A 124,023-nucleotide genomic window follows, 5' to 3' on the forward strand; every position below is an offset into this window, starting at 1 on the left:
TGACATCCAGTGAGGACAAGTGTAAAGTCCTGCACTTGGAACTGAATAACTGCATGCACTCATACAGACTTGGCAATGACTGGTTGGGCTGCAGGACTGCAGAGAAGGACCTGTGAGTTATAGTAGACCATAAGCTAAATATAAGCCAGTAGTTTGCTTTTGTTGCCAAAAACAGAAAGTGTCTGGCAGACAGCAACCAAAATGATGAGCAGGGATCCTGGTTGTCTCTGATAAAAAAAAATCCCCAATTTTTGGATTTAAAAAAAAGAAACCCCAAATCCACATTTTTCCATGATCAAAACATCACTATAGTGGTGTTTCATTTTGATCGTGGAAAAATGTGGATTTTGGGTTAGTTTTTTAAATCCAAAAATCAGAGATTTTTTTAAATCAGAGAAACCCAGGATCACTGATGATGAGAGACCTGGGAAGCATGACTTATAAGGAAAGACTGAAAGAATTAGGGCTTAGTTTCTTCTGATTGAGGGAAGATTTAATAACAAATCTTCAAATGCATGAAGGGCAATTATTGGGCATTTATAGACGTACTTCAGAAGGCAGGGGCAGACACGGGGCCTAATTAGAGAGCTGTGGTGATTAAAAGCACCTGAGCATCATGTGCATCAGCATCCCCATTCTTAAAAATGGTGGTGGGGCACTTTGAATTAAAGCTCATTATAATGAGCTGTAGTCTAAAACGGTCTGCTGCCATTTTGAAGCATAGGAACACTGATGCGTGTTATTCTGGAAGCTGCTGTAGCACATTAATTTCTGTGCTCCAGCAGAGTCTGCTCCGACACGCTGGATTTACAGCACGTTGAAGCAGCCTCACTGTAGGTTTATAGGAGCCCATAAAGATGGAGAAAGTCCAGTAGTTCTCAACCTTTTTAGGCCTCTTTATTAGAATCATAGAAGTAGGGTCGGAAGGGACCTTGTAGATCTTCAAGTCCGACCCCCTGCCTGGGCAGGAGGAAAACTGGGCTCAACTGACCCCAGCCAGGTAGGCATCAAGCCACTTCTTAGAGACCCCCAGGGCAGGAGCCAGCACCACTTCCCTTGGAAGTTGGTTCCAGATCCTAGCCGCCCTGACAGTGAAGTAGTTCTTACGGATGTCCAATCTAAACCTACTTTCCAACAGCTTGTGGCCGTTATTCCTTGTTATCCCGGGGGGTGCTAGGGGAAACAAGGTCGCCCCCAAACCCTTCTGGTCCCCCCTAGTGAGTTTATAGACAGTCACCAGGTCCCCCTTCAGCCTTCTCTTGTGAAGGCTGAACAGGTTCAGGTCCTGTAGCCTCTCATTGTAGGGTCTGCCCTGCTGTCCCCGGATCATGCGAGTGGCCCTCCTCTGGACCCTCTTGATGTTGTCCACATCCCTCTTGGAGTGGGGTGCCCAGAACTGGACACTACTCCAGCTGTGGCCTGACCAGTGTTGCATAGAGGGGGAGGAACACCTCCTTGGCCCTACTTGAGATGCACCTGTGGATGCACGATAAGGTCCGGTTAGCCCTGCCGACCGTGACCTTGCATTGCCGGCCCATGCTCATCTTGGAGTCAATGATGACTCCAAGATCCCTTTCTGCTTCCGTGCTCTCAAGAAGGGAGTTTCCCATCTTATAAGTGTGCTGCTGGTTACTACTGCCCAAGTGCATACTTGTCAGTATTGAAATGCATCCTGTTTTTGTTAGCCCACCCCTGCAACCTATCCAGGTCTTTCTTCAGTCTTTCTCTCCCTACTAACGTTCCCACCTCACCCCAGATTTTGGTATCATCAGCAAATTTGAATAGGTTGCTTTTCACCCCATCGTCCAAATCACTGATAAAGAAATTGAACAATGCAGGCCCAAGGACCGAGCCCTTGGGGACTCCGCTGCCCACTTCTTCCCCAGGTCGAATATGACCCATCTACCACCACCCTCTGAGTACAACCCTTCAGCCAATTTGCAATCCATCTGACTGTGTAGGCATCGATGCCACAATTGTCTAGGCTCAAGATGCTCCTCAGAAAATGCCAGCTCTCAGATTTTAACTTGCTTTTTGACTGCAGAAAAAAAAAATACAGCAGTTCTGTTGCAGAGGACTCAGGAAGACAACAGGTAAGAATGCTTTTAACACTATGAATTCCTATTTGAAATCTCTGGGTTTATGTTGTGAATCATGTCCATGCACCCAGCAGTGCTAACACTGCATGGCTCCCCACGGCACCCTTCAAAGGATCTCAAGGCACCCCAGAGTGCTCTGGCACCTTGGTTGAGAGTCACTGATATAGATTATTCTCTATGGGAACAGGGGTCAGGACTGGGAGCGATGACTTCAAGTTGCAGCAGAGGAAATTTAATTGAAAATTAGGGGGAACTTTCTAACTATGAAGGTGGTAAAGCACTGGAACAGGTTACCTGGAGAAAATTGTGGAATTTCCATCTCTGGAAATTTTTAAGAACAGATTGGTCAGATGCTTGGCTGGGATGGTTTAATCAGGGACTAGGGTTGTGTGAGGCTTCAGACAGAGCTTCAGATCTGGAGAAGCTTCGGACGCTTTGGGGTCCGAAGCAGCACATCCAAGTCGAAGCGCTGCCTCATTTGGCTTCCTGAAGAACTTCGGAGCCACCTGGGAGATCCAGCCATAGGGTATAATGGGGAAACAATAAAGTATCTAACTTTGTTGCTTTTTGTCTGATTTGGATGACATTTTCAGAGGTGGTAGACTCTGCAGAGAGGATGAAGCCTGCCAAGTTTCAACAAGATCAGTGTAGGGATTTGGGGGGAACAACACCCCAAATTCTTGAAAGCAACGCTCATGTCATGTCTAGGTGTTACTACATAGTGGGGTGAAAGCTGCAGGGGTGGTAGCTCTTACTGAGGCCACAAAGCCTGTCAAGTTTCAAGAAGATCGGTGCAGGGGTTTGGGGGGAACTGCCCCTCAAGCTGCAGACAAGCAAAATTCGTGCCATGGGTGCTTCTGGGACTGACTGTTTCTGTCTTGGGGCGGAGAGGGGAGACACTGCTGCAGGCCTGGCTGCTAAACTGCTGTGTTCTCAGTTACCAGTCAATCATGATTCACTCAGGGACCAGGGACTCAGGGACCAGCTCAATACACAGGACCTAGCTACTATGTAATGACTTAACGAGCATCAATTAGCACCTACAAAACCAGGCAAAGAAGAGAAAAGACTCAATACAGACATTCAACTGCCCCAAGACAGACACAGTCTTGGCACAAATTTTGCCTGTCAGCAGCTAGGGGTGCAGGTACCCAGAACCCCCCTGCACCAATCTCCTCGACAGCTGGCAGGCGTCACAGCAGGGGTCACCATCGCTGCAGCTGTCACCCCACTGTACCTTAACACATGCAGTGTCACCCATGGCATGAGTTTTGCTTGTCTGCAGCTTGAGGTGCAGTTCCCCCCAAACCCCTGCACCGATCTTCTTGAAACTTGGCAGGCTTTGTGGCCTCAGTAAGAGCTAGCAGCTCTGCAGTTTTGACCAGGCTGTGTTGTAACACACAGCCGTGACAGAAGTTTGTCTTTCCAGAATTTGGAGTACAGTTCCCCCCAAACCCTGCACTGAACTTCTTGAAACTTGGCAGGTTTCGTGCTATCAGCAGAGGCTACCAATCCTGCAATTTTCATCCAAATCGAACAAAAAACAACAAAGTTACAGATATTTCATTGATTCCTCATTATACCCTATGGCCAGATCTCAGAGGCGGCTCCGAAGCTTTGGAGCCGCTTGGGCCGGATTGAGGCGGAAACCCGGTCCGGAGCTCCAGATCGGATCACATCCGAAGTGGCCGATCCAAAGCCGGATTGGATCGCTGCCGACTTGCACAGGCCTATCAGGGAATATCTTGCCTTGAGCAGGGAGATGGACTAGATGACCTCCCCAAATTCATTCCGGCCCTACTTTCCTATAATCCTACAGATCCACCTATGCACTGATAAGCCTCCAACACTTTCCCCACAATTTCTGCCAGGTGTCTAGGATGACCAGAAAGAATCCTTGAGTGACTGACTTTACTGCAGCACAAAGAGCCCTGGAAGATGCCTTCAAAAAGTCCTGGCAATTAAGAAGGATATATGCAGCATCAATCCAGACATGGTACTGTAGGGATGTCTTTCCTGTGTGGCTGTTCACGCTTGGGCTAGAATTTCCCAGACATAACTGTAACAAAGACAGACCCAAAGGCCTTGTCTTCATTAGGAAACAGGGTTGTCTTAGATACATGCCTCAGAGTGTCACAGTAAATCAGCCTGATACTACTACAAACACCATCTATGAGAAAGCTTAGCTTTCTCAAGAGTTGAGCTGAGGGTGTGGGACAGTTTTAAGAAAATGAAGGACCTGTAAAAACTTTACCACCTCCTCAAGTACAAGGTGTACTTTCCTGCTTCTTCTAAGATAAACCCAAGGCAACAGACAAATCTAAAGAAAATACAACCTCCCTACCCCCCCAAAAGAGACCTAACCAAAGGAAATACCACTTCCCAGTGACCCTGACAATTCCTAGCATTATACTGGTTAACACCGCTCCTCCAAATCATGTCCTAACACAACTGAACTTTCTAGTGATGAGCCAATAGCATAGATGGAGCTGAATTAGAACATATGACCAGCTCATGCATTGATCACACAGATGAGAAACAGAGCAAAGCACAATTTACTCTCTTCTGGCAGACAAACACATGGTGTAACCAGATCCCCAACAAAACTATCTATAGTGATGGCAGGGCCCAACATACCCCTTCTAGAATAGATGCATATTCCAAAGATAAGTCATTTGCCCACTACTGCATCCCAAATCGAACTGTTAAACACCAAACACTTAGAAGATACAAGGGAATTAGTTTCTTAGGGAATTAGTTTCTTTTATTACAAATAAGGGCAATATGCCCATTACATCTCTCCAAAAATGGAGCAAAGAGCAAACATTTCCCCAGAACAGATAAAACCAGGGCAACAATATTACAATACTAACAAGTATTTGAAAGTAGAATTGTTAATGCAAGTTCTCTGAAAGTGACCGGTGAAACATGAGTGGCTTAGCACACCTAGCTCAGGCTGGGACCTCAAAGACCTGCGCTCTTGTCCTGACTTTCCTGGTACTCTTGTGCATAGTTGTGAACAAGTCACTTTACTGTGGGTGCCCATTTTCTGTTATATCCCTTATTTCGTCTGTTTAGATTGCAAATTATGTGTTTGTAGAAAGCCTGATCTTGGATGGAGCCACTAGGTAACACAAACATTCAGCAATATAAAACTCTAGTTTGACAGAATAATTGTAACGGGCAGAGTTGTGGGTGGTCTTTCCTAGTGGTTAGAGGAGAGCTAGAGATGGGGAAGAACTCAAAACAAAGGCCCAAACCAGGGTTATGAAACAGATACCAAGTTGCCAAATCCAAGAGAAATCCTGGGGCAAGCTTCGAATCAGAAGCCAAGCTGAAGTTCAGGGGTAGGGTTGCCAAGTCTTTGAATCTATTCTGGGAGGTTTTCATCACATTACATAGTGACATGAATGACTTTACATCAGGAAGGCAAATGAACATTACTATTACATTTTAAAAATCCACTGACCTACTATATAAATCCAATTCAATATTTAATATGTATTTTAATGAACGCCTTAGCATTCTTCTCCTGGGTGACTCTCAGCAGTCTCTTGGAAATTTATTTCTAATTCCTGGAGACTCCAGGGCAATCCTAGAGGGTTGGCAACCCTATTCAGGCATCAGGCTGAATTACAAAATCCAAGAGAAAAGCCAAAAGCCAGACTCCAAGAACAGAGCAAGCAGGATCAAGAAACACAGGATGACAACTCCCATGGGTCAAGTAAAGTGCTGTAGATGAATAGATGTTGTACCAGTGGAAGAAGCCCGTGCGTGACCTGTTTTACATGAGCAGGCTGATGTGCATCGGCAACCACACGGCAGAGGAGAAGCCTGTTTCCAGTGGCAAGGAGATGCAAGACAAATGGGGTTAGTCTTCCACTGCAGCCTTCATCCGCCTTTGCAGCTGTTGAGAAGTTTGCATTCTGCATCCGCCTGCTTCACTGTTGAGGTCTTTGAGTTGTGTTGGACCACTCTTGATCTGATACCTCATTTTTGACTATGAGGGACTGCTGAGAATGATGATGACGACTAAATGTAAGTGTAGCAGAGGCCTGAGGCAGAGAAAGGAGGAAGAACTTGTCTCAAGGTCATCCAGCAAACCTGTGGTTTTGCCAGGGAGAGAACCCTTGACCTCACAAACTCCTGTCTTATGCCCTAGCACCTGCTATGGGTCACATCCTAAGATTAAGCATTTTCTACTTTATTATTCATGGTTAAAAGGGCCTTCACAGCAGTCTGACATTGGCTAGATAGGGGAATCATCAAAAATGACAAAGCACAAAGAAAACTGAAAAAAGGCAAATCATTGCTTTTTTCTACCTTCTAGCCACAGTGTTATCTGTGACCACAGAAGAAACAATATTTTCAGACAGATGCATGATCTTCTAGCCATTAGTGTCCCTTCAAGTAATGCTCAGGGAGCGGAATGCATTGAATCCAAATCAGTCCTCAATGCGCCACTCTTAAAAGTACAGGGATGTACAGTCTCCCATTGTTCCTAAGGGGCATTAGTTCAGGCTCATTATGAGATGGATTGGAGGAGAGGGGAAATCAAGAATCAATGGCAAAGAAGTCAAGAGGCAATGGACTTTTATAGTCGCTTATAGGATGTTTAGATTGGGAAGACTGATGATTGATCCAGTGTCTCCTATTTTATAGCCGACAGCTTTGAAAACACCATATTGATGTTGTGCTGTTCATCCCAAAGTATTCTACAAATGCTGCTGCACAGGAATGAGTGCTGCTGTCCCTGGGCTGAAACACGGCATAGTTACCAGTGCAGGGTCCAGTTTAAGACAGGAAGTGAGGGATACGGTTTGAAACTGCAAAGGAAGCTTCCCCTCAAAAGACAAAGCATAATTTATAATCCAAGCCAGAATGTGGCCAAGACAGTGGGCTTATGGCTCTTACCTTTCTGCAGGAAGTAGGAAGGAATCTAAACTGCTGCTGCTAGGGCTCACATATCCCCTAAAAGACACACCACCTCCCACCCACAGCGCCTGAGAGAAGTGGGCAAAAATCTTCAGTAGAGTTTTTGATGAAAAATAGATATTTGAATATGAAAATTTTGATTTCGTTCAAAATTGCCTAGTTTTCTTTGACACAGAAGTTTAGGGCTGGAAGGGACCTCATGAGATCCACATTTCAAGATTGATTGTTTTTTTGATGGGGAAAACAGCTGAAAGTAAAAATTTTCTCCACTGAATTCTCCAACTCAAAGACTGTAAAGTGCCCATAGGGACAGTGAAATTAGGTAACTATAGGTCCCCCACCAAGCCAGTGACCTAATCTTGCCCTTCTTGGCTTGGGAGAGCTGACGGGATAATAGTAAAAAGGTAGTACAGGGGGATTCCCTCTTCAGATTTGTATCAAACATTGGAACACAAAAGCCCCTGGCAGACGTTAAATTTAATTGTATGATGGGATTTGAGGATTTTTATCCTGAATCACAACAATTCTGCACCCTGCTATACCAGACACTCAAACTCTGACATGGCAGGATGTGTTGGGATCTGGGATAAAAATCCTTAGGTTGAATTGTGCACCTGCTAGGGTGTGCAGCTGGCTGCACGCAAGCTAGGGTGCAGGGAGCTGTGGATGGGGAGTTCCCCAGACCCCAGCTTGCATGCAGCTGGCTCAATGTCTGCTGAGAATTGCACAGCTGGGGACTTGGGAGCTGCCCAATGAAGCATCAGTGCCCCATGCAGAGACATCTGAAGTTACACTGTGCAGCCAGATGCTGGGTTGCATGCCATACATTCAAGTTAATAAGTGCTATACAAAGCAGCAGCAAAGGTGTTCCACGTTACATTAAATGTAGAACATCTTTGTGGTTCCTTGCCAGTTTATCACACAATAAGTTAGCTGAACATGTGACATATTACAATTTATTGCACAATTAACACATTGTGCAATAAATGTAACATTTTCCAGGGCCCAAATAGACATACACTACAGAGAGGTGTAGAAAAGCTCAGATCCCAAATCATCAGCAGAATGTAGGTTTAGGCAGAAGTTATTCATAAATATATACTTGAGGTTTACCAATAAAGATTTTCTTGGCCAATACCAATAGATTTCATAGACGTTAGGGCTGGAAGGGACCTCGAAGATCAAGTCCAGCCCCCTGCCTCAGGGTCAGGAAGTCGGCTGGGATCAAAGGATCCCAGCAAGATAAGCATCCAAACGCTTCTTGAATGAATCCAGAGTAGGTGCCTGCACCACTTCTGGAGGGAGTCTATTCCAGGTCTTGAGGGCTCAGACAGTAAAGAAATTTTTCCTTATGTCCAGCCTAAAATGGTCTCAGAGGAGTTGGTCCTTGTTTTTCCTTGGGACGCTCTGGTGAACAGACATAGCTGATTATTCACCAGGCATGTTGGCCAATACGGAGCCTATAACCCAGTGGTTGTCAACCGGAGGCATGTGTACCCCTAGGGGTACTTAAAAAGGTTGTAGGGGGTACGCAGAACAAATGAGAAAAAATTACTAGAAGTGCACTGATACATTGGTCCCATATCTGATCAGGACCAAAATAAGGAAAATTGACTGTATTAGCAATTGGCTTTTTTTGGCTGATGTGGCTGATAAATGATCCATGCATGCATACAGCTGCAGTGCAGCATGCAGGTGGCCAGGAGCACAGTCCGGGAGCATGGAGAGGAGCTGGGTCCATCTGGTAAGTTTGTTGTGAGGGAAGGGGCGCTGGCTGTATGTTCCCTAACTACCCAGCAGTGGGAGGCACAGTTTGCTGCCCCCACTACTGATGAGTGAGCAGGGGATTTGAGGCCAGCACACAGCTTCCAGGGCAAAGGCAGCAGGATGGAGAGCCCTAAACCCGTAGTGAGCTGCCTGCCTTTGCCCTCACCCCATGCATAAATCTGGGGGGGGGGGGGGGCACATGCCCCTCATGCCTCTTCCATGGTTGCACACAACAGCTGGGAGCTGCCCCCCTTTACCCCTCCCCCAACACCCCTTGGATGAGCTCCCCATAGCTTCATCCCAGTCCCTGCCCCAGCCCAGGGTCCCATTCATTGTCCTGGCTGGGCAGTGCCCCCATCCCCAGCCCCTGCCCCTGACCAGGGGGGACTCAATCCGCCTGGCCCACACCCCTTCCCTCTCCCATGTCCCTTCCCCTCCACAGACTTACCGGCAGAGTGCTGCTCTCCACACTGCCTGGCTGTATTCCTGGCCATGTGCATGCGTGCGGCATCTGGAGGCCCCGGCCAGAAGGCATATTATATTTATCGGTGATATTATTGGCTACACTGGCCAAAAAAGCCAATAGCTGATAACGTTAAATTTCCTTTTATCAGTGCCAATCTAGTATGGCACCGATAAATCAGTGCACCTCTAATATATATTGCAACAAAAGAATGTTAAGAGCTATTTTCTCTATTATTTTAATGCCAGTGTCTAAGGCTCTGAGTTTCTCCTTGTCTCTAAAACCTAAAGCCAGAATCCCCGAACTCAGGGCATGACAGTCCGAGGTCTTTTTCCATATGCTGAAATACATACAGACTTGGCGTGTGTGAACTTCACAGAAATCACATACTAGCATAGTCTCAGCAGAGCATAGTGGATCAGCAGTAGGTGCTTACAGCACCCACTCCACTGGGAATCGTCAGAGTAGCCATGTTATCCAGTGCACAAGGTAGGAAACCACAGTAGGAAGCAGAGTTCCTATTGCTGGCTGCTACACCATAGCTATTGCAGAGTCTTCAGTGCTGCTTCCCTGGTCCAGCCCTACCCGACGGATGGACTCTCTGTATTTTTGCCTCCCCAGGTCAATAATAGCCTCAATCTCATCAGCAATGTCCTGGCGGCCACTCTCTTTCATGGCTGTGACCAGCTTCTCCACGCAGTTCTGGTCCTCAGAGTTCTGCTGGGCCCAGGAGAATAACATGTTCAAGATCTGCCTGTCCAGGTCCTCCCTGCGGAGAATGAGAAGCACAGAAATCATAAAGCCACCATGCCTGGCCAGTACTTTACAGGACATTTACTTTAGTGCAGGACCAGGCCTAAAACCCAAATTGCGTCCCCCACGATGCACCACAATATACCTGTAAGCAGGTCACTTACCCAGATTCCTTATTAAGGCCAGTCAGCTCTGAATTTAGGTTTCCAATCAATCTATCTTACATGGAGCAACCTTGTCCCCACAGCAAATAAAGCAAACCATAAAATAAGCAAGGATGCAAATAGCAAACAAAACCAAAACTGTAGTGTTTCTTCAGACCCAGAAAGGGGCAACCCCGACTGTGCTTTTCCCTTAGCACACCAGCCTCCTTTCCTCTCTCTTTCCATGCCCTCTGCTCCTGGAGCTATTAATCTGCTCTTTAGCTCCACCCTCATTTACTGGTCATCGGTTGCAGCTGGCTCCCAGCCTTCCAGCCATGCAGACTCCTAACCCCTAACTTGCAACTGGGTCTTAGTCCTCTGTAAGCTGAGCACCTCCTTACACTACCTTCATGGCAGGAGGAAATATTACATGAACACTCAAATGGTCCAGCCTGAGACCCCAACCCATAAAGGAGATGGGAATACTAAGCATCTGAACTGTCATTCCTATGAGATGCTGCAATATCTCCAAATCAAACTAATCCATTTTTCAGGCAGAATCTCTCTTTTTCTAACAAAAAATAATAAGGATTTTCCATGAAAAGCAGATGCTTTTTGTGAAGCAAAAAAAAAAAAAAGAAAAAGAAAAATATGAGGGAAAATTTTTGACCAGCCCGATCCGAGATGTCCCAGTGCTGGTAGCATTCTAGGCTGAAGGGTCACTGTAGTGATCCCTGCACACACACCTCACCTGTTGTTGTACCCTATCCGTTCAATCTGCTGATAAGTCAGCCCCAAGTTCAAGCCGATGGTCTGCCAGTCAGCTCCGATGCGCCTGGCAATGCTAAGCAGATTAGCTTGCGTCAGGTAGCCGGTCTCTTCATTCCCCAGATTCAGAGGAGGAAAGGAGAAGCCATTTGAGGGATCACCCTGGTGCAATTTCAGTTTCTATTGAATAGAAAAGAAGGACAGAAATGCCCCCTGTTAAGACAGCTTCTTTTTAAAGGGACAGCTCCACCTCATTTAGTTTCCAACACCAAGTTTTACTTCCCCACTCTGAGCAAGGAGGTGAACTGTCAAAAGTGCCAAACAGCCTGAATTTCCACTACAGCCAGAGCTGTGAGTGTTTGGTACCTCTGAAAAAAGCCAAACCTTCCAGGCCCACATTTCCAGCTCACAGACTCTTTCTTTCTCCATCTTTCATTAAGAATTGTCTCCTGAGTTCACTTACTTCATTGTTAAGAGACAACATTTGGTCTAGACCCCAAGTCAAGGCTATAGAAACAGAAGTCCACCATACAAGACCACCTTCCTTACTCTGACACTTGCCTGGGCTGGCTGGCTGTTTGCCTTTAAGGATAAATGGCTCCTGGCAGCACACGGTGGCTTTATTGTAACTCCATTGAACAGCCATGTACTAGACTTTTCCCTTCCTCACAAAGCTGATCATCAAGGGATCTGCATGCAAGACAAAAACTTTCCTTCGTTCTAGATAGTTTTCTTCTCCCCCTCTAGTTCCTTCATTCAGAGGGGGAAAAAATAATCAACCCTTCCCACACCAAAAAGACCCAACCACATGACAGTTCTCTGCAACTTGCCATTGTAATCAAGACCAGCCTTGGACTACAGAAGTGGGGGCCAACCTTTATGGCAGAGATGCCACAAATTTGTCCTGTACCCTCCAAATGCCATTCTGATCCCCTTCCCCTGTCCTATAGGTTGCCTTTTCTGCTCCCAGCCCTGCGTTCCCTTCTTGAACTGTTGTTCTGCTTTCTGATTCCTTCCTTGTACTCCCTGCCCAATTTGCTGCTCTGCTTTCTGCTTCCTGCCCTATCTGACTCTATGAAGCTTGTTCCCTCCTTCATCTGCCATGAGACATACACAGGCTGCCTTTGCCAACTATGATGCCCATGATGCAGGTTGGCCACCACTGACTACAGCATCTCTGTGAATGGAACAAGGCAGGAAGATGGATGTTTAGAGAGAAGGGAGTGAACAGGTACTTTTTTGTGTACATATCTCCTTGGGAGAAGAAGGGAAAGCACACAGACGCACATCCACATAGGAAGTGTCCAGGGGAATATAATGGATTTTTAAATGATTCCTGCAGTTGGGGCTGATAATCTTCAAGTGACCTCACCATAACACTACCTTACACATTCAAGATGTGAGTGCATATGCACAGCACTTCCCATACCTCTCCTGGCCCACATACATACACTCTCTCTCACACATGCACACACACACATAGACACACATAGAAATTTTCCCTGTCCATCACATGCTTTGAGTAGACATCTCTGCTTCTCCATTGGCCTTGTGAATAGGAGTAGACAAATAGGACAGTCTCAAGCTTAGTGAATAGGCATAAATACTTCTCTGTATTTAGGAGACAAAGACACTCACAGGCAGTTTGATTGGCAGAGTAGCCAGCCAGTGGGAATCAGGCCCTTTCCTCCTCCTGCTGGCATCTTCAGGCACATTCTCTGGAACTGCTCCTCGATAGAAGGAGACCTTTGCAGGCAAAGGAGAGGACAGGATAAGGACCCAAACACCATCCCAGAAGCCATGCTTCTTTGTAATTTGTACTTTCTGATTGGGAAGGAAGGTGTTAGGAGTTTCACATTTGATCTTCAACTTGGTCCCCACAGGATACCATTCAGTTCCCATTTGGAGCACCACTGCAGTCTGACTGCACTCTGATTACAGTAACAAAAAGTCCAGCTGGCCCTCCTTTATTGCTTATAGATCACCCATTAATGGCATACACTTAAGATCAGATGACCACAGGCAACACCCTGGATTCATTCCACTCTCCTGTCACTGCATTTATGGGTCAGTCCCTAGAATGGATGCTGTGACAAAGCGCAGCATGTACAAGGTGATGATGGTAAAAAAAGAAATAAGGGTGAGGGTAGAGGGTCTATGCTCACCTGGCCTTTCACAGCTTGGTCTTTTCTATCCATTGCAGAGGTCACATAGATTTCCTTCATGTTCTTTAAATGGGAGTAAAAGATGAATGAGAGCCGGCCATCCATGCAGTCTGGGCGGTCTGGAGTCAGGAAAATTCAGACATCAATGCATAGGAGAGCATGTCCCCTTCACCAGCAACCTTCCAGAATAGAACCTAGCTCCTCCCACTCATCAGGCCTCAACCTCAGCCCCTTATGGGAAAGGGGGGCTGCCACCCTCCAGCTGTTGAAAAAGCAGGTCATATGGGAGAAGGAGCAAAATGGCCAGCAGAAAGAGGACAAGTTCCTAGGAATGAAAACAGAAGGAAAAATGCCAGGCATAAGTAGGGCACCTGCCCTTCCAAGGAACAGATCAATGAAGTGAGGAAAACCACTACAAAATAACTCCAGAGAACACAAAATAAGTGATTTCAGCTCTGTACTGTTTCCACAGTGGGAAAAAATATGAATGAAAGAGAAAATGAAAAGGAAGGCATTATATGTAGCATTAAGACTGGCACACCTGTAGTCATCTTTCCCAAATGCCTATGGAAAAGGGCAACCTTGAGAGCTCTGGGTCCCTTTGGATTAGGCTACAGTGTCTGGTAGGGAGCAAAAGCTGTAGGCCAGACTCTGATGTATTCCACTGCAAATGCAGTGCAACTCTATTGTCTTCAATGGAGTCACACCAGTGTAACAGAAACCAGATTCAGGCTCAGAGTTTGCAGCTGTGACAAGCTCTTGCCATTTTGATGCCCAAGGATACAGCTTTGTAGATTTGTTCCTTTTTCCATCTTCCACATCTCCTGAAAACTAATCAGTGACGGAGAGAGAGACAGATATTTAAATTCTAGAAAGGCAGCTCTCTGTACCAAATTGTTTCAGGAAATGTGTCCCAGCAGAGATGGCATTGTATATATGATATATCAAAAATAGACTCTTGAGGTGACTGAAGAGATTTTGTTCCTTTCCAGTAACAGAGACCCCAGTGAGAGGACAGAGCTGGTTATACCTTCAGTTAAACCTATTAATCACACCAGATTATAGCCATCTGTGGTACATAGACTCTCAGTAGATGAAGAGACAATGGTCCTAGAAGAAGTGATTCCACAGGGAAACTTGATTCAGGGATTCCACTAAAAACAAGCTGTGCCAACATCTCATTGATTCTCAGAAACTGGGCCATGTAGAGCTGTACTGCTGATGTTTGATAGCAGTAGTCCTAAGCGATGTCCCCTGAGACCATTTGAGTGAATGCAAAAGGAAATGACCACTGTTAGCAGAGAACTGGAGTGGGAAATAGAACATAGCCCCACCATACCTGCATCAATATTGATGCCTCGTTCAAAGGCTGCGAAGAACTGCTCTCCCTCAAACATCTCTACCATGTCTGATGGCTCTGGTCCTCGGTATCGGTCGTGAAGCTTTTTCAGAACTGGATCAACCTGCCAGGGATGGAAGCAACATGAGTGGCATGGTAGATGAGGAATATTTGCAAAGCCTGTCTCCACTAGGGCTATGCCCATGACATCTCTCATGCAGTCTAAAGGGAGAAAAAGATTTTTCAAAGAGTTAAAACAAAAAAAAAATTCCCAACACTGCCCTAAAAATACAACCTACTGCAGAGAAATCAGCTGCTCAGAATCATGTGGTTCCTTCTGTTTTATTTCCAAGCTCAGTGAAATCCCCAAACAGATTCATGATAAAATGTAAGTCAACAGCTAAAAATTCATTCACTGTTACTGTGATGTTTGGGGTGTGATTTTTAACCTGTCAATTACCTACCTACAACTAGGATACTATCTTCTCCCACTTCTCCCTTAATGTTTAGCGGCAGGGTGAAACTTCCCCATAAAACCCTTGTGTTGCAATGTTACCTAGCAGAAGCAAGAGATTCACCATGGGAGGGCAGCAGGCAAATGTCTTATGACTATAAGCCCTTGTTTCATAAAGGCATTGTGTACTGCATCACTCCCAATGTGCTTTTATAACATCATACAGTGAACCCTTTGGGACCAAACGGGAGGAACATTTTTGTCTGGAAAAAAAATGTCCGAGGTAAAATCCTCAAATACTGAAATCAATGAGGGTTTTGTTGTTATTGACTTCAGTAGGGCCATAATTTTGGCTCAGGTATTCAAGAGGGGAAATTTCCTTTCAGGTGTTTACAGGGGTATTTCTTTTCAATACTGAAGGACAATAACAAGGTCTGGCTGGGCTGGAGGATTATATCAAGGCAGTATAGCTTTAACCTTCAAGGCAGTATAGCTTTAACCTATAAGCCAGCATGTTGAACTAGGCAGGAAATCATTGTACCAGACAGCTGCAGGGAAGAAGCTGTTCTCTGGCCAGCTCCTAGTAGACAGGTGTCCATGCTCACTCCAGGCCCCTACTCATACATACACACTCAGGAATGCCGTACTCATTCAGGACAGCATAAGGTATACCTTGTGCTTGGGGACACACTGCAGCAAGACTTGCTCGGGGTCTTTTTTCCTCTGCAGAGCAATGAAGTTCACCTGGTACATACGCAACCTCTCATAGACCTTCTTGGCCATACCACCGATGTACTTCTTGGTGGTGTACCATAACCAGTACCTGGGGAAAACAGCAAGTGAGGGAAGGACTCTTAAATGGGAAGAGAAATCCCCATCAAGTCTTAAACTTTCTACTTTGATGTAAGAGAACATCACCTAAACTAGAATCTCAATTCTAAAGGAGCTTGGTTTCCCCAAGCAACAGCCTCAGGTGCCCTTCTGTGCTCCTCACATAGATCATTTTCCAAGAAGCAGGTTCTCAGCCCAAGAATGAAGGCAAGAAAGTAAAATGAAGAAAGTAAAATGGTGGCATTGAACACACCGGGTGAAGGGAGAGATTATGGGTGCTTGGGGGCATGGGGACAGGGAGTTCAATTCAGAATGGCTAGAGTCAGAGTAGGCACAGACTAGATAGATCATGGTCACTTCTCCCTGCTGAAACCCAGGTGGAGGAGTAGAGATTAAAAGCAAGAAGTACTGGGCAAAGGAATTGAGGCTATTAACAGAGTGCATAATGCCAGTGTATCCCATCACTCCAGACTAAAGCAGAAGTCCTATCTTGTCAATGCACTAGGGACTGGGAAGAGGAAATGGTAGGAAAAATAAATGATGGTAAAAGTGGCAAGGATCCTGGTTTTAGTGGTCACGAGAGAGGGGAAGAGGGAAACAAAGTCACCCGCCTTTCAGTCTTTTCTTCAAACACTGTCCGTGAATGGACTGGAGCTCACCAGGAGAAGTGGGTGACTTCAAATATTGCATAGCGATGAGTGAACTCCAGCACCACCTGATCTGTGATGTCATCCCAAATTTGGGCTTGGAGGTCACCATGAAGAAGATGTACTCTGGAATGATCCAAAGTTAGATCTAAACCTAGCAACAACAGAACAAAATTATCCTCAAGAGATACTACACGTTGTATAAGCCTCAATTGCATTTTGGGTAACCATGGCTTTGTTTCCAGCTTATTAACTTAGGAATCCTAGGGCAAAACAGCTAGAACTTTGGGTTAATTTTTTTCTTACCTACAACTGTTTACCTCTGGGAAGTGCCAAATTCTGCCCTCTCTTGCTTACTGACCAAAGGCTGGCCCTGAATTCCCAATGCACTGGTCCCAGGCTTCCCCAGCAGGACACCTTATCTTAACTTGACATTGTGGATGGATCAGGTAACCTAACTGATCTTTTCCTATTACCAGCGTGCTTGGATATTCATCAAGCTTCTGTCTGCTTGGACAGTGCAGGGCAAAAAAGGGCTCCCAATACCAATTACATGACAGCAATACAAATAATAAGAAGTCTTACAAATGAAGCCAAGTAAACTCCCAAACAGATTTTACTACCTAATGAGAAGGTCAGGGAAAACTGAAGGATCTGGGGATTAAATACCTAGCAGAACAAATTTCTTCAATTTGTAATTGTGTTTTCTGCCATCCATCACACCAAACCCAGCTAGATAAATGCATCTGTGGGTAGGAAACTGATTTAGGCCACAGATAAATAAAATTGTTGAGGCTATCATTCTAGTGCACACTATTTCAGCTGGTTGCATTATGCCTCACTTCCTGTCTTAAACTGAATGACATGAAGCACATTCCTCAATTAAAACATTACTGCGAGCTGCTAAGTACCTGCCAGGTTCCACCCAACACAAATGGTAATAATCTGGATAAAACTGATTTCCAAGCTAGACTGGAAACTTTTCGAGATAAAGGCAATCTTTATTGTTACTCATCAAGTCAATGCCTAGCAGTCATAACAGTGCACAAAAACCATAGTCATATCTAAAGAACCTTCTCTCAACCACCTTTCCATAGGTGCAAGGCAGATGCAGATATGAATGCTGCACATTAAGTTTTGGTTCCAACAAGAATGTTCAGTCAGCCATGCTGTAAACAAGGGCTGACATTTTTCCCAGCTGTCTAAGGCAGGTAGACACCATTTCCCACTAAAATGGGTGGGAAACGGGAATCCCAAATGCCACCACAACAGTTTTAGTGAATGGTTTATTGTGGGTGGATTATTGTTAGAGGTATAAAACATCATCCTTCTTTGCTTAGAACCCGTCTTAAAAAGCCACCTGGAAAAATGAATAAGTACTTTTGCTTCACCTCTAGCAGGAGAATATTTCTGCTGAACAACTATGTGTCAGTGCCTTATATTGCTGTGCAGTATAAGTGCTCTATGTAGTGTGGGAACCTACACCAATGACACTTCCTGAATTCTTTCTATTGGAGGTTGCAACACTGCTGAGGTGAATGGAAACATATAGATCAGAATCAGACCCTGGATGTGCAACCTTTCCACTGCTTTCACATTCCCTTGTGCATTTAATAGCATGTAATGCTCGCAAAGCCTTTGAGCAGCCCTGGGCAAAAAAAGAAAAGCTAGAGCTATATATCACCATCTAAAAACCACTAGGATTTTTCCTGCCTTGCCCCTTTTTTCCTCTATAATTTTGGAACAGAAACACTATAGTTCTTACCCTGCAGGGAGCTGATGGGTGTTAGTACTGCTTCAGGATGGAAAAGACAAGTCCCAGAAGCACACTTCAGGAAAAAGTGGGAAGAAGGAGCTCCCTATGGGTATGTTTACACTGTGCTCTGCAGTGTAGTGTAGTGATACTGGAGCTAAATAAGTACCTATAGCAGTCTAACCTTTAGCAGTCTAACTCCAGAGCACTTACTAGGTCAATTCACTCTGCTTCTTTGTGTTGTAGACCTGTCCCATTAGAGAGCTCTTCTATGGCTGATGTACTAAGCTTTGTGGCTAGGAACGTCAGGGTTGTGCCTGCACTCCCTGAAAAGCCCTGGCTGTTTACAGCATAGTTTACTATCTAACAAGTGTAATGACTTCAGCTGAGAAGATTTTTGTTGGCCAAGTCCAGCAATAGACTGACCTGTGACTCCAGGTGGTAATGGTAGCTGAACTTTAACTGGCCTCAGGAAATCCAGAGAAGAGTTCTGGGAGAGACAGAGAAGGGGACTGGCTCTGGACTCTGGATCACCCATGATCTCCTTCAGGTCGTCGGGTGACACTGTCAATACCTGGAGAGTAAATAATAATCCAATCAGCTTAATGTCTGGCAGAGGGTAGAGATGCACTTTATAAACTAACAAAATCAGAGATGCATAAACTTTTATGAGTCACAGCTCACCTCATCAGATGCTTGTGCATTTCTGATCCTATTTGTCTGTAAGACGCCCCAATACCCTGCGTTCTGCCTAATACAGCTAACTAACGTTAATATCCTTAACAAACCCACTTTGCCAAATCAGAAGAAGGTGCAGCAAAACCCAGCACACAAAGGCTTCACTAGCACAAACCACTGATTGGCAATGCAGAGCTGTGAATCCTAGTCATAGATCCAGATTCTGCTCTTAGCTACTGTTATAAACCCAGCAAATGTAGCCCTGCTCCAGATCAAGTGCCTAGCACTACAATAGCAATTACAAGCATCTAATTAACCAATTAACAACCCACTAATTTTAATGGAGCTGCTTCAGTTAGACCAGCATGAATAATAGCCCACTGACTCTCACTCACTGAGCTGGTATGCCATGCTTTTCATTTTCAGGGATAAGCAAGAGACTAATGCCTCATGTCACCTTTTGGCTTCTTAGGAGCAATGTGAGTAGAGCTCCATTCAGAACCTCATTCAGCCTTCTCGGGAAAAGGCTAGAGGGACTAGAACTGCATTAAGGAAGGTTGTAGGACAGACAGAAAGTTTCTCACAGGGCTTTCCCCACCCCACACCATGACATGACATAACTTATCTCTGAAAATCTACTGCCTGGAAAGCTCGCAGCTTTGGAGACAGGTAGGCTGCAGCAGGAAGTGGGGACACAATGCATCTCTACATTATAGGCACAGTTTGCATAAGTGCTCAGCCCTCCAGGACACTAGTTGAGCTTCTTATCAGGGACCAGCAGTCAGTACCTCTGAGAACTTGAGCAGAGAAGACCCAACGATTGTCAAATGACACCATTGGGTGTTGAACTACATTGGATCTCAGCAAAACATGCCTAATACATGAGTCCTAAGCTTACCATGAGTCCTATGTTCTCAAAACTCCTGCCACGCTGTAAGTACCTAGCTTTTTCCTTTAGACCAATACAGCTACAACCTGGATGCCTGACACATGGAAGATACCAAATTTTAGCCAATTTTTTAAAAACGAAATCTTCATATTTTCCCAAGCAGGAAGCAACTGTGACCACCTGAAACCTGAGATCCTGCTCCTGCCTTTGTTTCTAGGTAATTTGCATCATCACAGATCCTCACAGGAGGTGAGGGGCTCCATACCAGTTATAACTGACTGCCCGGAGGCGTTTTCCATCTATTGACTCCTCTGTGAAATCCTATGAAATATGAACTTTCATTTCTACCCAGGAGAACTTTTACAATTTTTTCTCCAATGACTGATGAAGGCTGTTTGTGCCTGAAAGCTTGCAATTAAATAACTTCTTTTGCAAAAATCTTTTTAGTCTAATAAAATATATCATTTCTACCATGACTCTTGATTACTTTAGCCCATATTACAGAGAGGAAAACAGAGGCAAAGAGGCTAAGTGTAAAGCCACAAGGAGTCCAGATCAGAAGTTCCCCAATCTGCGTCTGACTCTCTGTCTTTTCCAGCTAGGCCACCTAGCCTATTGCCTACTATTCAGCCCAACCAAAGGCAGCAATAACACCATGTCTAAGGTTATATTTTTAAACAACACACACCTGCAACCTGATGGTCCGAGGCTTCTCAGTGACTCCAGGAGGGAAAGTCACCTTGATGTTGGGATCCACTGTGGAAAAAAGCAATGTGCCCTCCCGTGGGACGCTGCACTTATTCTCCACGAGTTGAGAGATGACCAGGAACCAGGAGAAGTGAGGGACACTACAGAGTGCCATGTGCTTCTATTGCAAGATGTAGGGAATAGAGAACACATGAATAAGTAAGGTATTACACTATCTTTTGGACATGGAATGGGTCAAATCTTTAATAAAGTAACACTGGTAAACACCTAATGAAATCTGTGGAATGATGGCAGCCAAAGGCTCATTTATACAGCATGTGTGTGTGTGTGTGTGTGTATATATAAAAAATACAACAGAGATACAATTGGTCACACTTACATCCAAAGAGATCTACCAATAAAGTCAATTTACTTAAGATACAAGAGAGAAAACTTGCACCATGACAGCTGTGAGTGATACTCTGGGAGACCAAGCTGGTAGTATATGCCATGCTCCGTACTGGTAGGGGAAGCATGGGTTGATGTAACAAGGCAGGTCCCTGTTACTAGGGTTGTGGGGGAGTCTGAACAGCTCTGCACCCTGGAAGCACCTCCTCATGCCCACTCCAGACCTGGAAGGACTCACCAAAGGCTGGGGAACCAGGTCTGGGGGATGCAGTGAGTTTCCCAGCAAGGGACCTGACACAGGTGTGGTGAATAAGGAAAAGTCAGACATGTGGGTCAGCACCAGCAGGGGAAGAATAAAAGATGCTGAAAACAGTCTCAGGAGGCTGCACCTGGCTAGAGGAGGCTGCCTGGAGACTGGGGTTAGGCAGCCCCCAGTTGTGGCCCAAGAGCAGGGCTCCCGCTCATTTCTTTTTGCTCCTTCATTTTGTTTGCCTTTGTTTGCACAAGCCGGCAGGCTCTGCAAAGCCTCCGAGATATAAGACATGGCCAGAAGGATAAGCCTGTGAAGATCCACCAGAAGTCAGCTAAATGCTAGTTCATTTAACTTCTTTAGCTTATTTTGAATTTCTGACAAGTCCCGGGTAGCCTCGGGGTGTTATCTATTGGCCTGGCTGCAGCAGAGGCAAAGGGCCTGAACAATGAACAGGAGAGACAAAGGCCCTGAACACGTCCTTGGGCAATGCCAGCAGCAAAAGTAAAAATGGCCAGCTCTACTAGTATGACCAAACATGCCTGGCTGTGGTCAGCCCATAGCAGCTTACAGTTGAACCTTCACTAAACTCACACTTCACTTCTTATATGGCTTAACCCAGTAGAATCTATAGCAAGATGGAGTACTGCGTGCTGGAGCCTCTTATCTCCCAGAGCCACCACCCTATTTGAGTGATGGGCAGATGCTTCACTCCACTCCATTAAAGATGAACAAAGTGCACTATTTGGGGTCATCTGAAGCTCCCTTGGGTGTCTCTGGGTTGGGAGAAGTTGAGCCCTGCCACCCACTGCAGATGCAAATCAGGTATGCACACAATGGGGGATTATCCCAACCTGTTTACCTTTGTCTTTCTTTTCCATTCCACTTTTGTTCCCAAGTCACTCCAGCTCTGCCCACTGAAGGTCCGAACCACCACCTCTCGCTCGTGAATGGTTTGAGTGGAGGCATAAGGCATGCAGATCTGCACCTCCTGGCAGGGTAATGGGAAAATGGGGGCATTTCCATGAGATGCCAACATGAATAGCAGCCCAATTCTAGTGGCCTTCACCCACTCCACTATATAGGCAAGGCAAGGCCAAGTGCAGATTTGAGGCAGGGAATGGAGGTGGTCAGGGAATCTGATCTCTTCTGTAGCCTGTCGGCACCAAAGGCAGCCAGACAAGGAGCTAAGGACGATTCTCTAGCAGGAACAGTTGGGTGTATGTGTTGTTGTGTCTTTCAAGAAAGCTCAGGACCTGATGGGATGGCTGAGAAATCCTCATCTCCTGCTGACTACAATCTAATGTCTCTGAGGGTACTTGTGAGAGTGCTGCTCACCAACCCAAACTTGGTGACTTAAAAGGACTTTGGGTTCAGATGGTGTGTTGTGTTTGTGCGTGTGTGTTTGTGGGGGGGAAGGTTGTTTAACTTGGGTTATTTTCTCAAAAAGAATTCATCTCCTCACCTTATCCCAGCACACCCCAAGGGCGGGGTGCAAGTGGTCTCCTGAGATCGAACGCAGGAACAGGCCTACACTACAGCAGGAGATGTATAGTACCTGAGAAGGGTCTCATCCCTAGAGCAGATCAAGTACTAGTAGAGGGGAGGGTGAAGGTGCCAGGACAGAGCAGTCCTGGGAGAGAAGACCTTGCCAGCACTGAGTATTTTCTGTGGCGCTTTCTTTAACATTTGATCCATCCAAATGTTTGGGAGCAGCTGTCTGAGTTCCAGCACTCAGGGCACCTGGCACACAGGGTCCAGACAAGAGTCTGGCAGTCTTGGCAGACAGGGTCCAGAGAGTGGCTCCTTTAGACCACAAGAGGGTTTTTTCTAGCCAAATCACATGTGCACATCTAGCCCCACAAGCTACAGGAAGCCCAGAGTGCTACTCCACCCTCTCCCACCACCTGCCTCACCTGCTGGAATTCAAGCCCATGGGGCTGTAGCTCCAGGACTTTGCTCAACAGGATATCATGATGCCTCAGCTTCACCCACTGTGGATCAGGAACGAGTGTTTGGAAATGGATTGTGATAGAGGTGGTGGCAGCCCCGGGGGGGAAGTAAAGCCGGATACCGCAGGCCAGGAGAGCTTTGCAGCCTTTGGGTGTCACAGTAAAGCTTAAAGCAAAGATTTAAGTGAAGAACAGCATACAAGGACATCACGCATCACTCAACTTCTCCTTCCCCACCTCCTGCCCCCTCCCTGACCAGCAAGACCTAAATTCTGTGAATTAGACAGTAAAACTCTGTCACTTCAGAAATACCAGCCCTGTCTCTATCTGGTCCACTTGAATCAAGGCCAAGGACCCTTTGTGCAGCTCTTAGCCCAATGGAGCTCTGATTTGAGCTGGGTAATGCAAAGTACTATTAATTAAAGAAACACTGTGAAATACCTGTTCTCATCCGGTGCAAGGACCAGCCTTTGTAATTCTCCTGAGCTGGATTCATCTGTGGACAATCAGAATAAGAAGGGCAAGTGGGATAGAAGAGCAGGGCCAGTGGAGGCCATTTTTGGCTCACCAATATGACAGGTTACACCTGGCTTCCTTTTCCCACTGGCACCATGCCACAACCCTCCCTCTGCCTTGACAGCAAGATATTTCCAATGAGCAGGCATTTGCAAGGAGTATTTGTGTGTTAGAATGAACAGGAGTTCAGAGAATGTCTTTCAGGACTAGCTTTGTCTGTAACTACATATGCAGGCAAATGTCTTTCCTTGATTCATCCCCTCACCCGTTAAGACTATAAACTCCCCAAGGAAGAGACAGATTCTTGCCTTTGCCTGTGCAGCAATACATGTACTGGTAATGTGGTCACAGAAATAAATTAGGATCTAACACTTACCCCTCACCCCCAAGTCAATCACATTCACACCCTAGCACGTGACACTTGCTGGAGACTGGAAGCAGCTGTTCAAGACCCAGTGAAGCGGAAGAGAGATAATTACCAGGCGTCAGGGGCATCTCAGGTTCTCCTAGAGGATTGCCCCGGAGATGTACGAAGGGTTTGCTCTGGATCTCAGGGGGGATGTAGCGGAGCCTGTTGTTTTGCAAGTCAAGCCTGAACAAGTTGGGAAGGTTGGCGAGGGATGCAGGGACTGTCACTAGGAGATTGCTGTGAAGATGCAGCTGGTGCAGAGATCCCAAATTGGCTGCAGGTTAGAAAAAGTAGAAAAATTGCCTCTTGGTAGATCTATGGGTACAGATTCCATCAGCAGCTTACCACAATAGATACCCACTACCCAAATGCCCCCCCCCCACCTAACTCCCCAAAGAGAAACAAAAATCATAGAGGTGCCTAAACGTTGTCTGTATATCGAAATCATGGAAGAGGCACCAAGATCAGTGGAACAGGGAGCAGTAAAGTTCTTTGGGTCAAAGATCGTCTTTCTGTTTTGTGCAACAGCTCCTACCATGACAGGGTCTCTGTCCTATGATCTAGGCTGTGGGATGTAAATAATGACAACTACCATGGGAAAGGTTTGGGCACAGCAAGACAGAGGGCAGGAAAAGGTGGGGAAGTAGCCCCAGTCCAAACAGGCCTAAGAACACAGGTGACCCATGCATGATTGAAGGCAGAGCAACCAATTGGTGCAATTAATTGTTTCTCCTGACTTTCCTCCCCTTCCCCCTCACCCATCATACACACAGACATCTTGGCTCATATCAGCAAACCTACACAGAAGCAGAAATCCTGTCAGAGGCCTGCCAAGGGCCCAGATCCTCATCTGAGGTAAATGAGATTGAAGTTCCTGGAGTTATACTGATGCCCACTAACCAAGGATTGCACAGTGGGTTTTCTTTTCACTCTTCAAGGTGACCAACTAACCCATCAACTGAGCTGAGTTGGCTCCAAACAGACTAGATCCTCCCCTTCTGCAAGTAAAACTAGGGGGATCTCCCAAAGAACCTCATAGTGAGAGAGACCAATTGCATCACGAGGCTGATTTTTTTCATGCCTTTCTGCTCAAGGACCCATCCACTCTATTTCAGGAGCAGGAAATTTCTGTCTGTCTGTCTTCTAGGCACATCTCTTACCTAGTGAGTCAGGGACATGAGTTAACCGGTTCCCTGAGAGATTCAGCTCCATGCAATTGTAAAGATTCCCAATTTCCTCAGGGAGGCTTTCCAGTGTGTTCTCAGATAAGTCCAGATTCTTCAGTGCCACCAGCTCCCCAATGCTCTGAGGCAGATCCCTGAGATGGTTTTTTATGGCGAAGAAATCAGTCAGCTTAGTGAGATGACCAAAGTCCTCAGGCAGCCCCACCAAGCAGTTGTGGCTTACCACAAGTACACTAAGGTTGGCAAGGTGAGTGATGCAGCTGGGTAAGCTGGAGAAGCTATTGAAGCTGAGATCCAAGTGAGTGAGGCACATGAGGTTTCCAAAATCGGGAGGCAAGGTTGTCAGGGAGCCTCTCTGACATGCACCAAATTCATCCCGGGCATGTCCACCTGGGGCAGGGAAAAGGAGAGAGAGAGGCCTTCATCTTACACAGATTCTATGTGGTTAGTCAAAGATGTTCATGCATAATCACAGTCATGTCAATAGGATGGAAAACTGGAAGGAGTTCAGTTCACAGTCATTCTGGACAACCACCACCCTTCATCCTGTCCATCACTCAGGTCTAGACCTGAGAGTCTGCTTCCCCTGAGCCCTCTCTCTAGGTCTTCCCATGATGGCCACATCTATATTTACCAGTTCTTTCTGCATGATGTTTCTAAGAGCTGGCCTTTCCTATCCATCCATACAGCTAAAATTCACCATCTCATGCCTCAATCACTACAATGTCCTTTTCTCCGATGTGGACAAAAGGCTGTGTTGCCTCTCAAGAATGCTACCACAAAGTTTATTTTAAAGCTCATCAGTTTATACAATGACCCCATCCCGTCACCCCAACTCCCCACATCTTCTCTGTACTCACTGCCTCTTTCTCTATCACAGTGGTACTCAACCTTTCAACCCTATGGGCTGGATGCGTAGCACAGGACCAGTCCACAGGCTGGATCAGGCTCCGCGTGCCAGGACTGGGCCCCTCACCACCTCTGTCCAGCTCTTTGCCAGCCCAAACAGCCCCATGCTACCCTGATCAACAGCACCTTGACCCAATTAGCCATGCACCATCCCAATCAATCCCACACTGCCCCAGTCAATCCCACACCACCCTGATCAGCCCCAATCAGTCGCACGTCACCCTAGTTAACCAGATCAGCCCCCATGAGCCCCACATGCCCAATTCAGCACATGGGCCCACACCATCTGCCCCATGGAGCTCCCCACAGGTCCAGAAATTTGGCAACTGGGGAACGGCAGTTAGATGCCACTGCTTCCCCACTACCAAATGTTCAGATCATGAGGATATCCATGTGCTGGATCTGGTCCATGCACTGAGGGCTGAGCACCCCTGCTCTATCACATTAAATAAGCTGCTTGTCTGCACTTTCAAGGCCCTTCCTGGCATCCTCAAAGGATTTCTGGCTGGTTTGTGATTTAATAAGGCAAGTGATACACCCAGAAAAAAAAGTGTTAAAAAGCAACATGCGAGTCAAGCTCAGCCTTCAAAAAATATACCAGTATCCTCCGTACTCCTTTCTTCTGCCATCCCTATGTGAATGTTTACATCGTAGGATACCGGAGGATTTTTGTTATACAGTGGAAGAAAGATTACTTGGGAAACCCTGGATTAGCAAAGTAACAAATAACTGGTTTACTAAGAGGCATATAAAAACATACTAATTATTTGTTACTTTGCTTCTCTCCTCAGTATTAATATTTATTGTGTGACACAGGAGAAAAACCCTCTGGTACACACTCTGTTGTGCTGCAAGATGCTTGGTTATCCATAGGAAAATGTTGTCATCTCCAGGGATGGGCTGTCATCTATAGACAAGTGGTGTCATCTGATGGAGAACCAAGAAATTAAGTCATTTGCCCACAGTCACATACAAAGTCTGTGGTAGAACAAGGGACTAAGTCCCTGACCCACATTAACTACTGGGCTGCCCTTTTGTCATGGAAGTATCTATGTGTTTCCCTTCTGAGAGCCGGGTGGTTCAATATTGTTAAAGGTTACTAGGCACATTCTTGTAGCGTACAGATCCCCAAACCAAAAATAATACAAAAGTCAACAGATGTTTCTCTATATATTTTTAAGCATTATCAGACCACAGGCTCCAAATCATATATATGCACATCCTCACTGATATTTTTTGTGCTCCGGGTAAAATGACAAGAACCCCCTTCTGCAAATGCAGCTGACCTTCCTTGAACCCTCTTCCCCATGTTATGCTAATGCCATTTGGTTTATGATCTGGCCAGAAAACCAGAACAGAATGAAATCCAGTGAAAGGGACTGTTACGCTTTCAAAAAAAGGGAGATGAGAAGGGAGGAAAACAAGTGACCATACATTCTAACATCTTCAGATCAGACTCTCTTCAACTGAAGCTCCCCCCAACATCTCATTTCAAGTGACTTTACAATAAAAGACTGCACCTGTCAGACTGAATCAAGTCAGGAAATTGGTCCCCGGGCACTGTGGAAACAAAGGAAGGGCGTAAATGTCCTTAAGCTGCATCTTGCTGAAATCTACCATTTGTATGCAGCTCCCAACCAGCTCAGCTGAGACCTGGAGCCACTGCAAAGGGCAGCTAGTGCACAGTGAAAATTGAAAGTCCATTTGTCCTGCAGATGCGCAGGCTTACCTTTGAGGACCAGGGATTTCAGGGTCCTCAGGGCAGGCAAGATGGCCAGCGTGGAGATTATGAGGTCCTCGTTGCAGTTCAACCGCAGGAACTCCACCTGAGTCACTTCCTTCCTTTGCTTGTCAAACAGGTCAAGAAACTGGTGACAGCCGTCAGGATAAACGTCCAGGTTAAGCCTGTTGCCTGCAAGGCGAGATCCATCCAGCTCGGGAGCCACCAAAATGCCCTCCCCCAAACCATCCCCAGGCTCTTGCAGCTTGGCCATCTTCTGCTGTCGGTCTGCTGGGGACCAAGCATGTTCTGACTTGCCAGGCGGGCAAGCACTGGCAGCACCACTGCAAGGCAGCCGTGAAAAGGAGACAGGAGGCTCTGAAAAAAGAGGACAAAGCACTCAGTGAAGCCCTGTACATATGGGCACTGTATTTATTTCACCACAGATTGACAGAAGAAGGGGGGGTGGAATAGCCACCAAGAAAGCATTCCCTCCCTTTAGACAGAAAACAAAGCCACCTCCAAGAATTTCATCGGTGTAGTCACCCAGGCAAAAAGAGACTTTAATCAGATAATGATGAATACCGAAAGGGTCACATCTTAGGTTAGCAGATCTCAAAGTACTTGGCAAAGGAGGATGGTATCATTGTCCCCAAAATACAAATTGGGGATACTGAGGCACAGAGTGATGGAGAGATACGCCCAAGGTTAACCAGTAGACCAGTGGCAGAATTAGGACTGGACCCCCTCAGCCCTGTCTTCAGTCTACAGAGTGATGGTGCATGGCTGTGCAAGTAGGAGCAAGGCCATGCGGGTCAAGCCAAGCCATGTCAGGCCAGAGAAGATGACACTAAGTAAGCCTGAAGCTGAAGCGTACCAGAAAGAAGAGCTACTGGCACTCCTCTGGATCATCCAAGGAATTAAAGGGAGATTTGGGAGATAGTTTCATAGTTTGTAGGGTCAGAAAGGACCTTGACAGATCATCAAGTCTGACCCCTTGCCATGGCAGGAAAGAGTACTGGGGTCAAACGACCCGGCAAGGCATCTATCTAGCCTCCTCTTAAGGACCCCCAGGGTAGGAGCCAGCACCACTTCTCTTGCAAGTTGAGTCCAGATCCTAGCTGCCCTGACTGTGAAGTAGCACCTCCTGATGTCTAGCCTGAATCTACCCTCTGCCAGCTTGTGACCGTTATTTCTAGTCACTCCTGGTAGTGCTTGGGGGAACAGGGACTCCCCCAATGCCTGCTGGTCCCCTCTGACTAGTTTGTAACAGGCCACTAGATCCCCCTTCAGCCTTCTCTTGTGGAGGCTGAACAGGTTCAGGTCCCTTAGCTTCTCCTTGTAGGGCCTGCCTTGCTGACCCCGATCATGCGAGTGGCCCTCCTCTGGACCCTCTCAATGCTGTCTACATCCCTCCTGAAGTGTGGCACCCAGAACTGGACGCAGTACTCCAACTGCGGCCTGACCGGTGCCACAGAGAGGGGGAGGATCACCTCCTTGGACCTGCCTGAGATGCATCTGTGGATGCATGACAAGGTGTGGTTGGCCTTCCTGACCGCGTCCCCACACTGTTGGCCCATGTTCATTTTGGCATCAATAATGATTCCAAGATCCTTTTCTGCCTCTGCACTGACAAGAAGGGAGTTCCCCAGCCTGTAGGTCTGCTGCGGGTTCTTCCTCCCCAGGTGCAGCACCTTGTACTTGTCAGTGTTGAAATCCACCCTGTTCTCATCCGCCCACCTCTGTAACCTGTTTAGGTTCAATTGCAGTCTATTCCTCCCTTCTAGCGTGCCCACATCCCCGTGTCATCTGCAAATTTGAACAGGGTGCTTTTTACCCCCTTGTCCAAGTCACTGATGAAGATGTTGAATGGTGCAGGTCTGAGGACCAAGCCCTGGGGGACCCCACTGCCCACATCCCTCCAGGTTGAAAATGACCCATCCACCACCACTCTCTGGGTGCAGCCCTCCAGCCAGTTAGTGACTCATTTGACTGTGTAGGTGTCGATACCACAGTCCCCTAGTTTTTTAATGAGAATGGGGTGAGAGACAGTCTTGAAGGCCTTCCTGAAGTCCAGAAAGACTACATTCACTGCTATCCTACGTCTAAGAATTTTGTGACCTGGTCGTAGAAGGCCACCAGGTTGGTCTGACAGGACCTGCCTCTAATGAACCCATGTTGGTTGCCCCTAAGCATAACTTCCCCTGCGGTCCCTCGTGGACATGCGCCAGGATAACTCTCTCAAAAAGCTTTCCCAGGACTGAGGTAAGACTAACTGGCCTATAGTTTCCTGGGTCCTTCTTCCTTTCTTTTTTGAAAATGGGAACCACATTGGCCCTTTTCCAGTCCTCCAGCACCTCACCAGAGCACCACGAGTGCTCGTAGAGCTATGCCAGAGGTCCCACAATGACCTCTGCTAATTCCCTCAGCACTCTGGGGTGGGTCGTCAGGACCAGCTGATTTAAATACATCCAGTCTCTCCAGAAGTTCCTTGACTAGATCCTCACTGACCCTGGGCCTGGGTGCACCTCCACCGGGGCCTGCGGGGGTCCCGGCGGACGGGCTGATTTGGTCCCTGTTGAGGAAAATGGAGGCAAGATGCTAATGCCAGAAAGGCCTGGCAGGGACTGAGGGAATATAGTGGTTGGGAATGAGCCCAGCAGGATGTTGCATTGGGAAGGACCAGCTGCAGGAGACTGCATGCCAGCAGACCCTGGAGCATCTTGTTTCTGAGCAGCACTATACCCCATCAGCAAGACTCTCTCCTCACAAGGACCTGCGCGCTGATAACAGAAGATGTGGTAGGGGAGTCAAGGATAGAAACTGGGAGTGAGACAGAAGTTTGACTTCTGTGGTGGCCATATGGACTGCACCGCACCTGAAAAAGGGGGCTGGGGTGCGTGGTCAAGCACTCAAATGGATGCTCTTTGTGCAAATGAGGAGTGCCTTCAACTGCTACTGAAACACATGAAGCAACATCCATTTTTTTAAGTATCAATATCTTGCAAGGACCGCAGCCAAGAAGCACAGATGTGGTCAATAAAAACCCAAGTTCCAGCCTGGAAGCAGACAACAGACAGAACTTTTTCCCTCCCATCAGCAACCTACGTAATTCTTAAAGGGAGAAAAATGAATAAGGACAACACAATATGGTCTACTATTACAGTAAGGGATAATGTACAAGGATTCATGCAATATTCTTACGTGGACTCTCTACTCCTTTGCTGCATAATAGGAAATAAACATTTGCTTAAAATGTGCAGAGACAAAGGAGGGGAAAAAATCTCAGTTTATGCACTAGCAGGTAGCAGGAAGAGCAGTGGAGGCCACGCACACAGCCTTCCAGGATAAGAAGGGCTTGACAAGAGTCTGCTTACTGTGATAGTGGACAGTATCATATTATCCTCATTCATTTTTTTTCCTTTAAGAATTACGCAGGTTGCTGAAGTGGGAAAAAAGTTCTGTCTGTTGTCTGCTTCCAGCCTGGAACCTGGGTTTTTACTGACCACATTGACAGTATGAACTGAAAGAAAGCTCACCTTTACAGCCTCCTTCATTTGTATAGTCCGTTATCCCAGTCAAAGTGAATGTAAAAGGCAGCAGGCTGTTCTCATCTGACAACCCTAGGTTTTGGAGGGGGCAGCATCATTTACCCATTTGCAGCAGAGGAGGAAATGTCATACAGTGAGCCCCAGTGGTCACCCACCAAAGCAGGGGCAGAGTCAGGAGTGCAACCCAGCCCTCTGCTGTCTAATGCTCCAGCCACTGAGGCCCCTGCCACCCATTACATACATTCTGCAACCAATGGGTGAACCCCGCAATAAATTTAGACTGGTCACCCATGCAAAGAAAGACCATACCGGAAAAACATCCATCCAGCTGTGAAGAGAGCCACCCAGCTACGAAGCGAGGGCTTGAAAATGTGCGACAACTTCGTAGCTGGTTTCTATCTGGCATTCATTTGAATGTGTGGCAGGGCCCCAAATGACACTGCCGCTCCAGGGCACTTGGGGCACAAGCCATGGCATCGTCCCTGAGCTGCCCTGGGGGTGAAAGTCCCAGAAGCCCAGAATGACAGACTCCCGGTGGGGGGGGGGGGGAGGGGAGGCAGCCCCCAACACCTGGCACTAGAGGAGGGGGAAAAAGACAGGGGCGGGGGAGGAACTCTTAGATCCACACACACGCACACACAGATCCAAGACTGCAGCCTGCCCCTTCTCCTTTGCACGCACACACATCCAAGATCAGAGCTTGTTCCCCTGCACACACCCCCAAGATCACAGCCTGCCCCTTCCCCCCTTACACACACACACACACACACACACATACACGCAAGATTGCAGCTTGCCCCTTCCCCGCTTCCCCCCAAGCCTACTGTGCGCGGGCCGATGCAGCAGGGAAACCTCCCCTTCCGCCCAGCAAACTTTACAACAAGTTTGCTAGCCGGGAAGCGGCGCGGGGTGGGGGGCGAGCCAGGCAGGCCGGGTCCCGGGGGCAGGAGGAAGGAGCGATCCCCCTGCCCCGTCGCCCTGCGGGAGCACGTGGGCGCGGGCCGGCCGTGGGGCTCTTACCGGGTCCGGCCGCCGGCGCGCCACTGATCCGAGCCCGGCCCGGCCCCGGGACAGGCCCTCCCTTGGCTTAAAGACGCAGCCCCGCTCAAGTGCATCTCAATCAGGGGCTCCGGAGTGCGGCCAAGGTCATAGCACGACAGGAAAGTAGGGCTGCGAGGGACCTCATGAGACCATCCAGTCCAGCCCCCTGCTCAAGGCAGGATCATCCCTGACTAGGCCATAAGCGACCCCCTAGGGAACTAGTGTGCTGGCCATTTGAACAGAGAAGACTGACCGTGCCCCACTCCCACCTCGGCAGACACTACAGTCCAGGATCAGCAAATGGGACAAAACAGGCTGATGGAAGAAGACGGTAGAGTTGGGAAAGAGGTGGCAACTATTAAATAAAGATGGGCAGAAAAGGAGATCTTGAAACTCCAGGCAACCCAACCAAGTACACACATGCTCCAGGCTAGGAAGGGACAAGAGGGTTTTAAACAAAAAACATTTTGGGGGGGATTGGCCTCTGATCTGCTGGCCACCTTCTCCCTGTTGTGCCAGGGGGAGGAGGATGAGGGGCTGTGGAGCTGCTAGCTGCTCCTGGGAGGGAAGGGGCTCAAAAGAACCCCTCTTGCGTGGTTTGAATGTGCATAGACAGGTGATTCTCAACCAGAGTGGTGGTAGTCCCTGGGGTGCCTTGAGAGCCTTTTAGGGGTGCTCCAGGGTACCACTGCAAGGTATGCAAGCATGCCCCAAGACATAAACCTGGAGATTTCAGGCAGGAATTTAGCAACAAAAACACTGTGATCCATTGTGGTGGTTCCAGGTTCTTTGCAACAGAAGGATTGCTGTTATTTTTCTGTGAAAAATGAGTGAAAACCAAGAACTGGCCTTTACCAAGAGTCTAAGGAGAGATGCTCTGAGTCTAAAAAGGTTGAGAACTACTGATATATGGGTTGCTGCACATACACAGAGGAATTTTCTTACAGAATTCTAGGACTGGAAGGGACCTCAAAGGCTATCTAGTCCAAACCCCTGTGCAGATGTAGGATGTGCTGTCCATAAACCATCCTACACATATCCCATGGAGCCACTACCTGAAAAGTTCCCAGAAATTATATTCCTGAGATGTGATCCCCATCTCCTTTGCTGCTCATAATAATACATCAATTACATTCATAAAGGCATTTTGATGTACCTCTGTTGGTAGCACTGATTATTATTGTTGCTCTGTTGGCCTAAATGGTTAGTCAAAATGTGGTGTCTATTCAGGCTACTTTTGGTAAAAGGACATATTTTTCTTCTTCTTTGGCAATCCCTTACAGTCGAAGATGACAGTCTTCCATGACTGTCTTACTGTGTGTCCGAAGATGGCTGATGAGACCCATCCTGGATCAACGGACTTTATTGCAGCTCAGACATGTGTTTCTGTGTGGGGTGGTTGGTGCTAGATTTTTTATTTGGTCCACAATACGCTGTTTCTGCTGCTCCCACTTCTCCATCTCCTGTTGTCGTTGTGAGGTTTCAAAGTACTGAGATCCCTGCAGCAGACTCTTCCTCTCCTTGGGGCGGTCCTGGGCGATAGTCTCCCATGAGTTGACACTGATGCTGCATTTTTTTAAGTTGGCTTTGAGGACCTTCCCTGAAGCACTTTCTCTGTGCTCCTCTTGAGTGTATACATTGGCTGAGCTGGGATATATCAATCAGAAATGGCTTTAGTGTAATCATGTTTAGAGACAATGGATATGCACAAAGTAGAACACAGTAGCAGCAAAACACAGCTGGTGGTTTGTGTGTTCAGAAATTCAAGCATGTTCAAGCATGTGCCCAAAAGAAGCTGTGACCCCAGTTCCTCACAAGGCTGTGTACACAACAGCTTCTCTCACGATCAGCTGGTTTCCTCTTGGCTCTTGGTCTCTCTCTCCTACGGGCACAGTCAAACTCCTAATCTTCTAACCCCTCTGTTTATAACCAATCCCAGGAGCATCCCTAAAACCACCTAAGTTTACTCAGGCTCTGCCCAGGGTCCTTCTGCCTTTGGTGATGGTCTCCTATTGTTTCCTGTTATCATAACATAAATGTGTATAACTGTTATTTCCACTTAACTTGAATGAAGGGTAGCTGGCCTACCAATCAGATTTGGCCAGCTCTGTGACTGATAGCAACCATTATCATCATCTCCTATTATTTACTGCCAAAAAAGGCCCAGCCAGGATCAAAGCTCTGTGGCATTAATAAATGCTGTAATAAATACGTCGTCAAGCATGGTCCGTGCTCTGATGTAATTTAATTCTCTCTTCTAATCAATAAGCCACATGAATGTACTTGTCAGGATGTATAGACTTCAGAGTGGTCTGAATAATCCTATATAAATGTGTTGTGACATTCATGTGGTGCAATAGTAGGTAGGGTGAATGTTAGCATCCATCTCTGAGTAAGGATGGAATAACGAGTGCAACAGGAGCAACTAGAACCCAGCCATTTGCTGGATGGTAATAAATATGTGGATGATTTCTGGTGAGTTGGACTGATCGTTCAAGGAAAAGGTGTGGTGCTGGGCTGATAAAGACAATGTATTCACATGGGTGGTAGCATTCTGACAGTGTTGAGTAAGGCTGCCTGGCAGAAGCTAAATCACAGTGACTATGGAGAGCTGCAATGTTTTGAACTCTGTGGCTGTGATAAATCATGTGTTTGGTTTCTGTGATAGGAGGCTTGGGTCTCCATCCAGCAGCAAGGGCTCTGCAGACAGAATATCTCTTGGCTTAAGTGGGGTTATGTAGGAATGTAGCTTCCTTCAAGATTTTAGTGTCTAGTAGTTGTTTGGTTTTTTTTTTGAAAGACGGACAGCATCCCTGTAGGCTGTTATTTAGGCTGACTACATGGCTTACATCCCTGAGTGCATCTGCTTTTGAAAGTGGACTTGGAAAAATGCAGTCTGCTGGACATAACATTCAACTTCTGGTATTTATTTAGGTGTAAACAACTCATCTATCGGTCCACTAGCAAATCCTCAGTATACAACGGTAAAAAAATTGCTTCTCTATATCTTAATAATACAAGGCCTGATACTGCAGTCATTGAATTTAGTATCACTAGAATTCCTTTCTATATAAATAAATCAATAAGGCTCCTGGTGGCACAGCTACAGTTAAAGGCCATGCTGAGAAGTCAAAAGAGCTGAATTTAAGTTTGTCCTTATCTAGTTACTATGTAGCCTTGAATGAGAAAACAGACTCACATTTTCACCACTTCGTAGGATCTTAATACCCCTCCTTCTATTCTCTCACTTGCTATCTTGATGATTCAAGATGCTTGCTGCTAAAAAAAAGCCCCACAAAACTTGTTCTATTCCAAAAAATGCATATATAAAATTGTTACAATCTTCCCAGTGAGACCTTATTAATTCACTGGTCAAAATAATTGTTGCTCTTAGCTTGCAGAGCTAACTCAGTTCAGATAGTGGTGGCTAGAGACTATCCTAGCTTGCATCAGTTGCAGAATTGAGAATTAAATTCCAATAGCAGGGACAAATCACACAAATAGCACGGACGTAATGGTGAGAGCTGACAATAGGATTTTATTGCTGACAATTTATAATCCAGGAAGAAACTCTGATTGCAGCCTGGATTTGTAGGGCTAGCATTTAGAAAAAAATACTTGACTGTATTTTAAATGTGTGAGATATGGGCAAATTATAGCTAGTTAAAAACCAAATTCCAAGAAAATTATTGAGAAAACAAATGTTTTCTTTTCTGTTTCCATTTTTCTATTAAGAATTTTAAAGCTGAAATCTCTGTGGGGGGAGTGGGTGGTATCTCATTTCAGTGGGCTTAAAAGAAACTATTTCCAATAAAAAAGTAATTGCTATTTTTAAAACCTATTTTTAAGACACCCAAATCCTATTCAGAAAAAAATAGTTCTAACTTCTTCAAAACAGTCTCTGCTCAATATTTGGTTTTGAACAGTTTTAATCACAAGAACAGTCATGCAATCTATTGTTTTTTTTAATCAACTACTCTTCAAGCTTATGACTTAAATGGGGGGAAAATGTGACATTGATCAGTACGTCTCTGTTCCTCTGCGTGAAGACTAGGCTTGAGCATTTCAGTACAAGGTATTGGAGTCCAGATATCAAATGCATTGTCCCTGCAACTCTCATTTGGGTCACGACCTGAGGTTGAGAACCACTGCTCTAGGTGGAAAGGAATCAGAAAGCTAGAGATAGTCTAATGTACAGGCCAATTCCACCCCCTCCCCCTTTTTAATTATTTATTAACACAAACACATAACCAGAACAAAACACAGATGTAAAGAACAAAGTAAGAAGCGCACATTTTGGGGTACAAGCTGTGTGACTGCCTACTTAAACCAGTGAGGCTCAAGCCGGGTGCTGCAATGCCTTGAGATCCTTTCAAGGGAGATGCAAGGTGCTACACCATGTGAGCACTCAGGCGTGCAAACGTGAGTCACAAGATAAGCCCCCAAATAGGAATCCTGTAGCATTCACGCCATTCTGCCCTGCTGTGGGTTTTCCAAGCTCACTGCAGCAGAACGGTACCGTTATTTTTCTGCAGCCAAAAACCGAGTGAAAGCTGAAAGCTGGCGTTTTCCGAGGGGCACCTGGAGTCTTTTGAGGGGCACTTCAAGTCTGAAAAGGTTAAGAAGCACTGGCCTAAACACTGCAGCGACTTCCCTCCAGGTCCCTGACCCTCAGGTCATGCTGAGGAGGGGGACCGGAACGCTGTTTCCATTTCTGAACAGATATGACATTTCCCTATAACCCAATAGCCTTTTGTTTATTAAATTGGAAGGAAACCCCCCCGTAAGGAATTTCTCCTACAAATGTGGCACCTGCCTCTTGCAGGAAAGCACCTGTGCGGGTTTCACAGATCCTCCCAGCCAGGGGCTGGCTGGTGTCTGCAGAGAAGCAGCAGAGGGTGTGCACCCACATACAAACAGGCACTTAAGGCACCTAGGTAACTACTTCATACCCCAGCAGCCCGCTCACTAAAGGGCGAGGCATCTAGCACCACACACACGCTATAACTTCTCCCCCATAGAACAGGCATCATAGCCTCACCTCTAGTGTCATGGCCGCTAGAACACCTCGTCCTCTCATTGGCTGCCTGGCTTTCGCCGCTTTGCCCAATGGCGGCGTGGCTTGTTGAGGAGTGACGGGAAGAATTCTCCCTACTCGCCCTTCCCTTTCCCTTTTCACCGCCGGCCTGGTACGGCAAGCACACGCTGCTGGGCCCAGCTCCTGTCCGAACTCCCTTTCCCGCCCTCGGTCAAGTGAGTGTGCGAGCCCGCTCCCCCCCATATCCTATAGTGGGCGCGCCCAGAACCCCCTCTCGCTAGTGCCGTCAGTGGGGAGCGAGGCCTGGGCGAGACCATGCGGGGGGGGGGGGGTAGCAGCCACGTGCTCTCCCAGCCTCCCTGCCTCACGGCCCTGGGAGGGGGCTGTAGTGGGGAGGAGAGGGGCAGGAGGGGCGTGGGGGTATTACTACGCTCCCCCTTACACCCCCACCAAGAACGGCCGCTTCTCCCCCACTGCAGGGGACTGGATGAGGGGTGCAGCCTGACACAGCAGAGCCTGTCAGCATAGCACTTTAATGCCCAGTAGCCTATTGTACTGTGCATTAAAGCGTCACATAAGAAATGTGCGATTGCACTAATGCATAGTACAGTAGGCTATTGTGCATTAAGCATCACTTAAAAACTGCACGTTTGTTACTGTGCATTAAGGCAGCTTAATGCGCACTTGTTTGGTACCTCAGGAGGTACTAAATTTAATGTCCATTAGGAAAAGCACTTCAACACACGTGTAGATGCTCCCAGTTTTTTCTTCTCCAGACTAAATATGCCCAGTTCCCTCAGCCTCTCCTTATAAGTCATGCCCAGCTCCCTAATTTCCCTCTTGCCGTAACGTGCCTGCTTGCCAGCTCGTGTGAGGCTGACATTTGTGTCCTAGGCTGTCGGAAAATGGGAACCTGAGGCAGGTGGCCTGGTTTACCGATGCATTTGCCAGGGGCTGGATGTCCTGCTGTACCTGCTTTCTTCTTGGAAAGTTTTTATGTTCCTAAGTATGTAGAAATCACAGAGGTACTAAGGAGCAGTGATTTAGACCTGACTCCCTTCCCCTCCTGAAATCACATGCACACCACAGTCAGCCTTCCCTTCACTTGTGTTTTGCTTCCTATGGAGACCCTGCTTTTGATCATAGTAAAGACCAGGCCTGAGAGAGTGGGAGACAAGCCTCCTGTGCCTTCAGACACTAGAGTTGTTGTCTTAACGGTTCTCGTGCTGTTACAGGATGCGTTACGTTGCGGCTTACCTGCTGGCCATCCTTGGGGGCAACGAGTCCCCCACGTCAAAGGACTTGAAGAAGATCCTGGACAGCGTAGGCATTGAGACTGATGATGAACGCGTGAACAAGGTGATGATTCTTGCTGCTGATCATGTGTTGCCTAAATTAGTTTCTGAATTTAAAACCATTTTAGAGCTTCTGGGCTCTTCTTTTGCTTTAAGGGAGTACCTACAAATACTTGTTCCTTTCCAAATGCCACTGTACAGTGACAGTCTCTCAAATGCCTCATACACTTTGCTGCTTTAGTTCTCTGGCTTTCTTTAGTCCAGACTGAGCGACTTTGCCAAACTGAGCTTTTAGAAGCTACTTACTTCTAATAGATCTAGCTGTCAGTTAGCAGAAGCTATGTAATGTCTGGTTTGCAATGACAAAAAAAATTCTGCTCCAATTAGAGTTGAGGTGGCAGTGTCCTAGTGGAGGTTGCACCTTTGTGGAAAAAATAACAGAATAATATCTTCATCTATGGAGAGTTATGCATACACATGACATTATCTATGCCCCAGAGAAGGCCTCGTTTCTTCTGCAAGGAACATAAACATTTGCACATGATAAATAAAGACAAGATGGTGCATGGATAGTGTTAGTGTAGAGAGTACTGTTGGAAAGCTGTGTTGATGAAACAGGCTTTGAAAAAAAACTGAGAAGAGGGAAACTACCACACCAAGAATATTTCTTGCAGTATAGTACAGCTTTTATTTCTGGTGGGCTGGAAATAAATATTTTCCAGATCACTTTATTTTTCTAATTAGACCATGGTTTTATTGTAGATATATTGTGACAAATTATAATAGTGAATCTATACAAGGTGTTGTCTATCACAGGAGAAATTGTTGTGTTTTTAGCTGGACAGCTTTAGCTTCCAGAAGCGTAGTAAAACTATCAGGGGAATTTTGCTTGGACTATTCAAGGCGCTACTGCTGCGTTCTGAAGTGTGCCTCTGATTCTAGTATGTATCAACATGGGGTGTTTCAGATCTGGCTTTTCTACTCATCACCATCACCTTTATAAACTCATTGCTCCTCTATTTCCTCTAAAGTGTCATTGGAATTTGTTCTGCTTGTCTTTCCTTATCTATGTGCGTGAGCACTGACCTGATCTTATGCCAGTAAATCTCTCTAGAGGACTCTTCAAAAACACCTTTCAGAGAAAGTAAACAAAAAGAAGCCATTCTAGCACTACCTGCTTTATATAAGCAGATTACTAGTTGACAAAACTGTTTAAATACTCCCCTTCCTCCCCTCCCCTGAACTGTGTGCCACTTTGACATTATAGTTCCTTTGCTTAGAATCTGACTTCCACTGTTTACATTAGTTTTAGTGACTCCTCAGAACACTGTTTTGCCATCTAATATCAGAAACGTACCAGGAAGGACCACAGTGCCCTTGACCTTTAGTGCTTGCTTCTAAGATAGTAATACCTTTTGTTTTCTTACTTAATCTTTCTCCAGCTCAGATTTCATTTTTAATAGTAAATTGGAATTAAAATCATCTGTTCCAGGGAAAAGCTGAAGGAATCAGCTGGGCTTTAACATACAACTTTAACACACAGAAAGGTGGGGTATATTGGGGTGCTGGTTTAGGGTCTGGTCCTGCAGAGCCCCATAATGGAGGGAAGGGGGTTTACAGCCTCCATCTTTTAAATGTGAGGGTTTTCTTATCTGACAGGGGAAGCCTGATGCATTCGTAATTGCTGTCAGGTTTTCAGATTCACTGTGAACTTAGCATAATAGGTATGAGCAGAGGCCTATGGAAAAGTATAGGATTGTGGCGTGTCAGATGTGTTGTTTCTAACATTGTACTCTTTGGGTCACCATATCCTGCTGCTCCTGCTGAAAGAGAAGTTATTCTGGAATCTTTTGGGAACAGCTGGATAGGTGGTACCACACAGCAGCCTGGCTGAATAATGCCCAAAACACTTTATTTCCCACAGGTTATCAGTGAGCTGAATGGAAAAAACATAGAAGATGTCATTGCTCAGGGTAAGAGAAATCTTGCTGTATTTGAACCTAGTGACTGTCTTTGCTTGTTCAGTTAATGTAAAGACTTGCTAGAGCAGAGAATTGCAGCCAACATTGTTTTCATTAAATCTGCCCTACTTTAGGGGCTGTCAGCAGAGATCTGAGATAGGGCAGTTGTGTGAATAAAGTGATAGGTCCATTCTAATTCCCATTAGGTCAGAGCCAGTACCTGCTGGGTTTCGCTTGTGGACCAGATTAACTGGGAGACTCTTTAAATATGAGTTTACTGCTTGTGTGCTCATAATAAGAGTTTTCTGGACATGCTGTATGGAGAGAGTTAGCAAGATTTTTAGCATTCTGAGCTTACACCATTTTTGCTTTACCCAACTGCTTTCTTATTTTTGAATGGGAAAGGTAACTGAGTGTGCATTTAAGTGGATGTAACAGTGCTCGTCTTCCAGGAAGGGGCACCAAAACACTACTCATTATGTTCATACAGGAACATGGAACCAGCTTCTACCACATGTTTTTGCCCATGTTCCTCCAGCATCCAACCTTGCAAGGCTTCTGTTTTTGTGTAGGAGACCACAAATAGTAAATCCAACGAAGAAAGGAGTGTAAAGTGTGAAACCAATCTTATTTTTTCAATGCAAAAAAACAGAATATAAGTCTGTGAAGCTACAAAAATATTGAAAGATCCACTTAATGAGTGCATAGCTGACACGCATCCATTTCCTATGTGTTCTGCTGAATACTTGAAGCAGTTTCTATTCCTTCAGTGAGTTAGTTTCTCAGTCCGGCAAATACTTAAGTACGTGAATTAAAACTACATTTGCCTAAGTGTTAGCAGGACCAAGCCAGTATCGTGATTAGTAAGTAGAGTAGTTGGTAGATATTTCTGTGGGTAATGTGCAAAGACGTAAGAGGGCTATTATGCATATGTTTACAACATACATTTTATATGATTGTCAGTCATCTCCTGATGAATTTGAGAAATAAATTATTTCCCAGAACTTTTCTGACATGCTTATAAAACATGTTTGTTTACTTTGCCATTTAGAGGAGGCTCAATACCAAGGATTTGTTTAGAAATTAATTCTTAGAAATGAAATACAAGGAAACCCACTATGTAAGGGAGTCTTGGTATTCACCAGGGAAATAGCAGAGAGCTGGCTAACTTTTCCAAGGGCAGAGGCATTAATCATAAGCAAGTTCACTAATCTCAAAGGTCCCACAGAAATTCTTGCTGTGAGGAGGCTGGTCATTATTAATAGAGTCCTCCTTGCCACAGTTAAAATGCTATTTGGTCTGGTGCTATAAGTGAGATTTAATCCTTAACAAGCACTGCTGCATTTCTGCAAAGATCCAAGGCTTTAGTACATCTTGGACACAAAGTTGGGTTAGTCCATATTGCATGGTCTGAATACAAAACAGTAGCTTTGCAAACATGGTAGATAATCTATAAATTAGAAAGGACTAAGTAGGAATCACACTGGAAGTGTTCTCTAAGCCCAGCTTATTTTTCTTTATTTGGTAATGATGTGTGTCAGAATTTGAGGGTTTTGTAGATAGTTACACAGTCTGCCAAAATCTTTTGCTAACATGGGGTTGGTCTTCTCCAGCAAGCTGCCTGGCACTTCAATATTGAACTCTGCCCTTTCTGTAGAATGTGCTGCATATAAATGAATGCCCTGCAACCTAGAGTTCCTTGCAAGTCTTAGAAGTGCTTTCTTTTAGTCTGGCCCATAATCAGGTACCTCTGCATTTTTGTATTTTTGTAGTTATTCTGCCATATGTTGTCTGTGTCCCATATTGGCTCGGTAGCTGCTACCTGCACATCATCTTGCGCGTCAGAATACTTGTAGGGTTCGGTGTCCAACGAGTGCTGATATAATACTTTTCTGTGTCTGTTACAGGTAACAGCAAGCTTGCCAGCATGCCAGCTGGTGGAGCTGTAGCAGTTGCAGCTGGTGCAGGGTCAGCTGCTCCAGCTGGAGGCGCTGCTCCTGCTGCTGGTGAGTGTGTGTGCAGTGTACTGAAACAAGATGGGGGAGGTATTAATTTGTCATAGAGGAGCCCCATCTTACACATATTAAAATCTTAATGCTTTAACTCCTGTTCTGTAAACCTGGGACGTTTACTCTTCAGCTGTAACTTGGCATCATGTCATATGATTGAAATGGATAGTGCCTGTACAGCCAAGCCAGTCGGCTATCCCTGGAAGGCACAGCGATTTTGTATCTGTCATTTTGCCATCCTTAAATACAGTCATTTCCTTTTATTGCTGACTGGGGCAGAGTGTGTGTTTCAGACCCATCAATTTGAAGGACTTCCCAGGATAAAAAAGCACAAAAAAATACTGCAGCCCTCAACTGTTAACCCCCATCCCTTTAATCAGGGTACTTAGAAAATTCCAAAACAGGATAGAAACACCGTATCAAGTGGTCTTGGGTCTGTGTGCTGTGTGTTAATTTTTTGCCTTTTACTGATACTGGAATCCAGACAGTTCTGGCAGTATATTGGGAGAATGTAAAATAGGTACCTGTTCTTCATACCTTTAATCTGACTCAAACTAATACAATCTAAACATAAAAAATTCAGTTTGTTTATAGTTTAGTACAGTTTAATAACAATTATGACCTTGAGGAAATATCTGTAGCTATATTTTGGCAGTTCAACAGTAGAGATTCGTGTCTTCCAAAGTCTTCAGCACTTCAGAGGAAGTGACCATATACAGAAGGTCTTTCGTTACTTCTTAGTGGCTGGTTTGTTTCTTATCTTGGTTCATAGTAATTGTATCCTTATCAGTTGCATATTTTCTTAGTTTAAGACGCAGCCAATTTAGATCTCGGATATATTCATACTTTATTGAAATACAATGGCAATTATGCGCATATATGTAAAAGCTACATTTTGTCTTCAGTGCTTAAACTTAGCTTTTAAAAGGAATGACGAGTGCTGTGCCAGGGGTATGGAGACTGAAAGCAAGAGGGATAGTTTGTGTTAATCTGAAGATGATACTTAGATAGAAAAGCATCTTGTTTTGGGATCTGCATTATCCAAAATGTGTGGTAAAAATTACCAAAGAAAAGTAGATACTGACTGCTTAAATTTATGTTTACAGCTGAGGAGAAGAAAGAAGAGAAGAAGGAAGAATCTGAGGAATCTGACGATGACATGGGATTTGGCCTGTTTGACTAAATTTTTTGCTATTGAAAATTATTAAAAACCATTTCTTTTAAAAGCATTTCAAGTTTTTTGTTAACCAATTTGCTGCCACTGGAGTTTTTCTCATGTGTCTTTTTGGAATAACAGCTGTCTGAGGCTGGCTATGGGCTCTTAACTAGCCTTTGTAGGCTTTGCATTCAAGTGAAACCAATGGGACTTGTCTAAGCTCACTTGGGCATTTTTGAAAATCTGAAGCTGAGGCACCTAAATGCGGGCTTGGGATGTAGTTTTTGTCTATAGCGACATTGTTTGGGTAGGGCTTATAGGCATCATTTCTACCTAATCATAACTTAAACTCACTCCCCCTCTGAAAGGAGTTCTGACTATGTAAATATTAGTTTAGCCATAAACACTAATTACTTTAGAACCTGCCAAGTCATTACTAAACATGTGGAGAGAATGCCAAAAGTTTTTTGTAAATTCGTATTGCTTCAGAATAATTTTCTGAGCTCTAGAAATAGCATCAATAAAATGTCAGTAGGCTATAATTTGCTTCCAGCTTGTAGTTGGATACGTACAACAAAAAAAAAATACAGTATGACTCATTTAGATTCCACTCTCCGAGGGCTTTTTAATCAAAGGCTATTGAAGTCACAAGGAAGCTTCCTCCTTTCACAAGTCAAGAGCTTACTAGAAAACAATTTTTTTCCTGTGGAAAATAGAAGTATCCAGAAGAAAAGACTACCCACTGCCCCTCCTTATTTTTTTTCCTTCATATGCCAAGAAATGCATCTGTGACAAGGCCTGAGCAGAGCCTTGGGCTCATGCTCAGGATCACACTAAACTGGCTACAATGATTGATTTCTAGGCTTTTGTGTGGCTGAGGCAGATTACATGGGTGGGGAATGCTTCTTGGCATTCCCATATTTGCTATCAAGACAGCATGGACACACGCCCTACTTTCTCTACTTACCTGCTCTCTCTAATTAGAGCCTGTGATAGAATTAGATTAGTGAGCTTTTTCTGGTGTATCCTTGTGAGGTTCATTTTATTGAGGGTGTATGTGTTGATGAGAACAGAAATGGGGTATAAAATATTTGGGACTTCCAGGCCTTAAATGTTGGGTGGGTGTTGCTGTTTACTTGGATGAACCAGCATTCTGCTGGCTGCTTCCTTAAATGAGTTGGGCTTTGAGTGCAATTAAGATTTGGCTGTATGCTGTGAGGTGAGAAGTGGTCCTGCAGATCAGGGGTTCTCAACCTTTTTAGACTCGAGACATTTTCCTAGGGGTTCCAGCCTCACTTTTCACTCATTTTTTGACTGGAAAAACAGTCATTTTTGCAAAGAACTCCACAGCAGGTCAGAATGGCTTAAACACTGGATTCCTATTTGAAATCTCTGGATTTATCATGTGAATCATGTTTTTCCACCTAACAGTGCTAACATTGCACGGCACCCTGCAGCACCCTTGTTGGGAATTGCTCTAGAGAAATAGGTCCAAGGCCGTTTAGAGCTGCATAGGTCAAAGTCACCATAAAATCTTCCTATGGAACTAGTAAACAAAACTAAATTCAGCAATCAACATTTCAGAAGGACACATCCCTTGCCTTCAAAACTTGAAAAGCATGCAAATAGAAGAAGGGGAAAGACTTAATCTATTCCTTTCTGCCTGTGTTCCTGTCTAACAAATTCCATAAGAATCGCTTTGTTTTCCAACAGACAGGCTTGTCCCTAGGGTGCAGCAAATTGGGGCAACCACCCCAGGTCCTGCACTTTGACATCTGAGGGCTGTGGCAGAGGTGCTGCTTAACGTCTGCACCTCAGAACAGCCTGGCTACTGGGCACCTCAGCTTGCGGGGGGGGGCCCTGCTGCAAGGGCATTCCCGACCCAGCCTGGCTTGCCCTGCATGGCCCTCACCTCTGCTGCCCTGTGGGGCAGGCTGTGCCAGCAGCAGCACCCTCAGCACCAGGGCCAGGGCTGCCATCTTCATCCCGCTCTGCAGCCCATTCTCCCTGGCTCTTAAGAGGCCCCACACCCTCCTAGGGCTGGCCCTGCTAACATACCAGAAAGCATTGCTTAACTTTCTTCAACTTGTAAGGCACACATATGAGATCACTGCCTACCAATTATGCTTGGTGTGCTTGATTGTCATGGCATTTGGGAAGTTAACTCTGGCATGCTGTGTTACTACAGTTTTGTGTATCATTGCTACGCATGCAAGTTGTATGGCTCACATGTTGTGCTTTTGCTATAGCAACAAAACCCCTGACCAGTGTGGATGCAGTTAACCCAACCCAGTGCTTCTCAACTTGTTGGGCTCAAGGCACCCCTCAGAAAATGCCAGTTCTTAGCATTTACTTTTTTCTCAACTACAGAAAAATACTAGAGCAATTCTGTTGTAAAGAGCTCAGAAAACCCATCACAGGTTGGAATGTTTTTGACACTGGAGATTCCTTTTTGAAATCTCTGGGCATGTCCAAACAAGTGTGCACATGCGTTTCCCCATGGAAAAATAGCAGTGGCACATAGCTGTGCTGCTTGTCCCTGAGTGCATGTGCGCTCTGGTGCACAGCAAATTGCCCTGGGTGTGATGGGGAAAACTGGGCCAGCACCTGGGCTGGCCCCAGCAGCTTTACCTGGGGGCCAAATATGCAGTGTGGAGAACCTTTTGACACGCACCACATGTGTTTTGTGGCACCTCAAAAACCTTTGAGGCACTGCAAAGCACATGTTCCTGTTCATCTGGACGTGCGCCCCGGGTTTATCTTGTCAATCATATGTGAGCATGTGGGAGTAGGTTGGGAGTGGCTAAAGCCAGTTAATAGGGTATGTTTTAAATCTTGTTCTTTCCAGAGGCTCAGTTGCATATCTTAGTCTGGGTTTCACAGTCCAGAACCCTCTGCTACAGTGCAAGTGCCTAAATTGTGTTTTTTCCAAAGAGATAACTGGCTCCTTCTCTGCTTTTAAAGCAATAGCTATAGTAGTGCCATCTTTTATAACAGTATGTCAGTGTCACATTGAACCTTTACCCGGTTGGTTGGAAACCTGGGTGTCTTTGCCTGAGAGGACTCAAACTCTCATCTTCTACCTCCCATGACAATGCCACAGGGTGGGTGGGAGGTATGTGTGGTTTCTCTACTTTGTCTCTTCAGCTAAGGCTGTGCTATTTTTGCAGCAAAAAATCCAAGATGCATTTGACCAGAAAGAAAGAATGTGGCTCTTTAGCCCATGTGAACAGGACACTTATTTGGGCGAACTGAGTTTTTGAAGCCTAGCATAGGCCATTACACCGGAATAGGATATAGCCTAGTGGTTTCGTCACGTCTGGTAGGTGTGGACTTTTCTCTGCCCCAGCTGGTTCAAGACTAAGCAGGCTGCAGTGCCACCATTACCACTGAATGAATGTGACCTTGACTACTGTGTTCTGAGCTGAGTCCTGTAATGTAGGAGTATGCTAGACAGGCTTGCTGAACCGTGCCTCAGGGCACTTAGGAACACACAGTCTGAGAATCCCAGGCAGACTCAGGAGCAGTGGTCATCTACTGTCTTTCAAGAGTGATCTCAGATGAAAAAGGAAGGATTGCCCAGTGAGTAGGATGCTAGTTTGAGACATGGGTGACCCACAGTCACTCCCTGCTCTGGCACAGACTTCCTGTCTGACTTTTGGGTCTTGGAGTTCCTGTTTTCCATGGGTAAATTACATGATTTCCTCTTCTTCCTCATAACACTGTTCTGAAGGATAAGCACAGTGACAACTGTGAGAGGTGTTCAGATGTCAGCAGCCATATTTGTATCCAAGATAAACCCTTTCTCACTAACTGTGAGGAATATGAATACTGAGTGCCAGCCATTGGATGAACCCCTCCTAACCTCTCTAGTACCTCTAAAATTGCAAGCTATGAAGGCAGATCGTAGATTTTCCCTCTCCACAGCAGGTAACTTGGACCAAACCCTGGTAGGTGATGTCCTATTTTCTACATCAGAAGGCACTTATACTGACAGTCAGATTAGGCAATTCAGATTAATTAAACAAATTCTCAGTGAGTACATCTAAATCAAGACATTTACTGCAGAAATGCCTAATTAGTTCCACAGTAAACATCTCGGTGTCTACATGTGCGGCCCTATTAGGCCACAGGAAACTAATTAACTCTGCAGCAGGTTAGTAATTGTAAATACAAGTACTGTCTTGCTGTGGAAGTTTTTTTTGTGCATAGTAATGCAGGTGTAAGTGCTGACCCAGCTGGCTGGGGCCCAAGGGCACTTCAGCGTGTGGGCTGCCTGCTGGTCAGCTCTGCCCTGAAGCACCTTTGTGCTCCAGCCAGTCCCGGTGCCAGGGTCTGAATTACGGGGGAGCTTGGAGGGGCTGAGTTCCCCCTCCCCCCCAAAAGAGACAAAAGCCCCCCAGTAAGATTTGAAATTCATAACCTGGGGGGGTCACTTAGGTGGACTTGTTCAATGAACTGATCTAACTTAGTGTCAAGCCCCAACAAGAACCAAAGTATAATGTGTACCCTGCCCGTAGAATATTAAGATGGGTTGGAGCAGCCCCAAGCTGGCAGGCTGACTCCCCTGGGCCCCTGCCAGCCAGGGCTGCTCCAACCCAGTTCAATATGCTGTGGCCCCAGGTGCCCATGTAAATGTGGTGCCTAGGAGAAATCAACTCCAGCGCAATATGCACCAGAGTCTATTGCTGCGCATTAATATGCATATGTAGATGTGTCCAGTGTGAATGAAAGAAATAGAGCCAGAGAATTGGAAGAGACTTTGAGAGTTATTTGATCCAAGCCCCTGCATGACTGCAGAACTAAATAAACAAATCCTCACCTGAAACTAAATTCTCAGTGTGAGATCTTAAGATGATTGTGGCAAAGGCAACTTATTCTTCCTCTGCTTCCCTCATAGGTGAGGCATGAAACTCCAAGCAGTCATATAGGAATAGTTGGGGATGTATCTTGGCACATGCTGGCAGAAGCATTGATAACTTGACCTACAACACTAAAAGAGACAGAATTTAAGTGCATTTTCTCCTCCTTGTGTAGAAAAAGGAGAAATTAGCACAATAGAGAACTGAATGTCCTCAACACAAAATAATAAGCCATGGCTTGATTTCATAAGGTGCTGTCTTTCTGTACTTATTATTTTGGGGATGATTGCCCATGAGTAGGATTGTGCTAATCTCATCAGTCAGCATGACAGAGCAGTTAAAGTTCACCTGCAAAAAGTCTCTTAAGCAGATGGACCATAACCTAGAGTCTTGCAGGCGTGTGAGGCATATTACAGTGTGATGATTTCCAATCTTCATCCAGCTTGGGTGTGTGAAGAAATCATCCACTCACTCTCTCAGTCCCTGGGTCTGAGACCTCCCATCCCCCCTTATGGTGCAGAGACCCTTTGTCTCAAGTTCCCGCCCAAGTACTTGCTGAAGCAGTTTGGTGACACTGGTCCCTCTACCTGGTGATGCTGACGACTTTTAAAAGGATTGGTTTGCATCCAATAGTGCTTGCTTCTGGTTGAGACTTAGTGATGTGGTCAGAAAACTGATAAAAAGAATCACTTCCTCTTGGGAGGGGTAGACATTTTTTGGGATGCTGAAACAAGCAAAAGTCCTCCATAGCTCCATCAGTCTCTGGATGAACATATGAGTAATTTACCTGAAATTTAGCTAGTAATTTAGGATTAAGTGAACTAAACGCGTATCAAAAGGGCCAACAAGCCCACTCTGTTTTGCTCAAGCAGGTTTTCTTTCAAGTTTCCATTGTTTTGTATTCCTTCCTCACTCTCACCCTCTTTGACCAATAAAGCTATCTGTTATAGCAAGCCTTGCTATAAAGGCTTATGAGGTGAGACTGGCCTTTATAGACCCTTTGCTCTGCTGGCTAAGGTGGATGCAGCTTTTTACTTTCCTCCCATACAGGAGGCTACTTGTGATTGCTTCAGGCTAAAAGAAGCACCCCAAAATACCACGGTGGGCTAAGCAACCCCAAGGTCTACAGGGTCTGTATACCCCAGGAGGCACAGAGCCCTAACAAAACCAAGGCCCTGGTGGTGGCAGTGTTTACCCCCGGCTTGCAGATGTGCTCCAGAAAGGGGGTTGGCCAGATGTAGGTGCCCCAGAGGAGGCACCTGAAACATGGTTTTTGGTTGGGCAGTGAGGTGGGTGGCTCAGCAGAGGAGCGCCGCCTAGTGGCCCACCACAGGGTGTATTACAAAAGCAGCTGGTTCAACCGAAGAGGCATGGAAACACCTTTTAGGTTTGATCCAAATTCCATTGAAATCAAGGTAGAAGTGAGCTATAGAGTCAGGCTAGAAGAGTGATCTTTAACACAATAACAAGAAGCAATTTATCTGTCTTCAGATCGCTTGCTACTGTCTTGTGTTTTCTGTAGATAGTCTATGGCAGAGGTGTCAAACATTTGGTTCATAGGCTGAATTTGGCCCTCAGAGTGTCTCTATCTGGGCTACAAGAGAGTACCAGAAGTTGGGCCCTTTGTCCCTGTTGGGCATGGCCATCAGCAATGATGCTAAAACAAGCAGTAAGCTTTTGTCACTGTCACCGCTGCCAGACCTTGTGCTCTTTCCTCTGCTGGAACCTACACCGCCCCACTGCTGTGGGACCCCACACCATTGTCATGGTGGCCATTATGGCAACCCTCATGCCCCAAGTTGGATCCAGCCTGCAAGGAGTCCCACAGTCCAGATGTGGCCCAGGGCCCCAGGTGAGTTTGACTTCCCTACATTAGAAAAAACATCATGTCCTCTTTGAGAACAGCATGTATACACTAAATACTGTAGAAAGCAGAGTAATGGCACCCTTAAAACTTACTTGCTCAGAAAAGCACAAACTTTGGTATGCTACAACCTCCTTTCTGCACAAGTTACTCTTAAAGTTAAAATCCTTTTGTGTCTTCTGCCCAATTTCAAACTAACACAGCTAACTACCTCTGTCTAACAGCTATGATGGTAGAATTTCCAGCATATCCACAAGGTGGTGACCTGCCTTAAATAATCAGCAAGTCTTTTGCTGTTCAGGGGTGGAGGGATGTACTAGGGGACATTAAATGAAACAATTAGGAAGCGGATGTAAAACCAACAGAAGGAAGTTCTTTATCACACAGCGGGCACATCTACACATGCTATTAACATGCAACAATAAACTCTGGTGCATATAGTGCCAGAATTTCTGGCTCCCGGGCATACTGTTTGAACATGTGCCCAGGACCACAGCCTGTTAAGCTGGGTCAGAGCAGCCACGGTTGGCAGCGGCCCTGGGGGATCAGCCTACCAGCCTGAGGTTGCTTTGACCCAGCTCAACATGCTGCAGAGGGGCTGGATGGGGCACGAGGGTACTCCAATGCAGGGCTAGCCAGCAGGCAGCCCCTGCATTGAAGCACCCTTATGCCACAGCCAGCCACATCAGCATCTACACGTACACTGCTGCAGAGTAAAAAAACTCTGCAGCAGGATAGTAATTGTATTTACAAGCACCACCCTGCTGCTGATTTTATTATTTTTCTGTGGTCTAATAAGGCCACACATATAGATATGAGACATTTACTACAGAGCTAATTAGTCTACATGTCTCATGTAGATGGACCTAGTATGCATCTGACTTGGGGAACTCTTTTCCACAAAATGTAGAGGCTGGTTGTTTAACTTGCCTAAGGGATTGGACAAATTTATTGGAGGGAAGGTCCATCAGTAGGTATTGAACATGGTAGCAGCTTCTGAATCAGAATTTCCCACACCTCTGAATGCTGGAAGTGGTGGTGAGAGAAGAGCAAATGGTGGAAAATTCACTCTCCCCCTCTGTACTCACACTCTGCCGCTGTGTAAGACCAGATATTGGGCAAGATGCTTCAATGGTCTGACCTAGTCAATGCAGTTCATGTGAAGCCAAACTGTTACCTCACCCCTGCAGGTACTTTTCTGGTTTGTTTTGTTTTTTTCTTGCTTGAAACTCCTCCTTTTCAGCTGCTACAATAACTTTCAGTGGGAAGGCCACAAAATCAGTGGTGTGTTGCAAATATCGTATTCTTCCAGAGAATCACAGGATGGTAAGCCTGGGAGAAGCCCTTAAGAGGTCATTTAGTGCTAGTCCACTGCCTTGTTCTGAGGCAGAATGACATCTACCTAGACCATCTCTGGTAGAGCTTTGTCCAACATGTTCTTAAAAACCTTCACTGGAGGAAATTTCATGGCATTCTTGGGAAAGAAAATGAAACCAAACCTTTTGCCTGGAGGTTATGTTAGGACCTGATTATAATTATGATAAAGCAGTTTGCGTGAGAGAGTGACTTACTAACAGGGCTGCCTGGGACATAGGCAGGCTTTTGTCTCTGGGATGTTGATTGTACTCCCTGCACGTTGAGCAGGGAATAGTGAGTCACTACTTGGGGCAGGGAGGGTGTCCTGTGACATCTCTTCTACTTGGAAAACAACAAGTACATCTGGGTACTATTGGAAATAGTGATAAAGCGGTGGCTCCCTGGTGGCCTCTAAAAATTCTGCTGGTGACCTGAGTATAGTTTCTAAGGCCCTAATTTTGCAAGCTGCTCTTTATGGGTGGAGCCCTTGGAAGTTGGGGCGGGCATTCATATGAAGAAGACCTACTGCAGCTGACACTTTCATTAGCACTCCCTGAAGAAAAAACAAGGATTAGGTGAACATGGAGAGTCAATGGCTTTCTTGCCCTTAGAGACACCTCTCCAAATTGGGTCTGAAGCATGTCAACAGGGAATTTTTTTCTGATGTATGCTGGCTATATATATTCCAGGGCCAATAATCCGGCATTCCTTAACTGCACCAAATTTAGAATGACTTTTTTAAGGAAAAGAAATACCCACAAATTGATAGCTGTAGAAACAAATATCCCAATACTACTAAAACAAGACTTCATACACCAAAGACTCTGCACAGGCTTACACTCCAAAGACTGCATAGGCCTAGGGAAGTGAAGCTAAACCCTGTTTAAAGAATAGAATCCAGTCACAAAGAACAAGGGTGATTTTGGAAGTATTTAAACCCTTCCAAGGACCAAATGAGTTAAGGGTTTGATCACACTCCACAAAGTCAAGGGGAATCTTGAATGAGAGTTGGATTAGTTTCTAGACAGCTGAAGAAAAACTGTTGTAGTAATTTCTAACATTTAAGAGCTGGAAGCAACCAACCTACTGCCTGTTTTCTTTATGTGCAATAAGATAAAGCACCTTAATAAAATGCAACCTATGTAACAAAAAAGCATCTAAAGAAAATGCTGGGGAAAAACCTTCTCATTGTACGCTTCATGTCCCATGGGCATGAATTAAGCAACTTTTGATGAACACAGAAGCAAGCCAGTAGTGTACATCCTGCTGACACGATGCATTTGACGATTATACATGTTTCTCTGCCCCCTGCCATCTTGCAGGAAAAAAAAATACCAGTAACAAAACCACTGGCTTTGGGGATCACCACTTGGCAAACAAAATAATGACTGTTTATCTCCCAACATTTTCTTATCATCCAACTGATCCAGGAAGTGTTCTGCAAGAACTGCTATTTCCTGGGTTTATTTCAACAGTCTTTGCAACGCTGTGCTGTTTTGTCATGCAATCACTGAGACCTCAGCTGTGTAACTTTGAAGGCCAAAGGCTGAGTGACGTAAATAGCTATGAGATCTGAACTAGTTGTTGATCACAAACAGTACAGCCACTGCATTGTTGTTTTTCAAATACAGTGTGAACCCTGCTGTTTTGCAAAGTGTAGGGAAAGAGGAAGATGAAATGTTAGTCTGAGGGAAAGGCCGGTCTCATGGTCAAAACAATAGCAAGGGGACTGTCAAAATAGCTAAGTTCAAAACCCTGCCCTACCATGAATTTCCTCTGTGATCACGGCTGGGTGGTAGTGGCTTTGCTTTTAGTGTCTCAGCTCCTCCTCTGTGAAACATGGACAGTAGTGATTCCTTTAGCCTTTCCTATGTGGGAAAGCCTGTTTTTGGCACTGACTAAAGTATGCATTTAAACTGCAACAGTTATACTGGTGTTACAGGCAGAAGATAGGGGAGGGTGGCACCTTAAAGACTGACTCATTTAGAAAGGCATAAGCTTTTGCAGGCAACAGCCTGCTTTGTCAGGTGCTATGGTAATGATTCTCAGTCAGGATGCTACAGCATCCTGAGGTGCCTTAAGATCTTTTCAAGGGTGCCACAGCATACCACACAATGTTAGCACTGTTAGGTGTGCAAACATGATTCATGAGATAAACCCAGAGATTTCAAGTAGGAATCCATAATGTGAAAATCATTCTGACCTATAGTGGTCTTCCTAAGTTCTTTGTGACAGAAAAAAATGTTCTCTCATTTTTCTGTAGTCAAAAAATGAGTAAAAAGTAAGACCAGGCATTTTCCAAAGGTGCCTCAAGTCTAATGATGGGTGTTTTGAATTTAAAAAAGGTTGAGAACCACTGAGTTACAGTGTTATAGGGTAAACTAGCCCTTTAAGAGGGCTGAAGCCCAGGCACACCTGTGCCAGATTTAATTTACCTCAGTAGGTAGAGGAGATGGGGACTGAATTTGGATGATAAGGCATGCTGGGGTGGGGAAATACAAAAGCAGTAATGATGGGTAAAAGAATTTCTGGGGTTGGAGTTCTCTAGGGAGCTGGAGTGCCTGAGAATAAAAGCAGTGTAGGATAGTACTATAGAGGAAGTTAGCTAGTCATGTTGTCTGGGGTTTCCAGAGCTCACCATCTCTTGTAAGTGGTGGGTTTAAGCATCCTGGATGCTGTCCCATCTTGAGTGGGTGCATTACTGCTGTGGAGGCTATTTATATGGTTGATCAGCAAGTTGGCGTGCTAATTCCTATGAAGATAAGAGCCTGAAGATAGTGCCCAAGAAAAGGGCATGTTTGGAAGAGCATGTTGTGGAAGGGAAAACAGGTTCATGGGGAAGGATGGCTGACTCTGTCTGTTGATTCCTGGGTGGTATTTAGATTGATACTTGGGGTGTGTTTCTCCCTCTAGAAAGGGAGGGTGTACAAGTTATCTGGATGCCTTAGCTACATCTTTCTGATGCATAGCTGGGGTCATAGGTTACAAAACCTACAACTGATCCATTTACCAACATGAGGTTGCTGCAGTAACTCAGATGGTGAATGGGTGAGAAGAAACAGGTCTGACCTGCACAAGAAGGATGTCTTTTCTCATGCTTGTGTGGGCGGATCTGTGCCATAATTTTGCTGGCAGGACTCATCAGTGCATTCACATCTGCAGCAGGACTCACTAGTGCATTTACATTTGTAGCTGTTCTGTGGTGGCAGAAGTCCTTCTAATCAAGAGTAACACCACTTTTCCCAATGAAAGAGATCTGCTGCTGCTGCCTGGCAGAAGGTGTGTGTGTAGCCCCATGGCTTCTGTTAGCTTTGGCAGCACCTTCAGCAGCTGCTTCCTTCCTGGGGTGCACCTTGCACCTTGCCAACACAGCTGTTGCAAGGCACTTGCGTGGTTCCAGCAGAAGGTATCAAAGGTCATCAAAGTCACGTACATACTCTGGTGACCTACCTTGTACAAGGTACCATCTGCCACCAGAACTGCCAGAGTGGCCCCTTCCCAGCATAGGTGAGACTGGAGATGTCTCTGCTGTGGCTGGGCTGATCTGTTGCTGTCTTAACCAAAGCAGAAGAAAATCTGGACAGGTAGATAAAGGCTGATAAATAGGATCCTTTCCATTGATTTAAATGGGTTTTGTGTCAGGCCCAGAAAGAATTGTCACAGTGAAAGTTTGTTGTTGTATTAATCATCTGTTCCCTTTTCCCCTATGAAAATGGAGCACACAGATGTAAGGATCACCCACCCTGCATCATGCAATCTGTTTCTCTTCGACAAAGTAAACAACAGCCTTAAGTTTGTTGTCACTGCCTTACTCCAGGAAAATTACTTCCATGTAAAGGCAATGTTTTGGAGGCTTCCCTTTGCTACCCCTATGGGTTAGAGATCTCCAGGAAGTGATTTCCCTGGGGAAGGCTGGCTACAGCTCTAGAGCACAAAGCGTGGAGCCTAGTGCTTGTGCTGGATTCTCTGGCAACAAATATGCTAGTTTCTTAAAGAAACAAGTAGGGCCTCTGTCCATCAACTCATTGGAGAAAAGAATCAAGACTATGTAATAGCTTGCATGCTATAATATCCCTGATACCTCCATGATGGTGATACTATATTCAGTGGTCGAGGAAAAGGCCTTAGTGGTCTTCAGCTGGGAGATTGCCAGAGTCTGGGTCATAGGACTAGCCCTTGGCCTCTTTCTCTTGCTGTTGATTGTGTGTGGAGCCTGGAAAGTGGAGAACAGCTCTGACCACTTTTTTGCAAACTGACTTTGTGCCCCCGCTACTAGTTCTCGGGTTAGGGCCCTAACCTTGTGGGTTCTGTGCTTCCACAGTTCCTATTGATGCCAATGTCTGCTGTGGACAGTTGGAAGCATGGAAGCAAGTGGTGGACAGGGGGTGAGTGATGGTAGTGGCAACTGCTGCTGACTCAATACATGACTCCAACAAACTGAGATTTAGAGCTTTTTGGAATGCTCTAAAACCAGTGTGCACTGTGAGAAAATTGTCAACATTGGTGTAACTGAAGAGAGGGAAGAGTATACTTTCTGATGCATAGCTGGGGTCATAGATTTCTCAGAAACAGCCCCTCCTTCCCCAGTGTGACCTTATTTTATAATTATTTTTAGTTTATTATTTATTTTCTTATTTGAATATGGCCAGCATGGTGGAGTGGGAAGCAAGCAGGGGTGTGTGTGGGGGGAAAGGTAGAGTACTTGGGAGGAGGGATACCCAGATCCAGGATGGGGGAGCGGGGAATAGACCTCAGCTGGAGATTGGGACTTAATAAAAATGAAGGGCCTGGGATGAGAACCTGTAAGTGGAGGAGAAAGGAATGAGGAGCTGCAGAAGGAGATGAGACTGGACAGCAGCAGAAGATCTGCAGAAAGATCTGTAACTGCTAGAACACAAGTCTCCAGAGCCTGAAAAGGAACCAAGAATTCCCCCAGTCCCACCATTCCTCTGTGGCCACAAAATACCTATGAAACCTACTGACCAAATGTATGCCTCATGCCCAGCTAGTGCTGGTCCATATAAAGTATAACAACCTGCTGCTAATTACTCGCCAAGATCAAGTGGTAGAGGCCTGTATGGTGGATCTGAAGGTTAACATCCACTTGATTCATCAGCTGGATGGCAGTAGAAAACACATGATAAAATCCTGTTTTTGTAGGATTTGTGTTTTGCTTTTTTTTAAAACAAAACAAAACTAGTAAGTCGCACATGCACATCAAACATTATTAGATTGCAAATTTAAGTGCTCAGTAGTTGCGAAATGCCAAAATTAAGGTTTCCTGAGCAATCTTAATTTGGTTACCTATTATGTGTGTTTATTTTGATCTTCCCCAGGACTCCAGTTCTTGAGCTGAATTAGGGTTGTGTAGCAAAGAAGACTGTTCTCTGTAGATCCCTTGCCTTATTTCTTGCAGAAGGAGATGTTTAAGGATGCAGGGATTTCAGGAAGAGCAAGGATGGCATTGTGGTTATAATAGTATTTGGACCTGATCTCTGCCTCTGTCACAGACATCCTGTGTGATGCTGGGCAAGTCACTTAAACTAGACCTCTTGTGGTGGTGTGTTCCTTGCTTTCTGCTGGTCCAAACTCAGACTCAACAGTCCAATTGGCTAGAAGTGCTGAGCACTGGCGACTGTGATTGAAGTCACTGGGAGATAGGCTTTGAATATGTAAAATGTTGGATACTGCTCAATACTTTAAAAGATTGGGCATAGGTGTTGGGCACCTGAAATAGTTTGTCTACTTAAAGATAGTATTGTTGTGTGTGCGCATCACAAAGTCAAATAAGGACTTGACAGCTACCCACAATCCTGCTCTTTGTAACATTAGCATGCTTGATTCTGTGGCTTTAATGTGATGGCTTAATGTGTACACATGCTTTTTTGTTTGTAATGTAGTTTTATTAGGTATAATAATTAGGCCTGTGCAAAGCAATAAGTATTTGCTCTGGATTTGGGTTCAGCTGATTTGGAGGGTCAGTGATTTGATTTGGTGATTCAAATCACTGTCCCGATTTCAATTCTGCTGATTTGAATCTGGAAATTCAGCCATAGACTATACAGGCAGCAATCCTCAACGACTGGACACAGCTGCCTCCACCTGGCAAATGTGGGGGGGGCAGATCAACGCTCCCACAGCAAGGGAGGGATTGGGGCTGGGACAAGCTGCCCAGCCAGGGCGTGGGACTTGAGGGAGGGGGGCTCCCACCACGGCGCACTGCCAGTCCAGGAGCACTCTTCCAGTGACTCCTCTGGTGGCTCTTGCACGCAGTGGCAGGAGCCCCCCTCCCCAAGTCTTGAGCTCCCCCACCCCAGCTGGGCAGCTTTCTCCCCGTCCCTATCCCTCCCTTGCTGTGGGGGCATTGATCTGCCTCCATCCCCCCCACATCCTTCCCCTTCCCCCTCTGCCCACCACAACAGATTTACCAGCTGGAGGCAGCATCATGGAGGACTGCTGCCTGTATAGTCTATGGTCAAATCTCCGAGTCTCTCCGAATCGATTTGGACCTTTCAATGGGTCCCCTGGTTTGATTCAGATTCAGAGATTCGGCCGCTGAATCTCCTTTGAATTGAATTGGCTACCCAAATGATGTATAGCAGTGGGGGTGCCAACCTTTTTGGCCAGTGTGCCACAAATTAAGCCCTGCGTTCTCCCTCCCACCCTGATTCCCCTCTCCCTGCCTGATCTACTGCTCTGCTTGCTTCTTCCTGACCTACGTTCCCTGCCTGACCTGCTGTTCTGCTTTCTACCCCTCTCCAATCTGCCACATGCAGAAGCTGCCTGTGGATCTTGTGGCATATGTACTGCATGTCGGCTGCCCCCGATATATATAGGATGTGTAGTCCTCCTGCCTCGGCCACTATTGCTACATCAACTGTGCTCCTGGTGGAGGGTGATGTATGTTTTTCAGAGACTGGTCATCACCCTGCTGCTCTGCAGGGATGCTGGGGCTGGGTGCAGGTGCTAAGAGCTACAGGGAGCAAAAATTATGTAGGAGGGCATATTATCTTCAAGTGGGTTCATGGGCACCATTAAGATCCAACACCACAGCCCTGCAGTTTCCTGCACTCCCCCACCAGCCTGCCTTACTCTCTCACTCCATTGCTGTTCTCAAACAAACAAAAAAATCCTTTAAAAATCAGTTTGAATGGGAAATTGTGAAACAAATCATCCACAAACTAGATTGTGTTAACTATCATTGTGCCCCTTTATAAATCCATGGTGTGTCCAACCAATCCTTGAATACTATGCCCAGTTCTGGTCCTCAAACCTCAAAAAGGACATAGAAGGGCAACAGGGATGATTAGTGGTATGGAGGGCTTTCCATATGAGGAGAGATTAAAGAAGCTGGGTCTGCTCAGTTAAGAAAAGACACTTACGGGGGGACATGATAAGGGTTTACAGAATACTAAATGGTGAAGATAAAGTAGATAGGGGTTTATTATTTATTACTCTCACACACAACACAAGAACTAGGGGTCCCTAAATTAAATTAATAGGCACTAAGTTTAAAACTAACACAAGGAATTTCTTTCCCCCAGTGTATCATTCAAGCGTGGAACTCCCTGCCATCATGTGCTGTGGAAGCTGCCAATTCAGCCAGATTCACAAAGGGATGGGACAAACTCTTGGAGAAAAGAGGCATTAGGCACTATGGAGTACAGGAGGTAGCGGTGCAGCCTCTGAATTAGAACTTCCACAACTTAAATGCTGGAGGCTGCACGCGAGAGAGGAGCTGTGGGAACAAAACCCTGGTTATGCCCAGCTCCCTCTCCCTTTCAGCATCTGCTCTCTGTCCCTCTAGGACACAAGCCGATTTGTTGCCACTGTAACAGGGAAGTCTGGGCAGGATGGAGCGAAGGTCTAATCCAGGAAATGGCAGCACCTATGTTCTTATGGCTTAAACCAGGATTCTTATCACATTCCCTGGCTATGCTTTGGTGACCCTCCTGTGTTCCTACAGGTTTGCTGCTGTTTGCTTTACTCTCCTAGCCCTGCCCTCCTCCCCTCTTTGACCTCCCCCGACTTTTCTTTTGTACTCTATATTCTCTTTCCTCCTCCTAGTCTGCTTTCTGCCCCTCCCTTTACTGCTTCTGAGGAAATGAACTGGGGTTCATAAAAGCTTGTGTCCTGTGTGTGTGCATGGGTATCTGTGTGTGTGTGGGTGGGTATCTGTATGTGTGTGCGCATGGGGGCTGGGGTGGTATCTGTATCTATGTGTGTGTGTATTCTCTTTCCTCCCTGTAGTCTGCTTTCTGCCCCTCCTTTACTGCCTCTGAGGACGTGAACTTGGGTTCACAAAAGCCTGTGTCCTGTATGTCTGTGTGTGTGTGTGCACACGCATGTGCAGTGGGGGGGGGGCATGTGCATCTGTGTGTGTGTATTCTCTTTCCTCCCTGTAGTCTGCTTTCTGCCCCTCTTTTTGCTGCCTCTGAGGAAGTGAGCTTGGGTTCACAAAAGCTTGTGTCCTGTGCGTGTGTATCTGTATGCGTGTGCGCGCGCGGGGGGTATCTGTGCGCATGTGTGTATATATCTTAGTCTAGAAGAGCGCCCACGCGCCCTGCCTTCTGACTTCCTTCCTCTCCGCCCAGAGCCCGGGGCCCAGGAGCCGCTCAGCCTGGCCCCAGCCGGCCAGCTGCGCCTCCCAGGGCTGCGGCGCCGGCGGCCCGGCCTAGCCCGGCCGCTCTCCTCCCGCCTGTTTTCCTCGCGCCGGCTTGGCTGAGCCCGGCGCCCGAGGCCGCGTCCCCTCGCCCTTGGCCGCGGATTGGTGCCGGAGCCGCTGAGCCGCCCCTCCCCGCGCCCGCCGCGGCCCCATATAGGCGCTTCCCTCCCACTCTCGCCAGTCGCCTGATCGGGGAGGTGTGGCTGTGGATTCGCTCTCTCAGAGGGCTGGTTCCCGGGGCTCTGTCCTCTCCCGCCGCCAACAGCACCATTGACCTCCGGCTCGCCGAGATGTTCCCCCCGGACTCGAGCTGGAATATCTCCTTCGCGGGCTGTGGCTTCCTGGGGGTCTATCACATCGGCGTGGCTAGCTGTCTCCAGGAGCGGGCCCCCTTCCTGGTGGCTAACGCCAAGAACATCTATGGGGCTTCGGCTGGAGCCCTCACGGCCACGGCGCTGGTTGCTGGAGCCTGCCTGGGTAAGGGGGTAGAGGGGGGCCTGTAACCTGCCCCTGCTCTGGGGGGCTTTGGGGTCCTGTAATTCATCTCTGCTCTGGGGTGGTGGTGGCAGGGGTTGTCCTATAACATGCCCTTGCTCTGTGGTGTTGGGGGATCTCATAACCCATCCCTGCTCTGGGGGGGGGGTGTCCTGTAACCTGCCCCTGTTCTGGGGTGCTGGGGCAGCCTGAAACCCATCCCTGCTCTGGGGTGGTGGTGCTGGGTGTATTCTGTAACCTGCCCCTGCTCTGGGGTGCTGGGTGATCCCATAACCCATCCCTGTACAGGGGTGGGGGTGGTTCTGTAATTGGCCCCTGCTCTGGGGTGCTGGGGGGTCCTGTAACTTGCCCCCTTTGGGGGTCACTGTGTGGGTGTCTGGAGGAGCCTTCTTGTCCTTGACATGCTACTAGATCACACCTAAAAGGGAGGTGGGTCCTAGCAGGGAAAGGGTTAAGGATGTCTGGGGAGACCAAGGGGAAGCTCTTTCTTTTTTCCCGGGGGACACACGCTAACATGCAAACTTCCGCCTTCAGGAAGGTGACTCCTGCTAAAAGGGAAGAAACCCACCCCTGTCGCGCATCTGTTTCTTTCCTGTGCATATAGAAGCTCTGGGGGATATGGCTGGTCTTTTGAGCAGAAGGGTGGCTGATCTAAACAGGGCTACTATGTGGCTTGCCTAGCACAGAACCAGTTAGTGTCTGTTCTGGAATAAAACCCACTTTGTCCCCCTCACAGAGTGTAGGGCAAGTACACAATGATTGTTATGCCAGGAGGACAAAAAAAAAAAAGGTCTGCCCAGAAATTCTTCTGGAATAAGTACATCCCTGATGGAAGAGCTGGTCCCAAGCAGCTTTGCTGGTTAGTTTCACCCGTCCCCTCATTCTGTGTACATGCGGCATCTGTGACGCACTGGGGTCCTGATTTTGTTTGGGGCCTCAAGGTGCTACTTTAAATGTGTGTATGTGGGTGGGCAGGGGAAGGAATCCATCTAATTGTCATCTCTTGGTACACTTACTTTTCTGCTTTCTCGCTGGAGGAAGACCTATCTAATATCTGGATTAGCTAGAACAGATTTTACTCTATTTTAAATATTTTATTTATTTATTTTATACATATATACATTTATTTAAATAGGGTGAAGTCTGTTCCAGCTATTCTCCTCTTCCACTGTGCACTTATAAAATTTTTCTCTTAGCTGTGAAATTGTAGAGATCTAGATTTGAGGCTCTTGAATTACCTTGCAACAAGAGCAGTGGTAGGAAGAAATGTTGCAGTTTTCTGCTTTCTTTCTCTTTCATGTGTATCTGCATCTATAAGATGACTACTGCTCTGTATTCCACTGAAATGCATCCTTGTGGGGTCTGTGTGATTATGCACAGTCATATTATACACAGACTAAATACAGAGAAATAAAGTGAAAACAGCCACTATTAATGTGTTGCTCCCAGTGTGAATCTACTATTTGGCTAAATATGGGACAGTTATTCAACCTGGCTGCTGTGAGAGCCTTTTAAGGGTGCCTTGGGGATGTTGTGAAATGTTTGCACTGTTCAGTGTACAGACACTTACACATGATTCAGAAGATTAAATCCAGGGTTTTCATATAGAAATCCAGAGTGCCAAACATGTTCTGAGCTGCTCTGGGCTGGGCTTTTTGCAACAGAAGAATTGCTCTGTTATTTTTCTGTAGTCAAAAAATGAGTGAAAGCTAAGAGCTGGCATTTTCTGAGTGCCTTGCATCTAAAAAAAAAAAAAAAAAAGTTGAGAGCTGTGGGAGTCATAACCAATTACTAGAGTTGGTTTTAAAAGAACAACTCATCTGTTAATAAGTTCTCTGTGGACTTACTTCAGAGCATTGACATACAGATGTAGAAAGATGCCTGTCAGCTTTAGGTCAGGACCGTTGTTGATGTTTGCTTACAGTGGAGTCAGTACTTCCGCAGCTTTGTTTTTAATAGGCTTCAGCTTATGCAACTGGAACTGGATTTTGCTATTTTGGTGCATCACTACAATGCCGGCCTTTACATGATTTCTCTCCAAAGATCAGTACAGCCTGTGTTCTGTGGCAGCTGGTATTTGCTGTGCATTCATGGTGCTGAAATAGAACACAACTTCAGTGCTATGTCAGACAGGAAATTAAATGCAGGATTGTGTTGAACTCCTGCTGGGCTGTTTTTTTGGTTCATAATGACAAGCTGCGAGCAAAAAGATCCAGCTTTTTACCTTGGTGGTGGTGGTTTTGGAGACATAAAACAGATGAATTAATTAATAGCCTATTGTGGCCAGCAGCAAGGGACTGGAGACAGTGTAATGTACTAGGGGTGTGAGTTAGGCCACCTACACCAATCAGTATCAGGACATAGTTTTCCATGTCTCTGTCCCTTCTCAGAGTTTAAGGGAAATATAACTCTACAAAGGGTCTCCAGCACAGGTGCCTGAGCTTGCATGCCTTGCTTAATGTGTGCAAGGGAAAACGGCTATGTGAAATGGTATGGCGCCCTGTGAATTGTCATTCCCAAACTGTGTGCAAGACCTTGTAATACAGAGACTGCTCCATGATGCCATGTCCAAAGTGTCCAGGATAGCTTAGTTGTGTGGATTACACTGCTGGCTGCACCTCCTGTCCCTTTCCAAGGAAGAAATGTTGTGGTGCGCCTTGCGGGTCATACATATTTATATAGAACTTGGAAAAACTCAAGGGTGTGTGCCACCATTGAGGCATGTTTTGGCCTCAGTAGTGAAGGGGTTTAACACTGGCTTAAAAGCATCTGTCCTTTCAGACTTGGTAATGGTCACATTCTAAATCTAGACAAAATTAAAACTGTCTTTGTGGCTTGCTCTCCTCTTCCCCTCCTCCTGAGTTGCAGATGTGGCATAATAAGAGCCACTTTTCTTTGACTGTGTTGGAATCCATAATGGGTGAGAGGTCCCATTTCCCCTCTCTTGTTCCTCCTACAGACCACATGACTTTCCACAAGGATGACAGGCCTGACTACGCTTGCTTCCTATGGCTTTTCAAGCAGTTGCCAGCAGGGACTTTCTTAACTTACTGGGTGGAGAGGAAGAGTATAAAGGCCACTTAGGCCACTGTCTCGGGAAAGCTCTAGGTCAGCAGTTCCCAATCTGTGGTATGGGTACCACCGGTGGTATGCAGACAACTTGTGAGTAGTACACATTAACAGATTTATTATAATTACCTTGTATGACAAAAAAATTGCTGGTGGTTCTTAAGGTCGTATCATTTTAAATTGGTAGTGTGCAATCTGTCAGAGTTTGGGAACTGCTGCTCTAGGGTATAGCACTGTTCCAGATACCATTTGTCCCAATGAAGGGGGATGGGATTGCATCCCTTGGAGGGATTCACCTAGGGAGAGCTGCCAGGGACTCCGGCAGGGTGCTTCTCTGTCTGCCAGCTTTATTTGGTGTTTGGTTTTTTTGGTGGGTTTTTTTTGGTGGTGGGACAAGTGGCTTCTGCTTTTGAGCTGCATTGACAGCCTCTCATGGGGGAGACGTATAGTGGAAACAAGTGGTAGGATAGTAGGAATTCCTTGGTGCCACTTCCCACCTTTGTCATGCACAACTTTTTGTAGCTCCAAGCCAGTCACTACTGCCTTATTTGTTCCTTCTTTATATCCCAGTAGCACCCACATTGTGCTAAGTGCCATCCATGTATCTAGACACTACGCTCCAGTTTGGATGGGTGCTTCTGAACTAGAATTACGGTTAATTTGCCTGTTTCCTGCAGGGTGTTGGGATCACCCTACACCTGTGAGAATGGACTCTAATGGATCTGGAGTCATAAAGATGTGCTTACTGATGCCAATTTAGACAAGCCCTTCCAAACGTTCTTGGGTGGCTAGAACTTGATCTGGACATGACTGTTTCTCTAGCTGTGTTTAAAACTCTATGGCTTCTGTACTGTTCCCAGACAGAAATAGAAGCCCAAGTTGCTGATTCAGTTTGCTGCCAAAAGTGAAAGTAGCTTTTGTACCCAGCTGGGACATGATATCTTTGTCCTTTGTCTATGCCTAAAGTTTTCTGATTCGGTGAACCTCAGATTGGGGTTCAGAAGGATAGACCTGTGGGTGGATTGAGTCATTGTCGGGGGAGGAATTAATCAAGAAAATTGCAAGCAACTGCACTCATCAGGCAAACCATAGCAAAAAATGTTTGAAGACTGTACAGCCTATGCAGGGTACTTGTGGTCCTAAGAGTGGCTAGCTGGTGCAGTAACAGATTGTCTGTATGGGGCTTTGGGTGCCAGCTGGTCTTCAGTTTGGGATGTCCTCCATGTACTGAAGCAGAGTGCTCCATTATGTATTTTAATTGCACCCTTTCTTTTGAAGGATGAGGAGCAGAGGGTGTTTCATGGAAGCCCTACCTCGGTTTGCCTGCAGAAAAGATTAAAGCTATTGTGTATCTATCTCGATTATGAACTCAGCAGGACCCCATCATATGGTGTTAAATGCTTTCTGGGAGGGGAGGGGATTGTCTTCTATTTCTGAATATTCTGTCTGACTTTTTGTTCCTCTCCATGGGGACTTGATAAAGGTTAGATCCTTGTTGATGATGCTGGGCTTGAAATCCCACTCCAGACTTCCTGCAGATAAGCTAGGGGCAACCTCTTCAAGTGAATGGTGTGCTTCAGCATGTTACCATTGTGGTCTCTCTCTCGGTTGTTGGGCTGTCTAGGTTGTTTTGGGCTTTCTCTCTGCTACCTAAATTAAGAGCACTTTATTATTGGTGATAGGGGTATGGTGGCAGGGCAGCTAAGATGTCCTGTTGTGGTTTTGGAGACATGAGTTCAAACCTTGTTCTGGACTCATGCCATAGGCTAACCCTAATTTCCCCATGCTGTAAGTGATACTAGGCCATTCAGGTTGGGGAGCTGAAGGCAACCGGATGTCATGCCAGCCTTGTGTACTGCTGGCTAAAAAAACTGGTCAGTCCAATGGATTATTAAGATCAGATGGACCTCCTTTTCTTATTGTTGGCCCTATAGCAATACCCAGTTTCAGGACCCTATAGTGCTTGAAACTCTACATGCATAGGACTGAAGTCCTTGCCCAGCTTACTTCCAGGTGCAAAGTGGTACAGGTGGGCAAGGAACACATGAGAGCAGGGCAAAGGTTGAGAATGCAAGGTTGTCTGTACTATTTAAGTTCTCTGAACAAGAGGTATTAGGGAGTCATGAATGGGCTCTCATCCAGACCATGTTTGGTTAGGCAGTGTGCTATGAGCATTGCTGTAGGCTGTGGGGATTTGAGACTTCTGAGAAAGTAGCTGCTTCTTCATGAGAATCCTCTTATGGCAAACTTGGATGTAGAGAGGGACCATGCAGAGTGCCAACTATTTTCAAGACACTGCAATGGACAAACTACAGTTTTCTTGGAGTTGGGGGAGGGGACAAATGAACCTGTTACCACAGCGGTTATAGAGTTCAGGACTTGAGTAAGTCTGTGCCTTAAGCTCAGGCTCCTATATTGTGGCTTTTGGGGTACTAGGTGTTTGTAGGTAGATCCCTGTAAACACCTAGTATCCCCAAAGGTTTGTCTGTTTGCAGATGGATAGATCCCTACAAAGGCCCTAGTGCAGAGAGACAGATCCATTGATTTACAAGGTCCCTTCCAGCCCCTAACAATCTATGAATCCCACTGGGCAGGTAACTGAGAATTCATTATGCATAAGGTTTTTTTGATATCTTCTGCTCATCATGCCTACAGAACCTTACTTGCCTAAATAAATCCTCAAGTCTATGGTCCTTGTTGCATAAATAGAAGCTGTTCACGTGAGTGTGTAGGATTGGTCCTTCCACTCTAACTAAAATGTGGCCATCTCCAGGTTGGTGATCAGGGAATAACCGTCTTAAACAGCGGGGAAGCAGAGATCAACAAACTCTGGGCATGGACGTCGGGATGAAGCTTTATCCCTGTTGTCACAGGAACTTTATCACAGAGTAGAGAAATCCTTTGTTCAAGGTCTTGCTGAGTCTTCTTCCAGTGAATCTCATGGAACTTGATGCTTGTACTTTTGAAGGATGAAGGCTTCAAACTCATGTTCCTGGAATCTGAACACAGGGTTCAAGGGAAACTTGGCATTTGAAAACTGATGCTTGTGCTGCTCAGCCATCCTTTCTGTCATATTGCCAACTTATCACCATTTCCAGTATTCCATAGCAGGCCATCATAATCTTCTGTGCAGCATGGCAAATGCAGAGCAGCTTAGCTGAACCATCTACTTTTTAAGGATGGGGTAGTTTCATTGCATGCTGAAGCTTTTTTTTTTTCCTTGGGTAGAAAAATGCTATGTGTGGGAGTCTTAACTGTTCTTTTGAAGCCGTTCCCACCATGAAAAATCTTGTGTAGGTGCCAAATCAACATATGCAAAGGAGGCCACGGCTTGCTTGGGTATGATGATGTTTGCTCATGACATTCTTTTGAAGGGTCATCCTTAGGTGAGAGAAGGTGCAAGGATTTTATTGGTGCCTTAGTAAAGACTTTTGTCCCAACCTTAATCCAGGGGTCAGTTATGACTATCTGGTATTTGGGTACATGCTGTCAGGTGATCATACAAGTTGCCATGTGACCATGAGCAATAACATAGCTCATCACCAGAGTCTTTCAGGGGCAGCATTTTTGTTGAGTTTAACTGAGGTCAATGAGCAACAATGGCCTTACCAAAAGGCATATTTTACTGAGATCATGTGCACAGGAGGCTGAGGCCATGGCGTATAGAAAATATATGCAGGCTCAGCTCACTTTATTGGGATCATGCCAGCTTCTACCAACTGCCCTGTGACCTGTGAAGTCCAGGTTGGGAGGAGACCTCTTTTTGGAAAGAGAAAAAGCCTTTGCCTGACGAGTAAACTGCAGTTTATACCTGTAACGGGGTAGTCATGGGGTGTGGATGGCTTTGTTACCCAGTGAAGAACTCATGGCAAAGTAGTAACTTGTGTTGGTGAGGGACCAGGAATGTTTCAGAAAAAGGAGAGGCCCATTCTCAAGGGCCTTTTAACTTAAAGTGACTGCTAAGGCCTTGCCTAAACCAGAAAAGTTACATTGACTGCACTCCTTCATCTGCCCTTCCCCACTAGATTTCAAAAGCACTCTAGTCATACATATACACATTCTTTCTCTTTTGTGGTGAGGAGTAGGAAAGGAAGCATTAATGTAGCCTACTGTAGAGGTGATCACTGGGGCCTCAAATGCTGATACCAACCTAAATGCACCTGGTGCACAATGAAAACTGGCAGCTGCTTTAGTTGATCAATACTGACTGACACTTCTTGTGACACTATCCGTGTATCTCTGTCCTGTCTCCTTCCTTCTCTCCAGATGGAGGTTCATGGGAGAAGCTAAGCTGAGGGGGAAGAGCAAGGCTCCATATGCTTGAGGTGAAGAGAGATTACTATATTCACTCAAATCTAAGATGACCCTGAATTTTTAAGGAACCTCCTGCCAATAATTGGATTCTGTACATGGAAAATGTGGTGTTTTGTTTTTTTAACAAACAAACAAACAAACAAAAAAAGTATAACTCTTCCATGTATAGAATCTAATTATTGGAGGGTTGTGTGGTGGGTGTTTGTGTTTTTTTGGTTTTTTTTTCATCCCCTGCCACTGGTGCAAGGGGGCAGGCAGTGTGGGGAAGGTCAAGCAGCTTGCTCTCTGCTTGTGCCTGCCCCCCCTGCCTATCTCCTCCATCCTCTGTTCCCTGCTTCCCCCACTCCCAACCCTTGCTCTGTACCAGCAGGCTCCATCTCCATTGTAGCCTGGGATATTGAGCATGGCCCAGCCTCCATAGCAGCCATGTAGGCTGGAGCTGTGCTCAGGGCCTAGGCTGGAGCTGTGCTCAGGGCCTACCATTTCAGAGCAAGGGGAATTGGGGAAGAGAGAGGGGTGGGTGGTGGAGCAGGGATGGCAGGGTGCAAAGGCAAGGGCAGGGGCAGTAACTGGCCAGACACTGGGTAGGGACTGGAGTCTGAGTCACAGCACCTTCCTGCTGCCCCATGGCCCTCATGCTTGATTCTAAGAAAAGGGGCTCTTCTGTCCATGTAAGAGAGAAGGCAGGGGCAGAAGCAGGATTGAACAGAGGTGGAGGGTCTGAGGTGGAAAAGTAAATCTGTGGGTCTTTAGTATGAAGATCAGGTGGCAAGCAGGGAGGCCTTGGTTGGAGCCAGGTAGTGTAGGGGGAGAAGACAGGACCCGGACTTGGATCTAACTTCCTTATGTTGAGGATGCAGGGTGTTTTTGTCTTGTCTTTTTTTTTTTTTTTGTCCTATATCTACTTGGTAAGAATCCTTCACTCACTCAGTGGGATCACTTTGCATCTATTCTACAGAGGCGCCAGCTAGAATTTACAAAGCAGTGGAGATGCTACCTTTCTCTGATCATGTCTTTTCTGGGTCTCCAAGTGAGCAGTGCATCTGAAGCGGTGCTTTCCTGTCCTGCTGCTGAATGGCATGGGGCTTGGCTCATAAGGAGGTATAGCTAGGGGAAGGTACATGTCTGAGAGGCTGGATAGCACATGTTATGGGGAGGCCAAGTAGCTATCTTTGGTCAAAGATGTTTTCCAGCAGTTCCTGGTCAGAATTGTTACTGCTCCACTGATGGAGCAGGTGGGTCCGAGCTCTATCCAGCACAGCATCCAGCTTGCTTTCTGCCCCCAACTTGGCTGTGTATGTCATTAGGGACATCAGTCAAAAGGACTGGGCATTTGGGTCTGAATGAGTGCATGCTTGTACTGTAGGAAGCTGAAATATTGAACAAGTTTCTTTCTCCAACCAACATTTGTGCATCCTCTTAACAGGCAGAAAAGTGACTGAACAAGACAAGGGGCACCCTGAACAGTGTTCCAGACTGACTGTTGCATGATCAAGGGTGGTGGGGTAGGGTTTTGACTTGTCTTTATTTCAGTCTCTCTGTCTGTAACATGAAGAGGATGATGATTACTTGCCCCTTCTTTCTCCTTCCATGCCCCCTTCCCCAACCCTTTCATTAGTTCCTTGTAAGATACTGTAGGCCTTTACAGAAAGGGTCTTTTCCCATCTGTCTGCCTTAGAAGTACATGCAATTCAGATTACATTTGAAAGGCAGTGTGAACTCTACTCCCTTGTGCCTTTTTAAAGGATAACATGAAGACTGACACTTTTGCAAGAAAATCAGTCCTTTGAGCAGCTTTTCTCTCAAGACTTTTTTTTTCCTGAGTCTAAAATCTTTCTGCCTTAGTTGGTCTTCTGCTACCTGCCTTGGGAGCTATGTTAGCGGTTGGGGGCAGGGAGGGGAACTTTGCCTGTTTGTCCAGTTGCTTTCTGGAAGTTATGATTGAACATAGTTGAGTTGGCCAAAAGCTGTGGATGTGTTTTCAACTTAGCCTGGACTTTGTGTATATTACACTTTCCTCTTCCCTCTGATCTTCATCTTTTTGCAACTTTGCAAAGCAGGTGTAGAGAAAAATCCCTCACTGGAATGAGGGTATTGAAAAATGTTTGATAGAGATGCAGTTAGTTCAGTGTTGGTAGGGGGGGAAAAAACCCAGAAGAAAAGTAAAGCACTAGACCAGTGGTGCTCAACCTTTTGGCCCCACTGGCTAGATGAATTGTGTGGGGTCCTCCTGCAGGCTGGATTGGCCCTGGAGCCTGGCACTGCCCCCCTCTCACCCCTCCACATGTCAGGATTGGGTCCTGGAGTGCTGGCACCAGTCCCTCTAACCTTCCTCGCACGGGGATAAGGCCCTGGGGCCTGGTACCACCCATGCTTGGCCTTTTGCGCTGGAATTGGGCCCCAGATTGAGGCTCCCCGTGGGTCTGGAGGCTTGGCAGCAGGGGAGTGGTGTCACTTCTCCCCTGTTTTCTTTCCAGGAGCCACCTCAGGAGTGATGTGGGGAGGCCTGCAGGCCAGATGACACAGTGCTGTGGGACAGTCTGGCCTATGAGTTGAGCATGCCTGCACTAGGGCATTGATGGGGTTCTCTGTTCTCCACTAGGGCCAGTATTCTGCTGTCAGAGCATTGTCCTCGGTGGTTTTCATACCGTGGCAGCTTGCAAGTGGAGTGAGCAGAGTGGGTGTGTGTCATCTTGACTGTACTTTGCTCATGGGGCACAAGCAAACTGTTGCGCTGAACTTTGAGCCTGCTGGCACCCTCTCCAATTAATTGTTATAGTCCTTAATCTTTCCCACTTCCCTAATGTAGTTCAACCCCAAAGTTCCTTGGTTGTATTCAGTAGCTGGTGGCTGAAGGGAGCAGAGCTGCTACCCAGGAGGTGCAGTGGGATCCGTGTCATGTTTTGTCATGTCCCAGTGTGACAATATTGTTGAGTTGACATGAGCTGCCAGTAAATTAAAGGGGATGGGGGAAGGAAACAAGGCACTTTTGGCTTTCCTGGGTAAGTTCCGCCTCTTTGGAAAAAGCTCCTTATGGGCTGGCAGTGATGGAACATCCTTCTGTACAGTCCCAAAGTGGCACATAAGAGCAAGTGCTCTCCCAGTTGGCGCATTCAGGCATTGTACAGGCCTTGCTTACCAAGATCCTTCTTGAAGAAATGAGCCTGTAGCTTCTGTTTGCAAGGGGAGTCTTGGCATGATACAGTCAGAAGCTCTTCCAGTCACAGCTGATGGTCAAGGTGTTCTTTGCATATACCCTTAAGTGCTGTGCTGAGCAGTGGTACAGTGTGTCCAGGGAAGCTGCATTCTACCTTTCTGTGGAAAGTGACTTAAAATGCCTCAGGCAGACTGGGTGCTGGCATCCAGCAGGGATCAGATGTTTCAAGCACTCTGAGTGCTCATAGGTGTGGGTGTGTTTGGCTATGAAGGTTTGAAAGTCTGTTGCCAACCCTAACTTTCTATGATTTGCACTGCAGGGGTTGCCTTGTGGAGTTACACAACCTTCTGTAACCAGACTGCAGAGCCTGGGCCATTGCCAGACCTCCTGTCCCTCAGAGCAGAACTCCCAGACTGAGAACAGGGACCTTGTTGCCAACTCATGGATGTGATGCTGACAAGCTCTGAAATGTAAAGTTCAGTAAAGCCTGCTGATCACCTCTCGCAGCTTTTTACTGCCTTCAGGGCAAATAGTTGTTGGAGGAGAAGGACTCCTCTCTGCCTCCCCATGGTACAGCTAGAGGATTTTCACATGTCTCCTTAGAAGTTATAGCTGTCCCTCTCATCTTACGCTGACTAAACATACGGTCATATGGAAAAGCCAATTCCAGGCATCTTCTTAACTCCTGGCGAGCACTGCAAAGCTCACTCTGCTGTCTTGCCAGCCTCTGTTTCTACCTCAGCAGCCTTGGAGGCAAAGCAGGGGGTTCCCCTATTGCAGCGGGGGCCAACCTGTCTAGCCAACCCCTTTGTACTACAGATTAGTCCTGAACTCCCCCAAATGCCATGCTGATCCCCTTCTCCTGCCTAATCTGTTCCTCTGCTTTCTGCTTCCTTCCCTCTGCTCCCTGCCTGATTTGCTGCTTTGCTTTCTGCTCTCTGCCCTATCTGCCCCTGTGCTGCCTGTCCCTTCTCCAATCTGCCATGCACCCCACATGCAGGCTGCCTGTGCCACTTGGCACCAGTGCTGCAGGTTGGTCACTCCTGCCTATTGAATAGGACTGCTCTCTACACTGTTGCACATATTTGTATCTGTTAGCATGTTAAGACAGTCAGTTAATCTACACCCAAGAGTTGCTGGTATGGAGTCATTTAGGATGGTGGTTGCAGATGAGGCCTTGCTTACATGTTGGGTTGTTAGTACCAAGGCTCCAGAGAATGCAGTAACCATTTTCAGTCTGTATTCCCTTCTCTCCCCCCCCCCCACACACACACACACACACACACACACACACACACACTTTCATAGATTTCATAGACATTAGGGCTGGAAGGGACCTCGGAAGATCCAGTCCAGCCCCCCGCCCAAAGCGCAGGAAGTCAGCTGGGGTCATAGGATCCCAGCAAGATAAGCATCCAGTTTCATCTTGAAGGTGTTCAACGAAGGCGCTTGAACAACCTCCGGTGGCAGGCTGTTCCAGACCTTGGGGGCTCGGACAGTAAAGAAATTCTTCCTTATGTCCAGCCTGAAACGATCTTGTAGTAGTTTGTGACCATTCGACCTCGTCATCCCTTGGGGCGCTCTGGTGAACAAACGTTCCCCCAGATACTGGTGGTCACCCCTGATAAACTTGTAGGTGGCCATCAGATCACCCCTGAGCCTGCGCTTTTCCAGGCTAAAGAGCCCCAGGGCTCTCAGCCTGTCTTCGTAGGGTCTGCTTCCCTGACCTCTGATCATGCGCGTGGCTCTTCTCTGGACTCTCTCAAGCTTCTCCACATCCTTTTTGAATTGTGGAGCCCAAAACTGGACGCAGTACTCCAGCTGCGGCCTCACTAAGGCCGAGTACAGGGGGAGAATGACGTCCCGGGATTTGCTTGAGAAGCATCTATGGATGCAAGCCAGTGTTTTGGTCTCTTTACTAGCCGCAGCATCGCATTGCAGGCTCATGTTCATCTTGTGGTCAGTGATGACCCCCAAGTCTCTTTCTTCCATAGTGCTAGCCAACACAGCACTGCCGAGCCTATAAGGATGCTGCGGGTTTTTTTTCCCCAAGGTGGAGAACGTTGCATTTACTTTCCTTGCCTGTCTAGAAGAAAAGCCCCTAAATAAGTCTTGTCCTGTTAGAAAGAGATTCCTTTTCTTCGAAGAGCTAAATGTATCCCTGTTCTTTCGCCCCCACACCACTCCCAAGGTGGTTCCTGGAAAGAACTCCTTGTTATCCCTTCATTGCTGGCAATCTGCTCTGCGTAACTTAATGCTAGTAAGGAAAAGTTCACGGGTGTAAGGTGGCTCTGAGTCTGCAGATGATGGAAGGGCAAAGAGGACATAACAAGCAGGATTCCAACAGGCAGAGAGGTGCCTGGCATGGCATGAGGCAGTTGGCTTACCATGCAAATGGAAACGGATGAATTGATAGACACAGCACGTGCTTAGAGCTCAAAAAGGGCTGTGGCGTGTTATAAAACAAAGGTGCTCAGTTGTTCGGTTGTTTGTTTTTTGGCGGGGTGGGGCTAAGGATGGGCCAGAATTCTAGGTGAGCTGTGTAATGACTTGGTACTGAAAGGGGAATTTAATACCTTTCCTTCCTGTCTTTCTGAAGTTCTACTTACCCCGCTGTATAGTCTGTCCCTGCAGTCTGAATGGGGCAGTGCTGTCCATGTCACTTGGTAATGGTCTCTGGCACAGGAGCAGAGTGCAGCTATCAACAGTGTTCTGACACTGATCCACAATAGAGCTGCCACACCAATTCGTGTCCTTGGCACTCAGCCTTGCAGCCTTTGAGATGACATGGGGTGGGATGGGTTGAATTAGCTTAGCTGTGGAGTCCAGGTGACAGCCAACAAATGAAGTGGCAGTGGGCAGAGAGACTGAAGCGGGGGGGGGGGGGCCACGGGGCACTAGCATAAGTTGCCCTGAATACACATGTGTGCAGTGAGTCTGTGAGCTGCCCTCTGGTTTAGCCAGTGCAGGATGCAGAGGTGTGCTAGCTATGATGGGGCAACTTCTACAGCTCTGGTAGATGGAAAGAAAGTCCAATGATTAGGAGGTTTGCTTAGGGCCTGAACAACCTAGGTTCAATTTCCTGGTTTATTAACCTCCCTGCATGACTTCGGGCAAGTCTGTTAGTTTCTCCAACATGTCAGAATGGAGCCTGTAGCACTTTGCTACTTCAGAGGGATGCTGTGAAGGCACATAAGTTAGTCCGTGATGCTTTGGTAACAGAAGTTCAATGTAGAATTACTGTTCTTATCTACTCCTGCTTGTAGATGAGGCCTTTGATAAAAGCGTCTTTCACATATCTCTGGGAGGTGGAATCCTCAGGTGCTTTTGCTACATTTCACTCTGTCCCTGATATTGTCCATCTCTTCCCTCCCATCCAGGGCAAAGGTAGAATTTCTTTTGAGAAGGTAGAAGAGGACATGTGATAGACATCTTGGGTGTCTCCTTGTTTCTGCAGCATGAGGTGCATCTCCCCAGACCCAAGGTACAAGCTAGTGTGAAATAGCAGAGGATCGGCCAGCATTCCCCCTCTATCACTTTACTTTTTTGATTTAGCATCTTTTTGCTGAAAAGACCTAGAGATTTGTTCTCTATTTACTTTTACCTTTTGGCATTCTGTAGCTGGCTGTAGTAAAAGCCCATTGCAGTGTAGCACTAGCATTGCAAGGCCTAGAATGTAATTTGCCTCTATGCATGGAAATTGCTATTCAGCAGTGATTCTCAACCAGGGTGCTGAGGGGTGCCACTTAATGTTAGCCCTGTTAGGTGTGCAGATATGCTTCACAAGATTAAACCCAGCATTTTCAAATAGGACTCTATAGTGTTAAACTTTTGGACCTGTTACCTTTCTGAGTTCTTTGCAACAGAAGATTTGTTCTGTAGTGAGAAGGAGGGGGGGGGGGGAAGTGTTAAGAACTGACATTTTCCAAGTATGCCTCATGTCTAAGAAGTTCAGACCTGTGGTCCAGCTTGTCTGCAGTTAATCCTGGATGTTCTCCATGTAAATTTTTAAGTGTTTCTTTTAAAGCTGCAAACTTTTTGGCCTGGGTATCTTGTGGCAATGGTTGAAAACTGCCATACTAAGTACCTGGGGAGGAGCTCCTAAGCAGTAGAACAGAGGCACCTCCTTAAATGCCTAGTCCCTGTGCTAAAGACATTAGAAGCTATGTGAGGGAACAAATTATCACCAAAGCTGCTTTACTGGAGTGGTCTGCATTTCTTTGGTAGGCCAAGTATGGATGGGTTTTGGCCAAGCCAGAACTGAAAGCCTGCCCCAGTTAGATGTTGGAGGACAAAGCTGGGATCCTGCTGATGCTTAGGATGCCATATGAGATGTGAGATGGGAATGAGGTCAAAGGCAGATGAGGTGAGTATGGAACCCACATCTGCTAAGAGAAAACCAATAAGACCATCCTTCCAGCTGGGGAAAAGGAATCTTTTCTTTAAATCTGGTTGGATTTTGATGGAGCCCCTAATTTCTGGAGTAAGACATCATATGGCAACTTGGGTGGTTTGAAGTGAAGCGGTTTGAGAATGCATGTCAAGGGAAATGAGTCTTTCGCTCAGACTGGCACCCAGAGCAACTCCTCCATTCGTGCTTATGGAACTGCCTTGTGTCCTGAATGAAGTAGACCTCGGGTAGGTAGTGGGACGGGTCAAAGCAGAACAAATCTGGCTTTCTCCAGTCTGAGTGAGTGACCGGAGAAACTGAGGTGATAAGGACTGATTCTCATCAGCAGACTAAGGCAGAAATGACCTTTGTCCTTGCTGTTTTCCAAGGTGGATTACACAGTGAGCTCAGAGGGGGAGAACTGAGGATATGGGAGTTTTGCTTCTCCATGCCAGTTTGGCTGGGGTCTGGTAGAATTTTTTATTTTCGGTCTTCACAGCAGTATCTCCAAAGCTGTTCTGGACCCAGACTCGCTGCTTGGTGTGTCTGTTGGTGCTCTCACCTTGAAAGGGAAAATTGGGGATCTCTGCTACATGGTTGACTGACTGGCTTTCCTTTGGTTTGTAGAACATCTCTTCCAGCTTTCTAAGACGGATCATCAGCTAGTGGAAATTGTCATGGCACAACCCTGCTTAGTCCATGGAGCTAACTTTTACAGTAACTGAAGATCTGTCTTTTAGGGCTCTCTGTTCCCTCCTTTCCCTTTTTCTGGAAATGAGCTGTGTTACAGGGAAATCGCAGTGCACTGTGCAGGCAGTTTCTGGTCACGTCCAAGTACCTCCTATTAGTCAGGTCTGATCTGTCCTTCACCTGTCAGCAGAACAGAACCCTCCCTTGCACTTTGCCCTTGCCTCAGCACTACTCCACTGAAATCATAGAGCCTTGTGCATGAGAAAAGGCAGGATGTGGCTCTTGGAGTATCTTGCCTAGATTTCTGGGCAAAGCTAATTAACCCTTCACCCCTTTCCCCTTTTGTGCACTGTCAGACTGCTTTTATCTCTAATGCAGCACTGCTGATCAACATCTTCAATTTCAGAAGGGAATTATTGTAGGAGCAAAGAGGGAAGGGAGAGAAAGATCTAGGCTGGTCTTTAATTGCTGTAACCCTGATGGCAACCAACCAGAATGGCCCTGGGCACCTGCTTGAACTGAGTTGTCTTGTGCCCTTGCTTCCATTTGGAAATAATGGCTTTTTATTTACACCAGGCTTATGTCAGAAGGGTAAATACTTCACTGCTGCCTACAGGTGCCTGGAACAAGATAGGCCTGGGCCTGTGGTGATTAAGTGATGTGCCAGCAACATGCTTTGCTCACATTGTACCATGTCTTGAACTCTCATGTGGGTGTTTTGAGGTATGGTACTTGATGGAGAACAGGACATGCCTGCTTCTGATGGATCTGTAAAATCTCCTCTGATTTAGCTGTCCAAAGCTGATTGCCAGCTAGTACTGCACAGCCACTGTACCAGTAGCTCAAAGGTACTGCCTCGCACCCCCTGAGTCGCCATCTAAATTCCCATTCTGGCACCATCTACTTCAGGCAGGCAGTGATGCTTGTTTGTATATGGACTTCTGGGTTGTTATAGGCCAGGGGGAGGGCAGGAGGACACGGGTTGCTTGAATGGAACTTTTTGCTGCTGCAGAAAGAGGCATAAACATGGGTGTTTTTTAATCCTAGATCCCATTTCTGTCAAACATTTTCCCCCATTTTGGGGGGATGGAGGGAGGGGAGCAGATCTATTTCTAGTTTTTTGTTTTGTGCTCTTGGATTCCAGTTGAGAAATGAATGTCAAATGCTTCTAATGGCTTCCTGAGATAAGAAAACAATTAGGAGGATCCTTCTCTAATACTGTGCTAGAACATGGTGTTCAACCTCCATGGATGTGTCTTGTAGTCCACAGGGCTCCCCACAGGTCCAGACATTTGGCAGTGGTTGAGTAGCAATTAATGTTGCTCCTCTGCCACCAAATTTGCAAGCCCTGTGGGCCAAATGAAATGGCCTTGAGTGTGGGGCCAGACCTGACTGAGCCTGCGGGGCCTGCAAACTGACCCTGCACCAGTCATCTAGCTCACAGGGTCAAAAGGTTGGGCACCACTCTTTTAAAAGTATTGATGAGGCTGAAGAATGGCTTTTGACTGTAACTAGATAACAGCTGCTATGTCACTACATATTAAGTGAGGAGCAGACAGAGTTACCTGGATAAAGCATTACATGGGAGTCCAGACCTTCCCAGCTTTGCTTCTGCCTGGGCCTTAAGGCAAGTCTCCAAATGCAGAACAGCTACAAGCTGTGCCTATGGTGACTACCTTTTTAAAATTGGAAAGGTGGGGCACATGCCAACCATCCCATCTGACCCCTGCTGGCAGAACAGCCAGAGCAGAGCTGAATGGGGTAGGGACAGATGCAGACTGCCTGCCCTGTTGCTTTTCCCTCTGGGAGCCTAGTGCTGGCTAGGGGGCACAACTCCATGCTGCTCTGGCTGCTGCCAGGTGAGCAGGGGGTGTTGCCATGGTGGCTTGTGGCTCCTGGGGAGAGGGCAGCAGACAGGGTGCCCCGAGCAGCATTCTAGTCTGCAAGGGACTGCTGGGGGCGGGATGCAGGTGTGCATGTGTGCCCATGCACAAATCTGGGGGGCACATGCCCCTTTCCTTGGAGGTGGGGGGTGCATGTAGCGGTGGGGAGCCACTCTCCCCTGCACTCCCTGGATGAGCCACCTATGGCTCTGTCCTGCTCCCCGCCTTGGCACTGCCCTGGCTGGGCAGCAGCCCCAGCCCTTGCCCCTGACCCACTCTCTCATCACAGGGGGCCTGAATCTGCCCCCTCCCCCACACTCCCTTCCCTCCCATAGACTTGGCTGTAGGGATCTGCTGTCCATATTGCCTGGCTCTTTCCTGGCCATGTGCATGCGTGTGGGCATACATGTGCACCTGTGTCCCACCCCACAGGAGTCCCTTGCAGGCTAAAACGCTGCCAGCCTGCAAGGGGAAATCCGGATCCCTGCATGATGCTGTGAATCCGGGACAAATGCTGTCCTGCAGTTGCGCAGCCCAGGACCAGGACTTGATGATCCCATTCCAGGACTGTCCCACCCAATTAGGGATTGGTGGTCATCCTAGTTGTGCCAGATGCGTTGGCATCAACTGTGCCAAATCTTCTGTATTCAACTCTGAACACCAAAGCTGGGCCCTTCTGCAGAGCTGTCCCTTAATCTCTCTGCTTTTTCTTTCTCTCCTCTGTGATATGCAGGTCATAGAGACTGCTTGTCTAACCAGGGGTGTGGCAGAGGTTCTCCATGTGTTGCTTCTGGTGCAGTGGGATAGAGGACCTAAATGTACCCCCATTCCACTTTCACTGGATGTGAAGGGTGTGCAGGCTTGGATGTGAAGCATGGGCAAAGCAAGGGAAAACAGGCCATTGTTTTATGGCCTGTGGCCAGGCTTTCTAGGAACTCTCCTTCACAGAATCATTTGTTTGCACAGCTCTGGACCTGGATTTCTGCATGGAGCCCTCTGACGAAAGCCAAGATCTACCAGAGGGAGCAGCTGATGGTGAAACGAGGCTGCCCTGGGGGGGGAGTGTGGGGAAGAGTTGCATTTGTCATCTTCTGCCCTTCAGAAAAGCCTCCTAATTCCTCCCTCCACCCCCGATTTTGATTAGGAAACAAAGTTGGCAGATCAACTTCCCCTTATTTGGCACCACCTAATGAGAGGGAAGACCTGGAAAAACCTCCAAACAAAACATTGCCTTTATCCAAACAAGGGAAATCCAAGCAGAACGCTTAGTTCCAGTACCAGGGGAGGGTCCAGAGGGGGTGCATTGACAGTCGCAGCCCCCTTTTTTGACCCACGCCATGGGAGCAGCAGCTGGGGACTTGAGTCCTTGAAGGATGCAAGAATTCCCTCCTCTTCCCCTGTGTGCTCAGTGGTACATTCCTTCCTTTCACCTGCCACTGCCTGACCAGGGAGTCAGGGAGGGGGACCCAAAGCTGCTCTTATCCTGCTCCAGCTGGCTGCCTGGGGAGCCTGGATGAGTGGGGGACAGCAGCATCAGTGGGTGGGTTCTTCAGTCAGCCCAGGCACTCATTCTGTGCCAGCATAGGAGCAGGCACAGGGATGGGGGAACACCCTTGTCACTGCTACTGTTCTCAGCCAAGCCCAACTTCACACACAGACTGGCTAGAGCAGGGCAGGAGCAGCTCTGGAGTTCCCAGGTCAATTAGTGATGGCAGCAGGCCACCACCTCTGCAGCTCCTGTTGTTGCTTCCATGCCCCACTTAACAAAATCTTGCATTGCCCATGTCTGGTAAATGGCATTGCTCAACCTCTCTGGCTTTCTTGAGAATATAACGGTCTGTGAAAAATTTACTGCTTGTAGCCAGGCCATATTCTTTCTGACCCCGGTTCAAAGATTTCAAAACTAATTTTAAATGTAGTCAGTGTTTATTAGTAGCGATGTGATGGTGCCTTGGTACTATATTGCTCCTAAATTGTTGTTGTTGTTGTTGTTGTTATAGGGAGTGTCATCTGAGTATACTACAGGGGAAAAAGGTTGCAGGCAAGTCAGCGTTGGTTTTTACCAGGTGTTGCTACAAAAGGGCATCAGCAGAACTTGTGCACTCTGCATTGAAGAAGGTGCAAACAAAGTACAGAAAAGGGGTGGGTGCAAGACACTGGAACAGAATTGAGGGAGATATCTTGGGGCAGGGGAGGAGTACCATTTGGTGTGATACCATTGCACTAGACATGGAGAAACAGAGGTAGGAACAGTAGGGTATAGGTTCCCTCCTTCTTTGCCACTGACTAGTCTCTACCTTGCATGTGTACACCACACACTCACTGGAGGTGCAGACACTGAAGGATGATCCTTCTGCTGGTGTGCAAACCCTTCTTTGGGCCCAGACAGAAGAGCAGCTCCCTGTGGCAACTCATAGTGCTTTGCAGGAAGCACTATGAGTTGCAATGATCCCCTGGACCCAAAAGAAGTTTGCTCTTGGGTCTGGGAGTTGTGAATTCCAGCTACAAGCCTGCAGTGCAGCTCTTCCCTCTCCCTGCCACCCCCAAGCAGCCTGGACTGTTTTCAGAATGAGAAGTGGGGAAAGGGAGCAGAGTGAGCTGGTTCCTGGGGTTCCCCAGCCAGCACTGGAGGTTGGGGTGGGTGGACTGAAGCCCAGACCAAAACCAAGTTACAAAGCGTGTTCTGTTTTGGAGCATGTTAATCTGAACCCTCATGCAATGAGAGTTCAGATTTTCACAGTAACAGGTCTTTTTTTGAAAGTGGTCTGCAGCCATGCACTTTTATTTGGTCATGGCAGTAGACTGCTTTTTGGGGCCAGATCATGTGAAAATTGTCACTTCTGTCTGTGCCTGTCTGCATCTACAGTTTGTATATCTAGAAGTGAACACGGATGTATCTTTCACACCTGAATTTCGCAGGCACAGCTGGCATCTGTGTATATAGGCACTGATTTTTGTTTTTGCCAATGGGCGCTTTGTTTTGGGGTTCCCATGATGAGATCCTTGCATGCTTAGAAGAGGTAGCATGTTACTTCAACCTGGCTTGCCTGACATGGCCCCCCTTAACTTGTTTTGTTGGGTGCTTGAACCCTGGAGCACCCATGGAGTTGGCATCTGTGTCTCTGTGCCCTACTTACTGCAGCCTGACATCCTAGGGAAAAGGCAGTGATTCTCAACCAGACTGTTGTAAGATCCTTTTAAGGGTGTTAGACAATGTTGGCACAGCTAGGTATGCAAACACCTACACATGATTCACAAGATTTCAAGTAGAGGTTTCAAATAGGAATCCGGTGTCAAAAACATTTTGACCTGTTGCAGTCTTTCTAAGTTCTTTGCCACAGAACCATTGTCCTGTTTATTAAAATTAAGTGAAAGGTGAGAGCTGGTATTTTCCAATGGCTGCCCTGTGTTTAAATAAGATTGAGAATTGCTGGACTAAAGGGTCATCCCAAGAAAGGCAAAACAGTGACTTAACATGCAGGTGTTGATGCTGAAACTGTCCTTTGGTTACTGTCTGTCTTGGATCTCATTGCTGCTTTTGTAAGCACAACTTCCTTGTACCTTGTTGGCCTGGAACACGGTGTGAATGTTGTATTTTTCATGTTGACGGGCACAGAAAACAGGAACTGGCTAAAACCCTTTCAAAACAAACCCATGCATAGCTGCTAGCTGTAGTTTCCCACAGCCCTTGATAAGATATTGTGAAAGTACATTCAGTCCTCAGCTTTATTTTCTGCAGGTAAGGCTTGTTTTGAGGGGTTCCCTCTTGGTAGAAAGTGTGTGTGTGTGTGTGTGTGTGTATGTATATATATATATATATATATATATATATATATATATATATATGGGGTGTGTGTATATAATATATACACACACCCCAAAGATTAGTGCACTGACCAGACATCTTGGCTCAGACCCTGAGCTGGTCTAGATTAGTGAAGTCCCACTCGGGTCAGCTGAGAATCTGGCCCTTGATTTCTCTTCTCCCTTGGAGTGGAAGGCAGAAATCGGCTTTCTTCAGGGTAGGTGTTAGGGAGCAGCAAGACCGAAGTTGCATGATAAGCTTGATACTCCACCAACTGAGTAAATTGTAGAGAACAGTGGGAAGTGCCGGTAGTCTGCTATGCTGCGGTTATGTAGCATTCCCTCTGGGTGACTAACACTTTTCTGGCAGCCCAGCTACCCAAGGACATGTGCCTTTTAAGCAAACTCTTCCTGGGGGGATTCCAAAGCTGTTGATCTGTAAATGCAGGCTGCTTACAGCTTGAAATCTTGTGGATGGAAATATGACCATTAATCTACCTGGCACCTCTGGGAAGCAGAAGATGGTATATTGCCTTCCTATGATCACCTGGTTTCTGAGGGCTGTAGTACTGTGGGCTCCCTGTCATGGCAGTGCAGTTCCATGTTGCCAACTTCTGGAGAAGATGCAGGAGAAACCTCCTGGGATCTAGGCTTGAAATTGGAGGAAGGTTTCTAATCATTGGAGCAGTTAGGTTCAAGAGTCTAGAACTACCTTCCGATAGGAGCAAAGGATGCACAAAAGACCCTAATTTTAAGAGGGACACTGGTCCCTTCCAGTTTATGAATGGGTTTCTATAAGCTAAATTGCCTGCTATAGCAGGGACCTGGACTGTACTGAGGAGGTTCCTTCCAGTCCTCTGTTCTTAAATGGCATGGAGATGCAAGAGGAAGGCAAGAGTGCACCTGAATAAAGTGCTGCAGATCTGAGTTAGTGGGATAAAACATGCTTCATTTTTTTTATTTCCCCCCCTTCCTCTTTTGGCAACACCAGTCTCCCAGATAGGGTGAAGACTGTAGCCAAGGGTTGTTGCACTGGTGCATGGAGAATTGGAACAAACAAGCAGGGTAAGTTGGAGGCTAGAAATGTTGGTTTGCTTGGGGTCTGTGTTGGAGCATATATTACAGTAGCAGGTCCCATTTGTCATCAGGGCCCCACTTGTCAGGTGCTGGACAAATCCCTTGGCAGAGACGGCTCCTGCCCTGAACAGGTTACAATCACAAATAACTGCAGCAGATATAATAGACCAACAGCATGCTTGGCTAATGTTGGAAGTACCTGTTTTTGCCTTCTCTAAGCTTTTGTCCTTCCAGCATTGCTTCATCTGGCTCATCTGGTGCTCAGCTTGGCAGTGGGGCTGGGGAAGGAGGAACGATGGTGGGGTCCTTCCAGGTTGACATGGAGTGCTAGTAACACAAAGGGGAACTTGCTTGGACTTTCCCATGTAGACAGCAACTGTCTGACGTTTGTGATTGCCTCCACTAAAGAGTGGCCATCCAAAGCTGAGAGTAACTGAACAATGCTTACATCTGAGAGTTTGTGGCTGGTGTGAACTGAAAGAGGAGCCTAGGTCAGGGTCTAGGATGGTCTATCTCTTGCCCATCTAGCATAGCCTTCTGACCTTCATGAGCTCAGTGTCTCCAGTCCTTCCTTTTTAAGAGGGATCTTGCTTTGTTTCTCAGACCTCGGGACTTGTGGGGCATATGGCAGTGGTGTCACACCTCCTTCCATCCATTCCTTCCTCTTGTTTTCAGTCTGTCCATCTGTGGTGGAAGTCAGCTGAAGTGACAACATCATCCCCCTTTCTTGTGGGCTCACCCAGCACCAAATTCCTATTGGGGTCTTAAGTTCATGCTCTGTGTGTACTGGCTGGAATAACTAATAGAGCAGGAATGTCCCTGGCATGGGCTGATGCTCTCTGCCCTGAGCTGGAGCCCTTCCCAAAGGAGCCACAACTCCCCAGGAGAGCAGCAGCAGCAGTTGCTTAGTCTAGCATGCTGAATCTTCTCTCACTGTCCTCGACGTTCTGTGCTCCCGTATTTTTTTTATTTTTATTTTTATTTTTTTTTTTATTTGCTGCCGCTGTTTGTTCTGCTTTTTTTTTTTTTTTTCCCCTTGCTTACAGGTCAAATGTGCCTTACTGACTAGAGGGGAAATATGCATTTGTTCTGGTGAGGCATTCTCGCTCACAAGTGTGTGCCCTTAAGTCAAGATCACAGCGTTGAGCCTGATTTCTAAGGACGAAAACAATTTCCCTTCCCCTTTCACCCCCAACCTGACCACAAGCAGCATAGTTCAATCCATATATCGAACCCTTTGTGGGCTGTGTAGTCTTCCTGTGAAAGATGGGTTTGCAGGTTCCTTTCTGCAGTATTCTGCATAGGTCCTTCTACCACACTCATCTCAATAGTATTTTAATTGTTTTCAGCTCATTCTTTAAGCAGCATGAATTGACTCTGAGGGGTGTTTTGTTTTCCCATCCTCTTCTGGCAGGAGTGTCTTGTTTCTTGGGTGGGTGTGTGGTTTTTTGTTTTTGTTTTGTTTGTTTGGTTTTTTTTCCCTGTAACCTAGCAGCATTTATATTTAACGTGCTTCATGCATGGAGTGGAAGGCAATAAAGTTTGTGATGGTCTCTTCAGAAACTCTCCATTCCCTTAGTTTCACTTTTACTTAGAAACTCTGGGCACCTATACACGAGTGTAGAGGCTGTTCCAATGTGCAGGACTTCCAGCGTGTCAGAGCAGACTTGATTAATTGAGTCTGCTGGAGAGTGGCAATAGCCGTGCTCCAGCAGCTTCCTGTGTCTTGTGTATCAGCATCCCTGCACTTCAAAATGATGATGTTGAACAAGCTCTAGTTCAACTGCCTCTACTACCATTTTTGAGGCATGGGGATGCTGATGCAGGAGATGTGGCGGTGCCTTAATTAAAGTGGCTCTTGGAGCCACTCTAATTAAAGCGCTGCCTTCCGCCACCTGCAAAGCACGTGTAAAAGTGCCCAGAGGCCTAATTTGCCATTTCCCTATACTTTGTGGTCCTTTACACAATCTCTGCAGGGTAACTTGCAACATAAGACAGAACTGGAACCTGCCTCCAACATGCCATGGACACTCTTGAGGAGATGGCAGCTGGATCACAGCAGCTTCATAGAGGGTGGTTCTTTAATCGCATCTAGTTTATATATTGGCCGAAGTAGATTGGATTAAGTCCCATGTCCAGGAACTGGACTGACGAAGTAGCTACCTCAACAACCGGTCCAGGCTTGCAGGTAGCACTGACTTAGCATTGATTGTCTACAATTTAGTCAAGGACTGAATGGGCACAGGGACTGCATCACTACCTTTTGTTATCAGAGTTGGTCCTGCCGGGATATTCCTGGGGACGTGTGAGGGCAGTGTGCATGTTCTGTACTTGATTCTCCAAGGCTATTGATCTGGTACTTAAGCCTTCTGAAGTTCAAAGAGGCTGGCACTGCTCTGGATTGTTTAGACATGGTTGGAGGATTGAAGCTCTCTGCTCTGCTCTGTTGTCATTACACTGCATTTAAAAGCTTAAGGCCCAATCAAGAGCACTGCTGAAATCCTTGGGAACAGTGCCACTGACTTTTAGTTGGCATTGGATTGGGCCCAGGGAGGATAACAAAGATAGCATAAAGGCACAGGATGGGTTGTTTTTTTTTTAATAGTGTGGTCTGTCTCTGAGGAGCCTGTTTGTAGGTTTCTTTGATTTCATTAGCTCTCATTGATTATCCTCTTTGGTCACTAGCAAAACTCCAGGACAGTGTTTGTCTCTCCAGGATTTCATGGAATAGTTTTCCCTGTTCTAAGGGATTACAACACCCCATAATTTATTGCCAGATGGCTTCTCTTCTGTCATCTATCCCAAGTCCAAGTGTATGAACCCAATGCCTTTTGGCAAGATCTCTGTACTGGTGCCAATTCCAGGAAATCCCTACTGCTAAAATTTCACTCTTCTCACAATCTCTCTCTCTTCCCCCCAGGAGGGTCTCTAGTCCTTAGTATTGGTATGGCCAAGCCAAGAGGACAATGGCTACTTTTAAATGAGAGCGTCTAATATTTGCCTGCATCTCATCTCTCCACGTACAGGTTAAGGGCTCAAAGAGTCAACAGCTAACAAAGATCAGTTTCTTGGTTTGTCTGGTTTCTTAAGGGGTGGTAGAGGGGATGGGACTTTGCCATGAAAAACTGCACTATCAATGACATTGGAGACCAGAGTTTCTTTCCAGGGAAAAGGTCCAGCCTAGGCAGCAACAATGCAAGACTCTCACTGTGCATCCCTGTCTACTAGCTTTCAGCCCTGATTTTTAAAATGGATGGGTCAGGGCATTGGGCTTGCCTGTGTTTGAATTGGAAACAATCTGTGCATAAACAGCCAATGGTACTTGCTGTTGGAGTAGGGCACGGGGAGAAATGCTGAAGGCTGGCTTCTTACAAAGAGAGGGATGGCTGATAATGTGACTCTTCATACCACTCTTCTGTATCACAGCCTTGCATAACCATGGTTGAAACTCATGCTTCACGGTGCCAGCTGTTCATTGTATCCTTTAGGAAGCTTCCTCTTTGGTCTCAAACTCTGTACAACATTGCACAATTGGCTCTGCATTGCACGCTACTCCCTTCCTTGCTCTGCATGCTTTGGCACTGGTTGCTGTCACAGCCAGGATACCAAGCTGGATGGGTCCTAAAGGCGTGACTCTGACACACTGGTTTACACAAGTCCAAGCTTGAAACTTGTTCTCTTGACAGAGAATCACAGTGCCCAGTCATGGATGTCACTGTACAAAAACATTACTTCCTTCTGCTGTTACGCTTACAAAAAAAACTTGGAAATACTGGTTAGCTTGGTGGGTATACGTGGAGTCTTGTCACTCGTTCCTCTCTTTCTCACCCCTACCACCTCCCTCCCCCATCTATCATCTTTTATTTAGAGGCTAAATTCCTTGGTCGGGGATCATCTTTGTATAGTACCCAGCACACTACCATTCATGGCAGACCACCAAGGAGTCCACGATGAGACATTAAGAGCTGAAAATGACCTAAACCCACTGCTTGCTATAGTCTCATCTCAGTATTTCCCAGTCTTCTTGCACAGTTACCCCATTCTTTTACCACCCCACTTCCAGTAAAGATAACTGGGTTTTTATTGACTTGCATTTTAGTGGGGTTATACACATCCTTGCTTGCAAGTTCCCTGACCCTACGTGGGGAAGTGAACCCTGCTTTAGGAACTGTTCATTTAGAATAGATTACTGAGAAGGGGGACATGAAGAATCTCTAGAGATGATTTCTACTTGCAATCCTTATGGATTGCAATTTGCTTTGTTCCTGCATCTTGTATTCTGGTCCCTGAGTTTATGCTTTTAAGGATTGCTGCTCTTTTTTTTGGGGGGGGGGGAGGGTGTTTTTGTGGGAGAAAGAAAGGATATTGCGTGTGTTTCCCAATCAGAGGATTGCCTCACTCACTTGAGAGAATTATCCTAGCGCATGTCCACGAGGGGCCCGCAGGGGAGGTTATGCTTAGGGGCAACCAACACAGGTTCAATAGAGGCAGGTCCTGTCAGACCAACCTGGTGTCCTTCTATGACCAGGTCACAAAATCCTTAGATGCAGGTGTCGTGTTGGATGTATTCTTTCTGGACTTGAGGAAGGCCTTCGACACTGTCTCTCACCCCATTCTCATTTAAAAAAACTAGGGGACTGTGGTATCAACACCTACACAGTCAGATGGGTCACTAGTTGGCTGGAGGGCCGCACCCAAAGAGTGGTGGACAGGTCTTATTTGACCTGGAGGATGTGGGCAGTGGGGTCCCCCAGGGCTCGGTCCTTGGGGCCCACACTGTTCAACATCTTTATCAGCAACTTGGACGGGGGGTAAAAAGCACCCTGTTCATATTCGCAGATGACACTAAGATGTGGGGGGGGGGGAGTGGGCTAGAAGGGAGGAATAGGCTGCAATCAGACCTGGACGGGTTACAGGGGTGGGCGGATGAGAACAGGATGGGTTTCAACACTGACAAGTGCAAGTTGCTGCACCTGTGGAAGAAGAACCAGCAACATGACTATAGGCTGGGGAATTCCCTTCTCATTAGTGCAGAGGCAGAAAAGGATCTTGGAGTCATTGTTGATGCCAAAATGAACATGGGCCAACAGTGTGGGGACGCGGTCAGGAAGGCCAACCGTCCTTGTTGTGCATCCAGAGATGCATCTCGAGCAGGTCCAAGGAAGTGATCCTCCCCCTCTATGCAGCTCTGGTCCAGGCCGCTGTTGGAGTATTGCGTCCAGTTCTGGGCGCCGGACTTTAGGAGGGCTGTGGACAACATGAAGAGGGTCCAGAGGAGGGCCACCCGCATGATTGGGGGCAGCAGGGCAGGCCCTATGAGGAGAGGCTACAGGACCTGAACCTGTTCAGCCTCCGCAACAGAAAGCTGAAGGGGGATCTAGTGGCCATTTACAAACTGGTCAGAGGGGACCAGCAGTCATTGGGGGAGTTCCTGTTCCCCTGAGCGCTACCAAGAGTGACAAGAAATAAGTCACAAGCTGGCAGAGGGTAGATTTTAGATTAGACATCAGGAGGCGCTACTTCACTGTCAGGACGGCTAGGATCTGGAACCAACTTGCAAGAGAAGTGGTGCTGGCTCCTACCCTGGGGGTCTTTAAGAGGAGGCTAGATAGACATCTTGCCGGGTCGTTTGACCCCAGTGCTCTTTCCTGCCATGGCAGGGGGTCGGACTTGATGATCTGCTCGGGTCCCCTCTGACCCTACCTACTATGAAACCTCTTCCTCTCTCTCATCTCTTCCATCCATCTCGTACCATGTTATTTTAAGTAAGACCAGCAGTGCTGTGGTAGATGTGTGGGGGATGGATTAATGTCTGAATGTGAAGTACCATTATCCTAGCTTAATTTAGCACATAGTGGTTAAAAGCAGGAGATCTAAAAAGACACCTGGATGTGGTCTTTAATTAATACAACCTCTAAAAGTTTTTTCTCCCCTCCATATTTGAACCAATAAATGGGTTTCTCTATGTCCCACCCTGTTGACTAACTGAAGCATTGGGCGTAGGCATCTCACCATGTCATTAAATGTCTTCTCCTGTTGCATAATCCACCCCCCCACAGCATGGGTCCTTTAACCCTGTATGTCCTACTCCCCGCAGAAGCACAAAGGACCAGGTTGAAGTGCTTCCCCACTCCCAGGTTTGTTCTGCCCACACTGAACTCTAAGAGATGCAAAGGTGAATGGGCTGCACAAAGCAAACTCTTCCTACCTTCTGTGCCAAGGTGGGCTTTGGCTTAGCTTGGTTACTCAGCTAAAGCTGAAGCAGGCAGACCTTGCTACATCCCCTTGGGTCATGCTCTAGAGCAGTGGTCTCCCACCTCTTTATGGTGAAGATCACTTTTTGTAAGTAAGTAAAGGGCAACCCAGGATCTACTGCTCCCCCAGCCTCCCAAACAAGCCACCCAGGCTCTGACCCCATTCACCCAACCCGGCCTGGGCGGCAGAGGGCTTGGCTCAGCCCAGCCATGTGCGTCCTGCCACTCCTGATCACGGAGCCTCTGACAGACTGAGATCAACTGTCAGAGGCTCCACAATCGACCAGTCAATCAAGATCAACTGGTTGGTGACCACTGCTCTAGAGGGATGGACTTGGATCTGGGGGTGGGGGGCAACCTACAGGGAAGGCAGCTTCAGTTTTTAACTAGACCATTTTGACTCCAATGGGGCTATGGATAAGCTTGAGAGGGTGCAGATTAGGGGCCTGGAGGATAGGCCCTGCGAGGAGAGACTCTGGGAACTAGGCTTGTTCATTCTGAATAAGAGGAGGCTGGGAGGTGGCTTGATAGCTGCCTACACATGTCAGGGGGGTGCACCAAGATCTGGGGGAGCAGCTCTTCAGGAAGGCACCATTTGGGAGGACGAGGTCCAGTGGACACAAACTAACAGAAGGAAGGTTTAGGCTGGACAGGGAAGAACTTCTCCGTAAGGGTAACTAGAACCTGGAACACACTACTGGCAGAGGTGGTGTGGTTGTCGTCCTTGGAGGTGTTCAAGAGGAGGCTGGATAAGCACCTTGTTGAGCTCTGTAACCTCCTGCCTATAGCAGGGGATGAGACTCAATGATCTTGCAGGTCCCTTCAGGTCCACTGATTCTGTGACTGTCTGCTGTTTCCAGACTGTACCAGGGAACGTTGTGGTGAGGCACAGTACACTTAGTCTGGGTACCCCAGATCCTGAAAATGCCAGGATGGAGCAGCCCTGGCAGCTCAGCAGGACTGTCTGTCTTGGGTGTGGTGACTGACATGTCTGCCACCATGTGAAAGCAGCTGTTTCCTGTCTGGCCCAGGATTTAGCATGGGTTTAGCACTGTTTGGAGGTGGTTGAGATATGCCCTTACTGGATTTGAGAAGGTGGTGGTGGTGTTGCCTTTTAAAGCAGTGGGTGGGGGAGCAGGAAGGCAACACTTCCCATACTCCTGAGCCTCCCCAATTGGCTCAGCTCCACCCTAACTTTTGTGGGGAGAGGTGATATTTTTGTTTTCAATTGGCTTGTAACCACTGGTTTTAAGGCTCCCTGATAGAGGAGCAGTGTGCTAATAAGGATGTGGGGCCTTTCTGTGCTAGGTGATGCATAGAAGCATCCAGCCTAGGTTGGTGGTGTCTGGGTTCTCCTGCCCATCAATAATTTGCGGTTGTGTTTTCATTCTTAATGGGCACTTCAGTGGTGGCCCCCCTGTTGTCTGAGCATAGTCCCAGGAAAAAAGTGTGTGTGAGCCTCAGTTACTGAGATGCCTGGCTTGAGATGTTTAAGGCCAGGTCTATAAAGATGCTAAATGTCCACCGCTCCCAGTAAAGTGATCTGGAGCTGTGGGTACTTAACGCCGATTTTAAAATCAAGATGCATGTCAGCATTCGGGGATCCAAATAATCATACCCCCCAAAGTAGCAGTAGGGAAAGTGGCCTTAAATTTTTTACCTTGTTTCCTTAGGATGAAAGATGCAATTTCTGTTCCCATAGAGGAGTTGTTGAGGGTTAGTTTAACAATTGGGAAATGATAAGTATTTTCATTAATGGCAGTGGCTTGCTCCAGGCTTGTTACTGTAGAGTGTGCCGACTAAAAAATTTCCATTGAAAAAAAATTTCTGGGTAGATCTAGCCTTGCCAAGTAAGCAGGGGCAGCTAAGCTGCCTTCAGTGAAGAGGCACCTTCTCATGCTCTGTACTTGGCTCATAAAGATGGTGCTATGGAAAAAGTGAAAGGAGTGTTTTTCTCCAGATTTCTAACATAAATGAGGTCAATGGACTAGTAGCTTTTGAGAAACAAGAATGACCCAAAAAGGGGAGAATTTGAGAAATGTGATTTATAGCATGACACATTGAAGTTAATATCAAGACTTGGCATTTCTGAACCCCCTTAACAAATGTCTTAGCAGACAGTAAGAGTCTTGCAAGTAGAGCTGGTTTAGACTTTTCTGTCCATGGTTTTTGAGACAGAAATGCAGCCTGCTGAAATTGTCTTGGGAAAACTTTGTTCTTTTTTCTGCCACAACTTTCTCTCTTTCCTCATGTTCCCAGTCAGGAAAATGGAAACACAAGATTTCTTGTTGGTTAAGATTTTCATTTTCTTGACCAAAACTTATCTCATGATGAGTCTCTCTTGGACCATGCAGAATAGTCTGCCCTGGGAGCCCAAACCTCTGGCAGGAAGCACCCCAGCTGGAAGTCCTACAAAACTTCTCAGACAGGTGTAGGTTTTGAAGCAATGCAAAGACTTTTATGCCCGAGGGCAGGGGGAGAGAAATTGTTTTGGAACTTTTTCATTTTGCTAAAAGCTTTGTTAACCCAAGAGAGAGTCTGGGATATCAATGTCAAGCTTCACTTGGACCTTCCTGTAAATGTATGTGGGGTGGAAATTGAGCCTGAGGGACCTTACAGCAGGACCTGTGGTGGTGTTCACTAAATGGAGTGTAACCATATCTGCGTCCAGTCTGTATGGATTGGCAGTGTGGGTTGACTAAATCTATAATGAAGAGGGTGAGAACATGCCACACACTAGAACAGCTGTAACTTTATGCGAATACAGGAAGGAAATCTTCTTGCTGATCTAAGGCAAATTGGCCAATGCCCTGAAAAAATGAGATTTTTACATCTGGGTTAAGCTGCATTAATCCCAGATGTTGCTAATGGTTGTAAAATTAACCAGCCAGGCTCTGCTGTTGTCTTGCAGTGACTTCTTCCAGTACAAGTGACTGCACACCCCAGGAGATTTTCCTTTCTCTGGTTCTCAGTCTACAAGCCTTGAGTTCTATGGACTCTTTTTTTTTCTATATCTTTGCTGCCTTTCTTGTTTTAGGTGAAGCTGGTGCAGATATCATTCGTGTCTCAAAAGAAGCTCGGAAGAGGTTCCTGGGCCCGCTACATCCCTCCTTCAATTTGGTGAAGACCATCCGGAGCTGTATGTACAAGACCTTGCCAGAGAACGCGCATGTGACATCCACAGGACGCTTGGGCATCTCGCTGACAAGAGTCTCTGATGGCGCGAATGTTATACTGTCAGAGTTTCATAGTAAAGAAGAGCTTATCCAGGTGAAAAAAATGTAGCTGGCAAAGAGGGTGGGGGGGATGGGGGGAGGTGGAACAGCTGCAACTTTTCTAGCATGGCCCAGAAATTATTAATGGTCTTGGTTTGGCCTCATCTTCACTCCCAGACTATAGAAGATAACCCTAACCCTGGTGCCAAATAGGCTACATGTCTTACTGAGTGGGAGGCTGCGGGTGGCTGAGATGCTATGAACAGACCTTTTTTTTAAAGGTCTTGGTTTAGTTCTTGCCAAAGGACTTTCCATTTCTAATATTGAATGCTCTCCACCTCTTTTCACAGGCCTGTGTTTGCAGTACTTTTATTCCTGTGTATTGTGGTCTGATCCCTCCAAGCCTACGTGGAGTGGTAAGTTGACCTCCTAACTCTTTTTCCTTGGGTAGCACTGTGCGCCAAAGTGAGGAACCTAAACAAAGACACTTGTGCTGAATCATACCCACAGTCCAGTGTCTTTATCTGGAAGTGTCCAGTGAGATGACTAAGGAAGCAGTGTAAGAAACACTGAAATGAATGAATAATTGATGGAATCACTTGTCTAAAAGGCAAACTGCTTCTTAACCCCATCAGTAATTTGGCTGGTGTCTTCTGAAGCATGAAAGCTTTGGTTGTTTGTATACATAATACATTTAACCTACCGATAGCTGACTGAAAAATCTTCTACAGAATCTTTTTTTTTTCCAACAGAAAACTAAGTTGCCAGCAAAACAAACTTTGTTCTTTCCTTGCAAGCATTCAAGTTTCTGTTGGAGATCTAAAAAAAACAAATATTTTCCTCTGAAAAAAATTTTACTTGCTAAAAATTAAATGTTATTTACATACAGATATCTTGGTTTGGTGGCTTTCTGTTTTTCATTCAAAGTTGACTTTTTTTTTTTTTTCTCTGAGGAAAAACCTTGGAAAATTTCATAAGCTCTCCAAGGACTTCTTGCTTAGCACAGCCACCTGATGCCTTAAATAAGGCCTCTAAAAACCCTGCAACATGCCACAGGTAAAAAAATAAATAAATAAAGCAAAGGAAATGAAGCACTCACTACCAGTTCCCTGCTGCAAAAAGGCAGAAAAGTTTAAGATGTTATAGATAAGAAATTCACTCGGTGTGAATAAATGCAAAGCAATTCACATTTTGGGGAACCATTTGACTTCTGCAGATTAAAATGGGTTTCAAATCAATGGCAACTAATCAAGGGAGAAACTTGGTCACAGGGACAAATGCAGACCTCTGCTTGGAATACAGCAGCAGCCAGGTTGGGTTTTTTTGGTGTGTGGTTTTTATTTTGTTGCCATGGCTGCCGCCGCCCACCCCCCATTATTAAAGATTCTTTGGAAAAGTGACTGCTTATGAACTTAGGGGACTGGACTTGATGCTTGGTATGCTCTTCTGCCATTGTACTGGCCATTCACTGCTTGGTTAGATCTTTCTCTGAAGTCTCTAGATTTAACTCACCCAATGAACTTCACCATCTGCAATTCCCCACTCCCCAACCTTTCCCCTCTCCCACTTTTTTCCAAGCCATCTAAAAAATGGTCTTGAACACCCGCTCTAATGGTAGTGCCTTCTGGGACACTCCTTGGTCACCTCTTTCCATCTTTGAACAATGACAGGTTATCTCTACTCCACATTTTCAGTCTTTCAGCCAGCAGCAAATCCACACCAGTACTTTGCATTTTTTTTCTCATGGCTGCGTATGTTCCCTTTAATATGTCCTTGTCATGAGATCACTTTGTCAAGAGATTTTTATTAAAAACTATGCAAGCTGTCTACCGTTTTTTGTTTTACCCATTATGGGGGTCTGCTCAAAGAATCCTATTAGATTGCAAAGCTGAGGTGGGTTTGCTCCGAAATGTAGCTGGGCTACCCAGTCTTTTAGATGGTCATGTTCCTTGGGTGCTTTTATAATTCCCCCTTATCTCTTTGCATGTTACTTCTTGCTACTGAAGGAAGGTATTTGCTAGGTATCCTCTCTTTGTAGTAAATGGTTGCTAAGGGAGAAAAGTAACGGCTCAATTGAAATGCCCTGAAATCTCATCGGAGGTCTTGGGTTTGTACCATCAGGAGCTGGAAGCTTGTTCTGTTATCACTGTTAAGTGATTGGGCTTAATTCTGTCCAACACAAACATTTCTTAGCTAGATGAAGCACCAAATCAGAAGAGTAGGCATGAGTAGGGATTTGCCTAATCCTCTGGGCTAGAGACCTCCTAGGAAAATATGGGGTACTGATAATGTTTATTCCTTTTACTCCATGGTGATTCTGTAGGAGAATCTGGTGGCTTACCTCTGATTGACAGGGACACTTTTAATGCTTGTTCTTGCTTGTCTGTTCCTCCATATATTTCTCCTTACACCTCACCTGCTGTAGTTTATTGACTCTACTGGAGCTAGGGGCCTGTTTGACATGGCTGTGATCTTTCCTGACATGGTTGGCTCTGTAATTTGAAAATTCAGTGCTTACAAGGTCCAGCCTAGTTGGCAGTGGAAGGAGTTGTTAAACTTTAATTGACAGTAATTAAATCAGATGAATTACCTTAAGATGTGACTTGAGCTGCCTTGCTGATGTCCCTGGGGAAGCCCTTGCAGAACTATCACATTAACTTATGCATATGCACATTTTTTCTCGTCTCCTGCAACATGCACTTTTCCACCCCCCCCCCCCTTTCAAGTACATGTATTAAGTGAAGAAGCTGTGTTTTTTCTGACTGAGACGGAAGTAGCCTGCTTCATGGTGCTGAATGGACAATGGCTTATTGTTTTTTCTCTCCAGAAATCTTAATGATTATCTCCTTTTTTTTTTTTTAAATGGTCTTAATGTTCTGCTAATCAAGCTCAATTTTTTTCTTAGAGCAGTTTTGCTGTCTGCTAGGTGGCTATTGCTGGTTTTTTATCTTCCAATTTTTACAGTCCTGGAGACTCTTTAGTGCTCTCTCAAATCACAGATCCACCCATAGAGACTAGTGTTTAACAGCAGCTAGGGTTTGCCTTTAGTTAAGCAGGAAAGGGAGGATGAGTCAGGTGAAGATTAGGCTCTGTCCCTGGCTTATGCAGCTGCAACTCTGGCTTTCAAAAACAAGGTGCATATTATATTTTTTGGGGCATGTCATGTGAGGAAAATATGGTCTGTCTGTCTCTAGTGCTGTTTAAAAGGAAGTCTGAAAAAGACAACATCACTTTTTAATGATGGTGCGGGGCTCTCCCTTCTTTGCTTGGAGGAGAATATTGTCTGGGCAGATGAGACTTCCCTGAGGAGAAAGCATGGTCAAGGGTGAGAGGTTGGAAGAAAGCCTATTGCTCTGTAAATACTTTACAGAGGATAGGAGGCGAATCAACATGGTCTTGCACAAGTGAGCCTAGATGGTCTGCTGCAGTAGAGTGCTAGTGGTGAGTGGCTGGGATGGGCTGAGGAAGGATCTGTACTGTAAAGTGCTGGAGCAGTTTGTGGTTTTTCTAGAGCTCCTCTTCCCACCTTCCAGATATGAGGTGAGTGGCAATGACTTATGGCACTCTTTCCTCCTCTGCATGCCTGGAAGAGACCCATCTAGGCAAAGGACTGGATGGTTTAATAGACTGTCCCTTTGGCTCCACAGTGGAGCTGGCCTACTCTTCTGCATATGCAGAAGTGTGTGTATTTGGAGCTACCAAGGAATGCAACCCAGTGAATTACCATTATAGAAATCGGGGATAAAAGTCACCAAGCTTCTTCACTGTATCTAGCCCTTGCAGGTTATCTCAAAGGCTTTTAGTCTGATTCCAGAAGTCCTTGTAGAGAAGCTTTTTGTACCTTTTTTACTAGGGAGAATTTTTCAAGATCCTTGAGCAACTAAACTTGGTGCCAGTAATGTAACTAAGGGTAGGTGAACAGAGCCCCATGTGTTGTCTAAGAGGGGTGCTGGAATGAAGGGGGGGGGGGGGCACCTCATCCTCTCTTTACCTTCTCTGCAGTGCCTGCAGCAGCCAGGTGCAAGACAGGTGAGGAGGGCAAATCAGCAGCCATGGAGTTGATGCCAGCCAGAGGTTCTCTCCCAGGGGAAGCTGCTGCTGCAGAGGCAGGTGTTGGAAAAGATTAACCCTCTTGCCTCTGTTTGCCACCAAATTTTGGCTTTTAAATTGTCACTCTGCACACAGGTTGGTGGTGGATATAGGATGATGCTAACCCCTTCAGGAGCAAACTTTTACCAGTTATGCCCTTGCTTAGTGCTGTGCCTAAATGGCGCTGCTTTCTTCAACTGTCTCATGAGCACCCTGGACAAGAGAGACAGGAACTCTTACTTGATGAGTGTAAATAACAACTCTCTCTCCTGGCTGCCATTTGCCTTGCAAGTGTAAGTATTTTCTCATGTCACAGGATTGCTAGAGCAGTGGTCTTCTCTACCTGTGGTCCACAGACAGTTTAAGGGCTCCATGAAAGATGACTATGATCAATCAAAAATATGTGAATATCCATACTTACTGTTCAAAGTGTTGTGCATACAGTGTGAATTAAAAACCAGCAGGAATCTTATTGGGGGATAAGGCACAACGCTGCATTTATTGGAACGTAAAAAGAATAAAGAACAGTAAGGTTATTTGGCTCACTCATTCCTATGCATACTCATTCATTCATACAAAGAAACAAGCACACGCGCACAGATAGTTAGACAGCCCTGCAAAGATTAAGGTGTTACCAAGTTCTAAGGTTGCTCAGGTCAGTCTGGTAGCTGGCCAGACTGACCATGAGTGATGGAGTCAGGTCTTGTTGGACATGCCCAAAACTCCTTGCAGGTGGAAAAAGACCCGAAGCCTTGTCTTTTGTGTTCATTCTTTATAGTGATGGCTGTCCATACAAGCCTGTGGATTCCACTGAGTCGGACACAAAGGTCATCCTCCTTGTCCTGTTGGCAGGCTGGGAGTGGTAGGACATGATCTTCTGGCTTTGTGGTCTGCAATCTTCAGGGGGGTTGTTCCTTGCAGTCTTCAGCTGTCAGGGTGAAGTGTGATCTAGTATTCGGTTATCCTCAACTGCTGACTTGACGTTGCTGCAACCTTTAACCGTTTAAACCACAAAAGGCTATTTTCACCTGCTGCAAGAGGACTTCACGTTGTCACATATATGCATCATTCACTCTTGTTGCATTTTTCCACATACACCAGACGTACCACAAACCTTGCAGAAGCATTTTCCTTATGCTAAATTTAAGTTCTAAAATCATGAGACTAATTGGTCAAATACATTTATGCTAAGCAATAGGAAACTTTAAAATAGATGGTTAATTCCAGAACACTAATAATAACTGATCAAAATTATTATACAAAGTAAATCATAACAACATTAACTTTATCTTAATGGTTAAATATTTCATTATATAAAAAGAAAAATAACAATATAAGCAATTATAGTTACTGCAATACGACAAAAGGGGTCTGCACCCCCATTCAAAATTTTTTAGGGGTCCACAAATGCAAAAAGATTGAAAACCACTGGCCTAGAGGACTTGCTTGAGCTTGGGAGGTGCCAGCGTGCTATGTACACCTCATAAAGGACAGTCCCTTACTTCAAGAATGGGTCTAAATGGACAAGGGGCTACAGGAAGGATATCTTGCTTCCTTTGCAGCAGGGGACCTAAGGCAGAGGTGAGGCCAAGTAGCAAAACCAAGGTCACACTGGAAGTCTGTGGTGGAGCTAGTTCTTCTGAGTCCCAGACTAGTGCCCAGTGCCACAAGGCCAACCTAGCTCTTTTTGAGCGATGGCAAAGCTAGATCTTGCACTTTTGTTTTGCTATGTGAGCATGTAAGGAGAGCATGGGAGGGCAAGTGAGGTGGTGGGGGGGAAATGTGCAGTCACTGACCCTTCAAGAAAATGATGTGCCAGAACTTGCAAAATAGGCCCTGGCTGGGGCAGTCCAGTGGGACCATGAATGTGGGATATAGACAGCGCGCTCTCACTTTGCTGTTGTTGTGTGAGAACTCCCTGACTGCCAGGCTGGGCTGGCACAGCTGAGCCAAACTCATACAGCCCAAAACCACATGAAATGCTTTAACTTTTTTTTTTTTTTCCTTCCCATGTTTGGATTCTTGCACCAGCAAAGCAGCTTTCCACTGACCAGGAAGCTGCTCATGGGTCAAGGTCTCTTGTGTGGCAATATGCAAGAGAATATGATGAGAGTGAATGTCCCCCTTTGTCCTGGAAAATACCACTGCCCTTTGGGAATTCACTGACTAGTGTGTAATCTAGATACTGGACTACATGTCCATGTTCTGTGTAGTGAACAGAACAACTGGAGAGGGGAGATACACCATGAAGAAAAGCTTGCCTTAAGCATGCAATCCTTTTGGTCCCAGCAACCTGAGCAGAGTCATATGGGAGGCATTTCTTGGGAACCTAAACCCAAATGCTCTCCTCTCTAAAATGGCTATATATGTAAAAACAGCCACTGCAGCTCAGAGTCTCCTATTATGAGACTGAAATGAAGCCTTTGAAGCCTTTGCCATGTGGCTGTATCTTCTTGACAAGACCCAAAGGCATGCACCAAATGAATCCCTTCGCTCTCCTGCTTTGCATAGACCATGAGGTGAAGAGGGAGTGAATTTTTAACCCATTCTTGTTCCCTGGCTCTGCCTGGCTAGCCCTGGGGTTTCAAAGATTATTAATCGCATACTACAGAATAAAACAAGAGAGGACAAGCCAGCCCATCATCCTCTGGCTGTGAACTCCTAACTGCAGCACAAAAACTGAACAACCAGCATGTCCTTACCAACAGGTCACTAGTGTCCAGCTTGTGTGAGAAACCACACGCTGTGGAAAGCATGTACAAAAGAATGGGAATACAAGGCTAAAATAACCCCAGGAGCAGCAGACTCTGGGCAGACTCTTTACACCCTGCCCCCGCCCCCTCCAAGCTTGTCTAAGCAACATCTGCCCTGACTCTATCCTGAGACCTGAGAGCATTATACAGGCAGGCCTTGGACTTGTGACACAATTGGTTTCTGAAAACTGCATCTTAAGTCAAAATGGTGCAACTCGGAACCAAATTGTTTCCTATGGGAAAAAGTTATAAATGGGGGATTGATTCCTGAACCAAGGCCTGATACCCTATTTTCACCAAAAATAACCCAGAATTTTGTACTCGGTCAATTACAGATGAGTAATATAGCTACATTAATGTATTTCTAATGTAAATAGCAATCCTATTGATTTTGAGGACTTCTTTGAGGTGACTTTGGTGGACTCTTTGAAAGGCTATTGGCTGGAGTCTTCCCAGGCGTCTTAGCTGCAGGTTTTATTGGATCCTCATCTGCTTTCTTAAAGAAAGTGTCCAAGGAAGTTTGGACAGATGTTCTCCAGGGAGATGAGCAACACAGCGAACTTGTTTGCTGGTGTGGCTTGGCATCAGATCAAGTGTTGTAAAGTCAAAACTGACGTCATAAAGTTGAAACGGTGTCAGTTGACAAAAATAAGTGTGAAACGTTGTAACTTGAAACATAAGCATAAGACTGCCTGTACTGGCCGTTCACTGCCTGGTTAGATTTTTCTCTAATGTCCTTCAATTTTTTTTTCCCTCTGTGTATTTAACTCACCCAATAAACTCTTCACCTTTTTCAATCCCCTACCCCCCAACCTTGCCCCTCTCCCACTCTTCTGAGCCATTAATAAATGCACTTAAACACGAGTTCTGATGTAGTACCTTCTAGGACACTCTGTTGGTCCCCTCTTTCCATGTTTGAACACTGAAACACTTCAAACACTTTCCATGAACTTTCCCAGAGGTGCTGCCCAGATGCATTGGGTGTGATCAAGGTTTAAAAAGGGCTGTGCAGGGTAAGTCTTGGGGTACCACGGTTTGCTGCAGTAGTGATAGCTAGAGGCAGGGCACCACAGCAGAGGTGACTGCCTGTCTCTGCAGGTGAACCTTGACTAGGCACACCTGGTAGACAAATGTGGAAAAAAATTATAAGGGTTATGGATGCCCTTAGTAACTCCTGTAATGAAGGCCCCCTGCACTACCTGCCACCACCACAGCAGCAAAGAGCCATTTCTTCTGTATCTGTTCATTCATATTGCCACTTGCAGGCAATCAGAAGCTACTGCAGCATAACAGCAAAACCACTGACCTTGAACTTGAGACTATGGCACCAACTAGTAGTTCAGCATTCAACTGCTTGCATAAAGAAGCAGGCATGTCTGGCTCCACTTGCTGTTTTCCTCTTACACACATTCTTCTTCCCTTCTCATGCATCTTTCCAGGAAGGCTCACGTGTGTTAGGTCTCTCTGTTTTGCTGTACAAAGTGATTGTCTTGTTCTGAAGGGGACAATGCCCCATAGTAGCTACAGCTGTCCTCCCTTCAGGGAAGATGGGGATCATTTTAAATAGAATATGGGAGAGAGACTTTGGGTAGTTACTGGGAATTAATCAATGCCAGAGGATCATTAGATTTCGGACCAGACCCTGTGCAGAGGCCACTTACTGCTGTCACACTGATTGTATTCCCCTTAAGTTTTCTGTTCCTTTTTTTTCCCCCTCCCCTTTTTATCTCCCTCAAAACCTGAGTGGTCAGGAGTTAGTGATCAGTCACTGTTTCACTTGCCGGGGACATGTGTTGGTGCCAGTGTTCTCTTGGTGAACGTAACCTTGGCATGTACCAGTGACTTGATGCAGGAAGAGCCATCTAGTCGGGTATTGTGTGTGTGTGAATATATAAAAAGCAGTTTAAAAATGTTTTCCTATTTGTCCTTGAAGTCTTAGTGCCACCTGAATCCGAATTGCCTGCTTCCCCAGTCCTGTCCAGCCACACTTAACCATATACCTATGAAACATCCCTTGGGCTCGTAGGTACTGGTGCCCGGTTCAGCCTCAATTTTTGCTGGGGGGGGGGCCGCTAAGATGATGGACATGTGGAAAGTCTTATGCATTTCAGGTAGACAACCCTCTTCCTAAGGGGGGCTAGGGCCCTCATACCCCAACATACTCTGCGCCCCTGCTTGGGCTGCCTCAGGACAGTGGTCTGTGGCCCAGCATGGTCCTGTCAGGGATTGTCCTCTCCAGAGGGGTGTAGGAGCCATGCAGCTGAACCCATTCCCCTAGGCTTGGGAGCCCATTGGGGAAGGTCAGCAAGTGGTGTTTATTATCCAGGAGAAGTAGGTGAAAGGCTGTGGGTGGAGGGGATTCCCCCCCCCCCCAGACTGTTACATAAGGATGTTTTAATAATAGGGGCATCAGGGGCCTGATGGGAGCCAGTTGGAGATGAGTGTAGCCTGTCTCCCTTCCAGACAGAGAGAACAGAATGATAAACATCCGCTGCTCGCAACATCCAGCTCATTCCCAGGCATTGCATAGCAAAAGACCCACCCTCATCATAAGCCTGGCTGCAACAGAAGCCAGAATTCAAGGACAGAATGAGTGTCCCAGTGTAGGGCATAGCTGGCTTTCCAGAGTATCTGCCAGCTCCTTGTTTGTTATCTTCTCCAAGATTTGCAGTCCCTCTGCCATGATCTGCTCTTTAGAGCTGTGTGTGTGTGTGTGTCTGTGTTTCCTGCCTACCAGCATCCCCTCTCCCCTGCTTGGATGGAGCTCCAGCCAGCTGCTGTTCATCCTTGCACTGTCTTCCATCAGGCACCATGGATGCTGGGAGACGGGGCTTATTTGCTTCCCCTCTGGTTCCTACAGGACTGCCGAAGATGGTGAAGGTGCCCATTTCTGTAGGCTGCTAATGGCTTTGCCCTCAAATGTCTCCCAATGGGACTGGCCATGCAGATCACCGCAGCTCAGTGGTGTACCTGGTATGAGGCTACTGGATGCTGGCTCATTACCCTTCAGGGGTCTCTTCTGTCTTAATACCACCATCAGCATATCCCTTTATCCTGTGGATGCTGCTTTCTTTGCCCAGGATGGCACTGAGAGGGGAGAGGTCATCTTGTTGAGCCTTGGCATAGCAATAATAATTCAAAGGATGCTTTAAATTCAGTTGTCATCCAAAATGAGCATGCCAGAAGCATAGTCTTTCCATGAAGAATAACAACAAACAGGTGCATGTTTGCAGTAAACCTGTATACAAAGCCAGAGCCCCTCTTAGTTTTGGCATGGGAATGAACCAAGCATAGCCAGCCAACATGTTCAATTTTATGCATGTTTTAAGGGGCATGCATGTGGCTTCCAGCTGGGCAAATAAACTAGCAACAAATCATCTACCATTGTTTTATTTTTGGCAAACTATCTTCCAGCAGGTTTTGGTGTTACTAACTCTCAGCTCAAACAGGATTAGGGCAGTGGTTTAGAAGAATGCGTCAAAGTAGAGACTTCCTTGCAAACCTGTTGTGGGGACTGTAGCTAGCTGTGATTGGTCATGGATGTGTCACCCTATTTGTTTTCTGCTTCTTGATTGGAAGGCTCCCAAATCCACAAAGGGGACTTAAGGTTGCTGGTACAAGTCTTTGTAAATCTATATTCCTTTTGTTAGGGAAAGGAGGTGCACTTTTTTTTTTTTTCTTCTGTAGCCCACAGACACTTTAGAGGAGAAACATCCTTGCAGAAAGCTGATTTATGGTGTCCATAATGACCTTTCATTAGATGTGAACTTGTTGCTCTTAGTTCAGCCAGCGCTAGCAAGGACGTCTTTGAAGCCCTGTCCCACCATGTGAGCACAGGCACAGATCCGTATAACAGTTTTCCCCTCTCAATCAGCATTCCTGACTCAAGGGTAAGGAAAACTCTTCATTCATTCATTCATGTGATTTTTTTTTATTCCTTCCAGAGGTATGTTGATGGAGGGATTTCGGATAACGTGCCACAATATGAGCTGAAGAACACGATCACCGTGTCTCCGTTCTCGGGTGAGAGTGACATCTGCCCCAGGGACAGCTCCACAAACATCCATGAGCTGAGAGTCGCCAACACCAGCATCCAGTTCAACCTTCGCAACCTCTACCGCCTCTCAAATGCCTTGTTCCCCCCAGAGCCTGTGGTGAGTCTCTTGTGGCCACTCAGGGCAGTTGCTGCCATGGGCTGCTTGTGCAGAGGGAGCTCTGGGTCTTATTTCCCCCCCACCCTCCAGTTGGAGAAGCCCAAGTTCATCCCAGAAGCATCTAAAATACATTATGTAGGTTTTGTTCCTTTGGAAAATCCTGAAATTAGGTCCTGGTGGAGTCTCAAGGAAAGTACTTTCATGTGCATCTAAGAGGCTTTTAGAATAAGGATGTAGGAACACCCAGAGCAGTCTGCTCTTCAGGTCTTTTGTTAAAGGCCCAGCTGGCACCAGCAACCATAGGCTGTTGATGGTGCCCCCAGTGCTAGCCAGCGAAACAGATGGTATGCTATAAATGGCTGCATGCTTTTCCCTTTTGGAACAAATAGAGCTGCTGATTGGCCCTGATATTTTTGTGCATAACAAACAAGTGAGTGCCCTGCTTAACTTGGCCCATACCCCCTCCCATTTCCTGGAGGACTTTATAAAGGCAGCTACACTGTGGGTCATCCTGGCACCTGCTAGGGAAGGCTTCCATTTTTGGCCTGCTGATGATCGAAGCAGCTTTTGTTGCACAGGAGGCTGAGAGATCCCCTTGCCCACAGCAGTGTGGCATCTCCATTCCCTCCCTTTTCTGGTCCAGGACTGAGCTTGGGAACAAGAGAACAAGAAAGTGAGGATAAGTGGTGGGAGGGAAGTGAGCAGACCTCCTGAGCCCTGCCCCACCTAGGCAGCAGGCTAAGGGAAGGGGGGAGGAAGATTTCTGTATTGCCTGCAGACCTCCTGGCACTAGGTTGAGAGTTGTGTAGTGCTGTAGTCAACAGAGCTGTCTCCAGGTCGCACTAGTTCATCCCCTCCCTGCCCGAAATGACCTGCCCTATCTGTGTCTGTGCAGGTGCTGCGAGAGATGTGCAAACAGGGCTACCGGGATGCACTGCGCTTCCTGAAGAAAAACGGTAAGGAGCAGAATATCAGCATTTGCACAAAAGAGAGGGTGCCTGAACCGTTTAACCCCTGCTATGCTGCAGGCTGAATCTGATCTGCATAAATTCCTGGTGGTGTGAGGGGGGGTGCTGGTTGTAGCCATGTTGGTGTAAGGACATAGGCAGACCAGGTTCATTGGGTAGATGTGATATCCTTTTATTAGACCAACTAAATAGTTGGAAAAAATTCTTTGCCTGGTGGAGGGTGTTTGTGCCCAAAAGCTTGCAAAGAACTTCCATATTTCACAGTGTATAAGTTGAGTTTTGAAGCCCAATTTTTGGGGCTTAAAAATGTAACTTGACTTTTTATACACCATGTCCCATCCCCTGTGAGCAGTGCTGCTTGGGCCACACCAGCACCGCTCACAGGGGAAGGGGCTACACACACCAAGCTTGGCCTAGTCCCCTGCATGTGGCATGTCCCCAGCCAAGTGCCAAGACTGGCACCACTCGCAGGGGATGGGGACGGGCTCAGTGCTTGGCTACAACAGTCCCATCCCTTGCAAGCAGCACTGGTGCAGCCCAGGCAGTGCTGCTCACAGGGGATAGGGCCACACCAGCTGAACTCAGCTCCCTGTGTTGACCTGTACTCAGCAGTGCCACTCACAGTAGCAGGCTTGGTGCTGGGCTGGCATGGCCCAGGCAGTGCTGCTTGCAGAGGATGCGGTGCATCAGCTGAGCCCAGCCCCAACTAATACACTTTGCCTGTGCTAATCTTAACCTTTTGCGTCAGAAAATGGGTCAGGTTATACATGATGTCAACACATATGCTATAAAATACGGTATTTCGTTGGTCTAATAAGATATCACATTTACCCAAAGAACCTTGCCAGGTGGGTGGGGGTGGGGGTACAGTCCAAAATGATTCCTGGTCGAGTCAGGAGGACTCTGCCTGTGAATATTTGCCTTAAATATTTTAGGTGGTGAAAGTAACATCCCAGGTGTAGTTCAGCATTTCTGGGACCAGAGTGCTCCTGTCCTCTACAGCCATGCTGTAAAAGCTTCCGCTCGAACTTTACAGCCAGTTTCCTTCATTAACGCAGATGCAATTGGAGACGGCATGTGTCTGTCTGTGGTGCCACCTTGTGGCAGGCCCTTTGCAAATCAAGTTTACTCGCTCATTTTGTTGGGTGTGCTTGGGCCCCATGTGCATCAAGGAAGCAGATGTAGTTTCTTGGCTCTGTGTTGTTGGATGAGGCTATGCTGGGGAAAGCCCAGCTTTGTGTCAATGCAAAGCATAGGTGTTAGGGGTCCGTACTGGAGCAGTATAGCGACATGGTTGCTAATGATCTTAAAATGCAGAGCCTTACCAATATGTCAAATGGGCATAGATTCGTATTTCCTAGTACAGATCCAGCCCAGCATACATGTGAGGGCCTTCAGCGTGCGTAGATCTAACATACCTGCGTGCATTGGGACTTAGTTGGCCATTAGAACAAAGGACAGCAAAGCAGTTCTGAAAGGACTAGCTTGCAGTACTTATGGAACATGCTAAGAGATCTGCTTTTCTGGTTGGGGGAAGGCTCTCTAGCCTTGAGCAAGTGCACCAGAAATCTAATGTGATGCATAATAGTATTGTGGAGGGAGGCAGCCCAAATAGCTCCATCAGTTGGTGGCGGTAGGGATTCTGTATCGGCTATGAAGTTCCTTCCCTTGAGGGATGAGATGAGACAGAGTGCCACCTTTTATCTAAGCTGCCATCAAGTGAAATGATTACAGGTGTCCCTCACTTTATGCTGTACATGTATTCCTGGAAAACGGCATATAACTTGAATTCACAAAAAGGGAACTCACTTTACAATGTAACAAATAGGGATACGTTCCAAGACCTCAACTGGACTGACTCCCAGACCCATTTCTACCACTTTTACAAGACAACGTTTGTACTCGCCAACAGCAGACAGTACACACAGGCACAGGGTGGTGGTGAATGTTACCATAATGGGGATGGCAACTTCAGAAACACATGTTGCAGACAACTAGTGAGGAGTACAGATCCACACGGGAGACTGTGTATTTTGGTGTACATTACTCCCACAATGCCCTGCACAGGGCAGCTGACTGCAGGCTTCCGCCACACCGATCATATAAGAGTGAGTTTACCTTGCATATAATGAATTTTTGGTATAAAAAGGATCATTGCATAAGAGTAAATTCGCCCATGCAGAACTCGCATAAAGCAAGGGAAACCTGTACTTTGAGTCACTACAATCTCACTGTATGCCTTCTGTCTCCAGGTCTTTTTAATCACCCAAAGCCTACAGGTCCACTACTTGCCATCAAAAACTCTGCAGAGGAGGAGGATGCAGAAGAGGAGGAAATCAGCGCTGAGGACCAGATGGAAGAGAACTCTGCCCTAGCTGTTGTTGAAGATGATATCTTTGACCACTTGCCACCCAGAGTGAACCAAGGTATAGTCTGGGAAGAGAACAGTTGGATGCTTCTGCCTGTCCCATTTGAAAGTCTATTTCCTTTCTAAACTGATCAGCACATCTCATCAGACTCTTGGGATGTGGGGGGAGTGTCATTTGTGTGATGGCCATCAGAGACCTCAAAAGCCAAGTTTTTCTACTTCCTGACCCCAAGAGCCAGGTTCTGTAGTAGTAGGTTGACAGACGCTCATCCTCTTGAGACTGAGGGAGATGCGTAGTGCAACCTGATGGGTTAATTGTTTGAGGAGGTCCAGTAAACTGGTCAGAAAACTCCTTTGCCTCTTTTCCACATAAATGGGAGAGGATGAATTTTATCTGGTTGTTTTCCCATGAGCCAGGTGAAGCTAGATGCTTGTGCTCTTTGTCCCTTTGTTCAGAAAGTGCTGATACAGTGTGTGAGATTTCCAGGCAGGTAGGTCAGTGTTTTATAGCTTTTGTGGTACTGGAGAGAGGGTGGCTGTGCCAGAAAAATCTAGTTTAGGCTGTCAAGTAATTGGCTACCCATGTTCTTCTCCATCTGCAGCCCTTATGGAGGTTTGTGCTGAGCAAGGGGGCCGGTTTACTGGGGTTTCCAAGCTGCTGCCTGTACGTCTGGTCTCTGCCATGATGATCCCATACATGCTGCCTTTAGAGTCTGCCATCTCCTTCACAGTCAGGTAGGCCTCAGGCTTGTTTTCATTCCTACCTACCACTGTTTAGCATTCAGCATGGTTGGCTGGAGGGCAAAAACTAGATTTGTTACAGCCTTGCTTGCTACACAAGAGCTGGTCAGGTCAGGAGGGACCTTGCTTCAGTTCTTGTGAGTCAATTGTGTCTGGGCTTCAGCCACAGCCAGTTGGACTCAGTTGTTCGAACATAACTGGCTTCCAGAATGCATCCTGGTGAGACTGCAGTACACTTCCCCTTGAGTAGCTAATGAAGCCTTTACACGTGGAAGTGGGCAGGTGCAAGGTAGAAACCTAGAATAGAGGAATGAAGGATGCCTGGGTGGAAGTAGCATAGTCCTGTCTCTCCTGGGTGGGGGGAAGAGCACTCTCGTTAATCCTTGAAAATTTACTGTGGTGTTTTGGATTGGAGTGGGGAAGGGGAAGGGGAATGATCTTATTTTGCCACCCAAGCTGTTTTCTGGCAGCTAACAAGTCCATGGGTCTTTGGGTCTTGTTGCTTTTGGTGCCTAACAAAAACACTTCCTCCTCCCTTGCTGCTCCTCTTCTTCCCCCTTCTTTCCTCCCCCCCCCCCAAGCTTGTAAGTTGTTTAAAAATGCGTGTGGTGAGAGTATACATATGACACTTAAAGATCAAATGCCTCTCCTGTGGTACAGTTACTTCCTGCTTGAGTTGCATGAACTGCATGAGATGGCAACACAGAGGAAAATCAATGAGTACCTCTGCCATGCTTTTCAGAACAAGGGGTCTGCCCTATCAGGAAGTGGTAGAAGCACCATTATTCTAGCTGTTTCAAACTGGCTTGGATGAAGCCTTGACAAGGCTTGTGATAAGGAACAATTCTGCTTTGGTCCCAGGGGCTTGGGTTAGATAGTCTGCAAGATGGCTTTTTTTCTGCTGTCATACCTATGGAGAGCCACCTACAGCCCTTCACCTAATAGTCCTGTTTCTTCCCCTCCTCTCCTCAGGCTCCTGGAATGGCTGCCAGATGTCCCTGAGGACATTAGGTGGATGAAGGAACAGATGAGTAAAGTCTGCAACTATCTCATGAAGGAAGCCAAGAAGAAGCTAGGCAACCATCTCTCAGCCAGGTATGACTGTTTTCATCTTAGCCCTCCTTTTGCAGTGGTCTTCCTTTGCCTGGAGAGGGGTGGAATGCAGGCAGAAGAAAGGGGATCCTTCATTGCACGTTCTTGTAGTCCTTGCAGGGATTCCAGGAGGACATTGTTGTGAAGAGGTACCATAGCAATGGGCATGATTTCATAGACAAGGCTGGTGCCTGTCTGCCTGGCATTTGTCAGAGGTTCAAGGGTTCCTCCAAAGATCAGTGGCAGTTTCTGCTTAGCAAATAGTCACACTGTTGCATTGCAAGAAAGGGCAAAAAACGTGGCATGTACAAAAGCCCTCTGACTGCAGTAGCAAAAGGCAAGAGTAGGATATGTGGAGTGTGATTACTCGGTACTGAAGTATGCAGAGAGAGCTTTCAGCGTTGCTTGTTTGCACTGTGCTTTAGCTGTAGCCTGTGCCATTAGTACTGATGCCCCTCAGGCAGCAGAATGTGCTCTGAGGATGAAGTAAAGTGTATATGACCTATTGCAGTGGTTCCCGATCTCATCTAGACTTGAGGCATCTCACAGAAAATGCCAGCTCTTAATTTTCACTCTTTCTGTAGTCAAAAAAAAAATTAGAGTAATTCCTATGTTGTGAAGAACTTGAACCATAACAGGTCAGAGTGGTTTTGACACTGGATTCCTCTTTGAAGTCTTTGGGTGTACTTTGTGTGCGGGCTGGGAGTGGTCCGAGGCCCTTGGGGGGTTTTTCTTGCGTGGTGGGCTGTGGCCAGCAGCCCGGACACGCCAGGTCAGGGAAGACAGGCGGCACGCTAGAATTAGGCACGGACGCTTAGTGGTTGATTTAAGATTATTTTACTTACACCGAAGATGGTCGCGGTGCAGGCAGGAAAACTTGCTTGAGTTGCGGTTACAAAACAAAACAAAAAAAACCTCGAACCTGCAGAACATAAGGGTACGTCGCAATGGGGTTTCGGCGACGGGAGATGAACAAAAACCTCGAGAGTACGTCGCAATGGGGGTTTTGGCGACGGGAAGAAAAAAACTGCAGGACTCAAACCCCGGGTAGAGCTCTGGATTCACTCACACGAAGTTTGCTAGGCTCCGTGGAACTTGCGCGCAGGGAAGGGTACGTCGAGGGATCAGGCGGCGACGGGGAGAGGCGAGAAGCTGATCAGACCCCTGTAGCCTTCTTGAGATGCACGCTGGGTCCGATAGGCTCCACAGCATTTAGAGATCTTCACGGGATGTGAAGTTCTTCTCCTCCTGATAGTCATGGAGTCCTCCAACTTGGGCGGAAACCACTCAAGCCTCTTATACGGCTAGCAAGCCAATCGCTAGCCGCCACGTAGGAATAATTTAGAACTGGCCAATAGTGGGGCGCAAATTTGAATACAGATGGCGGGAACTCCTTGCAACGTGCATTTCTATGTTGCAACGAAGAAATGCACCCTGCAAAGAAAGCTACAAGTGGCGGGAAATAATTTAGCAGTGCTGAAGCACACACAAACAAAAATCACACCCTTGGGTTGTGACACTTTGTGAATCATGTGTAGGTGTTTGCACACCTAACTGTGCTAACATTGCATGGCCTGTGGCACCTTTGAAAGGATCTTGATCCAACCTGTGGTTCTGTGGCTCCCTGATTTGAGAATCGCTGGCCTGTAGGATGAAGCAAAATTACTTACTTCTTGTAGTAAGTAACTAACTAACAGAAGCTAAGGAGCCAACTCTGCTCACTTTTCTGCTCTCTGTGTATTGTGTGCAGAGTTGCTTTTACTTTTGTCCAACAGAAGCTTTATTGACCGAAACTGATGTTACGGTATTTCCTCATGTTTTATGATGCACGCTTCAATTTCCAGTAGATGTTTTTGGAGAAAAGGTGCATATTGTATGTGAGAAAATATGGCAAAGGTCTCCTGGGTCCCAGTCCACGGGACCATGCTGTCTGAGCTCCCTTCCCCTTCTTCCTCTTGCCTTTCAAAGTTATAACCCCCCTTTCTCTGCCTTTCAGGCTTTACTACCACCTTGAACTCCGAAGGACCCAGAGCCTGCCCATCCCACTGTCCTCTGCCTGCGGTGAGGCACTGCCTCAGTGGATGCGAAGCAACCTCTCGTTGACAGATGTTATGATGAAGTGGGAGGAGTACCAGCGCCAGCTCATGCTGGGTTTGCTCTGCATCAATGTGAACATGCAGGCCTCCATCTTCCCGCAGGAAGGGCTGAAGATGAGACCCCCAGTACCAGACTGTGTGCAAGAGAGCCTTCCACTCTTCTGAGTTCACTGCTGCCACCATGGGGTGGGGGGGAGGGAGCAGAGGGGTGGGCAGCATCGGTGATGCACCTGGCAACCTGCCACCTTGGGGCCATTATTGCCCTGCATAGGGGACTTCCTGTAAACAAGAAGACAGCAGTCAGTGGAATGAAACGTAGCTGATTTGCCCCTTGCTTTGCTAGGCAAGGGACATCCTGTTAGCATGATCACGTTGGCTCGTGATAACCACTTAAAGACACGTATCAACACCCAGCAACAGGGAGATGGCAGTGACTTTTGGCCGCACCATAGCAATTCTAGCTGGGCTTCCTTGGGAGACGTACCTGGAACTGCTGGGTTTTCTTTCAAGTAGTTTAGGGGACCTAGTTAGTGTTCTAGAATGTTTTTGTTTGCTTGTTTTAATTGTGTCTGATTTTAATTATTTAAAAACAATTTGATGTCCTTTGGCCCTTCACTGTGCTACCAAAAGGTAGAGCAGCCTGCAGTGCCAAACCAGCCATCAGGTAAGCCTTGAGCCTACCCCTCAGGTCTCCTTTTTTGGAGCCAAAGTTCTTTTTACCTCTGTCCATGTTCCTTATCCCCTCTTGAAGCCAACTCCAGTCTTGTTGCTATCAACACAGATTTCACTGGCACTGGGACTGGAGATTTGCAGGAGTCAACCTGACACCCATGGTTACTCCAGGCTTCCTTCATTTCTTCTCCTCTGTCTCTCTTGTTTCCGTCTCTTAAGGGGTCTATGTCAGGCCTGGCTTTTGGAGGCCTGGCATCTATAGTGCTAACACTAGCTGGGATGCTTCCCTTCCCTCTCCACCTCCTTCTCCCTGTCCCCAAGAAGTTGGATAACGACTTCAGAGTTTGTTTTTTCAAAGTCATTTTGTGGGATTTAGATGCCCAGTTTCCACTAATTTGAATTGAAATAATTTTGAAAAATTCCCACCTTGTTTCCCAGTATGGGCTCAACAGATGCCATGGGGGGGAAGAGGGAAAGGATATGAAGGGCTTGTAAGATGGCAGAAAGTGAGATTGCATTGTGCATGTTTCCAGATGGTTTGTAGTGGGATGGTGCAGCAGGTTCCCAGCAGATGGGTATCTGAGTTGAGAGAGGGCCAGGTTCAAGTTTCAGCTCCAAGGGACCGTGGTGTTGGGTAACTTTGAAACCAGACTGTGCTGGTGCAACAGAACGGAACTTGACTGAAGTCAGTGTCCACGTTGGTGATGAACATGGACCGTAGCAGTGAGGTAGATGGCACTCCACCTTTACAGGTGGGACCTGCTTGCTTTACATGTTGACTGATGATGGTGGTGTCAAGATGGATAGCCAGGAAGAACGAGCAGGAGGAATGAGGAAGCCATGGAGCGAAACAAGAAGTGCCTTCATACAGCCTACTGCCTATTTTGTTACTTAAGACAAATCGGTGGGATTATACTGGGGCTGAACTTTGCTCACTGCTTCACTTGCCTTTTCATTGGTGCTGCCTTGAAATGTCCATCCCAAGGTAACCCGTTAACCTTATGCTGCTTGTGTGCTTACAGCTAAGCTATTTGGCACATTTTCCCTGAGAAGATGCCTGTCTAGTTTCATCATTGACTCGCTTTGTAAATGCAAAATGGCCTCATTTTTTTTTTTCCCCTAGGGCTGAGGGATGACTTCTGCTGGGAACTGCACATACCACAAGCCAAAAGCCCTCATCTTCTGACTGTCTGTGATGCACAGACCTTTCAGATGGTTTTATCTTCACGATGCATCTGGCTGTGCACGGCTTCTTTCTACCTGTCCTAGCACAAACAATCTTCAGCAGGCCAAAGCAAATGCATACGTTCTTTGCAAGGGAACAGAATGGGGAGATCTCAAGTTTTATATTTAAATATACCCAGAATTGTGACTTGTAAAAGGTCCTCGAATGTCACTGTATATAACTCTGGTGCCAGGAGCTATGTAAATAACTGAGAGCTTGGAGAAGGAGAGGAAATAATCCAACAGATCACATGTGTTCTGGTCACATTGAGAAATGGTAGTTTACTTTCAAAAGGTGAAGGGCTTTGTTTTTTGTGTTTTTTTGTTTTGTTTTTTTTTAGTAGCAGTGTCCTCTACCTACACTTGAGGTGGGTATGAGAGTTTGATTCAAATGAAGAGCATTCCTGGGAATGACCTACATTCCTACAATTTCTGGCAGGAAATGGTTAGATGCTTAACTGCTTGTCACAGAATTCATTCTGTAGTAACCAGATGACTGTGGGGAGCCTTGGCACTAAGGGCCTGGTGGTGGTTGATCTGTCTGTTCCCACAGGGGCTTGGTATGGAAACAAGCTTATGTGACTTGGAACGTAATTTTGCCAGTCTTGCATTTGACACTATGTACAGAACGGAAGTGCCTGGAGAATTGATTAAATGAACTTGGTGTTTCTCTTCACCATAGTCTAATTTAGCCTTTCTCTAATGTCACATTGTTAAGGCAGTGGAAATAGGAGTCAGAGGTGCTTGCTGCCTGTCTATAGCCATATGCTGAGTGCATCGGTAGCGCACCAAAAGGGAAGAAGATTCTTTCACTGCCCTAGAGTCATGGAAAATTAGGGTTGAAGGGACTTCAGGAGGTCACCTAGTCCAGTGCCCTGCTTAAAGCAGGACCATCCCCAACTACATCATCCCAGCCAAGGCTTTGTTTAACCTGGTTTTAAAAACTCCATGGATAGAGATCCCATAATCCTTGGGTAATCTGTTCCAGTGCTTCACTACCCTCCTTCTTTCCCCACAAGAGAGGCCACATTGGCATAACCTCAGTGAGATGTCCCTTCCATAAAATGCTTGCCTTGCCATGGGTTACATTCTTATCTGGGAACAGCTAATCCTTGCCTGCCTGGCTGCCCACCCGCCCGCCTGCCGACTCTCTCTTTCCCCCTCCGCCCCCCCCCCCAAAAAAGGAAAAAAAACTTCAGCAGAATGCTTATTAATTGGGAGGTGGGGAAGGAAAGGGAATTGCCCTTATACACATTTGGTTTAGGATCAAGGGTAGGAGAGGGCAAATTTCTTTCTGGAGGAGGTTGTGTGTGGGAGCCCCATGCCCTTGGGTCTGCCTGATTTGTGTAAACATATTTATGGAGAGGGTGAGGCAGTCTTTTTTCCACTTGTGTCCTATTCCTTCTGCTGCCCTGGTAAAGCACTAACATATTAAATGAATCTTCCAGCAGCAGAACTTTGGGTGGAAATTCTTCTTTCAAGCAAAGTCTTACTAAGCAGCCACACTATGGCAGGCATGACCCTGGGTTTCCTTCAGCTTTCTTCTGCTAGGATTGCAGAATGGTGTGATATAGAGGTACTCTAGTCCCTGGGGTGAGTCATATGGTTTGAGAGATCCAGGAAGTTGGCAAGTTCCTGTTCATGCATTTCCAAGTACTTGATTTCTGGAGTCAATAGAAGCCATGACTTGGAACCTACACTTAGCTTTCATCCCCATTTCTGGCAACCACTCCAACCTTCCAATGAATGAATCCAGCTACTAGAAAAGACACTTTCTCATCTTTTGGATTATGCACCAAGAAACCAAAGTCCAGTTTTAAACTGGGTCTTGCCAGAAAAGCCAATTCTTCAGGGTCGAACAAATGTGACCATGCATAACACAATTTGTGACACAGTGGATTAACTCCTTCCCTGCCTTCAAGAATGTATGACATGGCATCCCCTTAGCTTTCAGACTCTGGAAAATGTGTGGCACAGAGGATGTTGCAGGTCAACTTATAGATTTTGAGTCACCTTTTGCTGGGGTCATGATCTGGTTGGGAGTATTTTTTTCAAAGCCAAAATACCCCAAATTCCTTTTGTTAAAAAAAAAAAAAAAAATAGGAGTTATGTAGCTTAAGTTCACCCATGGTCATTTATAGATTCTCTTCAAAGTAGTTTATGAATATTGTATTTCTAGCCAACACGCAATAGAACAAAAACTGTAGTCCTGTAAAATAATGCCTTTCAGATGGCTGTTATGCAGCATTGCATATGCCCGAACTCCAGAAGTCTATCAAAATGCTTTACTGGCTTTAAAAGACTATGAATTGAGCCTGCAGTGATTTTTATGGGGCATAGTTGACTTATGATCATAGTGGCATTCCCCACCTAACCTCTTGACAACTACATGGTAAATGATAAATCTGTTGAGCAGCAGCTGATTAAATGATATAGTTATATAAGCCTAATATTATACCACCTGCCAACTGAACCTGAATTTGACGTGGGGGCTTCCAAATTGAGGTTGGTTATGGGACAGAAATTCCTTCTGCAATGATGCACACAAGTGAGGCAGCCTACAGAATAACCAGCTACACGCACGGCTGCTCATCAGTGTATGGAGCTTTTGGAAGTCTCATATCCTAGGACCAAAAGACCTTTTATAACTTTCTAAAAATATTTTAATTTGCCTTGTGACTAGTCGGTGTAGATGATGTGTGTGCTGGTAGGCAGACAAAAAAGCAGCTGGCTAGAGCTCTCTCTTTAAATGCTCTCTCTGGCCTTGAGGGTCTTGCTTCACATGCATAATATCTTATTTTTCAGAGGTACTGAGCTTCAGCATCTCCCAATGAAGTCCCTAATAACTGCCAGTGCTGGGCAGTTCTGCAAACTAAGCCTTAGGCAGGAACCCAAAATCAGAAGCACGCAAACCAAGACACCTCTCTGAAAACATGGTTTGAGAGAAACCAACAAAATAGGTGTTTGCACAGTGGCTTGGAGCCAGTCTGTGGTTGCATTGGTGTTTGGGTGCGATTCTCTCTTATCTGCTAGTAACAGTGTGTAGAATTAGTGGTGAAAGAGAGAAAAATCCTTCCAATATGAGCCAGTCACCTGGGGACTAGCACAAGGTTACTTCCCACAACAGCTTCCTGGTGCTTTGTTTAAAGTAATTTTGAGACGTCTCAAACCATGCAGTTTCTGCTGCTTTCAAGCCCAGATCATCTGTATTTTGGAGCTCCTGTTTATTTCTACAATGCAAATACCACTTGCTGCTTTTAATGAGGCATATAGCTGTGTGTGTGTGTGTGTCAATTAATTTATGCAATGGTGTATAGTGGTTTTGTGTCATATGATGCTATGTGCACTATACTATATTTCACATGTGCCTTTTTTCCCTTGGGCTTCAGTCTATTTCCTACCCCTATCCAGTCTCCCTGGGGTACCTGCTTTGCTAAATTCAGCAGCAGTCGTTTGTTAGCCATTATGGCATCTATAAAAGGAATATAGCTCTAGCTAGCCCATCTACTGCCACTCATGTGCAGCTCCATTAGGGCAAGTGTCTGACCCACTGGCACTCTGAAGTGCTACAAACCAGTTTCTGATACAGTGCAGGAAAACCAAGATGCCAAATGGAGGTGTAGAAGAGTAGTCCTAAGATGACTCTTTCATTTCAGAATTTTCTCTGAGCTGAGGAAAATTAGTACTGAATAAAAAAGAACTCTGTATGTTAAATCCTTCTGAGAGCTGTGCCAATGTGAGCTTTAGGCGAGAAAATCTTTTTTGCAGGGAGCATGCAGAACAAATGTAAAGAGCTGTAGGAGTTTGCTGAAGTCGTGGCACCAATTAGACCAATGACAATATATGCAATTGCTTTATTTACACATCAAGGTCATTTATGTAGCACTTGAACATTCACTTGAAAGTTCAGCATTAAATTTTTGATGCACTTGTGCACATGTTCCCTCCCTCCCTCCCTCCCTCCCTCTCTCTCTCTCTCTCTCTCTCTCTCATATTTTGCTAAAGGAAGTATAAGTATTTATTTTGACAGAAATGCACTTCTAATAAAATCTTCCTACATTTAGTTAACAGATTGTATGACTCATTTGTGTTCCCTTAAAGGTTTATTAAATAAATGCACTCAAGTCTACAGCTCAAATCTGAAAATTCATGTAGTTCAGGTTGATGATAACTACTTGTCTTTGTTGTAGAGGGTGTATAGACCAGGGATTTCTAGTCCAGCTTCTGCTGACTTGGGCTGTAGTTCTTTTTTGGTTGTCTCAATATTGGGGCCCCCAGGTGGGGACAAGTGACATCTAGAACTCAAAAATGCTGAGGACCCCTGAATAGAAGATGTGGATACTCCACATTTCTGGAAAACTGGCTCTAGTGGCAACTCATTTTGTACTTGGACAGAGACATCCCAAATTCCAGGTCAGTCCTGGACAAATTTGGCTAGGGCTGTGCTTACAGTTTCTTGGTGTTTATAAAATGGGGTGATGACACATTCAACTTTTGTGGGCTTTTTTATCGAGACAAATGGAAAGGTTTGGAGTATTGCTGGATATCCTACACAAACAGAATGGTTTTCACTTGGTATACTGTAATTAGCAAAGAGCAGCCATCTCTAACAGACCAGAGCTTGCTCCTAATGTCTAAGCCTCTATCTGCTCACTTTAATTATTGACTTGAGAGGGCCCATCTAGCTAATTTACCAGGTTACTAATGACTGAAGAGACTACTGCCAAACCAGTTTAAGAGTTACTTGTGATCTGGGCTTCCTTTTTATGTGAACAATAAGTGAGGGAAAAAAGACTGAAGGGAGATGAGAAGGATTGGTAAGATGGTGTTTTTTTAGGATGCAGTCCAAACTCAAAACTGAGAACAACAGTTTCCCAAACTCTGACAGACTGAGCAGCACCAACTTGAAATGATACAGCCTTGAGTACCACCAGCAAATTTTTCATACACATAGGTAACAGAGTATGTATTAAAACATCATCAAAACATTCAGTAATCATAAAACATTGTTTTATCAGTTATGGTAGCCATATAAAACAATTGTAAATTGGAAAAAAGACAGCATAAACCAGGGGTAGGCAACATTTTGTCTGGAGTACCAAAAAGACCAGAATGTGTACATTGTAAGGAGCTGGAGTGCAGGCACACCAGAAGAACAAAACAAGGGCAGAGGGTACATGGCAGGACAAACTGAATATTAATATAATTAATAATCATAAATGTTGCTTATTTATTTTTTACAGTAAATACCAGGTTTTCTAAAAATTCAAAACCTGGTGACAACAAATAAAACTTCATTTACTACCTTTGTTCTTGTATATTTTTTATTTTTTTTTTTTAAGCAAGTTGTGATGAGAGGGGAAGAGGGAGAGCAGGCGTGGGGGGAGACGTTGCAGACAAGCTGGCCAAGCTAGGCCCTTGGGAAGGCGGTAGCCAGAGGAGAGAGGGGGCAGTGGGGTCTGCCCCGAGGCTCTGCAGACTTGGGCCACAGTGGGGGCGCTCAGCAGCAGCGGAGGTGGGGCCTGGCTTGGGTCACAACTCCACAGGGGTGGGGCGCAGCCACCCTCCACCCTGTCCATAGGAGAACGCTGCCTGGCTGGGGCAGGACGCCAGGCTCGGGGGGGCTCCTGGCTCGGCCTGTGCATATGGGGCACGGTGCAAGCAGGGTGAAGCCCCTGGGCTGCAGCAGGGACTCCCTGGGCAGGGCACAATTTGCTTGCTGCCTCTGGGCAGGCAGAGGCACTTGATTAGTGCATGGTGTACACTCATGGTGCCCCATGCAGCTTGGTGGGGGGGCCTGTGCGCACTCTCGGATAGACATGGGGGGCACCCCTGGATCCAGATGGAGGTGGGCTGCATGCTGCACGCTGGGCTCTGCATCATGCTGTTGCCACTGCCTACAGACCTGCGTGGGACGCCATGTGTACACTGCACACTGGCCAAGTGCTTCTGCCTGCCTGGTCCAGAGGCAGTGCCCATGTGGTGCAGAGCCCAGCACGCAGCCTGCTTCTGGCCACACAGACCTGGGGGGGGGCACGTGCCCCCCCATACCTGCCCTGGGGTGCGCACAGCTGGGGGAGCCCCCCCACATCCCTGGAAATGCCTAGGTTGCTTTTGTGCTGGCCCTGCCATGGGGACAGGGCGAGCTGGCCCAAGGGAAGAAAACTCCCAGGGAGCAGTGGGCTGCTGCTGCTGTGCTCTGCACCATGCTACGGCTGCCTACATGGGATGCCATGTGCCTGCTGCTGCTAGGCGGGCAGAGGACTCAACACAGCCAGTGTGCAGCAGGCACATGGTATCATGCGAGGCTCCCGGGCCTGTGGCAGTGTGGTGCAGAGTCCAGCATGCAGCAGCAGCCCACCTCTACCGCATGCACAGATCTGAGGGGCATGTGCCTCCCAGTCCTGCCCTGGGGTGCACGCAATGGCAGAGAGCCACACCTCCCCCAGTACTCCTGGACGAGCTGCCCAGGCTCTGACCATCCCATCACCTGCCCTGGGGCCCCATTCAACCCGGCCCCTGCCTCTGCCCTGCTACCTCCTTCACCATGGGATCCTTGATCTACCCCCCTTTTTGCCCCCAACACACTTGGTGCTGTGTTCCTGGCTGTGTGCAGCAGGCTGCTGCTGGGCTCTGAGTGTGTGCGGTCCCTTCCCTCCAGCCTTCCACGTACCACTTCCAAGTTGTCTGCGTACCACTGGTGGTACGCGTACCACAGTTTGGGAACTGCTGATCTAGACGGTACATTGGAGACCTCTAGATCCCATTTCCAGCAGCAGGCCCCATTCAGCCATGTTGTTCCTTTAGTATTGGTCATGTTTGTCGGGGTCGGTAACCTAAAAAGGGCAGTGACAATGGTGCACCGGCCCCAGGTGCCCTTGAATGGGGAGGTTAAATCAACATACTGCTGGCCAAATTTGCCCCAGTGGGCAAGCCTTAGCATTAGTCATGCAGACTTCATCTTATCCCCATGCTCAGTGGCTCGTGGTCCTAGAGCTTCTAGGAGATACACGAAAGCATTCACTCTCACCTTCCCCAACAGGTAGCAGGGAGACTGGCATGCTCCACCCTAGCTGAACTGGGCTCACTCCTTGAGCCTGGGCCCTCCTCCAGGAGCTAGGCTCACCCCTACTCAGCTCTTCTCTGCCCAGAGGTTTTCACAGGCCTCAATCCTGATGTAGATAACGGGCTCCCTGTCTCCCATCCCCTTTCCTACACAGGACTACCCTAGAAAACTTGGTGTGCCCTGTTCTGCCCACTGGGCAGAGAAGAGGCTGGGCAGGAGTGGGCTCAGCCCCTGAGGGAGCGTCAGGTGAACTGTGCCAGGTTGCCCTGCTGCCTGCATGGGGGGTGAGGGTTGAATGAGCCCCACATCCTGCTGGTAGCTCTGGGTGCAGGGAGAGGACAGAGTTGGTTAGGGCACCCAGACACAATTCTAAACTGAAACAGCTGCAGAGAAGGGCTGCTAGAGGACTAGAGAGCATCCCTTATCAGAAGAGACTGTTGCTAGAAACAGATGTCTATATTGGAGTGCCTCAGTTAGGTTCCCAGCCTCAGCCAACACTCAACTGATTGTCGGACATTTGGCTTTCAATTTGCTGGTGCGAGAGGAGCCTGCAATCATGACTCTCAGCTTCCTCCTGTCCTAGAAAGTAGGGGATGATTGGGATCTAATCCCCAATCCCAAAATTGTGTGTTCTGACATGCACATGTAGCATGGCAGGAGGTGCAATTGTTGAGAACATGGATCAGATCCCATCATGCCTTTAAATGAATATCTGCCTGTAGCTTGTGGATGAGATGTAGTGTAACTGGAGCTCTTCAAGCTCAGTGGTACAGTAGAGGTGGACTTACCTTGACAATTAATCCTTTGGAGTCCCACATCCAAATTCTTTTGATAGCTTCTTCTCAGGAAAGCTATTTCTTTTCCATGGCTACAATGATGAGATGAGTTATGCCCACAGCAGCCTGAAATATAGGCATAAAAGGAAACTATTTCCTCAGAGCAGCCTTCAACACTCGGGGGCAGATATTAAAAATTTGCTACTTCCTCCAGGTCCCATTCTCAAAACAGCAGAGTGAATATAAGCTCTTTGGGGGCAGAAGACTAGCTGTTTCCTAGCTAGCGCTTAGCATAATGGGGCCCTGGTCCATAACTGAAATTCCTAAGGTGCTCTCACAATACAAGTAGTAAGTGTCCAGCTGAGCAGGCTGCACTGCACCATTAGGATGGGAAGACAACCTGTCAAGGAGGAGGGGGTGATTGTCTGCATCCAAAGCAGTGGACTGGTCAAAGGGATTGAAGATGGGGTACACATGCTAGAGTAGTTCTAAGAAGCTACCTAAACCTTCACGCTTGCTATGTCAGTGGAGGAGAGGCAAGTGGAAACCAGACTGGGGGGAATCCAGGATGAAGCCAGCAGAGAGGAACTCAGGACAGTAGCTGGAAATGTTGTATTTGAACTAGGGCTGACAAGCAATTAAAAAATTAATCGCAATGAACCATGAGATTAAAAAAAATAGTTGTAATTAATCACAATTTTAATTGTGCAGCTAAACAATAATCAGCACCCTACCCCCTCCCACCCAACAGCCTGGAGCCCATGCACCCTGCGGCTCCTCCCCGCCACAACCAACAGCACACAGTTCCATCCCTGACCCTGGCCTGCCTGTGCCTGCTCCAGACTCATCTGCCCATGCTGAGCAGCGGCAGTGGCCAGGTAGAAGCTATTGCTCAGTGTGGAGGAAAAGTGGCCCCTCCCCCTCATCGCTACCAGGCCTTCCTTGCTGCAACTGCCTAGAGCCCGCACCTGGGCTGCCCTGTGGCTCCTCTGCACTGCCACTGCTGTCCCGCTGAGCAGCCCAGAGGTGGCAGTGCCAGCGCTGGAGCAGAGCTGCAAGGCAGCTTGGTCACAGGCTCTGGGTAGCTGCAGCAAGAAAGGCCCAAGAGTGGTGAGGAGGATGGGCTGCTTTTCCCCTGTGCCAAGTAGCATCTTCTGCCCTGATGCTGCTGCTGCTGCTCAGAGTGGGCGGGTGAGTCTGGAGAAGGCGCGGGGCAGGCCGGGGTCGGGGCTGTGTGTACAGGTTCTGGCTGATCCAGACCTGGTCCACTCCACTGGTCAAAATGGTGTGTGAGATTAACACAATTAAAAAAAAATAACACATAATGTGTTTTTGCATTAATCGCATACGTTAACTCCGATTAACTGACTTCCCTAATTGGAACCATTGAGTGGTACTGAATCACTTCATTTTTCCACTGCTTCATGACCAAACAAACAGCCCCGGGCATCCTGTGTGCTGCCGTTTTTGTTATAGTTGCACCTACAGGCTCCAACCATGAGGAGAACTGAATGGCCCTGCATAGGCACCTAGGAAGGGGCAATCCCTGCTCTGAAGAGAGCACAACCTGAATGCACAGGTGCAAAGGTTTGGAGACAGGAAATTCTGCCATCTCCATTTTGTGGATGGGCAACCAAGAAGCTAAGCACCTTGCCCAGTCACACACACAGTCTTTTTCTGTAATCAAATTATTCCAACAAAGGAATGGCAGGTGGGAGAAAAGGGAGAGTACCCAGGTGGCCAGAGTGGGGCAGGAACTGCACAGCTACTGGGGGCATCATGGACACCCCTTGGGCCTTGGTCCTGTTACATGGTGGTGGTGGCTTTGCAGGAGTGGGATGGGTATGTGGTGGTTTTAGCTTTGGCTTTGGGAGGGCATGCCAGGTTGGAAGTGGCCTGAGCACAGAGCTAAGCTCCATTAATGTAGCCCTCTGTTGCAAAACTTCGCCAACTCTTGCTCTAGGAGGTGGTTCCATCTGTTCCCTCTTTGATTTTGTTTCTACTTCAATTGGAAGAGAAAATAATGCATCTCAAAACAAAACACAAGCTGACCCCTACCTCCCAGGCTCCTTGGAAAACAAATTTGTGGTCAAAGAGCTCCATGATTCTTAAAGCTGTGAAGGTGCCAGCTACTAAAAAAGAGGCAATGAATAAACACAGACCACATGAACAGGGAGCATAATGAATGCACTGGCAAAAAGACAAAGTGCCATTCATCCCACACAGCAGGTGGTTGTGGAGAACCTTACGGATACCTCCCCTCCCAGGTAGTACACATCCCTATCACTACACAAGCAGAGAGACTCACAGTCTTTTCTGTTTAGCCTCATAGCACTTCTGCAAGGGAGGAAAGTGCTCTTGTCCCCAGATGACAGATGGGGAACAAATGTGCAGACACACCAAGGGTCAGATTCTAGTCCACCTACCCAAGCAGCATTTAAGTGGACACAGGTACCTAACTGATCCTATTCCTGGAAAAAATGTTGAACATACAACCAAAGGCTGAGTCACCAAAGGCAGCCAGCAGGAGGCAGCTCCACCACTATTTGTGTGATCGGCATTCCAGAGATTCAAGTTGCATGAAACAGATCACATTTGGGGTGCCTAAGGCCACTTAGAGGCCTAATAGGTAGGCAAGGAAGCATCCCTAAGGCATTGGGCACCAAACTCCCAATGATTTTAGACTTGAGTAACTTCCCCAGGTTCATGCTGGAAGCCTGTAGCAGCGCACGGAAACCATTGCTCCAGTTCCCTTTCAGATCCCTGTTCTAGCTCTTCTCTTTAGGTAATTGCCCTTCCCCTTAGCTCTGGCTCAGAGACCATCCTATCTGTTAGTCCAGGGGCAGGAAGAAATTGGGAAGAGAGGTTCAGGGAGATTATTCCACGGTCATAGGATCTTAAGAAAGTAGGGCTCTCAGGAGGTCATCTAGCAGCCCCCTGCTCATGGCATGATTGCCCCTGACTAAACCATCCCAGCCATATGTTTGTCTTGCCTGTTCTTAAAAATGTCCAGGGATAGAGATAGCATAACTTCTCTAGGTAACCTGTTCCAGTGCATGGCCATCCTCACCATCATAAAGTTCCTCCTAATCTCCAACTGCAATTCCCTCTGCTGCTGTTTCAGTGGATGGCATTCAGAGCACAGGTGAGGGTGCTACC

General features: G+C 46.6%; 3 protein-coding genes, 1 long non-coding RNA gene and 1 other non-coding gene across 7 annotated transcripts; 3 read left to right on the top strand and 2 right to left on the bottom strand.

Moving 5' to 3' along the window:
* Positions 1–4,837: 4,837 nt before the first annotated feature.
* Positions 4,838–32,373, bottom strand: PIDD1 (p53-induced death domain protein 1). 2 transcript variants are annotated; one of them, XM_019485148.2, is made up of 17 exons: positions 31,580–32,000; positions 31,259–31,342; positions 27,729–28,097; positions 25,067–25,480; positions 23,977–24,180; positions 23,423–23,477; positions 22,946–23,147; positions 21,892–22,020; positions 20,373–20,552; positions 18,544–18,691; positions 16,377–16,518; positions 15,559–15,709; positions 14,433–14,556; positions 13,094–13,212; positions 12,567–12,674; positions 10,912–11,108; positions 4,838–10,033 (listed from the first exon to the last, which is right to left on the bottom strand). In XM_019485148.2, exons 1-17 carry the CDS (start codon positions 31,674–31,676, stop codon positions 9,796–9,798), a joined length of 2,961 nt encoding a protein of 986 aa, XP_019340693.1. In that variant the 5' UTR covers positions 31,677–32,000; the 3' UTR covers positions 4,838–9,795. The 2 variants fall into 2 exon arrangements, with proteins under 2 accessions (XP_019340693.1, XP_014459673.1); XM_014604187.3 differs by lacking the exons at positions 31,259–31,342; positions 31,580–32,000 and adding an exon at positions 32,291–32,373.
* A 1,285-nt stretch (positions 32,374–33,658) lies between these two features.
* On the bottom strand, positions 33,659–37,442 carry LOC132248680 (uncharacterized). 2 transcript variants are annotated; one of them, XR_009459999.1, is made up of 2 exons: positions 37,353–37,439; positions 33,659–33,958 (listed from the first exon to the last, which is right to left on the bottom strand). It is a non-coding gene; the product is annotated as an uncharacterized LOC132248680 (long non-coding RNA). The 2 variants fall into 2 exon arrangements; XR_009459998.1 differs by lacking the exon at positions 33,659–33,958 and adding an exon at positions 35,223–36,920 and having other exon boundaries at positions 37,353–37,442.
* Positions 37,443–37,459: 17 nt separating this feature from the next.
* RPLP2 (ribosomal protein lateral stalk subunit P2) lies at positions 37,460–43,840 on the top strand. The gene is made up of 5 exons (XM_006265154.4): positions 37,460–37,564; positions 38,585–38,708; positions 40,569–40,617; positions 42,513–42,611; positions 43,721–43,840. Exons 2-5 carry the CDS (start codon positions 38,586–38,588, stop codon positions 43,795–43,797), a joined length of 348 nt encoding a protein of 115 aa, XP_006265216.1. The 5' UTR covers positions 37,460–37,564; position 38,585; the 3' UTR covers positions 43,798–43,840.
* On the top strand, positions 40,789–40,920 carry LOC132248939 (small nucleolar RNA SNORA52). The gene has a single exon (XR_009460410.1). It is a non-coding gene; the product is annotated as a small nucleolar RNA SNORA52 (small nucleolar RNA).
* Positions 43,841–60,423: 16,583 nt separating the features above from the next.
* PNPLA2 (patatin like phospholipase domain containing 2) lies at positions 60,424–117,090 on the top strand. Its single transcript, XM_006265157.4, has 9 exons — positions 60,424–60,994; positions 92,688–92,920; positions 93,216–93,281; positions 103,652–103,861; positions 104,757–104,817; positions 107,082–107,255; positions 107,800–107,932; positions 108,911–109,033; positions 111,027–117,090. The coding sequence occupies exons 1-9, from the start codon at positions 60,808–60,810 to the stop codon at positions 111,289–111,291; spliced, it is 1,452 nt and encodes a 483-aa protein (XP_006265219.1). The 5' UTR covers positions 60,424–60,807; the 3' UTR covers positions 111,292–117,090.
* Positions 117,091–124,023: the final 6,933 nt, after the last annotated feature.

The sequence above is a fragment of the Alligator mississippiensis genome, chromosome 2, assembly GCF_030867095.1.
Source record: "Alligator mississippiensis isolate rAllMis1 chromosome 2, rAllMis1, whole genome shotgun sequence".
NCBI classification, from domain to species: domain Eukaryota; kingdom Metazoa; phylum Chordata; order Crocodylia; family Alligatoridae; genus Alligator; species Alligator mississippiensis.

Coding starts and splice junctions, on each gene's coding strand:
- RPLP2 (XM_006265154.4), top strand. CDS start 38,586: ATGCGTTACGTTGCGGCTTACCTGCTGGCCATCCTTGGGGGCAACGAG. Junction 40,618..42,512: donor AGAAGATGTCATTGCTCAGG/GTAAGAGAAATC, acceptor TGTCTGTTACAG/GTAACAGCAAGCTTGCCAGC. Junction 42,612..43,720: donor AGGCGCTGCTCCTGCTGCTG/GTGAGTGTGTGT, acceptor TTATGTTTACAG/CTGAGGAGAAGAAAGAAGAG.
- PIDD1 (XM_019485148.2), bottom strand. CDS start 31,676: ATGCCAGATAGAAACCAGCTACGAAGTTGTCGCACATTTTCAAGCCCT. Junction 18,692..20,372: donor CTCGGACCATCAGGTTGCAG/GTGTGTGTTGTT, acceptor TTTACTCTCCAG/GTATTGACAGTGTCACCCGA. Junction 13,213..14,432: donor AGGCATCAATATTGATGCAG/GTATGGTGGGGC, acceptor TCCTGACTCCAG/ACCGCCCAGACTGCATGGAT.
- PNPLA2 (XM_006265157.4), top strand. CDS start 60,808: ATGTTCCCCCCGGACTCGAGCTGGAATATCTCCTTCGCGGGCTGTGGC. Junction 93,282..103,651: donor CTCCAAGCCTACGTGGAGTG/GTAAGTTGACCT, acceptor TATTCCTTCCAG/AGGTATGTTGATGGAGGGAT. Junction 107,256..107,799: donor GCCACCCAGAGTGAACCAAG/GTATAGTCTGGG, acceptor CTCCATCTGCAG/CCCTTATGGAGGTTTGTGCT.